General features: G+C 42.1%; 6 protein-coding genes and 1 non-coding gene across 9 annotated transcripts; 3 read left to right on the forward strand and 4 right to left on the reverse strand.

Moving 5' to 3' along the window:
* The first annotated feature begins 7,295 nt into the window (after window positions 1-7,295).
* LOC134492449 (metabotropic glutamate receptor 6-like) lies at window positions 7,296-32,882 on the forward strand. Its single transcript, XM_063296620.1, has 10 exons — window positions 7,296-7,790; window positions 9,839-10,055; window positions 10,569-10,704; window positions 12,171-12,325; window positions 14,679-14,819; window positions 17,397-17,597; window positions 18,250-18,389; window positions 20,083-21,018; window positions 27,185-27,410; window positions 32,827-32,882. The coding sequence occupies exons 1-10, from the start codon at window positions 7,296-7,298 to the stop codon at window positions 32,880-32,882; spliced, it is 2,703 nt and encodes a 900-aa protein (XP_063152690.1).
* Window positions 32,883-35,301: 2,419 nt separating this feature from the next.
* LOC134492624 (U2 spliceosomal RNA) lies at window positions 35,302-35,488 on the forward strand. Its single transcript, XR_010067499.1, has one exon. It is a non-coding gene; the product is annotated as a U2 spliceosomal RNA (small nuclear RNA).
* A 6,959-nt stretch (window positions 35,489-42,447) lies between these two features.
* LOC134492450 (ZW10 interactor-like) lies at window positions 42,448-50,304 on the reverse strand. Of its 2 annotated transcripts, none has more exons than XM_063296621.1 (10): window positions 50,208-50,304; window positions 49,236-49,335; window positions 49,014-49,125; window positions 48,145-48,311; window positions 47,124-47,180; window positions 46,878-47,029; window positions 46,179-46,350; window positions 45,959-46,098; window positions 43,648-43,807; window positions 42,448-42,900 (listed from the first exon to the last, which is right to left on the reverse strand). In XM_063296621.1, the coding sequence occupies exons 1-10, from the start codon at window positions 50,270-50,272 to the stop codon at window positions 42,820-42,822; spliced, it is 1,206 nt and encodes a 401-aa protein (XP_063152691.1). In that variant the 5' UTR covers window positions 50,273-50,304; the 3' UTR covers window positions 42,448-42,819. The 2 variants fall into 2 exon arrangements, with proteins under 2 accessions (XP_063152691.1, XP_063152692.1); XM_063296622.1 differs by having other exon boundaries at window positions 50,202-50,292.
* Window positions 50,305-52,437: 2,133 nt separating this feature from the next.
* On the forward strand, window positions 52,438-59,851 carry WDR13 (WD repeat domain 13). The gene is made up of 10 exons (XM_063294089.1): window positions 52,438-52,535; window positions 53,757-53,843; window positions 54,646-54,886; window positions 55,329-55,438; window positions 55,696-55,826; window positions 56,588-56,895; window positions 57,298-57,478; window positions 57,563-57,704; window positions 57,838-57,956; window positions 58,182-59,851. Exons 2-10 carry the CDS (start codon window positions 53,803-53,805, stop codon window positions 58,364-58,366), a joined length of 1,458 nt encoding a protein of 485 aa, XP_063150159.1. The 5' UTR covers window positions 52,438-52,535; window positions 53,757-53,802; the 3' UTR covers window positions 58,367-59,851.
* Window positions 59,852-62,032: 2,181 nt separating this feature from the next.
* SUV39H1 (SUV39H1 histone lysine methyltransferase) lies at window positions 62,033-69,088 on the reverse strand. Its single transcript, XM_063294090.1, has 6 exons — window positions 68,917-69,088; window positions 65,775-65,920; window positions 64,782-65,447; window positions 63,536-63,682; window positions 63,307-63,436; window positions 62,033-62,997 (listed from the first exon to the last, which is right to left on the reverse strand). Exons 1-6 carry the CDS (start codon window positions 68,933-68,935, stop codon window positions 62,861-62,863), a joined length of 1,245 nt encoding a protein of 414 aa, XP_063150160.1. The 5' UTR covers window positions 68,936-69,088; the 3' UTR covers window positions 62,033-62,860.
* A 2,547-nt stretch (window positions 69,089-71,635) lies between these two features.
* Window positions 71,636-88,272, reverse strand: WAS (WASP actin nucleation promoting factor). Of its 2 annotated transcripts, none has more exons than XM_063294091.1 (12): window positions 88,122-88,272; window positions 85,820-85,960; window positions 84,154-84,240; window positions 81,165-81,258; window positions 79,952-79,993; window positions 79,512-79,562; window positions 78,689-78,866; window positions 78,365-78,407; window positions 74,909-75,062; window positions 73,700-74,115; window positions 73,054-73,159; window positions 71,636-72,693 (listed from the first exon to the last, which is right to left on the reverse strand). In XM_063294091.1, exons 1-12 carry the CDS (start codon window positions 88,233-88,235, stop codon window positions 72,641-72,643), a joined length of 1,479 nt encoding a protein of 492 aa, XP_063150161.1. In that variant the 5' UTR covers window positions 88,236-88,272; the 3' UTR covers window positions 71,636-72,640. The 2 variants fall into 2 exon arrangements, with proteins under 2 accessions (XP_063150161.1, XP_063150162.1); XM_063294092.1 differs by having other exon boundaries at window positions 85,820-85,978; window positions 88,122-88,210.
* A 4,340-nt stretch (window positions 88,273-92,612) lies between these two features.
* Window positions 92,613-141,717, reverse strand: SLC38A5 (solute carrier family 38 member 5). Its single transcript, XM_063294093.1, has 16 exons — window positions 141,579-141,717; window positions 124,930-125,118; window positions 121,727-121,811; window positions 120,345-120,460; window positions 119,975-120,048; window positions 119,299-119,391; window positions 118,926-119,007; window positions 115,426-115,508; window positions 114,593-114,651; window positions 114,291-114,407; window positions 113,251-113,330; window positions 110,995-111,095; window positions 104,481-104,605; window positions 103,254-103,398; window positions 98,471-98,574; window positions 92,613-97,933 (listed from the first exon to the last, which is right to left on the reverse strand). The coding sequence occupies exons 2-16, from the start codon at window positions 125,019-125,021 to the stop codon at window positions 97,829-97,831; spliced, it is 1,461 nt and encodes a 486-aa protein (XP_063150163.1). The 5' UTR covers window positions 125,022-125,118; window positions 141,579-141,717; the 3' UTR covers window positions 92,613-97,828.
* Window positions 141,718-142,837: the final 1,120 nt, after the last annotated feature.

Raw genomic sequence — 142,837 nt, forward strand, 5'->3', positions numbered from 1 at the left:
ATCAGGTTGATTGATTGACAGGAGATAGTGATAGGGAACACCATGCTTGATATCCGCTTCAAACCTCATTCTACATTTTTCGCATATAAAATCCAATCTTTTTTTTTTTTTAAAAAGGACAAGCAAAATCAAATGTCTAATCCTTAGCTAGCTTTAGAGGTAATCGTGGAAAGATGTAGGCAGATCCTGAGAATCCAAGCCGGCACAAAGCATCTTGCTTTTTTGAGACAAACAGCAACATAATCCCTCACATGGGATGCTACATCGTAGCTGTCTGAACGCTGGCCTCTGTTTTCATTGCCTCAGTCCTAAACTGTTGCAAAAGGCTCTAGAACCAAGAACAAATCTTCTCCTTTAGCTTTGGATTCCCTGATATCCCTGTAACGTTCTTCCTCTGAGGGCACTTGAATCCCTTTCTTTTTATTCTGCTATCCCCGGCAGGAGGACAATTACTCCAGCCCTCAGCAGGGGAAGCCATAGTCAGCATACTTAGAGGAGAGCCAGATGGAGTCCAAGCATGTCCAGGATGCCAAAGCTCCAGGCTTGCCCTCCACAGGCTCCGGCTATAGGATCAAGCCGGCTAGCTCTCTGGAGAGTTGTCAGTAGGGAGAGATTGTTGTCAGAAAGGAGGCTGAACCATCTGAGAGGCAGCCATAGAAAGCATGGCAACACAGAAGGGAGAAGACAGCTGTTGTGCGTACCCAAGTATTTAACCTGAAGACAAGGAACATTTTTTTTAAACCATGGGCTTCCTCTAGCACAGCCTTCCTCAATCTGATGTTTTCCACAGGGAGCAGAGCACAGTTCCTTTACTTCCAGCCAGCAGACTCACCGGTTGCCTTGATCAGAGGTGTTGGGAGGTCTAGGACAACTCATTGGATGTCAAAAGACTGGGGAAGTTTGCTTGGGTAGAACTGCCTTCCTGACAAACAATTCCTGGGTATCTACTCCTCATTAGAAGTAGCTTTTAAAGAAGAGACAACGTATCTGAAGCAGAGGTGGTAAACTCAATTTACTTGTTTGGTTGCCATTTTTTAGGAAAACCATACGGAAGGTGGAGTCATCACCCAGAGGGGGGGGGGAGATTTTGTGGTATTTCCCCCCCCCATATAACATCTGAATTTTCACTATCCTCCAAAGAAAGATTTTTGTAAAGGGGAAATATTACGACTCCAGAAGGCCAAATTACCCCAAATTGAGTTTAATCATTCTGGAGTAATTTGGCTGGTTCTAGTTATAATCCATAGGGACGCGGTGGCGCTGCGGGTTAAACCGCTGAGCTGCCGATCAGAAGGTCGGCGGTTCGAAACCGCGCGGCGGGGTGAGCTCCCGTTGCTCGTCCCAGCTCCTGCTCACCTAGCAGTTCGAAAACATGCAAATGTGAGTAGATCAATAGGTACCGCTTCGGCGGGAAGGTAACGGCGTTCCGAGTCGTCATGCTGGCCACATGACCCGGAAGTGTCTCTGGACAACGCCGGCTCTAAGGCTTAGAAACGGAGATGAGCACCGCCCCCTAGAGTCGGACACGACTGGACTTTACGTCGAGGGAAACCTTTACCTTTACTAGTTATAATCCAAGTCGGCTGTAGTTACGATAAGTCAGAGGGTTATAATTCAATAGTAATAAAGAATTAAATAACAAGAGTGAATTCAAGTATGATATACTGTACATATAATAAATATTGTAATATGCTGTAAGATAGGCTTGACAGCTAAACAATAATGAAAACTTATAAAGAGAACTAACAATAATATATGTGGTCCAGATCAAAATAGCTAGCAAAAACCGCTCTGCTCTCTTGTTTAAGAGAAATGTCACCAGTTATAAAATGTATATGTGTAGTTAAGCGTGCAGTAGAATGGCCATCTTTAACCAGTTGACAATAAGGGACTGGCTCCAAGAAAGGAAGGAAGATTTTGCCCTAGTAGAAACACTGAATAGAAAATATGAGCTTCTTCATTATGAAAACTGTATTTCTGCTCCTAAAGAAAGTGTTTAATGAAATATATATGATGTATTGGAATTTCAGAAGAGGTACATAAGTGGTCCCTTGCTGAATTGAAACCCTGGCTCATCTAATCCAGCAATCTGTTCAGTGGCCAACCAACTGAACAAGGAAGCCCACTCATCTCCCAGCAGATGGCCTTCAGAGGCAGTCCCACTCCATCCAGCCTAATAGCCATTGATCCCCATGACTTCCATGAATTGCTCCAACCCTTTTTTGAAGCCCGCCAAACTGGCAGCTAGCACCACATCTTGTGGTTATATTTTGCTATTTTATAAAACGTAATGTTTCAATACCGTTTGAGGAGTTGCGTAACGTCTTCATGTATAGTTGGGTGCACAGTGTATGTATGTATATCTCACTTCCTTATATGGATCTGGCTCTTCCTTCCCTTCAGTGTCTTGGGAGCTACACTTCTTCTGGACTGCTTGTTCCCATCAAAGGAAGGGCTCTTTACGGAGCTAGGCATAAAGGAAACAGATGGATTTTGGAGCCTAGGCTCTGTGTGCAGGGCAGCAGATTAACCAAGCTGACTCAGGGGGGCATGCACTACTCTCAGGTTTAGTGCGTGAAACCAGGTGAAACCCAGTAGGGGGATTCACAGTGGGGGGGGGGCATTTCAGAAGGGCCTTGGAGACTACTGTCCCGAGGAATCGTGTATCTAGTGGGAAGTGGTGCCATACCAGGTTTTCAGTCTAAGGCAGTGTTTCTCAAGCTTGGCAACTTTAAGATGTGTGGATTTCAACTCCCAGAATTCCCCAGCCAGCATGGCTGGCTGGGGAATCCTGGGAGTTGAAGTCCACACATCTTAAAGTTGCCAAGCTTGAGAAACATTGGTCTAAGGCATCAAAGGACTCTCCCTTGCAAGATATTTGGGTTGCTCTGATGTGGTCTCATACTATGGTCTCCTTTTGGCAGCTGAGCTTGTTTAGTTCCAGCTCTATTAGGGTGCAAAAAGAACCACGATGAAGCCCATTTTCAAATGGAAACACTAGACCTCTATGGTGTTGTGAAAGAGCTATTTTCCCATTGATGACCTCTAGCCTCACCTCTCCTCTTCCCTGGATCCTTAACTTTCCTGCTCCTAGCAGGTCCCAAAAGGAGAAGACTTGTTTGGCAGCTTTGCATCCCAGACAAGGTGGAGTGAGCTGCAGTGGATTGGCAAAATTCTGACAGTTTCCCCCTTCTCCTTGCAGACCATCAGCCTTGCAAAATGCTTGGGTTTTTAAATGTTCTTTTATTTCGTGCTCTTTTGTTTGAAAAGAGGGGAGTGAGATTTGCTGCAGCACCTGCAGCAGCTCACGCAGGGACAATATGATTAGGATGACCAGATGCTTTGGCCATTAGGGACATCCACAAAACCAGAAAAACCTCTCATTTCCAGACAGTCACAACACAAGCGGCAGCAGGTTTGAGTCAGAAGAGCAGCTGCAGGTTCACCCCAATCACATCACAGGAAGCAAATGCCCCATATCACTTCATCCCACCTGGGCTTATTGTATCTCAGCTGTGAAACTGCAGACAGCCATGAGAGGGCAGCAAAGAGATGCCATTCTACTCTTTGCTGCCATCTAGACCATCCAGATTATTGCACCCCAGGTAAAGTGGCCCTGATTGCACCAGTGAATGTATCTGAGGTTACAGATTGACATTAATAAAAATATATTATGGATACAACTTAATCTGTCCCAGTTTTTACCTGAGGAAAAGTGGTCCCTCTAGCAGGTTCTTATCTCTTAGAGGTTGGTGGCAGGGAAGATGATTGCAGGCCTTGTTGCTTTTGAAGGATTTGGGAGTTGAAATGACAATGTATACCAGCAGATGGAAAAATGGACTTCCAATAAAGACAACGGGTTGGGGTTTTTTTTTCTTTTGAGAGTGAGATACAGTATAGGAAACTATTTTGCGGTTTATCACTAAGACCATGCACACATACTGTCTCTCTCTCTCTGTCACACACACACACGCACACACACACGGAGCTCAATTAATTCTCCCAAAGCAGACTCCATACAAATAAAATAAAAATAATTACATGGCAATAGGACACAGAAGGAGTTTGGAAGGAGTTCTGTGAGAAAAATATGCAAGACATGAATTTGTAAAACTGAAATCCTCATAATATTCCTTGGGCAGGGAATGTGCTGCTACTGAGAGAAGCCCAGCATTTTCCAAAGTCATGTCTTTTGAATGCTCCAGAAATAAGAGTGTTTGTGGAAGAACAGCACTTTCTGAGGGAGATCTTGCGAACCTGGTGCCATAAACGGAATGTGATTTTACAGCACAAAGCCCTGATGAGGCAAGACATTTTCTCCCCTCCTTGCGCCTCTCCACTTCAGGCTTATTTTGTTTCACTGTTCAGCTCTGCTCCAAAGCGCCTGGCTTTGTTGAGAGGGACTTCACACAGAGATGGGTGCATCCATTAGTTTTGTTTTCTCTCAGAAATTTTCTTTGAGGTTTGCACTGAGATGTATATGCCTATTTTTTCTTGTCTGCGATCCAGAACAATTTAGGTAGTTTTGCTAGCAATTTCCTGTATGTACTGTAGAATGCTTTTGTGTGCAGTATTTTCATTACAGTGTGTATTTTGTGTAGTCTATCCATCTATCCATCCTCTGAAATTCACACATCTCCAAGTTTTGAGCTATATTGGTATATTGTTTTAAAAATATGTTTGGTAAATTATTAAAATGCAAACCAAATTAATTTCTCCCATCCCTGCCTTCTCATATCAGAAATGCTTTCTTGAAAACCCATATCCTGTTGCTCCCTGAAAGGGGCTTAGTAAAATGCCTTCTGCACCACCATGAAGCCACACAAATAGAATGAGTTTTATTAGAAGAGGGGGGAAAGCCTTCATTGTCTTCATTTGTCATTCTCTCACACATACTCCTGCATGATCAGCCCAAGTATCTGCTCCCCACTATCCCTCACTGCCTAAACACCCTCACTTCCAGAAAATGAGACACCATTCAGATATCACAGCCTTCCCCAACCTGGAGTCCCCCAGCTGCATTGGGATGTCTACCCTAACAACCATCTGGACGGTACCAGACCATATCTTCGAAATATTTTTCTCTCTCTCCCGACTGATGTTTGTGTTCAAAACACCTGGGTCCCAGACTCCCCAGTTTGACACATATGTGACATGGGCAAGCAACCATTCTTATTCCCTGGTGGCCGTGTGGCTGCCCAGAAGAATGTATAAGGAGAAAGCAAAATTCCTTAGCTCATTTGATAGGTTGTGCTCTCAACACAGTTTCCCCCATGATGGCTGACATATCGATCCAACATTATACATATCACAAGACCATAGAGATCTTAGAGAAAAGAGGAAAAAATCCTTATCGTAATGCAGACATCTTGATAGGTGAGTCGTTAGTCCAGGGAGACAATATTACTGAGGTTCATTGTATGAGTGCAAAACCCATGCTTATTTTTTAAATTGGATGATTCTTGAGGTTATAATGGAAATCTCCCTTCATGCCAGTTTACAATGTAGATTACAAATGTGCAAATATGTGTAATGTAAATGTATTCATAAAACAAATGAAATGAAACAAAATGAAATGAAATGAAATGTATACAGGTGGGCAGTCAGAAACATAAAGAGCTAAAATGGAGGGGAAAAAAGGAAGAAGAAAAAAGAGAACCTTCTCAAATGGCCTTGTGCAAAGTACCAACGCTTCCTTTTTAAGAAGGTTTAGGGCCACTGGTGACTGCCAGGTTTAATTGCTGAGGTGACATTATTTTTTATGGTTATTATATTTTCATTTCCTGGTAAACAATGTATTTATTTACTTTAACAATGTTTTAATTTATTTTAAATAAATAAACTTACTTTTTAAAAAACCCCTATAACCATTTATGGTATATTGTCCACTAAAAACAGAACTGCCCAGTAAACCCAGGACAAACAGAAAAACCTGACCCTGTTGTGACATGTAAGTGATCTTGCTCAACAGTGGACTTTGAGTCACTGAAACATTGTCCACCCCTCCTCGAAAGATAAAGAAACCAACCATAGCAGGTGAACAAAGCAAGATTAGAAGTATTTTGAGCTGAGGGCAGAAGCTGCAGCAGGATTTAGCGTCTAGAAGGAAAGCAAACTTTAGATTTATTGTGCAGTTTTAGGGGAAAGTGCTTGTGGGATTTATCACTGCCCCTGTTGCCAGGAGAACTTGATCAGCAGCGCCATCTTTGGCAGCAAGAAGTTCTGAACTGGATTGTACCCCCCGCCTTACAATTGCTAGGCCCCCCATTAGGAAAGCTTATCTGATAGTGAGAATGCCAGCACAAGGGAATTATCTTTTCCAGCTCAGGAAACGTAACTAAACCTAGCAATGTTGGCCAACATTTTTGTCTTCACATTGCTTGCCTTCTCTAAAGAGGAACAAAAGACAGAAAACCTATTTTTGGCAAAGAAATCCTAGGAGTCCAGGGGAAGGGAAGAATTCTATCCTTTGTTTTGTGCATACATTTACATTATGCATATTTGCACATTTGTAATCTATACTGTAAACTATCAAAGGGAAGAATTCTATCATAATCAAATTCCTGCTTGAACTCCTCCCTCCCTCCTTCCCTCCCTTCCTTGGCTTTCGGTGAAGTCAGGCCTACAAGTTTAGGGCGAAAACATTCAGGGGAGGCAAAAGGAAATACTGCTCCATGCAGTTGACAATTAATTGATGGAAGATGATGCCTCTGGATGTAGCAATGGCAATTGTTGTCAGCTGTTACTTATTTAAGGGACATGGGGAGAGCAGTTCTCATTCTGAGCCATAAAACTAGGAAAAGAACCTCTACTCCCAGGGATAGTATATATGTGACCTTTCCAGGTGCTCTGAGGCAAGCAACAGGTGAACTTGCTGCATCTGTGAGCTTTGCTGGATTATTTGGCTGCCAGTTTCTGAACAAAAGCCTTATTCACACATGGACGTTGGATGCTTTATTTATATATTACTTTGGCTTGTATGCAACCCCATTTCCGAAGAATGGTGCATTGCTCATGTGAGTGGGCCATAAGTGACTCTAAAGGAAGAACTTCTGTATATCCTCACCTAATTTCAAACACAAAGCCTTTCCAAGAAAGCCAGGGCATGCATCTGCCAATGACTTTTTAATGAAATATCCAGGGGAAGAGAGGAGTGCTTAACTTTTAATCTGTCTCAGAATGGCAATTCTTAGTGGGTGCTGGAAGGAGACTTGGACCCAACTCGGTTCTATCTTTTCCTTCTTCTGTTTCTAGGCTGTAGTCATCCCAAGATCACAAAAAGATCGCAAGCCACCATGGAGCCTGCCAACTTCCCACTGTTCTGCTTCTGGTCACTGTGGGCCTTAGGATCTGGCCCAGGTTGGGTATATAGCCAAGCAGCCACCCAGCCGCATTCAATCAAGATAGAAGGAGACATCACTCTTGGAGGGCTGTTCCCCGTGCATTCCCGTGGCCCAGCTGGAGTGCCTTGTGGGGAGCTGAAGAAGGAAAAGGGGATCCATCGGATGGAGGCCATGCTTTACGCTCTGGATCAGATCAACAACGACCCTGATCTGCTTCCCAACATAACGCTGGGGGCCCGTATCCTGGATACCTGCTCTCGGGACACCTATGCCTTGGAGCAATCACTGACTTTTGTCCAGGCGCTGATTCAGAAGGACACTTCTGACGTGCGCTGCTCCAATGGTGAGCCACCCATCATTGCCAAACCTGAGCGTGTGGTGGCTGTCATTGGGGCCTCTGCCAGCTCCGTCTCTATCATGGTGGCCAACGTCCTTCGCCTCTTTGCTGTAAGTAGAGGACAGGCCTTTCACATGACCTCATCTGGAGAAGGAGGTTGAACAGCAAAGGGGTGATAGTAGCTATGCCTTCCTAGGGAACATCTTGGATTCCTGTCTTAGGAGATGGTACTTGAGATGCTGTCTCTTCTTGAAGAGTACATTTACAAAGCCAATTCCAGTTTGGGATGATACAGCAGGGCTCTCAACTGTGATTATACAGAAAAAATGAAGTATAGAATTCAAAGTACAGAATAGAAGTATATGTATTAAAAACAGTATCTTTATCAATAAAGATTGAAAGAGCTGGGTAAGCTGGGCCTTCAGAACAGAAGACCCATGGGGGATATGATAGTATCATCAACCTAACCAGAAAGGAATCACATAGAATTGTGTTTTTCAACCATGGCAACATCCAGATGTGTGGACTTCCAGAATTCCCCAGTAAACATAATCACTGCTGAAGATTCTGGGTCTACACATCTGGAAATTGCCCAGGTTCACAAACACTGACATAGAAGATCTGTTCTCTTTTGTTCCAGGACATGGAATAATAGATTAAGTTACAGGAAGGCAGATTCCAATGGAATTTTAGGGGAAAAAACTTCCTAAGAATAGCTCAGCAGTAGAACCAGCTACCCAAAGAGATGCTGGGTTCCCCTTCACAAGTTCAAGCAGAAGCTAAATGGCCATCTGTCTGGGATGCTTTAATCTGGATCCCTGCAGGGAGCAAAGAGCTTGACTCAGTCATCTCAATGAGCCTTCCAACTAAGAACTGCTATGATTCTGTAATTAACAAGAGGTTCACTAAAAAAATTACTTTTAATGGTTGGCCAACATTTGAGGCCAACTTTTAAAAAAATTATGGGTGCCATCTACCTGTCACACATATATTTACATTCTAATTATTCATGATGCGTTTAAAAAAGTGTTCATGAGCACAGGAAAATCCTAGGAACCCAACAATGGCCCAACTCATAGAATCCTAAACCATAATGTGGTTTGGCTTGAGTCCCACTGTTTGCAGCAAGGAAGCTTGGTGTATACACAAAGCTTCCAAAAGAGATAAAACCTTGATGAAGCCTTCACGTCCAAGAAGTTTCCCCACTGGAGACCATCACATTGTACCCACGGAGACCAGCTCTCCTCTGACGTTATAGCACAGTGTGGAAGGATAGGAGCTGCTCAATGTAGTTTGTGTGTTCCCCCCTACAAGCCAACATGTTGCCTAAACAGAGCTACTGTTAAAGATTCTGTTAAAGCCAGCTGGCTTTAGCACATGGGATAGGAGGGACACCATCTTGTTCTTCACCTGAAGCAGTGAAACATCTTAAGCTGGCACCAAAGCTGACTCTGAGTGTCCTCACCAAATGCAGTAAGGGAGTGGTTCCCAAGGAAGGGGACTTTTTACGGTGACATGTACTGTATGTTCTGGAATTATTTCCTTGTGGAGATATGTTGGATGCCATGCTTATAACCCAGCAAAGATTTTTTTTAAAAAATACTTTTAATATTTAAAAAATGATTGTACTTTTTAATATTTCTGGGCCTTTATAATTTTGTGATTTCAGTTTTTAATCCACTGCTGCATATCTGTTAAGATACTGTGAAAATGGTTTGAAGATATTTGTATGGGGCAAATTTTGTCACACACAGTTATGGCAATCGTTACTTTATGTTAATGACTGTTAATGGGAGGCCACGTAAAGTAAATGCCATAAATCAGTCTACAAAGAAGCTTAAGCCCCACTCGGGTCATTACTCCCCATCTCCTAAGAGCATTTTTGCTGTGTAACAAAAAAAAGCCACTACCATTTAGCCTTACTATTGTCTCAGTACTGGGAGGATTCGATAAAACACAATGGATTAAAATAAAAATAGGGAGGAGGAGGAGGAGGAGATGTGAGCTTGGTGAGCCTTTGGTACAGAAATATCTTTACAAAAGAAGTAGGTCCTGCCGAAGGACTAAATGCATAAGGAAGAAGATCTCTGGCATAACAAGGGTGGAGGCTGAGGACAATACACCACTTCTAACCCATTATTTTCTTCCACTTCTGCAGATCCCCCAGATAAGCTATGCGTCCACGGCGCCAGAGCTCAGTGACAATAACCGCTATGATTATTTCTCCCGCGTGGTACCTCCTGACTCTTACCAAGCTCAAGCCATGGTAGACATCGTTAAAGCACTAGGCTGGAATTACGTCTCCACCCTGGCCTCTGAGGGCAACTACGGCGAGAGTGGGGTCGATGCCTTTGTGCAGATCTCCCGTGAAGCTGGTAAGAGGAGCTGGGCAAAAGCTGCTGATTCCCTGGAAAAACAGCCCATGATCTTAGACCCATGAAAGCTGCTTGCAGTTGTTCCATATGCAGGGAAAGACACTCTGCATGGGATCAGAGGCATGTGAACACAATTTAGGAACACAATTTAGGAACCAGCACAGCTTTGGACTATGCCCAGGAGTATGATACATCAGCAAAGAATCAGGACGTAAGGACCGAGAGGTAGTGCAGAAGAATCTTCTTCAGGACTGAAGAGCAGAATAGGAGCATAGAAAGGGGTCTTATTCCAGATCAGGTGACTTGCCAATGTAGACCAGGGTTCTACTCAGACCATCAGCCAGCCTCAGGATCTCAGGCACAATGAGATCTTGCCATGATCTGCAACCAACTTCCTTTTGAACAGGAGATGTTGAGGGACTGAATCAGCCACCTTCTGCATATAATGCAGATGCTCAGCCACTAAACCAAGTTTTTCCCAATCACTTCCTAAGGCTTTTTCCTACCTGGCAGGTGGAGTCTGCATTGCCCAGTCTATCAAGATCCCGCGAGAACCCAAGCCAGGAGAGTTTGACAAAATGATCAAGAGACTGATGGAGACTCCCAATGCCCGTGGCATCATCATTTTCGCCAATGAGGATGACATCAAGTAAACACGCCAACTGCTTTTTTTCTTTTGTACATTTGTGTTCGGCCTTCCTTCCAAGGGTGGCCTAGATGTTTCTTCCTCGGTTTTATCCTGACAAGACCCAGTATGGTGGGTTAAACTGGTCTAAATTATTAAGGGAACAGGATGGCTGAATCTGAGATTAGTTTGTTTATTTTCAGCTTAGTATGATGTACAAATGGCATAATTCAGGGAATGATTTTTATAGGGCATTAAATCACATGGAAAGTATGGTTTGTTTTTAGCTTACCTATTGCAACTGATGTGCAAGTGCATGGTTTATTTATGGTTTCCTAGTCAGGTCTGGTTGGTTTCTGTGGTCCATCCAAATCTGTTATCAATCCAGAGTGATGCAAGGCAGGGGCAGCTAAAAAGAAGTAAAACCAAACCAAGAATTAACTAAGCTGTGATTCTTTCATTCATCCATGAGTTTCAGGCTAGTTCAGAAAACTATAATCACAACACATCATGGCTTCTTGCAGGGAGTAGGCAATTTCAGATCCACATTTGGCCTCCTGGCTTCCATTTTCTAGCCCCCAGGTCACCAGCAGATCATCCTGCTGAAGTCTGTCAACAAAACCACTCATTTCCAGCTGCATAATTTTCAGCAACTTTTCGTACAAATATTAGGTCTGTCTTTAACCTCTGCCAGATTTAATATACTCCATTCAGCCCACAACCCTCTACACACCATCTCCCAATGTCTTCACATCATTGGATATGTCCCCTGCTGCCCCCATAAATACATAAATAAATTGCTGCCCCACTCCCAAGCTAGAAACATTCCCCCATAAATACATAAATAAATTGCTTATTCCTGGCTATTTAATATTTAGTCCTAGTCCAGCATTAACTACATGATGGCTTACAGCTGCAATTCTGAATCCACTGGGTGAGCAATAGTTACACCCTTCTCCATGGTTGAGTTGCAGCAGTCTCCCCTCAGCCTTGAGTTTGCAGAAGACTGTTCCAGCATAATTTTTTTTTGTCCCCACTTCAGATCCCTCCCCTACCTGTAGTGTTTTGGTTCCCAGTCCCTGACTTTCCTCTAAGGCAGTGTTTCTCAACCGTGGCAACTTTAAGATGTGTGGACTTCAACTCCCAGAATTCCCCAGCCATGTAGGCTGGGGAATTCTGGGAGTTGAAGTCCACACATCTTAAAGTTGCCACGGTTGAGAAACGTTGCTCTAAGTTAAACGTTAGACAGAGGCTAACAGATTGTACAGATCTTGAGGCTTTCCTGGCATCAGTTGGAATAAGAAGCAAAACACTGGCATGGCCAAAGCGGACTCAAGTCTATCTCATGCAAGAGCTGGGGGTGAGATGTCAGTGCAATGCAATATCACAGGGACTCAGCAAAAAAAGGTGACTGACAGGGCATATTTTGTCTTGGTTAGGGGTTAGTCAGGAAAGGCAACGTCTCTCATTTCTCCCTTGCACCTCTGCAGACGAGTGCTGGAAGCCACCCGCCATGCCAATCTGACAGGGCAGTTCCTCTGGGTAGGTTCTGACAGCTGGGGTGCCAAGATCTCCCCCATTCTGATGCAAGAAGAAGTGGCTGAAGGAGCAGTGACCATCTTACCCAAAAGGGCCTCGATTGAAGGTAACAAAGGCTTAGCCCAAGCAGAGGAGAGCAACAGCATGCAGCTTGGGGAGGAACAAACTGGCTGAGGTCACATGACACAGCTGGCCCACTCTGCCATGACCCTGGGGCTAACTCTCCTTCCTGAGACCTAGTAGAAAATGACCAATCGAAGAGAGTATCTGTAACTCAGGGATGAACTGTGGGTCCTTGGTGCCCTCTGAGCCGGGTTGGTTGCTTGCAGACATTTCATTACCCAACTAGGGAGCATTATCAGTGCCAGTGGGTGTGGGGTTTGCTCCCTGTTTATAGACAGTGGCTTGCCCTGCCAGTGTTGGTGGGGGTGTGGTTTTTCTCCTTGGGAGTTCCTTGATTTGGGTATTGTTTTCTGCTTGCTTGAATCAATTAGAGTATTGTTTTCTGCTTGATTGAAATGACCAGCATTGCGCTGGGCAAACAGGTGGCAGACATCCTCCAGAATGAATGTCACTTCTGCATTTGTTATTCTTCCTGAAAAGACAGGATTGTCTTTTCTACCTACTTCCATCCCTTTTCTTCCCTGCTTCATTACTCCCTCCCACACACACACACATTACTATGTGGATAGAGAGTGGAATAATGAGAGAGACGGAACTCCTACTAAAACCCAGTTTTGCTGGGCCTTCTGTGCTGACGACCAGAAGAAAAGTTTAACTAGGGCTGGGGATCAGGATCAGAGAAATCAAGGCCACCGGTAGATGCAGAAAACTGTAACTCTTGTTGTTAGTGGCCAGCTTAGGCTGACCATACGTCCCATTTTTTTTAACATTTCCAGACCGTCCCATCATTTTAATATAAATGTCCATTTTGTCCCGTTTTCTTAAAAACCTTACTTAAAAATTTGAAAGTTCCCGCGAACCTGTCAGAATGCAGTCTGACTTCGAGTGGAAGGAGGGGGAGCTCAGCAGAAACGGCGGGAAAAAAAGCTGCAGAGCTCAACCCGGCAGGAAACCTAAAAAGAAAAAAACAGGATCAGCTGATAGGCGGTGATCAAAGGGCAAGCCGATTGGCTCCTGCCTTGAAACAGCGGGAAGGAAAGAACTTAAAAGCACGGCCAGAGGAGGAACGGCTTGTTGGGGACAACCGTTCACTAGACTCTCCAGCCCAGCCTTGCCTCTCGCAAATGAAGGAATCCGAAGATTCCCAGCCCGAGAAAACCGGAGAAGTTCCTGCCTGCCGATCCAGCCCGTCGCCCAGCCCTGTCCCGTTTTGCCATCCCAATGTCCCGTTTTTGTCTCAAGGAAATATGGTCAGTCTAGGCCAGTTAGAACTTTGCAACCCAGATATGGTGACCCTAACTTAGCAGGGTTTGTGAACCAGCCCCAGTGGTTTGTTCACAACAGCTTGCAGCCCAGATGTGGCAGTCCTAGTTTAAACCCATGGTAATCTTCTTTCCTATGTTTGCTGACACAGCTACCTATGCAAGTTTCATTTAACAGAAACCAGTGCTATGCTTGGTTTGGGTAAAGCTAATCCTCTATAACCCACAGCTGATGCTGACTCAGTTTGACAATGACACATTAAACCCCACTAATGTCCCAGTTGCACATGTCAAGAAAACACAGTGAATGTTTTGAAAATGCATCCTTAATCATTGTTCTCCTTATTCCTTTATTTCCCGTTGAGCCCAGCTAAATATTAATTCATTTAAAAAAGGCATTTCATTCTCTAAGAGCCTGGGTTGTGAAAGTGGGAGGGTGTTAAAATGCATTATTGGCAATTAATCCATTTTAAGGTGACGCTGAATCCATGATTTAATAGACTCAAAGCGACTCTCCAGAGCTGTGAGGACCAATGAGTGGGAAGAGAGACGTCTCCCTTCCACTCTGCCCCAGACAGATACTTGTGCTTAGGGATTTTAATCTGCTAATGACTGAGACCTGAAAGACTTTGTTAATTTCTCTAAAATGAAAGGATAAATTGCAGTGACAAAACGCAACGGAGAATAGGACTCTCTCAAGGGGATGAATTCTGAAACATAAAGTTTGACTGGCAGGAATGAGAAATGCTGCATTCTACTGAAGTGTCTGCGTGGTTTTTATAGATTAACAACCACCACCTCTACATCTAAGCGCTTGATGACTGGATGCTGACGCACACTCATACACATCTGGCATGAGGAACAGCCAGCACAACAGACTCCTATGCTGTTAAGAGTGATCCACTCTGCAAAGCCAAGAAGAAAAACTTTTGCACATGGAGATAATACTAAAATTGAGAGATTAAGTGGCTGATAATGGTTCAGCTTCAGGGCTGCCTCAAACATTAAAAAAGTGCCAGTTCTTTGAAAAAATGCCTGCAAAGCCATGACCTCCCTTCCTTGTTCTTTTTTTAGGTTTTGACCAATACTTCACCACACGCTCCTTGGAGAACAATCGGCGCAACATCTGGTTTGCTGAATTCTGGGAGGAAGACTTCAGGTGTAAACTGACCCGCCCAGGGTTCCAATATGACGAAGGGGGCCGCAAATGTACTGGTACGGCTACTCCTGACATGTGGAGCTAGTGAAGGAGGGAGGAGTAAAGCAAGGAGAGTTGATAGGCAGAATGACTATTCCGGTGAATGATTCAATGGGAGCCATTCTTCTCCCCTAGCTGCACCCTAATCCCTGGTTTTGAGGTGATTGTGGTGGAAAACGTTGTCACAGAGCTTCAAGGCCTAGGCTGTTATTCATCTCCACAGGGAATAGAGGAGATTAGACCTCCAAGTCTCCCCCCTGCATGACAGAAAGAAAGCAAGGAGGGCCTGCCTCCTCTTCAGGCACTGTTTTCCCCTGGAAAATGTCCAACTTGACCTCCTTTACTGTTTTTAGTTGGCCTTGTGGCTTCTCCAGTCAGAACCCATTTTTTCCCCTTGATTTCTCCAACCCACCTCCAGAAGTCCCCTATACTTCCCACCTCCTCTTCTCTTCTCCTGAATTGCTGGTGGCTGAAGGTGCATGGTGCCTGACCAGTTGACAACAAATTTTGTTCAGCCTCCCTCTCCCAGCAACTGAGAAATTCTCAGTGTGGTACAGTCTCTACACAAATTGTGCAGGCAGACAGGCAGGGAAGTTAAAACATTGCAACTGCTTTGGAAAGGAACACATCAAAAATCAGGAGCTGGCAAAAAAAAGAGAGAGAGAGAGACCCGCCAATCTGACTTGGCGTTGGTGTCCTGAACAGTGGGATGTGGAGGAGAAGGGGTTTTAAGGTTTTCATAGAGGAGCCAGGTGAATGGTTATTATTTTTTACATGAACTAAGGATACCTCTGTTTAGAGCAGTAAGCTGAGACACCCAGAAGTACAACTTTCACTTATACAGCTTTCAAAACATACCGCCTTGACCATGACATGTAACCAGACCCCTGTTCCCATTTATACAGTTTTGTATTGACAAACGAAATCCTCTCCTTCATGTTGCCCTCATCTCATCCCCAATTTTGTGAGTAACAGAGCTTTAAGTCCTCATTAGTTGTACCAGTATGAAAGTAGTATTTTCCCCTTACTCTGATAATCTCCAAGGACAGCCTCAAGGCATACAATGTTTGTCACTCATTACTTGGATGCAGGATCAGCTGACCTCTAGTAGGTATGATCAGAGTTGTGTTTTAGGAGCGTTGGAAGTGTTGAAATGCCCAGCCTCCACCATAGCCATTTTCTCCCAGCTTTGCCTTCCAGGTTTCCATGAGAGGAGAGCAGAGTTGCTCTATTTTATGTAGGAAGAAGAAGAGGTGTACATACACAGGCGAATTATGTGCTAAGGTTCTGGAATGGTAGATGCACCACTTCAGATTACAGATGCATTTGCTTACTTTCAGAGAAAGTTAAAATCTCTACAAGTCAAAATCCTAACCAAATAGCAAGTAGATTTGGAGGAATATGGAGATGGCCTGAAGAAGGAATTCAACAGCCATTATGCAAGCATCCAGTTTAGCTCAGATCGAAAGGAAAGGGGTGAGTTCAAAACTCAAGATTGCCCTCGCTGGATTCTCCTTAGTATAAGAGGGAAGAGAGAGAAGCTTTCAAGACTGAGGTCACCCTTTGAAGTAGACCAGGTCAGGAAACAGACATCACAAGAATTATTAAAACTCTGTTATTACCATATAAGGTATGTATGTATGTATGTATGTATGTATTTATTTACTTATATATATATATTTCAAATTTCTGTCACCGCCCATCTCCCCCAAAGGTATGATAACAGAATCTTGAAAGCCTGACAGATTCTCTCTCTTCCCCTTTATACTAAACAAAATCAAGGCAAGGCAATCTTGAGTTTCTTCCTCACCCTCCCTCCTGTCTATCTGGGTCAAGCTGATGCTTACATAATAGTTGTTGAATCCTTTCTTTAAGGCCATCTCCCAACTCCTCTGTAGTAAGTTGTGATCTCTTTCTGTCTGCTAGTGTTTTACTCTTTTACTTTTCAATTTGGTTGTTCTCTTTAATATGGGGGAAATTGAAAATGATACCACATAATCAGCTGTCTATCCTACTTTCTTACTCTGCTGCACGTATACATCCATTTGTATAATATATATAATCTGAAGAATAGAAAACTTGACTATCACTATAAATTCTATTCTACTTCAGAATGGAGAAATGTTCTCCTAGCATAGAATGTTTTGCTTGTAGTCAACCAAATAGCCTCAAAGCATTTTTTCCCCTTCCAGATAGCATTGTTAATAGCAGCTGGGAACAGGAGATGCAGTATAATTTATGAAAAGAAACTTCTGTGCTGCCCAGATATGAATCATTATTTGGGTAGCTATTTTTCTTGGAAAACCAAGTTGGCATGTTTGAGATAAGGTATAGTATGGCTCTGATGAGACAGCTGATGACATTATTACAGCCAGGAAAAAGAAAAGAACATCTAAAAGGCCAGGGAAATTAAAAGAAGAGTCTTGCATCTCAAAAAAAAAAGCAGAACTGAGTCCTTCTGAGGAAGAAATTCTCTAAGCCTGGCACTAGAGCCAAAGAAAAAGCTTTCCCAGCTTTTTCTGCAGAGAGTGTTTTAATATGAGGGAGTATTCAGAATTACCAGTGACTTTGACTCACATTTCTCCCTTCTTCAGGAGATGAACGAATTGGGCGAGAATCAACTTATGAGCAGGAGGGGAAGGTGCAGTTTGTTATTGATGCTGTGTATGCCATGGCCCACGCCCTGCACAACATGCACACGGAGCTCTGCCCAGGCCACATCGGAGTGTGTGACAGGATGGATCCCATTCACGGACGGACCCTGTTGCACTACATTCTGGGGGTCAACTTCAATGGTGAGATTGTCAGAGAATCCCCTTTGCGGCCAAGGTGCTGGGTTGTACAGCTCTGTGGCACTCTACATTTGCACATGCAGAGAATTGAGCAAAGTTTTAGGACTGTGACCCTGAATTGGCAGGCAAGTACAAATATGCAGCAGTCAGGGCAGGAGGGAGTGAGAAAGCTTTTCCCTGGCTCTACAGTTTTAGGTCACAAATAAGGGGAAGCTGCATGTTAAGATGCAAACCAAAGGCTCCAGGCCAAAATATTTGTCATGTACATTTGTAGGCACGTCATACTCGACATGTCCTTCCCTTGCCAAGACAGGATATGTTCACTTTTTGGAGAGATGGAGCCTTTGATCTGTAGTTTTTCTCACCCATCAATGCTTGCAGCAGAAAGTGTTAGTCTAAGAATAGCCTCACAGGATCAGCCCCTAAGCCTCTTGTGTCCCACATCATCCTGTTTTTCACATCAGCAAACTCAACACCTCTGAGGCCCCCAAGTAGGTGGGCCACCATATCTGACTTTGGAAGCTGCCTACAACTCTTCTTCCCAGTTGCTATTGTTCACAAGTGTCCCTCTGTATGAACTTGTCTCATCCCCTTTTAAAGAATCTCCATCTTGAGGGATGTCAATGTCTCCCCTGTAATCTTTTCCTTCCTGCAGGCAGTGCTGGGACACCAGTAATGTTCAACGAAAATGGAGACGCCCCTGGGCGCTATGACATTTTCCAGTATCAGCTGACAAATACCACAGCCCCAGGATACAGGGCCATTGGCCAGTGGACAGAATACCTTCGCCTGAATGTGAGTGATGCAGCATAGAATCAATCATCAGCAGCATCTTTAAATCATGTTTATACCCTTTCTCCCCACCATCAAAATAATTTTGAAAATGTGACTCCTCTCTGCAGTAAGATTGCCCAGCCTATTAAAACTCAGTATCAACTCCTAACATTGTGGGGCAGCTGGCCCACCTTGGGGCATGTAGTTGACTCTTTATCCTTCTTTACTGTTTAAAACTTCTCCTCTGCTCTGCAGTGATCACCCACAGGGTAATCTGGAGCTTTGAAAAAAAATTAAGTGACAACTGGGAGCTCCCCATGCTGAGGCCTACCAAAGTCTGTGCCTGGACATAGCTCCTCTTTCAGTTAAATGCTATCTAGCATTCCTACGGTATTTTATTTTATTATTTTTTATTTAACACATTTATATAGCCGCCCACCTCACTAAATGTGACTCTGGGCAGCATACAACCAATAGTTAAAACAATATCACAATTTTTAAAACACTTTTAAAAATAAATAAAAACAAGATCAATAATAAAAACAAGATTGCAGGAGAATACCCATCTAAATACAATATAACCATCGTGCAGGGCCCCCATGGGATCCCCGATGTTGCTGGAAGAACCATGTTTTCAGAGCCTTTCAAAAGGCTAATTGGGAGGGGGCTAAACTTACCTCAGGCGGGAGGAAGTTCCAGAGGGCAGGAGCCACAGCACAAAAGGCACATCATCTGGGTCCCATCAGATGAAGGTTTTTAGCAGACAGGACCTGCGACATACCCCTCCTGCTGGACTTGAATGGTGGATGGGACATATTATGGTGAACGAGTCATTATTGTACCTTATTTTAAGGTATCATACTGAAAACCCATAGCAAGAACAAATGGCAAACTACTATCCACTGTTGGATATATTCCTTCTTGTGCATTTCTGTGATAGAACATACCTGATCAGATTCTAGAACATAGCAGCTGGTGACAAACTGAAAAAAAATACCAAGGAAACAAAAACAAATACTCAATTTATTTCAGTTAAAAGATCATCATCCATTTCATGTACGTATCTTTTCCTTATTAGGAGAAGCTTCTCCAAAGATAAATCAAAATGTCACCCAAATTAAAAAGAAGTTGTCTCAACCTTTAACTCCAGTGTTCAGTTCAACCTATACCTTCACTTCCCTGAATATACTGTATTCATCAACTCCGTTCCACAAAATTAGACCACCTTCATTGTACCCATTTACACCCTTTCCCTTGTCTTAGGTTCTCAGATGCACAACATGCTTGTTCTTCTTTCATTTCATTCATTAGTCCATGCTTTTCCCCACTTAGTCTTCCTGTATTCCAGCTGGCAATCTTCCATATGACATGTATGTCACCAAACGGACTGGTAAATATTCTCTTCACTGCCCATCGTGGCTCTGGTCGTTCAAGGCTTTCACATAACACTATTCAGTACTGTAAGATAGAGAAGCTGTACACTAGGCTGTCTACCCCCGTTGTACCGTTTTCACATGCAGTGTTCCTGGTAGTGGTGAGGATGGTACTGGTCAGTTTTGGCCAGTATGCCACAAGGGCAATCGAAGCCCAGCTTTACCCCAGCCATGTTCATGGCAAGCTAATCAAGAGACTGCCTTCCAATCCAATCCATTGTTGCCACATCCCACCAACTAAGAGGAACACTGTTCTCTGGCTTTCTCTACTTCTCCCATAGATCAAGGACATGCAGTGGTCAGGTGGTCAGAAGGAGATCCCCTCATCGGTATGCAGCCTCCCCTGTAACCCTGGAGAGAGGAAGAAGATGGTGAAAGGTGTTCCTTGCTGCTGGCACTGTGAGCTGTGTGACGGCTACCAGTACCAACTGGATGAGTCCACCTGTGAAATGTGTCCCTTTGACATGCGGCCCAATCTCAATCGTACAGCCTGCCGCCCGACACCCATTGTCAAGCTGGAGTGGAGCTCTCCTTGGGCCATCCTGCCCATCTTCCTGGCCATTCTGGGCATCCTCGGCACTGTCTTCATCGTTATTACCTTCATCCGTTTCAATGACACACCCATCGTCCGAGCCTCAGGTCGTGAGCTGAGCTATGTCCTGCTCACTGGGATTTTCCTCATCTATTCCATCACTTTTCTGATGATTGCTGAACCGGGTGTCTCCATCTGTGCCTTCCGGCGCCTCTTCCTTGGCTTGGGCATGGCCATCAGCTATTCAGCATTGTTAACCAAAACCAACCGCATCTACCGCATCTTTGAGCAAGGCAAGAAGTCAGTGACCCCACCCAAGTTCATCAGCCCCACCTCCCAACTGGTAATCACGTTCAGCCTCATGTCTGTCCAAGTCGTGGCTGTGGTCATCTGGCTGGGTGTGCAGCCACCCCACAGCATCATTGACTATGAAGAACAACGTACACCCAACCCAGAATTTGCCCAGGGGGTCCTCAAATGTGACATGTCAGACCTCTCTATCATCTCCTGCCTCAGCTACAGTATTGTTTTGATGGTTACCTGCACCATCTATGCCATCAAGGCCCGCGGCGTGCCCGAGAACTTCAACGAGGCCAAGCCCATTGGCTTCACCATGTACACAACCTGCATCATCTGGCTGGCCTTTGTGCCCATCTTCTTTGGCACAGCTCAGTCAGCGGAGAAGGTGGGAGCAGTCAGGCCAAGGCGTGGGTGGCACAGGAGAGAATGGGGTTTAAGTAGAATGTGGGCTTCAGACTAAGTTACGTCAGGACACCTGTTGTGTTTAAGCATTGGTTTGCCACTGCAGAAGACTGCTGAGGTGAGAGGAACTGCTGCTTCATCCACAAGCTGCTATTCCCCCTTAGGGCAAAGTTAGAGCAGCATACCCAAACCTAGGAGAGCCTGTGTGATGACGGTGTGTGAAAAGATTCAAGATGGCAGTCACAGCCATGTATCTGAAGCCCCGCCCTTTCTTTACATGCAATTTTTTCACCATCGCCCCCTCTGTAGACATCTCTGCCCAAGCCTGTTGCTCCCAAGATCTGTTGGGCCACCCTTTCCATTATAACAAGGGTGGAAGATGATAACTGTAGCCCAGTGCAGCTGGGAAGCTTCAGACTGGGGAAGGCTGAGAAGAAAGCAGTTGAAGTTCTCCTTTTTCAGGGAGGCAGTAAGAAAGAGGAGCAGTAAGTAGCAGTTCCCTCAAAAGCTTTCTTGCTGTTATTGCCACCCTTGGGGCAAAACCAGAAGAAAGCACCTGTAGTTTGCTGGTATAGTTCCCCCGTATTGTCTCTTTTCATACTGAAAACTGAAACAAGCTGAAATCTGGTATGTTTCTTGATGGACTGTATCACTGGGGTGGTGGAGGTTCAAAGGCATGCTGGCAGTGCCTTGAGCTTTTGCAAGGGTTAAGGAATCCATTTTGCTTCTTAACTTTCTCTCAGATCATCAAAATGGGGTGCTGGGGGTTGCACAAAGGCAGTATTAGCCCAGCCATGGGCTAACTAAAACATGTTCTACACATTGCAAAACAAGCCTGGGGGATTCCCCATCTGTTTTATGTTTTAATGGTATTTACATCCTCACTTTCTTCTGGAAACTCAAGATAGCAAAATAGAGATCTCTCCAATTTTTATCCTCCCAAGAGCAACTGGATGAGGTTGGTTGTGCTGAGAAAAAGGACCAGCCCCAAATCACCCAGTGAACTCCATGGTCAAGCAGGGACTGGTTTCAGGGATGCCAATTCCAACCCTACAGCCCCACGTTGAGTCACCTACAACCTCTGTTTTTCCCTCACTCCTCTGAATGAGGAACTGTCTCCATTTATTTCAGGAGAGGAAGGAAAAATACTTCTCTGCCTAAAATAGGCTGGGAATACTGGAAATCCCCCCCCCCAATCTCCAAAGATTTAGGAGGAACAGACTCCCTTGCAGGGTGTCTGCTTCTTCTTTGCCATTTTTTGGAATCACAGGTCCCACTTTTCTATGAGAAAGATGGACAAAATGCTCTGTTCATCTGTATGGAGAACAAGTGTATGTGGGGGGGGGGGGGGAGAAAGAGAAAGAATTGGGAAACTCCCATTTTGTGGCCTTATGAGAACAACTAAACAACTAGCAACTATTTTATTGTTGGACTCACCGCTCTTTTTTCATGTCAGATCTGCCCGTGATCCACAGAATGTTGGAGTCCCTGACTCTTTTTCCTTCCTAGGCTAATTTTGTATCGGTAAAGATGTCCTTTTAGGGAAGGAACATCAAAACTTTCAAGCATTCCCTACCTGATGTCTCAAATAGTGACACGCAGCTTCACAGCCCTCACCTGGAACTTAAGTTCATCAGCTTGAACCCCCAAAGGCTGTTTCCATGTTCTTCTGAGGAAGGCCTGAAGTAGGAGTGGATGTGCTATTGGGCACCTTGGGATGGTCCAGTGAGAGTACATTGCCAGCCCCCAACAACTGGCGTAGAGTTCACTTGCTCCTGGCTCAGTGCATATTTCAAAGCTGTTTGAGAAAGGAATGCGCTCCCATCATCAGCTTATCTCCATTTCTTCAAAGCAGACTTGTAAGTTTTTGCTTGGCTAGGGTGAAGAGGAGTTGTCTTCAGGGTAACGTTCAAATGGCAAACCGCACTGTGTTCTAGAAACTGAGTTCTGTGAATGAGTAGACAAGTATGACTGCTTAAAACAGTCAGGATTAGCAAGCCCTGGCCGGTTGTCTCTGGTATCTTTGTAGCAAGGGCTACTGTGAAGCTGCAGACACTCTAAAGCAGTATTGCTCAACCTTGGCAACTTTAAGATGGGTGGACTCAACTCCCAGAATTCCCTGAACTCCCAGAACTCCCAGAATTCCATGCAGGGCCACAACTAGGGGGAGCAAGTGGGGCATGTGCCCCGGGCGCCGCGCTGGGGGGGACACCAAAATGAGCACTGTGGGGGCGCCAAAATGGGCACAGAATCCATGTTTGCCCCAGGTGGCACAGACCCAAGTTGCAGGCCTGATTCCATGCTGGCTGGGGAATTCTGGGAGTTGAAGTCCATCCATCTTAAACTTGCCGAGATTGAAAAACACTGATCTAAAGAGTTCTATATCAGAAAAGCTATCCCAATTCAGTACGAAGGCCCCAGGCCTGCACAAGGACCCTGCCCCTTTGGTCTGAATGGGAGTTTTCCTTCCAACACAGATAAGTAGGCAGGAGGGTGAAAGGCCCACTGAAATCAAACACCCAACACAGACAGAGTTTGGTGCCCCCCACCCAAGATCTCAGCCTTCACTGACCTTGGCCATTCTAGGTCTGGCAATGGCTTCAACTCTTAATAGCTGAGCAGGCTGGGAATTGTTATGTACTTGTCAGATTTATAGCTGCTGCAGTTGTACAGACTTTCAGTAGCTTATACTGTAGGAGGGCAGCCATGTTAGGTTTTGGGAGCAAAAAATCCGAAGGCCTAATATTAGGTGCTACTAAACTCCTGATTTTTCAGTAGCTTACAGTGAACAAGAACAAAAACAAAGGCATTCAATATTAATGCATCCACGATAGAACTAAAATAACATGAATAAAACCGTGAAGCCATAACATAAAATGAAATAAAACCAACCAAACCTGGGCATCCTGTCACGTGCTATGGTAAAAGTCTAACACATCTGGAAAAATTCAGATGGCGGAAGACTGGCATAAGGGCAGAGCTCAGTTTTGCAAGACACATGAGCTGTGTGCCTTTCTTGGTTTTTTTCAAGTAATGCGACATTGTTATTTATGAGATTTATATCATATAATGTCATTCCATGACCTCATAACTGAACATCAGGAAAAAGATTAAAAACATAACGGCATGATAAAATCATGCTCTGGCTCTAGTTACATGGTCTGCTAATAGTTTCATTTGCATAATATATTAAATTTAGTTTTACCCACTTTTTTGTGGCTCGTGCAAGCCCTAATGATTTGGGTAGTTTATGGCTGTGTGTTCCATAAACTCCAACACTGGGTTAACACAACAACCAAGTGAAGCACTTTCTACAAACCCAGCCTGCAACAGCCTAAATCGTACTTCATAAGCCACTGCGACCGGTTCACCACATAGCCCTGATACAGGGCTGAAAAATCCGGATGACCGCTAGGTGGCAAAAGACATTAACGCTTCATGCTGCCATCTAGTGGTCTCCCATTTTTCTTACCACCCAGATATTGGACCCCTGTGTTAAATCCAAATGAAACATTGGTGCTTGATATCATGCATGATTCCATGCACTGTGTCCTACAAGACATTGTTTGTTTGTTTGTTTGTTTGTTTATTATTCAAATTTAATTACCGCCCATCTCCCCCAAAAGAGGGACTCTGGGCGGTTTACAATAAAATCAAGCTCCAAACATAAACATTAAAATCTCATAAAAGCAGCGACATCACAATTATTATTCTTCCATTATCGGGAAGAAGAAAGAGATACAGCAGCTCATTTTCTCTTGTAACATCTCTTTGTGCTGTAAAAGAGAAAGAACTCTATAATGGTTTACGCTTCATATTAAACTGCAATATGGTTTGGTCAATGTGGCTTAGCGTCTGGTGAAAATCCTGCCACTGTGGTTAGTAAATCATGGTTTAGCATGCTGTTTTAAATCCACATGGTAGTGATTGATTCATTGGACCATGATTAAACAAATTATGGCTCACACTGGGTAGAGTGCTGAATACGGAGGCTTAGATTCCAATCCATTCAACCAAGAGGCTGAGGGACCACTAGATGTTATCACAGGCATCCATCACATTATTTATTTATTTATTGTTCAAATTTGGTTACCGCCCATCTCCCCCAAAAGAGGGACTCTGGGCAGTTACATTACGAATCACAATGACATCACACACATGTCAAAAAAACATCAGCGCTCATTCCATAATTCATCTCATTCTGCATGGAACTGATTAAGTTATGTAATTCATGCCATTTGCTCAATGGCACCCCCTCCCCAGACATCCATGAATGTTACAATTGTTCATAACATACCAATTCCTCTGTGTGTTTGTTTCTGTGACATGGACCCTTGGGAGGGAAGGATTTTGAACTGAACTGTGGTTTGGGGTTGAAGAAGGGAAAGAATTCTGCTCCCCGCTTGATCCAGCACCTCTTCTGCTCACAGTCATTCCAGCCACCAGACAGCTTTTCTTCTTACAGCCCAATGGGTGTGCTGGTACTACAGCTGCTAAATGGGCAATTTTCAAGAGGGACATGACCTTCAGGGAAGGAAGGACACCTCCGTTCATTTTGGGTTGAAAATTGTGTGACCCCTACCACTCAAGTCCTATTCATTTATTTTTTAAAAAATGCCAAGGGTTTTGTTATATCCTTATGCAAGGTAAAGATTTCTTTTGCCTGAAGTTTTGCAGGGAGAATTCTGTCCATTTACTGCTGTTCCGAGCTCTTCCCAACAAAGACAGTATGCAGGAGTTTAAACAGGCAATCCAACCAAAGGTCCCTTGCTCTTCTGTCATTTGAATGTCATCACACTTCAGGCTTAATTAACCCTGGAATTCTCAGATGGTATCTGTGTCTTTGCTACATTACATCCATTAATAAAGGAAAGGGTACTTCTGCACTGAGAGCACCTGTGAGGGGCTCCTTTGCATGATTAGCTCCTCTGGCCTTGCTTCCTTCTTTCCAATAAATGCAGGAGACCTCATTTGGGAAGGACAGTTCTTACTCATTCATAGTTTTAAAAGAAACTTTTGGGGGTGTAAGAGTAATATACAGTATGTCTTCTATTTCAGTTTAGGAGGTAGCAGAAGGAAGCATCCATTAGCTACCTGGGGTTGAGGAGTACTGAATTAAGTAGAAGCTCCCTAGAAGGTAACACCAAGCAGACCAAACCAGGAGTCTGTGAGTTCTAGTCCCGCCTTAGCCATGAAAGGAGGCTGGGTGACCTTGGGCCAGTCCTTCCCTCTCAGCCCAACTTGGTGCAATGCAGACCAGCCTCCTTGTGGTGCACCCCGGGCAACGTGACTTGTCACGGCTATATAGTCTACACATCTGGATGCTGGACCTCACAAGGATTTCCCAGCAAGGAAAACAGCATGAACACCAAACTGCTATGCCATACGATTAAAAAAAAAAACCACTCCCAGCATCCCTCACCATTGCTCTTGGAGGAGATGGAACTTCAGTTCAGGAAAACAAGGGAAGGCCATTGGATCCTTACTCCTGATAAGCCTGCAAAAACCAATTGAAACCAAAAGGCTTGGGTGTGTTGAGTGAATATAGGATTTTACTGAGAATTGCTATAGAAATAACTGGGCACTAATTTCTCAGGTAAATGAGCAGAAGGCAAGGATTGCAACCATGCCTGCTACAGGTATTTCCAAGCCCCTTCTTCTCTCTGAGCCTATGAAGGCCTCTTTGGACAATAGTAAGATCAAATAGTGTAGCTCTTCTTGAATTGAATCGTTTTAGATCGCTAGCTTTAGACATTTAAAGTTGAACCATTTCCTGTCACTTCTGACTCTTCATGACACAATGAACCTAAAGTGATGAAGGCCAGAATAAAGCTTACAACCTGATATTGTTTTAAATCAGCCACAGCTAAGTGGCTGATTTAAAAATTTAATCACAGTTAGCCCTGGTTAGTTCTTGGGTAACAGCTCATCTGGGCATTCAGAAAAACTGTCCCAGAGGGTGGCAATGGCAAACTCTTCACTTCATGCCAGGAAAACTCTGTAAGTCACTGGGAGTCAAGCTTGACTCAGGAGTGACATGACTTGAACTTACATGATCCTGGTGATAGCTTATCACAGTCCTGATCTTCTGGACTGAAATGAAGCCTTGAAGCTTCTTAGCAAGCATCCTGTGTGTTTCTCCCTCCCAGATCTACATTCAGACAACAACCCTCACCATCTCCATGAGCCTGAGCGCCTCTGTTTCTCTCGGGATGCTCTATGTACCCAAAGTCTACGTCATCATCTTCCACCCAGAGCAGAATGTGCAGAAACGCAAGCGCAGCTTTAAGGCAACCGCCACGGCTGTCAACGCCTCCACGAGGCTCTCACAGAAAGGCACTCTGAATGGCGAGAGCAAAGATGAGAAGCTGGATAGTAAGTAACCCCAAAGTAGGTATCGCTGTCTTATTTGCTCTTTGATGACCCCACCTGATGTGCCTCCAGTTGACCTCTACTTGCCCTGTAAGTACCATTCCTTGCTTTCCTTCTGCTTCACCTGCCAAATATCGTGCCCATCCTTTCCCCCCCACCACAGTGCCTTGGAGAAACTAAGTCTTAAGAATTTACATTCTAACTAATTACATTGTTGAAATGACACATCAGTAGTAGTGAGAGATACTCCTACAGGGTCCTTTACTAGAGTACATGAAGGCTGCTGCTCGTCAGTGGAAGATAATCTTTGAATTTTTCTTCCATTCCTTATTTTATCAGTGTACAATGTACAGCATGGAGGCCACTTTTGGTCCATCGGTATCTCTTCTAAGCCCCCTCAGCAAATGTGGCCAAGAGTGGCCAACAGAGGCAAATGTCACCAATAGAGGCATTCAAGAAGAATTGGTACTGACCTAGTGGACAATTCTGTGGAAGCAAGAGTGACAGATTCGTAATGTTTGCAAACCTTAGGACCACCATAACTGGGCTGCAAATACCCAGGTGTTCACTAGATGGCAGCAAGCACAATTCTTTGCTGCTATCTGATGGTCATCTGGATTTTTACAGCCCAGACATGGTAGACTAGCCAACATGATTTCAGATCAAAGAAAAACAAATGGTTTGCCTGTGAATCCTCACTCCTGTCTGCCTTTCATCTTAGGTAGGCCTTAATTTGGCCAACCCAGAGAGCAAGCAAGTTCCTGATCCTGGAAGTGATGACAAAGTGTTCCTCTGGGCTTATGAAAGTGGCCTTCCGTTGGTACTGAAAGCCTCTGGAAACTTGATCTTAGTGGACGAAGTAATTCTGGTCATAATACGTGACACAGAGACAGATTAGGGCCCCACTGTTCTCTTGACAGAAGTTGAATTAATCTATTGGCAACTGTGTGCCAGGAAGCTTGTTGCTTGCACAGTACAACATCTCTTTAGCATCCCTTTTGCTTTTTATATGCAGCTGCAAATGGTTTAGATGCTGTTTACAACTGGTTTTCTAAGGAAACCTGAATTGGAAAGAGAGGGGCAAGACTAGAATATTAATAACTCCTTTCTGTGGGTGGAGCATCCCAGGGCAGATAGTGAGTGCCCCATATTTTTGCTGCTATCACAACTAAGCACACACTCACACCTGACAAAGCAGTAGATCAGTGCTGCTCTTTGATTTATATGGATCGAAAGAGTGGCCACAGTCCAACTTCTGATGATTCTAATTCATTATTCATAGATTAAGTGTATATAGAATGTGTGTGTGTGTGTATTAAAAACTAATACAAACTAAACTCAGAAAGAAAAAAGGAAAGTGAAAAGAGAGTAGAAAGTGCAAAGAAAGAAAACGTTTTAAAAAAAGAAAGAAAAGAAAAAGGAATTAGTGAAATAAAGAAAAATAAAAGAAACATATAAAGAAGTGGCTTCCAATATTCATAACAAGTATAAACAAGTTTAGTAGCTCTTCACCCCCTAAAGGTTACAAACAGATATCTTTTCTTCCCATAATCCATCCCTTATCTATAAGCAAATCTATACAGTATCAACTTTTCAATCCTGGTGTCAGCAAAAAGTCCATAAAGCGTTGTCATAATTTCATAAAAACATGTCTTAACTTTCATCAAATAAACCAACTTTATATTCCATCCTTTTACCTCTGAAAATCTTAATATTTAATTCATTCAAATATTGTCATAGGATAAATATTGTCACAGGATCTCTCTTCAATTCTTCTTTGTCCCATTGCATAGGCTTCTTTGAGGCTTTAACAAGCCTTTTTTGTAAATCCAATAAAAATATATTATCCAGGTCATTCTCTTGGTTAATCATTTGTATTTCCCCTTTAATTTTTAAAACTTCAGCCAGCTTCTTTTGTATATCCAGTAAAGAGTCCTTATCCAGGTCATTCTCTTGGCCTGTCACTTGTATTTCCACTTTAAATGCCTTCTCTCTCTTGTAATCTACACTTTTTTTTTATCCAATATTTCTGATTCTTCTATTTCTGCATCAAGCAAGATTTGTTTCACATCTGTCATTCCTTCATTAACATCCTTTAGACACAGTCAATCCATAGAAGCAGACATTGTTACTGATATTGTTGATATTGTAGCTCATAATTTCTGGCTCCATTCTTCAAAGATCTCCTTTAATATTTCAAATGTTGTAGTATTTTGTGTAATTTTGTAAATTCCAAACCTAATCAAAACCAAAGGCAGCTTTTTTTTCTTTTTGCCTGGAGTCTTTTGTTCCCTGTAGTGTCCAATTTAAATCATAAAGTCTTTAATCTCAGTTATGACTTAACTGAGACAGTAGACAAAATAATTTTGGTTCCCATGAAAAGCTGTTTATTTTATATAGTTAGTTCCAAAATCTTACAGTAAAAGTTTCAATATTCCAAATTTGTCTGGACCCTTAAATCATTTATAACTTTCTTGGTTCAAAAACTTATTTAGCTTTTTGCCATTTATTTCAAATTCATTAAGTTCTTAAACTTACAGTTATTTTTTCTTTTGTTCAGAAATGACAATAGATTCACCAGGTGGCTCTTCAAACTTTTCGTTCCGAAGAGCTCTTATAGGTTTAAGATAGTTAGATAAGCAATTTCTGAAAGTGATTAGGTTAGTGAACTTAATGTCCTTTAAAAGGCTCCACCGTGGTTGTGAGCTTGACGTTTGGTTCCTTCATCTACCAGCACTCAAACTCACAGAAGACCACCGTCCTGCAGTCTCCTTGTGAGGAACACCCATACAGAACACATGTGGGTGATCACATGTGGGTGATCTCCCGTCCTCTCATTGCCCCAACAGGTTCCAAAGAACTGGTCTACTCACCAGTTCTTCGGTCTTTGCTGCAGTCGTTGTCTCCGCTCTCCACAGAGATGTGTTTAGCTCACCATGCCTCCACCAGAAGTCCATTAAGAATTTATAGAGTTGAGTAAGGCCCAGAAACATCTCATCCAGCATCTGTTTCCAAAAGCTGCTAGTCAGGAGTGTGTTGTTACTGATAAAGACTTAAAATAAGCGAGGACCTTCCTCTATAGTTTGCCTCCCCCCACCCATGGTTTGATATTTGTCAATATATTGCTTTTGAACAGAGGAACTATCAAGTTGATAGATTTGCCTTCCATGAATTGGTCTGGTAACATTCCTTCATCTGCCTTGAATCTCCTGCTTCCTCTCAGATTGCTACATTGCTCCAAGCTCTAGTATTGAGGGGTGGAGGTGTTTCTTATTCACTGTCCACAGAGTGCATCTTAGAAACTTTTTACAGTAGGTAGCACCCCAGACCCCATCCCTTTCCTGACTTTAAACATGCATGTACACCCAAGTCAAAACATTTTAACCTTTTCATAGGAGAACTGTTCTTGTCCCTTAGTTTTGGTTGCTGTTTGTGTCAACTCATATCAATAGCCCATTTGAACAAAGCATGCCGATTACAAAGGCATCATCCTCAGGGAAGGTAATGCCTGCCATTTATTATTCAAGCCATTTCGCAAATCACTTCCAAACCTGACCTGGTCTTTTTTCACCGCCCTGTCCACCAGGACAGCTAGCCATTGAATAGTAGATCAGACACAAGAAACCTCATTAATACAGTTGGGGGGAAAAATCAATTCCACTGTCACTTTAAATCCAGTCCCCTCAAAGGCCAAACAAAATGAACAATACTCCGGCAGAAGTATTGTCCATTGTGGGGTGGGGGTGGGATATTCTAAAGATTGAGGTCTATGCTGGAGCAGGGAGATGAATCTGAGCCATGCCAGGAACATGAAAAAGGACTGGCTGTTTCATTCCTTTTCTGTCTAACCATCTGTGGGAATTGGGCTATAAGGAAGAGAGGCAGAGAATGGGTGGCAGTGTGGATGGAGCTTGTCAAATCTCCAGAGCAGGACTGTTGCTCCTAACTAGGGTGTGTAGGGGAAAGAGGAACAGAAGGAGACTTTTGTATCGCAGGTGCTTATTTAAGCACAACATTTGTCCATATCAAGTTCTCTGGTAACTTACAACAAATGGGACAAAGATGGTCAGGGGCCTGGAGGTTAAATCCTATGAAGAACAATGAAAGGAACTGGCTACATTTAGCTTAAAGAAGAGAAGGCTAAGGGAGGACATGAAAGCAGTTTTCCAATACTTGAAGGGCTGTCACAGGGAACAGGGTGTGGATTTATTCTCCAGAGTGCCTGAGGGTAGGGCAAGAAGGGTAGGACAATGGGTGGAAGCTTCAAGAGGGAGATCAAACTCAAATAAGGAGGAATGTCCTGACTGTGAAAGCTACCAAGTAATGGACCAGCCTGCCTCCTGGAGTCATGGGGACTGCATCACTGGAGGTTTTCAAGCAAAGGTTGGACAGTCATTTGTCTCGAATGGAATGAGGATTCCTGCCCTGAGCTGGAATTGAGCTAGAAGACCTCCAAGTTCCTTCCAACTTAGGATTTTATGAAATAAATGTTAATAAATACATACATGCATGCATACATACATACATACAAACTGAGCATGAAGTCAAAGGCATCATAAATATAAGGCCAAAGACCACCATGGCCACAGTTTTTGAATTTTGACCACACAGAGTCCCAGCTATAAAAATCAGACTTCCCAAACTGGCATCCTTCAAGTGGCTTGTAATTAATGGGAATTGAAGTCCAACACCTTGGAAGGGCACAAGCTTGAAGAAAGATGTAAGTTATTCCAAAGCCCCAGATACACAGAAAAGTGTTGATACTAGGTTCCACTTTTCTTTCATACTGACATGTAGCAAGACAATTTAAAACATACTTTTCCAATATAAACATGCATTGTAAAGGAGGAAAAGGCAAGAAATGGAATCCCCTTTTTACTTCGTAGTAGCTATAAAGAGCATGAAAAGTTAAAAGATGAATTACAAGGGTATCTTGCACTTCAGCCCTCAGCTGCATTGACCCAAGCTGGTTATGTTTCTCAAAGGTTTTCTACTCATACTACGCAATGTTGTTGGCTTCAGTGCTTCCAACTCCTCCCTCCCTCCTATACACCCACATACACACACAAACAGTTCAGGAACAGTAAGAAGAGGAGATCATCAAAATGAGAACCTGTTTGTTGGGGTTATACAACTGGCTGCTCTGATTTAGAAGATCATGGTGACCCAAAATACAGATAATGGAGGGACAGGAGAATGTGAGTGGAGCAGAACAGGGGGTTTCTACCTGCTGCCCCTAGTTCATACAAAGCTGTTCAATCTTGGTTGTAGCTGGATTCACACCCTTGCCAGGGCCATTGTGTATAAGCCTTGGTTGTCTGGCTGAATCCTTGCTCCAATTAAGAACCCCCCAAATTCCTCCCTCTCAAAGTGGGATGTGGGTTCCTCTCACCCTTCTCCCTTTTGTATCCCCCCACAGGTTTCCCTAAGGTGATGTACATCAGCTACACAGAACTGACCATGGTGCCCACATGACTGAAAAGGAGAAAGGGCATGACGGGGAGAGGGGAGGGAGCAGGGGAGGGGGAGGGGGAAGCTTTTGGGGGGTGGAGTTCATGTGAGGGGTCATAGGTGGGCACATGTTGGGAAATAAACCTGTATTTTTACACTACTTGTCTTTTATTTTTTTTAAAAAAAATCCAGCTTCAATTTATAGAAACTGAAGGCTCAGATGCATCCTGAAAACAGGATCAGTATGACAGCCTTGCAGAACATTTGTCACTGGGATAAACTCTTGCCCAATTTGTCACTGGGATAAACTATTGCCCTGTCAAACCGCAGAGGTTTACTTGAGCAGTTGCTTCAGAGCAATATATCTAGAAGGTCCAAAAATTGGGAGAGAGATCTTGCCATCTCTTTCCTTGCCTCCTTATTGCAAAGATGAAAATAGGTCTGCAGATAGTGCCCTATCACACCTGCTAATAGTTATCTTAAGGTTTATTTATAACAAAGTTTATTTATAACAGAAAAGCAAACCAATACAGTTGGATCAAATAATTTAATCCTATGCTTTGACACCAGTGACCAAGGAGACAAGTGGATTTGAATCTGTGCTGGGCCACTCTATGAATGAATGAATGAATGAATGAATGAATGAATGAATGAATGAATGAATGAATGTGTCAAGAATTCCCTGCGGCATCATCTCATGCATCATCGTCCCTGCTCAAGATACTTCTTGCTACTCTTTCCTCCTGAGACCAATATTTCTCAAACTAAGACCTGCCTTCATTCATCATGGTGCCATTTAAAGTAGACCACTTAACTGGCAATCTGTCCTTGAATGGAGAAGAATGGAGCTGGATCAGCTTACTCTACAGGTGTATAACTAAACAGCCAACATCAAATCCTGGAAAGCAAGATGGTAGCTGTTCTTTAAAGCATGTTATCTTCATTTTAAGGTTCATGTATATCAAATGCAAATTGTTTATTGCACAAATGCTTATTTGTTGTTAGTTTTTTATCAGGTGTTTTCTCCAGAAGATCACAGCAATGTACATAACATTGCCTCTCCATTTTTATCCATAACAATCCTGTGAGGTAGGTTGGGCCAAGAGAGGGAGAGACCAGCCCAAAGTTGGCTAGTGAGCTTCATGCTCATTCTAGAACAGGGTTTCTCAACCAGGGTTCTGTGGCACCCTAGGGTTCCATGAAAGGTCAGTAGGGGTTCCCTGGGAGATCACGATTCATTTAAGGATTATTTCAAATTTGGGCAACTTCACATTAAAGAGGTAAGTTTCATTCTTTATTTTTAGTTTAAGAACACTGCTAATGCCCATAATACAGGCCTACACATGAAACAAATAAAATAATTTTGTTATTTCTGGCCTATATTTGAGCCTGAATGTGCAAGGGTTCCCCAAGGCCTGAAAAATATTTCAAGGGTTCCTCCAGGGTCAAAAAGTTGAGAAAGGCTGTTCTAGAATCTATGACCATAGTTCAGTATCCCACCCCTGCCTTCCTAATTGCTTTCTAAGCAAGTTTATAGTCTTTTTTATTGCAGAGAATACCTAGAAACTAAGGGGAACTGCCCCGTGTTAGTTCAGGCATCAGTGGGGGGAGAGAACTTCCACTGGCCAGATAGAGATGGTTCAGTCCTAAATAAATCCTCATATTCCTTTCTAGCTGCATACTGTGTTTATAATCCTCATGCTTTTCTTCCGTATCCTCCCAGCCTTTGCCCTGGGTCCTAAAAAAGACCGAACATGCACATCACAGAAGCAGAATATATTTGGTAAAATGAAATGTAACCTGCACATTGGGGCACAGGAAATAATTAAATCTGATAAACAGACTGGCAGGTAGGTGGCATCTAAATCATAAATAAAATATCCTGTAACTAGGCAGGGCTGCATGGAAAACAGCAGTCTCTACAGAATTCTTCATTTTGGTAATGGAGAGTAAGATGTAGCCCTAATCTGACACCAAACCATTTTGCATCTCCCTGGTCTGATTTCCATCAGGGAATAAAAATCCAGCTAGGAACATGGTTCACTTCAAACAGCTGATCTTTCAAATTAATGCAGGCTCACAAAACAGCAAACCAAAAGAAATGCTATAAAAGCAGTATGTTTTCTTGCTCCTTGGTCATTTTATTATACTTAAATCTCACCTTTCTGTCAAGAACCCTGGGATAAAACCAACTGTTCCTCCTATCTGTGGTTTTTAGCTTCACAACATTCTTGTTATGGTAGCCTAGGTTAACAGAATGTGACTGAAATGATGGCTGAATACAATTTCTTCAGTCATTTCAATCTAGTTCTAGAATAAACACTGACCCCATCTTGGCTGATTTTGAAAAGTTATGAAAAGTTAAAATAGACAGTATAAAGATGGGAGACCACCAGGAATCACCAGGGCTGTGGGCTAAACTGAAAAGTCAGAACCTTCTTGGATCGCTTCTCGGCCTTTTGGCTAAGATCAAGTGTAGTATCTGTTCTTATCAATTTAATATCTGATATGTTCTCTGAGAACTATATATTAAATGGATTTTTGGAAATAGGAGATTGACTAAGGGCTTGCTTTATCCACTCCATGCATCAACCTGGTATTGCAGTACCTCCAGGAATGGTGCCCCTCTCTTTTGGGAGAATATTACTGTTCAAAAATCAGAAGAAGAATGGAACTGCAAGGTGATTTATTTTAGTGGAGCATGGGTGATAGTTATGCAGGTTCTTGTGCATGGAAATAGACATGTTGGCTTCCATTGTATTTCTTACTACAGGATGTAACAAGCCACTCTGGGCAACCATCCCCCCATTCAAAGATTCTCAGCAGTTTGTAAAGTACCATAAAAACAGGATTTATAAAATATTACGTGCCAAAAGTGCTGTGATTAAATGTTTTTTTGAGAGGAGGACTCTAAATCTGAAGAGTTTTCTGGGCTTCTTATATAAAAAAAAGAAAAAAGGAAAAAAGAAACTTCTTGGAAGGAAGTCATGGCAAGCCACTTCCAACCTGTTGCAAAGAATGTGACATGGGTATATGTGTGAAGCCTCAGGAGTTGAGTTCCAAATATTCCAAACCTAGAATGTGGGACAAGATAACTGAGGCCCAGTAGCGGTTTAAACAGTTTCCTTCAAGGTAAATGTGTTCTTAAAAAATGTAGTGCAGACTTGAACACTCTTCGGTGAGAATGGCATTTTGGATATGCAGACAGCATCACAAAGAAAAGACTTGGGCTTGCCACGTCATTCCTTGGCCACTTTTCTTTTTACTCATCTGCTTCCTATTATGTGTGCCCAGTGACCACTTCTAACATGACTCGGGTATGATGGCTGATGCTCCCTCCTCAGCTGAATCCTACATCGCTCTGCTAAGGTTTGCATGTGCAGAATCTTGTGGGTGCAGCCAAGGGGGTAGCCCTGCCCTCGCAGACCAAGGAATGGCCTCTCTTTTGACAAGATCTGCACTGTCTCAAAGGTCACCAGACCAAAAATGGAAGGAATCCTGGAGAAATCCCCCCTGGACTGGAAGAATGCCACCACTCCCGTCCTCCAAGCATGGGGCTTCCAGGATCAATACTGCCTCTTTCACCCTGTGAAGAGTTACACCCCCACCTCAACTCTTCCAATTAATCCTGAGGAAAAGAAAACAAAAAACAAAAATTTAGGGCTGAAAACCAGTTCAGCCGTTTATTTTATTTTATTTTATTTTATTTTATTTTATTTTATTTTATTATTTTTATTTATTTTATTTTATTATTTTTATTTATTTTATTTTATTATTTTATTTTATTATTTTAATCACCCCATTTTATCTGATTCAGGATTCCATTACATTTCTGTAGGTTGCACATTATCAAAACCTCATTAGAGCAACTGGAGTGTGAGGTATTCATAATTTAGCATCCATTACTATTTTATCATTTGAAAGGAAGGTCATGAGGAATATTTTCTTTGTAGTCAGAGGGATGGAGAAAGAAAACAAATGGCACTGTGTCAACTTGACTCTCCCCTAATAATTACTTGTTGGATGGGATTTATATCCCACCTCTCTTCTCCTCCAGAAGCTCAAGGTGATGTACACAGTTCTCCCTCCTCCAATTTTTCCCCACCATAACAATGTGAGGTAAGTTGCCAAAAAAAAGCAACATAAATAGAGCAAAACTCTATTTATGTCACAGGCTAAGGCTGTTTGTCTGTGAGAGGCAAACGGCTGAGGTGGATTTTCTTCTAGCAACCTAAGATACTGTGAACCAAAAATGTCTTGGGTGGAGCAGGGTGGATGTCTTCGCAGGAGGAAGATCCAGGACTTCTCCCCTGAAAATCAGTAGGAACCATCAGTCTCAGCTGATAAAGGAGAGGATGTAAAACGACAGCACAGGGTCTTTCTTCCCATATTACAACCCCACCATGATCTTTGTCCAGGGTTCCACATCACCCTCATCCGATCACCACGCCTTGTGCCAAGCCATACATCACCCAGCAATCCCTGGCAATCCCCATAACGCAGATGGTAGTTCTTCAATGGACCAAGTGCCTTCAGCTGATGGACTGGCTTAAAAGGTCCATCAAAACCTGCATTCTGGCGAGCAAGCAGATGCCTCTGCAGATATTGTCCTTATGGTCACCTTCCAGGTGATGGACTCTAAATCCCATCCCTCCCACGTGAGAACCAACTCTCTGTAGCTCTTTAGACAGACATGAAGGTATCCTGCCTTAGTACATGGACATTTCCTCTGGCCATCTTGGCTAACCTCCTCCTTGAGCATTAAAAAAAACCAAAAACAAGCATTTCATGGTTAGAGATAGCTACATGGGTGTTATTTCATATGAATGTGAACTTGATTTTAAAATACTCCCACTCCTCATACATTGTAAACTTAATTACATTGCTGCTCAACCCCAATTATTAGGGAAAGTGCCATACAGAAAAGGCATAAGGATACCTCAAGTGCTTGCTGATGTCCTTTTAATGCTAAAATTAGCTCTGAAATGCGCGTGTTCTAAAATAAAAAGCCTCAGCCATTATGAGGAAGTATAAAATGATGAGTGGAAGACCAAACCATAGAAACCCTGAGGATGTGAAAGCAGCTCTGGAGTTGTCCTTTTGTTATTACAGAAAAGACTTGAATATTAACAGCCTGGGCATGTTCGAGAAGGCTGTTAACAGGAGTTGAAAGAACCACAAAACAGAGGCTCAGTGCTAGCCTCTGGGGAACAGTGGAACCACAAAGAATCCTTCCCAGCGTGGACCGAAGAGGGAGGGAGGGAGGGAGGGAGAAAAAGACCTTCTGCCCATCAGGAACAGTTAAAAAAAAAACAGATGAGCAACCTGCAGTCAGATCTTTTGCAGCTGTTCACTGTCAATCAGAACTGGATTGTCTATTTCATATTCTGTATTTATTATGTCCGTTTTTAACTGCATTTTTGTTGTTTCTGTTGGTTTGTATTGTTAGCAGCCCAGGGTTATTTGCTTAAGAGGGATGGCTATATAAATATCCAAAATCCACCCCTTCTTTTATATCCAGAATGCTTTCTGTCAGAAGACATTCAAGATTTACATCACAGTACAAAGCTCTGCATCGAATACAATGAAATCTGAAGCTTGTATTTAAAACAAGTAGATCTGGGTCATTTTAGGAGATTGATAGCTAAGTTACTTCCATCACAGAACTTTAAGTAATACAGATAAAGTTGCCAGGTGCCCCTTTCTACCCCCATCCATCTCAGATCCACTAAGCATCATTGGGGGCTGCCACATCATGTGCCTTCTGACCAGATTGATTAGGTTTGTACAATACAATTGGGCTTTGTTTGGCTTTAGCTCTGTACAACATACAAACTAGGCCACTATGGTTTGTTTAATAGACCATGTTTAAAACCATAGCTTAGCACAATGTATGAAACCAGCCTGTCCCTTGGAATCCTTTTCTCCACGCTTGAATCATTGCTTATCCTCCTTCCAGAGGTTTTCCTGATGTTCTTCTCTGTCTTCTTTGGAAGAAGGACTGGATTTGAGCAAGCCTTGCCAAAGGTCCAAAACCACATCTCCCCCTTCAATCATGCTGGGAGAAGCAGCTGGTTGACCCCCATTTCCAGAAGGTCAGGAAGCACCATTTTTCAGTGATGGGGCTGGCCCTCTGGAATGGCCTTCTGTTGGAGATTCATCTGTCCCCAACAATGTCTGCCCTCTGGAAGAACTTTTGAACTTTTCTGGATGACTTCTGGAGGCTGGTGCCGTATATTGTGCTTGGGTTTTATTTGCCTTTCATGCTGTTTTCTTTTATTGTGTTTGTCTTGTGAGCACCTGAGAATCAAGTTTGTGGCAGCATACAAATTTGATTGATACATAAATGAATCAACCACCTACGTTTGTCAGCCCTTTGAGGTAGTCCAGACAAGAAACACCAGCCATGAGTACTAACATTACCTTTATTGTAAGGTTACAATAACAGAATCTTGCAAGTAGCTCTCCCTTCCCTCATTTTTACTCTCCTGAAAACTAAGGAGGATCCCTTCTGAGATGTCTTCTCCACACACACCCCCTCTCCTTCAGACTCAGATTCCATTTATCAGACCATGGTCTAGGCTGTGGTTCTTCATCCTGTCTCTCAAGGTCATTCCCACATACCATTACAACGTTGGACCTCTGGCAGAGAACGTAGCTGTGATTTTCCCAAGCACCATGCATTTTCTTACCTACAGGCTGAAGCAGCATCAGAACAGCTAGGGTGTTTTTGAATAACCTGGAGCTCCAATCACCTCTCAAATAAATACCAGTAGAGTTCTCACATATTTGTTTTAACCTTGAACTATCTCAGTTCACACATGCTATCCCAATTTCACATATTCAACAGCCCAAAAAGAATAAGATTCCTTTACTGGACCCTATTATATGCCAGATTTTTTTGCACACACCTACAATGACATCTTGTCCTGTTTTGCTGCTCTGATCAATCATTTCCATGGTCCTTCCCCTAGTCACCCAAGTGAGCCTCCCAAAGATTTTTATGGCATACTTGAATATTTCATTGTATGGGTCCAAGCAGAAACCGCTCACTTATAGCTTTCCAAAACTCCTAGTCCAGCTAGTAAATGTTACAAGGGTAGCAACCTCAAAACCACCATTAAAAATTTTTTTAATTAAAATTTTAAAAAAAATTTTTTTTAATTTTTTAAAAGAGGAAAGGTGAAAATAGAAGCAAGCCTGACTGCAGTCAGATAGAGGGGTAGCTTCTTTCAGGTGTAACAGGCTGAACATTCAAGTCTGCTAAATCATTATTATTGACTTGATCTGCATCCTGTCTTTCAATTCTTCTCGATCTGTATTAGCACAAGGTTTTAAAAAGAAGATTCAGGTTTGCCAATCAGTTCTTTAAAAAACAAAGACACAAAAACTCAAGCTCCAAACTACAGAACAAGCTTCATATTGGAGTGAGGATCACATGGCCCTTTGCATCCTCATTCCTTCCATGGGTGTCACACATCCTCCATCCTGCCTTGATCCTTGATTGGCAGGTACATGTCTTTTTCAGACTGTGATTAAATCCCCTCCACCTCTTCCTTGCTGCGCCTGCTTTCTGGAAGCCCAGACAGACCTCAGCAACCTCTTCCCCCCGAACTTCTGTTTAAGAAGGAAGCCGAGGTTTGGAGGATGTGTGCCATTTGTCAGCTACAGCAGGGGGGAGACACCTAATTCAAGCAGTTCCTCTACCCCCAGAAGCTGCCTCTTTCTGCTAACACCAAAACTAAAAGAAAAATAGGCATAATTGGGGAGAGGAGAAAATCTGTCATCTGGCTGATTAAAAGGGAGGGAAGTCTTGGTAGCCATTAGACCAGTGCCCAGCGCCAGACTTCAAACGCAGCATTTGAGATGGGAATCTACTTAAAGAGCAACAGATGAGAAGCCTCCAATGTGACTCAGATGCATCTAGGAGAAGTCACCCACAAGGAACCCATTACTGGAGTACCAAAAGCAGAGCAAACATCTGTCTTCCCTCCTTGCACTCAAGACTGCAAACAGTTAATCTGAGGAACAAGAATCTAAAAGCTTAGGAGGACTGAGGTTACAACTATCGAAATATCCTTTCAACTGAGGCACCTACATGTAGGCAATTTAGGGCCACCAGACTCTTCTCCATTTCCTCTTGCTTTTTTGCACACGAGGAGCTGGTAGCTTGCCTCTTTTGTGAAGACGGGCAGCCTGCATCTGGTCCCCGCTTCGGTAACTGTCAGCCCTTTTATCATTGGGAGGTGTAACTCTCAGCTAAGACCGGAAAGGTGGGAAGACTTCATCGGATGACAAAAGTCAAAGCCCTGCCTTCTGACCAGAAGAAAGGTAGCTATTTATGTAACCCTGCAGGCTACTTGAGTGATCCTAGGTGGCTTCCAGTATGCAATCTAAAAATCAACCATTCAAGAAAATAATTAACATAAAAATGGCTGCGGTCTAATTGAACACCTTCCCCTGGCTCAAGCCTCTTCAAAAGAGAGCTGTCTTCTTGTTTTCTCCAGGTTTGCAAGTGGGGGCAAACCTGATCTCAGGGGGACACTGTTCCAGCAATGTCAGTTTGACATGACATGAGAGCCAGCTTGGTCTAGTGGTTAAGGCTCCAGGCTAGAAACCAGGAGGCTGTGAGTTCTAGTCCCACCTTAGGCATGAAAGCCAGCTGGGTGACCTTGGGCCAGTCCCTCTCTCTCAGCCCAACCTACTTCACAGGGTGGTTGTTGTGGGGGAAAGAGGAGGCAGAAGGTGTATTAGGTATGTTCGCCACCTTCAGTTATTTATAAAATAATAAAGGCAGGATAAAAAAATCTAAAAAGAAAATTGTGATTCCCTGGGTTCCCACCCCCAAATCACTTGAGGATAAGTACCCTTTCCTGCTTGCTCAGCCTTCCAATGATGGAGAACAGGGGCACAACAGAAAACCCAACTCTGCATCAGCAGCTCAGAGATCCTTTCTGAGTGAGGTCACAAGCAACCCGAGAGGTTTGGCTTCACGAAAGAGCGTGGTAGAACACTACCACCCCATGGCTAGAGGCTGAACTCGGCTTCCATCAGGCTGCTCTGCTAGAGAGACCAAGAGTTAACCTACCTGAATGAAGCAGTGACCTACAGTGATATTATTAAAAAAAACGATAGTATGAGTATTTACATTTGTCAGAGTATGCTCTATAATTATATAAATATAATTTATATAATTATAAATATAATTTAAATTATATTTATATAATTATAAAGCATTCATATTTATACAAGTAAGTTTGAGCATTTATACTTGTCAGATTTCACCAGCTTCAGAACGTTGGTGAATGTTGGCAATCCCAGACAACTGTTTTTAATGTGCCAAAGCATCGCTATTTGTTAGAAATATACCAATGAGAGTTGAAAGTGATGGCTTATTTCTGTATCTTAATGTATCAGTTATGCATTAAAAACCCATTTTGGCCTGTTTACATTCACCCAGCTCGTAATGTGCTTAGCAAAAATACAGCCTAGATGGGTGGGGAAAAAAATGTCAGTGACTGTCTGGAAAAAGGAGAAGGGAATGAAAAGATAATGAACTTCTCTTACAATCAAGTCAATCAGACAAGTGAGAAACCTCCAAGGCGTATTTTATTGATCAAAACATTTAAAAAGTTCAACAATGCGGAGAAATAAAGTACTGGACACAGACTATGGACGGGCAATGCTCATCCAGCCATAAAACTCTGTAGGAGTAACAGGGAAGGAGAAGAATCCAAAGAGGAGAACTGGAAGCTCCACTGAAGACAATCAAGAGTGAAAGGGGAGGGAAACAGAGGCTGAAATGGCCCAACACACATGCACACACACACACGTGCACACACACAAAATAGCTGTCCCAGTTAAACTCCAATTCCTTCTTCTTCCATAGATACAAGAAGGTGGCCTAACCTAAAGATGTTGGCCTTGATCCTCATCACTTTACACAGGCAATAGCAGCTTTTTAGGCCAGGCAAGGAGTACTGAAGTCCAAAGTGCTCAGATAGACCAACCAGTTCTGTAGTGAAGGCTTTTCCTGTGGGGGCTGCAGGAAAGAAGAGGCTCAGAAGTTATGGCGAGGGCCAGAAGGACAGAGGAAATCCTAAAACTGAAGTTTTATGCCTGGGCATATGAATAAATACAAATTGTTCTACTTTCAGCAGGGTGGACTATTAACAGCCTGTTGTTACTGCTTAAACAGGAAACATATGAAACCTTCTTTGGGCTCTTATACAGCAATACCTCACAGCTCTGTGATCTGCTGCCTCCTTCTCAAAGCGCTAAGGCAAGATCTAGAAATACAGCCAAAAAATGGAAACGGAATTGCCTAAAGCAGGAGTGGGAAATTGGTGGCCCTCCAGTTGTTGGGGAAATACCGTTACTAACAGACCCAGACAATGCGGCCAAAGCCTGCTACAACTTTTTAAGTTCGGCCAGATTGAGGGCATTATGGGTCCTCCATCTCTGGCACAGTGGACTATCACTGTCTTAAAAAACCCTTAGCACCTTAAGGACACTAATAGCTATTTTGTCAATCCCCTCCTTGGTTTCAGGGCTTGATTTGTTTCTTTGGAATGACTAGCCACTGAGAGGCAAAGACAATCACCCTGAATGGAGACAGCAGCAAAAGAATCTTGAATGGGTGAGGCCATGTGGGATTCAACTTCCCCATTCCGTTTCCAAGATATCTCTACGTTTTGGGAAGTGCTCTGCCAGTTGAAAACTATTTCCAGGCCCAGTTAAGGCCTCAATCTTTTGCCAGAAGGTAAAGCAGTGACACCTGTGCACTAACCTTATAGGAAGTCACGTCAACTGTGCCATGTTGAGTCTTTATTGAGAGAAGCTGAACCTGCCCACTGGTTGGATATCCTGATTCCACATAGAGACTGCAAGTTGATGAAGGCTTCAAGTAACTGAGCTGCCTCTTCTCTGGCTGCCAATCAATTGCAAAACTGGGAAGAGACAGGAGGAAAGGTTAAACTATCAGAGGGAATGAGGAAAGGGAAGGGGGCCTCTGCTTACTGTAGCACATCTCTTGAAAATGGCAAATCACCACATACATGACTGCAATTCTCTAAGTATGGGGTTGGGCCGATGCCAGGAGTCCTCAAGTCTATATTATATTATAGACATTACAGGTAGTCCTCACTTAATGACCACAATTGGGACCAAAAGTGAAGCGGTCATTAAGCAAACCCAATCCAATTTTACGACAGTTGTTAAGCGAATCACCATGGGCATTAAGTGAACCATGTGGTCATTAAAGCGAATCACACATTTCCCCATTGGTTTTGCTTGCCAGAAGCCGGCCAAGAAGATCAAAATGTGACCACAGGATGCTGCAACGGTCATAAATGAAAACCAGTTGCCAAGCACCCAAATCGTGATCATGTGACCATGGGGATGCTGCAATGGTTGTGTGAGGACTGGTCATAAGTTAGTTTTTTTCAGCACCGTTAAGTCCAAACCGTTGCTAAACGAATGGTTGTTAAGTGAGGATAGATTAGATTAGATTAGATTAGATTAGAATGTTACATTATATGCCTTCAAGTCAGTGTTGACTCCCGGCAACTGCCTGGATTAGTCCCTGCAGTTCTCTTGACAAGATTTTGGAAGTGGTTTGCCCTTGCCCGCTTCCTAGGGCTAAGAGAGAGTGATTGGTCTAAGGTCACCCAGCTGGCTTTTTACCTAAGGCAGGACTAGAACTCCCGGTCTCCCAGTTTCTAGCCTGATGCCTTAACCACTACACCAAACTGACTCTTCCAAGTCTTTTAAACCCTTCTGAAAATATGAGGCAGCACAATAGCTGCCATAGGTCCTGAAGAGTCACAATGACACTTACAGAGGACAAGGCAGACGTGAGCCTGAACCTTGTTCTACACTACAACCAAATACCATTTTCATGAAAGGAGAAGTGATGCTCAGATAAATCTGCAGAGCGTGCCGATCGCACACAGAGAACTTCTCCCCCTCTCCTTTTGTGACTTCCTAACTTTAAGAAGCCACAGCAGAATCCCTTTTTCCATATTTTAGGACAAGAGTCCCAGTCTTTCTGGACTTGTGGGCACTTATGCAATTTTGGGAACATGCTACAGCCACTCTCCCCAAATGGCTGCCATGGGAAAGGTAAGCAGTTACACAAGGCACTGATTTACCAGAATGCTGCCTGCCACCCTCTCTGCTCCTCTGCGGCAGGATGCTCTTGTTTCTTTTTGTCCTTTTTCTGAGCAGGTAGGACTACTTCCAGACAAAGCATTAGGCTGCAGTCACCCATCCTTGTATTTTCAAAGAAAGCTTCTGGGCTCATTTTGGGCCCAGAGATATTCTTGTAAATAAAGATGATGCTGGAGTCCAGCACTTGGTAATGTACCAATCAAAGAGAATATTTGTAGCTCAGGGTTGAACTGTGGAGTCCTCGGTGCTCTCTGAGCTTGGCTGTTTGCCTGCAGACATTCCATTGCCCAACTAGGCAACATCTTCAGTGCTAGGACTAGGGCTAGCTAGGTAGGTATACTGGAAAATAAAGTGTTGGCTTCAGTGGCACTCTCTTTTCCTCCCTCCCTCCCTCTTTCTATTGCAAGAACCAAGATGGGCTATTCCCCCTGTGGAGAAATTCAGTCCCCACTCCCCCAGCAGTTAAGCCCTTTTTAGGCAGAGCTTAGTATGGATTAAAGTTCTGTATCCCTGCTTTGAAACCTAATCATTTGTTCCCCGCTTTGTTTTTAAGGCAAAGCAAAAATATTAACTTTGGTCATTTGAACTGTGTGCATTTTATGAGAGGTGAGGGGTCAGTAAATTTCTCTGGGGTCGTTTTGTAAAACAAAAAAAAGGCAGGAGATACATTTTTATGTACCCAGGAGCATTCGCCATAAGCAACAGCATTTCTGGGATGGCAAAGGCCGAGCTTCTCTCTCAAGCTTGAGGCTCAGCATCTTTTAACCAGAGAACCCCTGGGGATGAAGCTGAAGCCTCCTGCAAGCCAAACCAATTCTCAAGGGCCGAGCTACCTCTTACCCCTTTCCCTACATACAGTGCTCAGAAACGTCCCCTGATCACCTTAGGCCCTATGGAGCAACACAGCAACACAAAAGGAAGATGCTCACCAGTTCTGCAGCAGCTCGATCTCAGCCAGAAGCTGTGCTTGTTGGGAGTAGCTCTGCTGCAACTCCAAGAGGACCCCTTTGATGGTGCTGCAGGTACCCAGGGGGAGGACAACAGGGAGGAGGAAAGAAGGGCTGTCACTCTACATGGAGAAGAGAGAAATCAGGTTGGTGTTCTGAGCACCCAGGTCCAGCAGCAGAACTTGCTTCCCACTTTTCTTACCTGCAAAGTGACATTGCCATCCTCCTGCCAGTGTAAATGCAGCTTCAGACAATGAGGAACGGAAATCTCAGGCTGGGGTTGAGAAGTCAGCTCCACCTCCAGGTCATTCTCTGAGACAGAGATCACCTTTACACCTTGCAAAGTCTCCAAGAGGCACCGGAAATCAGAGACCCTGGGAATAATGAAAAGTCCAGAATAGGCAAGGGAGAAAAAGAAGGGCCCTGACAGCCGATTTTCAAGATCATTCACTGTGGAGGGCTTGGGTGGATTTCCCTCCCCCCGAGGTTTAAAATATGGATAGAAATTTTAGTCCAAGTTTTGCAATCTGCTGTATCATTTTGTACAACTGGGCAGTTGGCAAATAACTACATGAATACAGCTGATACCCTTATTTGGTAACTCCTCTGGCTTCTGGGATGAAAGCAGATAACACTTCCAGTTTCAAGCACTTACCACTTTTATCTGCAAATCAAATTGTATGCAGTATGTTTTCCAAAATAACTTCAGAGCTGTAAAAACTGTGAACTATTAAATAATGCATGTATTTCCCTTTCTGCCATGATTTCCATTTTTCTCCCAAAAAGAAAACAAAAACCCTTTTCCCCCATTGCTTCGCAACCTCTGAAAGTTTTACATCTGCAATTACAGATGCCCTTTTCTGCTCCCTTTCAATAGCAACTTTCCCATTTCTCTCCTCACCTCTGCATTTTCTCCTGCCAAATCCTGGCTTGGCTCTCTTGTGCCCCAACCTCTCCCTGAAAGCATTCCAACTCCTTCCGTTGCTTCTGCAACCTGTCCTGCAGTTCAGCAACCTGTCTCTCTAGCTGCTGCTGTTGCTCTCTCCAGAGCTCCTGCAGGGGCAACAGGAAGCAAAATCAAGCCAATGGATTCCATTGACTGCTCCGAAAGAGTTAAAATGCAATGAATTGATCCGAAAAGCCCTACCTGTTCTTTCAGGTGCCTCTTCTGGGCACTCCTTGCTTTTTCCTCTACCTCTTCTTTCTAACAAGGAAATGCAAAATTAGAGTAAGTAGATCCCATAGAATATCTGAAGCTCAGGGTTGAATTGTGGAGTCCTTGGTGTTCTCTGAGTTTGGTTGCTTGCTTGCTTGCTTGCTGATGTTTCATTAGCCAACTAGGTAACACCATCAGTGCTACATCATCATCAGCCCTGATGATGTTACCTAGTTACCTAGTACCTGCAAGCAAACACCCAAGCTCAGAGAGCACCAAGGACTCCATAGAACATAGAGTTGTAGGAGATCAGCCAGAACAAGTCCATTATGCGGATTGTACCGCAGACAAAGAAAGACCCTTCATTCAACCCATTGATACAGAGGTTGCCTGTCATCTGATGTGCCCGCATGATTCTATTCCTGCTTCTGGCATGAATTATTCATCTTTTTGCCCTTATTCAAACCTAGTATGACTGCATAAAATGTAAGCCAGCATTTCTGAGAATGCTAGCCTACTGGTAACAAGCAAACAGTTTCCATTGCCTGTTGAGACTACAGTGGAATCCTAGATATGCTTCTCCAGAAGGACGTTCCATGGAATTCAGCTGGGTATACGCTCAAGTTAAGGGACCACAGACTTCAATGGAAATAGGTTAACAGGCAGGCTTGTCACATTCAGCTCTGTTCTCAGTTTTAAGGACTGCTGCTTTCAATTAACGTATTCCTTTGAAGCTTAAATCTAAGTATTCATCTAAACCAGTGTTTCTCAATCCTCAGCAAGCTGGCTGGGGAATTCTGGGAGTTGAAGTCCACACATCTTAAAGTGGCTGAGATTGAGAAACACTGATCTAAACGTAAGAGCAGGGTATGTATTTTTGATCCAGCTATACAGTGCTTAAATATTAGTATTTCTTCATATCTTGGGTGCTGGCAAATGTTTGACCAGCAAGCAGGGGACTTCTGAACCCCAGCTGTCTGTCCCCATTATCACTCCCAAGTCAGAGAAGAACCTTTGCTCGGTAGCACTGTAGAGCCTCCTCCAAAAGCCGAGCCCGGCTCTGCACTTCCTCCTGTTTAGCCAATATCTGAGGCACAGCTCCCTTGATAGCCTCCACCTGTTGCTGGTAATCTGCTTTGAGTGCCTTCCATTGCTCTTTGGCTTCTTCCATCTCTTTCCCTGCAAGAGACCACAATCTGTTTTTGAGCCTGAAGTAGCACAGGAGAATCCAGACATCAGCTGAGATTTTCAAACTACCCATAACCAAGAGACACATTGGTGGAGGATAACATTTTTAATAAGATGGGGCTATTAAGGCCTGTCATGATAGTTTTATATTACTTCTAGCAACAGAAGCAGTAAATTTAATTTCTGCTGTGCAGAATGCTACTGCTCTCTTGTCTTGCTTGGGACTTCACAAAAGGATCTGGCTGGCCAGTGAAGGAACAAAATGCTGAACTAGTCTTTAGTCTGATCCAGCATAGATCTTCTCACAGACATGCTTCCAATCCTCCAGGAAGCATGGATGTACATTTAGTCAGGGTTAAATCAGCATGCACAATATGTTAACCCACACCAGTTGAATAAAAGCACACATTGCTTGCTCAAAACCTTTTCTAGTCCTTCTGTTTTGTCTCTGAAAACAGTGCTTAGATGTTGCATGGCACTGAGGCAGTCAAAGCTGACCACAGAAGAAAGCCCACAGAAAACAGACCTTCTCTTTGATCCTAGATAGGGGTTGCAGAAGATGGAACAAGGATTGAATAATCCATTCTGTAGGGCTACTTCATTTTAAAATTTTATTGTTGAGCAGAAGCATTCTTACCCAGAGTACATCTGCATCACACAACTACATATAATCTGCTGAGCACTGATACTCACGAACAGCAGAGTCAGAGGCATCCTGGATGCAAGGGGCAGAGTCAAGAAAATCCAGAAGGAATTTAAGCACTTGCAGTTGGGTGTACATCAATTTCTGAGTCTTCCTAGTGTTCTGGAAAATATGTACCAAAAGTGGGAATGGAACTAGCTTTTAGAAACTGGATGAAACATTCATCCAGAACTGAAGACAACATCTTGAAGGAAAAGGCAGCTACCACTCACCACTGCATACTCAGCCAAGACCTGGGCTGGTAATTCAGATTTAATTTCACTTGTAGTCTGGCCCTCATATGTTAAGATATCCTTGATCTGAGCTAGAAGTCTGAAGAGGACATAAACAACCATGATATAAAGAAAATAGTCACTTCCAAGTCTTTAAATCTCTTTAAAAACATTTTTACATGGCTAACAATGTGATTGATACTCAAGCAGAAAAAAAGTACCGTTTCTGCAAGAGATTTTATAAAGATTTTAATGGAGGTGTTGGTTGTGAGGCTATTTTGCTTCTGGAACTTGATTATCTTAAAGGGGAGAAGAATATTAAAGAATACTTCCTATTCTGAAAGAGAGGAGGAACTGTTATTCACAAGACACCAAGGGATTTTACTTTTTCTACAGGAAGTGTTTCTTTTAAAAAAAAAGTCCAATCAAATAACAAAGAAAAAGTTATTAAAACCCAGACCTGTATTCTGGTGCTAGGAGTCTCAATATCCCCTTATCTAAGGGAGGTGTTGCAACTATATTATGGGGCCAAACTCCAGAGTATCACTGGGCAGGACCACCAAATGCAGCAGGAGTAAGTGAAAATCAGACATGTATTGTTTTAATTGTTTGTTTTTATTATTGTTAGCCGCCCAGAGTCACTGGTCTGAGATGGGCAGCTATTAAATTGGATGGATGGACAGACAGACAGAGAGGAGCATGGAAGACCTTTAAGCCCACAACTTGAAGTTGCCTAACTTGTTTGGCCTCTCTTCTCCAGCACATCCTCTAGGTCAGTGTTTCTCAACCTTGGCAACCTCAAGATGTGTGGAATTCTGGGAGCTGAAGCCCACACATCTTGAGGTTGCCAAGGTTAAGAAACACTGCTCTAGCCACCTTCTGATTTTCGACTTCGGGTAAAATGTCATCCCTTGCATAGGAAAGTTGGGGACTACCATTCTATCTCTACGCGAAACAGATATTTACACTCACTCCACGGCTCTCGCTTCTGCCTCCATCGTTCCTCCAACCCCACCATCCACAGACGATCTGTCCATTCTGTGAACTTCTTCCCGCCCTTCTATTCAATAACTCTTCTTCTCAAGTCGTCCGTCGAATTCACCAATCCGAGCTCGAAAAGGCTAATAACCCAGCCCAGAAGGTCCGAACTGCAGTGTGATTGGACGGGAGGAACGCCTCGGTCGAAATAAGTCAGAATGTGCGACCGGACGGACGGTTCCTCCATCTTGAGGAGGTCGGAAAGAGGCGGGGGATTTGTATATCTCCAAAACACATGTGAACATGCAGAAAAGGAGAGATTACGTAACGCTGGCTTTAGGCGCAACGACATGGCCTGCATTGTATGTTCAGCTGGGAAATAGAAACCCAAAGAATATTGCGAGGCAGCATGATATTATTTGTACCTCCGGAGGGGAAAGAAGCTGGTCTGGGAACAAAATGAAGAGTAAAAGTTGTAACAAATGTGAAAGCCCGGTTCTTGGAAAGTGAAAGGAGCAGCGTTTTCAAGTGGGGAATGATCCGACAAGGGCATTTTAGACAGCCTGGACCTATGCAAGAGGCAAGCACTTTTATTCTGGCCCTCTGTAGAAAAACATCTACAGAAGAAGGTAATGGCAAACCACTTCTGTTGGGTGGCCAAGAGAACTGCATAGACTGAGGGAGACTTCACTTACTTAGTGGTGTCTAAGTCGCATTTTACTTACCACTCAGCTCTCTGGATATTTTTAAAGTTCCAGATTCTATATCCATAGGATATTTTTTTAAAGTTTCAGACTTTTCCAACCAGGTGTTCTCGATATACTTTGGACTACAATTCCCATTGTGACTGGGTGGGGGTGATTGGCACTGTAGTCCAATCCCTCTGGAGGACACAAGTTTGGAAGAATCTGGCTTACTCCCAGTCAAGAATTGGGAGAGAAGAATGGGGGAGAATTCCAGTCATGGAAGTACTGGTTCTCCATTTCAGTCCATGCTGGAAATAAGTTGAGTGAAAAGCACTGAACTCTGCTTTTGTCTCTAAGACATTGTTGGGGGTGGGGGAGGGGGGTAGGCATGGTGTAACTAATGTGTAAACTTCAGCTATGCCTTTGCCTTTCTGGGGATCTGGATGCTTGTGGATAAATACTGAAAACCAGTGAGACTCTATTTGAAAAAGTGGGTATAGGGTGGGAGTGATTCACTAGATATGGGGGATGGGTGGAGCTGTAGGAGATTAATATAACTAGTTTAATATCAGGTGCTCTAGTTGAAGTAAAGAGAAAAACACATCAGGAATAAAGTTTGCCCTGTTCCTTTTTATTGGATTTTGAAAACAACTCCACCCTCTCTATAAAGGCCCAGATTGCAGCCTAGCAGGTATAGTGGCTTCCCTGGAATCTGAATCAGCAATGGCTGGGACAGTCAATAAGCAGAACAAGACTAATGTGAGTGGCAGTAGCTGTGACACTCGAGGCTGGAGGAAATTCCAGTAAGTTCCCTATGAGACTATGAGTCCTCCTTAAGTGGGTAATTTGCCAAGCTTTGCAGAAGTATCTTACCACTGTTGACACGGTTGGCTCCCTGGTTGAACAAAGGAGGACCCAGTTTTTTCCTTTCTCTTTTACTAGAAAAAAACAGACTTCTGCTACCTTCCCACATAATTTGAGGTAGAACCTGTAACGAGATCCCTCAAGAGGTAGGGTGCAGAATTCCCATATGATTCATTATACTGGAAAATACTAGGTTCCTGTATCTTTGATATCTGCTATGTGATATATGTAAATATATGTAAAGCCTGGCATTTCTAGATCAGATTCAGACGACTATGACTGCTCTACTTCGCAGACCGGGCAACCAGCGCCCTATGGCCATCCGTGTGAATTGTGCTTCCTTGCTATTTTTCTCCGGAGGGCTCTCATTCACCCAAAGGATAATGTTAAAAATAAATTTTAAGTGGAATATGCATGATTTCTAGCCTTGTGAATCATTCCAGTCCTTCTCAGTATCTCCCCCTTGGCTTGTCTGCGGCCACTGTTTCGAGGAGGCGCGCAATCGCGACCGGCGTTACCCCCAACTTCCCGCTCCCAGTCTTCCTCTCTTCTCCCTCGCTCCCTCCCTCCCTCGCTCCCTCCTACGGAGACTCGGCACTTCCTTGGCGCGCCCAGAGGGAGGGGATGGAGGCGCCCCGCATGCGCCGCTGCTGCTGGGCTGAAGCCATCGGGGCTCCGCCTCCCTTCCTCTTCTTTTTTCCTTCCGATGTTCTCGCTGCTGCCGCCGCTGCCGCCGCCGCCGCCAGGTTTGAGAAACCGGGAGCCGCTCCAGGTACGGTCCTGACGCAACTTTCCTGAAACCTTTCAGGTTGCAGCCGTGCCCCGGCTGATTCTCCGCAGGCACCCCATAATAACCATCCCGGGGCCTGTCGCCATGGAAACAAGCCAGTCTTGATGCTTCTCCACCGTCTTTTGGCCTCTCCTTTCTAATGATGTGGTCACCATGGAGACCTGGTGGTTTTTGCCACCTTTGGAAGGTCTCTTTCCTGCGCCCTCCCGGCTCTACACAACTGAAGCCTTCTCGCTTCTCTTCCTCATGGCGCCGGAAAAATATCAACGCTGTTCTAAACTACCATGAAAAGCATCGCTCCTTCCTTCCTCTTCCATGTAACAGGATCACCATGATTGTCTTCCCATAAAAACCCTTGGGCATTATTCCATCTTTCTCCCGCTCCCCCAATCGACTAGAGCATTACCTCTCATTGGTAGAATAATAACACATTAGAGTATCTGCCCTTTTGCCCCCTCTCATTTGGGCTGCTTTCAGAAGAGATGGTAGAGATCACATAAGGCCCTACGGAGGCCTGGATTTGACTAATTTAGATATGCTCTTGTAAGAGTGACTAAGTTCCTAAATTTGGAGGTGGAACCCGCTGCCTTTTGCCCCACTGTGGTGTGAAGATTACCTTTACAGTGAAGTGTAGATTCTTTTATGCAGTCTTCCAAACCTGATTCCTCCAGATGCGTTAGACCAACACTCATAAATGTGGAAGAGATAGGCCTGAATCAGTTTTGTTATTGCTGTTCTAGAACCATGCAAAAATTTCAGGCCTCCATCTACTCCTATATTGTAGTTGCCAGTATGTGGAAGGAACATCCTGGCTCCTAGTGTAAAATCTTTCTTCCAGGGTGGAGGTGGGAGTGGGAATGTGCAATGATGATAACTCTGAGATTTACAATTGGTATTCTGCAGAAAGTTCTATACCACTAAAAATTTGCCATTAATGTTAGTGACTTGTCATTTGTTGATATGGGTTTATAAAAGCCAGTCATAGAATTCCTGTAATGCAGTGGGATGTACATTTTCTGTTTTCTCTAGCTGTTGGTTTTACTCAAATTTAACAAATTTAAAGCTGGGCATCCTGAATAAATGCTTTGGACCTAGCTATTTGTAGGGCTGAAACTTGCATTTTGAAAAATTGAACTATATTACATTGTTTCCCATTTTAAACCCATCTCTGACCCTCAGCTTTTTGTACCCTTCTGACTGCAGGCACCCAGTTAGCAGCTCCCCTGAGCAGCCAGTGGTGGTGTGGGGCATGGCAGCAGTGTGGCAGCAAGTGTTGGCTGTAGATGCACGGTGAGGCTCCTTTACAGCATGCACAGGTGGCTTGAGCAACAGGGAAACGGCAGTGCACCAGTATGATGTAGTGGTTAAGGTGCTGGACTGGCATCATGCAAGACCCAGGCTCACATACCCTTAGCCATGAAACCTCCCATTGGACTGGTTGTTCTCTCTCAGCCCAACCTACCTCACAGGATTGTTATTTTGGGGAGAAATGGGGGAAGAACTGTGTGTATTGTCTTGAGCTCCTGAACAAAAAATGCAAGATATAAATCTAGCATGCATGCATACAAATAAATAAAATAAGTCAAGAGTATGGGACACATTGTTCTTAGTTGCTGTTCAGGGAAGTACATTATTGAGAACACAACTTCATACATTTGTCTTGAGATTTTATTCCTATGAACTGATTATTGTTTATTGTTTAGTACCATACTATGAGTTTAGGAATTAAATCAACATTGAGGACATGATCTGAGAGATGGGAAAAGAAGCTCTTTGCTATCTTGATTTTTGAGAACAAAGGTAGTGTTATCATTTGAGAGAGAGAATTTTTGGTTGGTTCTTACTACGGGACTTAGTAATGGAATTTTATTCTAAATGTTCAAATGCTTTTCATTTAGTGGACTTAAACGCATACTGACATGTGATTACAGGACTACTGAGATGAGCATGGGGTTTTGTGCTGCAGAGAATCTTATACTCTCTCAGTTAGCAGAAACTCAGAGTGTTGCTAAGCGAAAGAGAAGAAGGTTAAGCTCAGCAAGGATACTATTGGTGAGATTTCAGGCAGCTAATGCATCATCCTGTCTTGCAGGTACAACGCATACCGCACCCCAAACTTCCCTCAGTTCCGTACACAATACATCCGCCGACGAAGCCAGCTGCTGCGGGACAACGCAAAAGCAGGCTTCGACCCCCTGCTTCGTAAGCAATACCTGCGGCTACGCAGTCAGCTTTTGGCCCAGCGCTACGGCCCCCTCTCAGAACAGAGCAGCTTTCGAGCCTACAGCAACAGTATTGTCCGAAGCAGTCGCACTACACTTGATCGCATGGAGGTGCTGAGGTTTTTGTATCTTAAAAATAGCCAGAGGGTAATCAGTCTATTTGATAGGGAGAATGCATTTTTTTAAAAACTGAAGCTTGGAAAACTTACTTACATTTAATCACTCTTGCATAATTCTGATTCCGTGTTTCAAAGAGATTGGGTTAACAAGAAAAAAATGTAATCCTAGACCTCTTGGAATGATTAAGGAAGTAGTATCTTGTTTCTTAGAAATTATTCACATATTTCCAGAATTGGGGAGATGGAAGGGGGAGACAGAACTTTGTCAATACCCTGTTACCTACTACAGCACTGAAGTTTCATTGCTGTCACTTCCTGTCCAGAATCCCTCAGGACAAGCTTTGCCATTTCTTCCCTCTGCACAATGTTCCTCTGCAATGTGTCCTCCAGCTCCTTCCTGTCTTAAAATGTAAAATTATGTGTTGTAACAATAGGATTTTGATGACGACCCGAGAGCACTGGGTGCCCGAGGCCACCGCCGCTCTGTCAGCCGAGGTTCCTACCAGCTGCAGGCTCAAATGAACCGAGCTGTCTATGATGAAAGGTATAAAGCCAACAGAGGATTGACTGGAGATAAAGGTCCCAGGTTCCTCTCAGTCTGCTCACTTGCTGCATGCCAGTTACTTTGTTTGCAAGTTTTAATCAGGAAAGACTGGTGGTAGTCAAGACTTTGAATAATGTGACTCCAGTACATTTTATCGAAGAACAAAGGTTCTGTGGTTTTGTTTTGCCTGTACCCCATTTCTGCTGAAAATTAAGTTCCTGATGTATCGATTTATATTGTCCTTATGTCTTTCTTAGATCTCCAGGTAGTGTTGTCCCCACTTCAGTGGCAGAAGCCAGTCGTGCTATGGCTGGGGATACTACACTAAGTGAGAACTATGCCTTTGCTGGCATGTACCATATCTTTGACCAGCATGTGGATGAAGCTGGTGAGTAGAGGAAGAATATAGTAATGAACCACATAAAGGCATTGCTAAGCATCTCTCTCTTGTCTGTTGTCAACGGATTAGCAGGCATGTATATAATGAACCACATCATTATTTGCAAAAAAAGATATCTGCTAAGTATTGATCAAGTCCCTTGTCCAAGAAAAGAGGTTATTATGATTCCTACCTTTTTCTGGATAAGAATAAGAACTATGGGAAATGGAACATTGGGCAAGACTTTATAGCAGCTCTCCCCAAAACTCCACTGCTGTCCAGAATTCTCAGCAGTGGCCACATTAGTTGAGGAAGGCTAATATCAGGGTTGCAATCAATGCTGGTAACTGCACGCTTAAGATGTTGAAGTCTGGTAACTTAGCAGAGTGCCCTCTTTGTCCCACCACACTACTCAAAAAATACTCAATTATATGAAGTCCTTGGTGTTCTCTGAGCAGCTGTATATAAACAAAGAGCAAACCCCACTCCCTTCTAGCACTGAAGATGTTACCTAGTTGGGTAACAAAGTGTCTGCAAGGAAACAACCTAGCTCAGAGGACACTAAGGACTCCACAGTCCAACCCTGAGTTACGTATATTCTCTTCTATTGGTACTCCTCAATTAGTTCGATAATTGTATTGACACAAGAAGGAATCATGGAGGGACATCTATAGCTAAAGCACAGAAAAATAATCCAGAATATAAGACTCAGGAGAGTCCAATATCAATCTAATCATGAATTTTTCTCCCCCCGATCCCTTTTTCCTCAGTGCCTAAAGTTCAGTTTGCCAATGATGACAAACACCTACTAGCCTGCTGCTCTCTAGATGGCACCATTTCAGTGTGTCAGTTAGTACCCACTCCCCCTGTGGTGCTTCGAGTGCTGAAAGGACACAGCCGTGGCGTATCTGACTTTGCTTGGTCTCTCTCCAATGACATTATTGTTTCCACTTCACTTGATGCCACAATGCGCATTTGGGCTACAGAAGATGGCAAGTGTATCCGGGAAATCCCAGATCCAGACGCTTCTGAGCTACTTTGCTGTACTTTTCAGCCAATGAACAATAATCTCACAGTGGTGAGTGAAGTGCAGTGACAAGGATATGCTATTCTTTTCTGCACCTGAGCAAGTACACTGAGATATTGGGCCTTTGTCATCCCAGAAACACTAGCTTCTGTCGGACCGGAGTTTATTACTCACCTTATTCCCAAACAAGGAATGCATTGAAGGATTTAAAAGCATGGATGCTCATCTGTCTCTAATGGGCGGGCGGAGGCGGGGAAGAGGAAAGGGGTCTAGTTATAAGAAGTATAAATATTAAATTCCCCCTCCCCCAAGTTATTCCGACTCCCTTGTGAAGTAAGATAGGGGAGGGGGACTGTGAGATAACTCCCAATTCCCATTCTGTTTATGTTGCTAGTTTCTCATGTTCTGCTTAATGGAATAGTTACAAAAATGATCTCTCTATCTGTCCATGAGGTGGGGAATGGAAAACACAACCTTCATGTGATGAACATCTCAACAGGGAAAAAAGCGAAGGGTGGCTCAAGCAAACTAACAGGCCGAGTCCTCTCTCTCTCCTTCGATTCCCCTGGGCGTATCCTTTGGGCGGGAGATGACAAAGGCAGCATATTCTCATTCCTCTTTGACATGGCCACAGGTGAGTTTCCAAGAGGAGCTTGCAGAGATTAGCTGCAGCCCGCTTTGGATCAGACACAGCTTCTGCTTCGTGTCACTTTTGCAGGAAAACTGACCAAAGCCAAACGCCTAGTGGTTAATGAGGGAAGTTCTATCACCAGTATCTCAGCCCGTTCCTGGATCAGCAGAGAAGCACGGGACCCCTCTCTCCTCATCAATGCATGTATTAACAAGCTATTGTTATATAGGTATGATGCTATTGCACCAAAAGACTTGTGCTTTATTTGTATATGCAGAATATTAATGACCTCCCATTTGAGGGTGCAAATGAATGAATGAATGAATATGCGCTTACACTGCTCCTTTTACTCTTCCTGACAGGGTAGTGGATAATGAAGGAACGCTGCAGCTTAAGAGAAGTTTCCAAATACAGCAGAGCTCACATCCTGTCCACAGCATTTTCTGCCCCCTAATGTCTTTCCGTCAAGGCGCTTGCATTGGTATGATGCCTGTAGGGCCGTTCTGTAGTTGGGAAAAGAATGTAGCAGAGCCAGTTCTCTGTAGTTTCTCATAGTTCCATGCTTTTAATTTTCCCATTTCACATGATTTCCTCTATAACTAATGCAGGGTTAGACAGAATAAAATGCAATTGCAGACCCCTCCTTTATTAAGGGCCTATATTTAATGAAGGTTTTATTCTAATAATTTATTTTTGTGCATTTCAGTGACTGGAAGTGAAGATATGTGTGTGTATTTCTTTGATGTGGAACGCGCCACCAAGGCTATCGTTAACAAACTTCAAGGTCATAGTGCTGCAGTCTTGGATGTCAGCTTTAACTGTGATGAGAGTCTCTTGGCATCCAGTGATGCTAAAGGCATGGTTATTGTCTGGAAAAGAGAACAGAAGTAGCATATTTTCCAGTGACAAGCGCAAGGAAAAATACATACGAAACACAGCTGTGAGGAGGATGGGAGTCCTAAAGGAGGATTAAAGGATCCAATATTTCTTCATATTGTTGGTTTATATCTTCTTCAGCCTGGAGCATATCGAGCATACTTCCATTCAGACCACTGCTTTTGTCCTTTTCAGTTGGTGAGATTTTGTATAGCATGCAAAGGATTCTACTTAATCCTGTGAAATGTGGTTTAATGGACTTTACCATCCAGATTACACTGTTCTTTTGCCAGGATCATTTGCTGAAAGCAAAGGTGGCCAACTGTGTTACAGGAACTGCTTATCAGTTGGTATAAAAACGTTTAGGACTTCAAGGGTTCTTTTCTGACTCAAGAATATGAAACCTAACTTGGTTTCAATCCCATTTAATACCAGTCTTTTCCTAGATAGCATGAAGCTGTATGAACAGTGGCCCCATTTCTTCCTGGAAATAAATTTTACACCATGGATTAAAATACCATGCTCATTATAATGGAACACAAAGGACATCAAAGATGAGGAAAAACACCTGCCTCTATTAAGAAGGATCAACCTGTGTTGTTACTGAATTTGTGAACTTCTGCAGCTTTAAATTTGTGCACAGACTGCTCTTCAATATATTAGAATGATTTGTTTGTTTATATAGTAGGATATTTGCTTTAGCATGTTTCTCAAGAACAGGTTGACAAAGTATCTTCCTCGTATAGCATTTGTGTATGAAAGCCACAGATATGAACAGAGCATTTAATTTCACATTTAATTCCACGTTACTAGTTACGTGTCTGGAATCTACCAAAATAGTTAGCATATTCCTGATGCCTAGCTGCAGAAACAAGTTTTCTTAGAAATGAAGCTCTGGAATGGGTCTACTTAAATTGAAAAATGATTTTTTGTCACATCTTTCACAGCATGCATGAAATTGGGATAAAAGGGGAAGGGTAGTTGTATTGAACTTTTTGTATTGTGGCTGTTAGTTTTTCTTTAGCTTTGTTCTCTCTCTTGTGCACAAGAAGAAATTCTTTCTAAATTCACTGTCACGGGAAAAAATAGCAGGTGGCATTTAGCCAGATAGGTTTTTTAGGCAGATACCTGGCAGAGAAGATCAGACAGAGATACAGTAGTACAATTAGGTAATCTTATCAAGAAGTATGAATTGAGCTAAGGGGATCATATCCATGGACATGCAAGCCAGTCATATCTTTGTAGCATGGAAGTTGCAGAGCCTTAAGCAGAGTTGAAAAGATTAAGAGATTATGTGGTAATGTTGTTTGAAATATATAAAAGAGTTTAGTCCTAGAAGAAGGTTATTTATGTTAGGCTGAAAAAAGTATAAAGTTAACAATGTAAAGTAGCATGGGACCTTCAAACAGAAATCATAAGTACTGTATGTTTAGGTAAAGGTATGTTTTTCTAACAGATAATATAGCTGTATTTCTAATAAACTGTAACTGCAGTCTACCATTTAAACTGCTCTTATTTAAACAGAAAGCTGATGTCTTCCACAGGGGCTTTTCAGGGAAGGGGAGGCCATCAAGATGTCTGGTGTCCTGCTTCAGAAGTATTGAGTGGTTACTGAATTTCAGCCCATGACAGTCACTCTATGCTCTTTATCAGTCTTAATGGATCAGACTTCTGCAACATCCTACCTTATAGTCTGCCAAGAAAACTTTGCGAAAGCAGCATCCCCCCAAAGGGTCAGACATGACTCAGTGCTTGTACAGAGGACCTTTCACCTTTCACCTTTTCATGTACAAAATATATCCCAGAAAAACACAAGGACAACATGAAATCAGTGGTCTCACTAGTTGCTGGAGAGGATGTATTCAGAGGAACAATGTCTCAAGATCTGCTGATAGCGTAAGTTGCTATAACCAAAGGTGATTTATCTTCAACAATGAGCACAATTCCTTTCCAAGATAGGGTAAGTTGGTAGCACTCACACATCTTGCGGAACCAAATTCTATAACATGTGTTAAAAATCTAATGACTGCATTCACACAACATGCTAAGCTTAGTTATATTTGACTTTGGTTAGTATTGCTGTGGCTTAACAAAAACAACTTATTTGGTTAGTTTATGATTCAGTGTATTGTACAACTCTAGAAAAGAGATTAATTCTGTGTGTTACGCAGGCCCAGCAACCTGCCCTAAAGGTCCTGTCTAATTGGATATCCCAGGGTTCTAGTTCTGAGAGGGGGCTGTCTCTATTCAAGTTTCTTTATTCCATACAGAATGTTATTCTAATTACAGGTGTGTAAATCATTTCAGATTTTAAACGGGTAATCCCAACTTTACCAAAAGTTTTTTGACACTGTTTAACAACCTGGAAGTGTTTCAAAATTGGGACATTTGCAGGATGATCAGAATAGCATCAAAGAGCTATATCATGTATGAAACATTTCAAATTCAAAACATTTACAGAGCACTCATTTTGCATTTTTTTCCCAGTTTTAGAACACTCTATTCATCTCTCCTTTAGCTTCTCTTTAATAGAGGTACCCAACCCCCCAATTATTTGACTACCTTTTTGTGCATCATCTTCAACTGTTAATATACTCTTCTCAAGATAATAGAAATCTATATTTTAAATATGGTCAAATCATTTTTTGAAAAATATTTTCTGTGAACTTGGATATACTACAAAAATGTGTTAATGACTATGCATATATATGATGCTGCTATAATCAAGGAAAGTGAGGGTAAGCCTGCCTAATTGTTGCAGTCTCCAAGCTCTAAAACTGTTGAATTTCAGCAGTACAAAAATCAGTTTTTCTCAGCATTTCTCCTTTTAAAGAATTAAAGCTGTAAAACAAATATACTTAACCTCTTGTAAGGTTAATGCATCTACTTGAAGCAGTTCCCTCTGCTCCCAAGAAGTACAGAATTTCAGCTTTGATTTCTCTGCATCACTGTGATCCTCAGAGGTATCTTTTTAAAGTAAAAAGTGTGGTCCCCAATAAAGAGGTCCACCCCTGCTTAGATTAAGACTACCTACCAAAATGAGTATATTCAGATAAAGACAATACAATGACATCTGAATATTTAATTGTAAAAAAAACATTAAAATGTACTTAAATCACATTCTGCTACTCTTTGAAATACAGCTGCTGGTACTTGCAGTGTGCTAACAGGAGGTCATAACCTGTTTCCTATTGTCTGAGGAAAAGGACCCGAAATAATTGGTTTAAAGTCACTGGAGGGCATCTTCCAGTTGAAATGTCAGGAAAGCTTCCTAAAGGTAAGAGCATTCAACAATGGAACCTATTATCCTAGAAAATGGTGGACTCCCTTTCACTGGATATATGCAAGCAAAGGTTGGATAAATAGTTGTCAGGGCTGAGTATGGGCTTGGACTCAATGGCTTAAATGTTCTCTTCCATTATTCTGATTTATTATAATAACAAGATAAATTTAAGTTTAATTTCTCTTGTTGTTATAAACCTCACTTCCTTGTGCCAAACACAAGTGTTCCTGCTCTACAATTAATACCACCTTTCAAAGTTATAAAAGCTCCTGAAGAAGTCCAAAAGCAAGCGAATTGGATCTGGAACTCTTATTACATTTATCTCCCATATCTGTTAAACGAAAGTTGCCTCTGAACTCCATTCTCTTCACATTATTACTGCATTAAAAAAAGTCATAAAACACAAAATAAAGAATCCAGCCAGTTAATTTAGTTCATCAGTCATTAATTCAAGAACTTCATAACATCTTCCAAAATACAACTATCTCCCAAAGCTAGTTTTTGCCCCAACCCATTAAAAAAATTTAAAAACATTTTCTTTAAAAACAAATGCATCAGTTAAAAAATATGACATTGTGGTTTTCCAGGTTGCATAGAGCTTAACTCCATGATGGTTTTTAAGTGCGATTTCAAGTAGAAATGATGTAAAGGTGGACAGCAGTCATATGGCACACTGAGGTAATACGAAGTCTGTGCACAGGGGGAAGAAAACAGCTTTGTTTTCCCACCTACCAGTAAGGTGGTAAGGAAGTGCTTCTTATAGAAAATCAAGATTTCTGTCCTTCAGAAAAAAAAAACTTTGAAAATTAGCCAGTTCTTTGTCCTTGTACTCAAGGCTTTAAAATGGTAATAGTAAAATAGCTGAGGTTCAAATAAGATATGCACAGACGTATGAGGGGAGTTCTGTTCTATGCTGTAGTTTTTCCAGCCAGCATCTCAGCAGCAAGTTTGAAAGTCAAGCAACCTGTCCACCTACTGAAAAGACTGCCCCCACCCATGTTTCCATAAGAATACTTTGATCAGGCAGTCAGAAGCAGCCAAGTCGGTGCTGTAATAGCACAAGAAATGCAGATAACTGCCCTCTTGCAGCTCTAGTCTTTATCGTTTGTTTTTCAAGCAGGTAAGTTCCTGACTCTTACCCTCTGTCTGCAATCTTTCAACAACAGCCAGCTTGGGTTTCCAATCCAGGCTTCACCAGGCATCTTCCAAGAAAAGCTAGCAGGGAACTAGAAAAGATATTTCCGACAAGACTCTGTGCCACATTTACACTCAATTCGCATCCGCTTCTTCGGTGAGCCAGCCAGGCTTCCCACTAGGCCAAAATTAGAGTCCATCCATGTGCTTTCTGCATTTACTGGATCCACTGTGGAAGAGATTTATCTAGCATCAAATTTCACAAAAGTTGTCTCTACATCTGACAACGCAACTACTTATTTGCTCATTGACTAAACTTGAAATAACTTTGTTCCTTTAACTTAACAACATACCACTTTCAGAAGAGATAAAACCAGAATCAACTTTCACATAACAAAGCAAACAGTTTTTAGATCAAAGAAAAAGTCCAACCAGAATAAAAATAGGAACTTCAGTCCTCCTGTCCCCCAAGTCTACTGCAGCAAATTGCAAGCTATCTCAAATTCTCCCCAAATTTCTCCAGCATGTCCTTTCTTACCTTGCATATTATAGTCAAAGGTGAGCTCTTCACCAGCTCGGATAGATCGAGTAGCAAAGAAAGCAATGCGTGGCAACCGTTCATCCAAATTTTCAATAAAAACATTGTACACCTGTAGGTTGGGGTTGCACTGGAAGCAGAGAATGCCAGGTTCAGTGGAAAGTGAAATAAATCTTGCACTGAACATTATTGAATACATGGCTCCCTCCTCATTATTTATTGCACTTACACTGTGATTAACAAAATGTGAAATGTTGCCGTAATAGGCAGCATCTACTGTGTATACATCTTCAACGTAGTCCAGGTCAAACAGATAAGTGGCACCCTGTCGGTCATAGATCTGACCCCGTCGCTCAGCTTCCTCTGATGTGATAATCTGGGAATGATGTGGAAAAAATCATAGGAAAAAGTCTACTTTTGCTTGTGAGTTATATCAGATTATTCCTCTCTGCATTTTTGGATTTCCAGGTTTTTTCTAATATTCTTCAGTTGCTGTGCTGAGTACATCCTTACTCATACACTCTAAATGTTTAATCCTGTGTTTAGTTATCACTTTGATTAATGCAAAGATTTGAAAATACTCCCAAATTCCCATAGAATATAAACTCTCTACCTTGATCATCAAATTGTTACAGTTCAAATGAATTAAATGACTTCATTTGAACTGTATTGTATGATAAGTGAATTCATTCACCTCACACAATTTGTTGGCCAGGTTTGTTGTACTAGCTTCATCCATTCAAGCCCCTCCATGCCACAAATGTCCAGCAGGAGGCTCCAAAATATCTCTCAACTACCACTGAAGTGCCCACCACGTTCCGGTGTGCTTTTCACTACTAACATAACTGAGATTATTAGTTGACATTTATTCAGTATTGCCTTCTTTGCTGATAATAGCTTACCTATTTAAAAAAATCACACTATTCAGTGACATGATCCTTAAACTACCTTACGAGAGTTTATACTAATACAAATACAAAATGCACATAACTCAGCAATCTAATGGACAAAGGAAACTTAAATGCTATATATACACCTGACAATAGAAAAAGGATTGCTTGATTTAAACAGATGTAAGTTTTCAGATGGACAGCAATAATGTGACACAAAATCGGAAAGAGAACTAAGACTTTAGGGAGAAACTTTACTAGTAGGTATACCAAATCAATGTCTGGCTCACAAAGTATCAAACACAAGATCTGTATATTAATTTTTCTTTTCTTTCCAGTTAGTTGAATCATACAAATTACAAGGAGAGCAGACACCTTTCCCCAGATGCATGTAAAATTGAAATTAAACAAGCCAATATGACTTGTTAAGCAAACCATGGTTAGCAGTGTGTGTATCTAGTCTGCTTTGAATACAGAATTATAACTATACAGCTGTTACCTATTTCATCTGGTATAACTTGGAGCGGATTCCATCTGCATCCTGAATTGTAACAAAGTTTATGTATCATACTGGCTCAGCCTTACCTCTCCAACATATTCCATGACAAAGCTGTGCTTGCGGATCTTCTCCAATGTACGTACACCCCAGCCACGTCCATTATCTGTCCGGAAAATGCAAAGGTCATAACGAATGCCTTTCTGTACTACACGGTTTGGGCAATCAATGCCACAGCTGCAACGAGAATTGCACTCATAGATGGGCATGCCAGCCTTGATCTTCACTTGGCCCAACTCATTGTAGGCAAATTTATGGTGTGAGGCACCAGGACAGCAACCTCCTGCTGCTTCTGACAGACAGTCTGAGCATTCACAGCCTACAGCCACCTGGTTGAGAGTGATACCCTCCCCTACTTTATACTCATTGATGTAGACAAAGTCCCGGGGAGGCCCATCCAAGTCCACCTCATTTTCTACCACAATTCGTCCCTTGTGGTTGCGCTTGGCATTAAGCTCATATTCCCAATGCTGCAAAGCTCGCCTCTGTTTGGCCTTCTGAACCAAATAGTTGGAAATTCCTTGGTCAAGTAAGCGCATATTCTTTTTGAACTTGCTACCACGCCGGATCAATGCCTGTTCTAGGTCTCTGTGGAATTGTTTGAGTATGCTGATACAGCGCAAATTCTTTCGGGGCTCCCAGGTGTTCTCTGAATCAGGATAGCCCCGCCACTTCACCAGGTAGAATTCCTCATCCTGAGTAAAATAATAGTGCATACTGTAAGTCTACAATATTACAATTTTCTTCCCAGAACAAACTCCAGAAAATGACATTTGGTCACTAAAACAAAAATCCAAGGATATAATACAGGTACATTACGTAGCATTTCCACCATCCCATCCTCTCACCCCAGATGCCTTAAGGAAAAGAACACTGGTTAAAAGAGGGAGAGCAAAAAGAGGGAAAGTATGGATTATGAAAAATGTCAATACACATACTCTGTCAACAGAGGGCTGGAGAAGACTAATGTAAGGTCATTTAAAGGAAATAAGACTAAAGCTATGGGAAAATTGGAAACTCACCCGGATTTTCTTATAATCACATAGATACTCTACTTCAAAATCACTGAGGTTTTTTTTAGTAATGCCCAAGGTAGGGCAACACACCTTCTCCAATCGACACAGATCCTGGAGATGGGACCAAGTTGACTTGCAGCAAACAGTATATTCTACAGAGGATAAGAGTAGACATTCACTGTTAAAATATACAGTTTACTTTGAAACAGGACTAACAGATTACCTGGATAGCCCTGCAAAGCATGCTAACCGAAATAATTAGAGGAAGAATCCTCCTTTATATTAAGTCTGACACACATTCTTGAGACACAGAGAATAGCAGGAAGAATATTTCAAAATAGCCACATGAAGGAATTTTTCAGTACACTACAGACAGTCCCCTGATGAATAATAACTGCTTAACTTTAGATGTCCAAGCCATTTTTTTTGTTCAGAGCCTAAAATTATACTTAAAAACTAGAAAAAGAATTATTTCCCATTTTATAAAGAGAGAACCAAAAATGAAAAGGTGTTTTCCCAAGAAACTTCTTTCAAAGAGTTATTCTTTGTACTGTACAGAACATAACTCTCTGTTTTCACAACCCCCTGGAATTGCCAAAATGGGCTAAGATCCTGGACAGACTGTTAAATGAACAATCTGTTCAGGAGCTTATATAATTTTAGTGAAATTTCTTTCCAGCACTCTGGTTCAAATTTAGTACTCTAGAATTAGAATAACCAAGTCCTACATGTATCAAAATCAAGCTGGTTTATTCAAATAGTTTGTTTTTCACTTACAGAATCCTAATTCTTTTTACCAGGCTAATAACATTAGATGAAGGGCTAGCACCAACTTCAGATGGATAAAGGTGAGGAGTGATTATAATTAGCACACTCAAAGAGACTGTATGTAGCTCAGGGATGAATTGTGGAGTCCTTGGTGCTCTCTGAGTTTGGTTGTTTTCATGCAGACGTTTCATTGCCCAGCTAGGCAACATTGTCAGTGCTCAGAGCATCCCAGACCAAGCTAAATCCAAAAAACCCTAGGGAATTCCTGGAAGTTTGGCACTCAGACAAGTCAGCCATCAACAGGCACACGGAGATAAACAATATTTATATACCATTGAAAAGACACAATAAAAAAGCTAAAAAGGAAACAAAAAGACCAGAATACCTCCTTGCCAGCAGTCAACACCCAAGATAAGCAAAGATTACCACCAGGATTACCACCAGAAGAACAATCAAGCAGTATTCAATACCCTAATCAAGGAACTATCAACTCAGTCAAACAATCAAACAGTAAACAACAGCCCAATCAAAGAACTCCCAAGGAGAGAACAACACCCTCACCAACACAGGCAGGGCAAGCCACTATATATAAACAGAAAGCAAGGCCCTCTCCCTTCTCACACTGAAGATGTTGCCTAGTCTGGCAATGAAACGTCTGCAAGTAAACAACCAAGCTCAGAGAGCACCAAGGACTCTACAGTTAGCATGCTGTCGTCTACTCCAAACTCTTGGACAAGCTATAAAATACAACATATCTAAGCTTGGTAGTGACAACTGCATTTTAAAGAACAAAATGTAAATAAACTTATTAATTTTGTGCCAGAGGCAAGAACTATGTACGTACATTGAAATGTAAGCAGCATGAGAGTCATTTCATTCAAACACATCCACATGTACTAAGAGATGCCTCATCAACACTGTAAATACTGTACTCTAGCATGTGTACAGTTTTTTTATATACATGTTATTACATTTATTTATTTAAAATATGCTTGTGCCACTCATTCCCATAGACTTTTGAGCAGCTAACAATCAAAAACATTGTAAGAAAGAACCTGCAATAAAAATAAACCCACTGAACAAAATAATTTTGAAAAGCTCAACAGTATCATAAAGGATTAAAAAAAAGCCAAAGTTACGTATCTACCAATTCATCCCAGCAGCCAAAGCATGTCTTCATCCTAGGCTAGATGGAAAAACCAAGTCTTAAATGTTCTTCTGAAACCAGGAGGGAAGAGACAGGCCAAATCTCCATAGGGAGGGAGTTCCAAAATATGAATTTAAAAAACCACTTATCTCCTAGTTACTGTCAGATGGCATTCTCAGAATTGCTAAACTAAACTTATAAACTGAACATAAGATTATCAGGAAGAGGTGCATACAACCACATGTATTTTTTTCTACCAAAAATGCATGAATATAAACTTAATAAAATAATGTAACTAAGAAAAATAATTACTATAAATTGCTGGTTAACACCTCCACGTGGTTTCAATTCCAATCCTTCTCAACAGATAGATGTTGAAATTTGTGGATCTTCAAACAACTATATTGAATCTATAAATCTTACCTAAAGATTTATAAGATCTATAAATCTTACCTAAAGTAGAGTTTATGCAGCACAGTACTGTATTAATTTCTAAAGCCTGAGTGTCATACAAAAATTAGATTTTTCGACTATAGGTCTGCCTTGTTCATTACGGATCTTAAAGTCACTCTGGAAGCCTTTTCAGCTGAAAAGCAGCCAAAATATGCTTTAGGGAAAGACCATCAAGTCTGACAGGCCAGAAACCTGAAATTATTATTGCCTTCAGTAAATTCGTTCTCTGAGGAAAACTTATGCCAGAACTGAGTTGCACAAAGTTTTCTCCGGCAGAGAGAGGTGCTCTTCGACGGGAAGGGAACATTATGCGTGACAAGGTTGTTCCAGGAACGGAGAGCACATGACAAAAGGTGAGAGGGATCAACGAAGGAGACAAAACGGGGTCTCCTTTGAAAACGAAGCAAGGAAACATTGCTGGGGATACAACAGAGAAATCACTGTAGATCGTCAACGTGGGTTAGCTTTGGGGAGGGAGCCACTTTCGCCGCGCGAGTCAGTGGGATCCACGCTTTTCTCTCGTTCCCCGCGCGCTCATTACTTCCTCGCTCGCGGCCAGAGGCAACCGACGGCCGCGCCACGTACGCCGGCTCGCGCGCTCTTCCTTCCCCCCCCCCCAATAACGGTCGTCGCCGAATGCCGCCTCCGCCACGCGCCCGTGAGAACGTGGCGGAGGCGCCAACTGGTTGCTTCCCTCGCGGCACCTCGCTCTCCCTGTTCAACCCAACCCTTGCCGCCTCGCGCCGCAGCGACCAGCGCGCTCTTGCTAGTTTCGCTCACCTTTTAAATTTTCCGCCATCTTGAACTTTTTTTTTTATTTCCCTCCACCCACCGAGGCTGCCAGAAAGTTTTCATCTCACAGAAGGGAGTTGGGGGCGGGCTTCGCCTTTGGGGCTTTGAAGCTTCGCTTTTGAGTAACGGGCCCTCAGCCCAATGGGGAGCGCAGGAGCCAGCTTAGGCCCCACCCCGCGCCCTCACGGGCTTACTCGCTTACTCGCTTCGTTTCCTCCCGCCGGGCGGCGGGTTCTGGTTGCCGCTCGGCGCGAACTAAAAGCAAGACTTGGCACCGCCTCCCGGCGCTGCTCAGAGCTGGAGCTCGGCCTTTTTAAAAACGGTCGGTCTCTCGATGTTTTTCCTTTCCTTACTCGTGGTTGGAAGAGATGTGAAGGAAGAGAAATAGGGTACGAAGACAAATGATTCAATTGACAGCTTCTTTTGTCTCATGAGAAAGTTGCACCGAGCACTGGTCACCTAAAAGGTGTAGAACAAACAAAACTGCTTATGCTGTAATAAGGAAATGGGGGGAAAGCGGATTATATCCACGTTATTGATCCTAATCTTTTTTTTTAGATTTTCTATCCCGCCTTTATTATTTTTATAAATAACTCAAGGCAGCGAACATAACTAATGTATGTTCTTCCTCCTATTTTCCCCCACAACAATAACCCTGTGAGGTGGGCTCGGCTGAGAGAGAGGGACTGGCCCAAGGTCACCCAGTGGGCTTTCATGCCTTAGGCGGGACTAGAACTCTCAGTCCCCTGACTATTTCCTGTCAAAGCCAAGGAAAAACCATCAAATTAGCTGCCACAAAGACTAACTCAACAATTGGGGCAGGAAAAAGCAACTTTTTATAGCCAGAGACCCCACTTCTTAATTAAGTGTTGATTGTGCTGCTGAATTTCAGTGGAGACTGTTAGGGGCTGCAGGCTACATTGTTGGCTGTGGTTGTCTATTTTTTTTCATTCTTCACAATTATTAAATGTTTTCCAACATCCATCTGTTCTTAAGTTACGGTTGTCTCTTTAGTACATTTCTCAATTCCAGCACAACTAATCAGAGGTACACATCACATCAAAAAAAAATCTTACAGAAGAAATATAGCCAATCCGTTCCTTAGTTTGGGGGGCAGATGGTAGTGGTGAAATCCTATAGATAACAAGGATTCTGAGAACCAAGTCACTGCCATAATTATTTAACTATCTGCATCACAATCCCACTCAGAAGCTACAAGTGGTCCAGAATGCAGCAGCTCATGCAGTGATAGGTGCCCCTAGGTTTACCCATGTAACACCTCTGTTGCGTGAGCTGCAGTGGCTCTCAGTTTCCTTCCATGTGCAATTCAGGGTGTTGGTTATTACCTCTAAAGCCCTATATGGCACAGGACCAGGTTACCTGTGGGACTGCCTCTCCCTAAGGACATCTACCTGTCCTACCAGGTCAGATAGGGTGGACATGCTCCTAGTCCCTTCCCTTAAACATTGCCATCTTATGGGATCTAGGAAGTGTGGCTTTGGTGTGGCAGCCCCTGCGCTATGGAGCTCCCTTCCCTTTGAAGTTCGCCAGGCCCCCACCCTGCTAGCCTTCCAAAAAGCACTTAAAACCTGGCTTTTCCCCCAAGCACTGGGATAGGGGAGGTGGACAAGAGGATTTAATGATGGACTGCATGTGGAAGCTTAACTTTGGTGCCAGGTTTTTAATGTTTATTATTTTAATAGATATATGTATGATGTTTTAGTATTGATGTTGTTTTAATTGTTGGTTGGGAGCCACCCAGAGTTCGATATAAAATGGGCAGCTATATAAATGTTTTAAATAAATGAACAAACAAATCCCATGTTTGTTGCTGGTACTAAGAGTTTGTGAAATAGTATAGTCTCATTTCCCCATCCTTTAACTATCTCTTCAAATAATTATGAAATCTTAATTTGCTCCTCCCAGCTTGGTCTCATGACTGCCAAGATCAATTTTTTTAAACGTCTTAACTGACATTGAACTGGCAGTGAAATATTTGCTGATGACTCATTTCCAATTGGTCAAGACAACCTTATTCCATTCGTCTGTTGTCTTTTGATCCCTGTGTCATTACTTCCAAGTACTTGTGTTTGTACCACCCTGATCTGACTCTACACACTGCAAAATTGGATAGATATTGTTATCTTTACCATACAGTGTTAGAGTTGCATGATCTTCTAAACTGTAAAATTTATGAATAAATTGCTATATTCTCAACAGCTATCTGGGAGAAGTCAGTACTCTGAGACTGCTGCCATGTGACAGACAGAAAAAATAAAATAAGATAAAATAAAATGGAACCCTGTAGTAAATTAGAGTCTTCAAAAGATTTTGTTATGTTAGGTTTAAAAGAGGCATTTCCTTACAACTTAAAAAGTGTGATGTATATCCCCATTGTGGTGTGTGTGAACTGAAAGGAAAGGATCTTGTAATGGTTGTTTAGATTGCATAAAGAATCTTCACAATGACAAAATACCAAGATTTGAACCAGAATTTCCTGTGAGGAGCTAGACAAGGGTTCAGCAACAGAGTGCCCCCAGTGCCCTTAAATAACATCCACACACCTCTAAAATTAAACTATTTTTAAATGGCCAAAATCTTGCAAGATATCAGAATATACAAGATCCTGAAGTTGAGATAACTGAAGACTCATGAAATTTGATGATCTAATTTCAGTCAATATTTTAAAAATAGTTGATGACTCAAATTAAGTTTAGGTTTAGTTTTTATTTTTAGTCCAAAAAGCACATTCATATAAAAGTACATTTCTTTCCCTGAACAGGTTATGAAATGAGGTTTTCCCATCTTCCCTTTTTCTCAGTTGATTGCCACCATTCCAAACCTGCTACCATCCAGAAAACAGTTTCTATAACCTCAGGTACCACAGCAAAATTTTTCTGTACTCTCTAAAAGTTTGAACCAAGTGATTAACCACTAAGATTAATAAGTTGGGGATGCTGGTTTAAGGAGAGAAATGACAGAAATCACTCCCTCTTTTGGGAACAGAAGAAGAACTCATAATCAAATCCATTGAAAATACTATAATTTTCAGTACAAATGTGTATGATATATATTTTTAAGGGTAGTTCACTCTGGTAAAATGTAAATAAGCATATGTTTGTCATAAAGTATAGAAGTCAGTTCCCCATTACGAATGCTAAAGCAAGATAAAAATTCTTTTGAAAGGTGTACAAACAATTTAGATAACTAAAGTTTCAGTGTGAGTTAACAACGTACAAGGGATTTTATTTCAAAAAAATAAAGAGAACTTGCTTACATTCTTGTCATCATCATGCCTGCATTTTGGCTTCAAAACTTTGGGGGGGAAAACACAATTAGGTAGGCAAAAGAAAGGTTCCTGAGTGGGTTGGCTGAAAGATGATACAACTCTTAGAAAAATAGATGCAGGAGATTATGGATGGTATTGTCAAAACTGGGGGGTTCAAAGAGATAGGATTACAACTTACTTTCTAAAACTGTCAAAGGCATCCAGGTGCACAGGTGAGGGAGGAGAATATGCTTAGGCCTAAGTGATGCTGAACAGGAGGATGGGAAAATAACCCTTTGCTGCCTTCATTAAAGCAGAGCTGCCTCTGCCCTAGTGGGATTCCAGAAGTATTAAAGGAATAATGGCAGAGTCACCATCTGGTTAAATGCCTAAGGAAGTAGGCTGACAGAAGGATCAGACTTGGTGTCAGGTGTATTTCTAGACTCAGTCATCCCATTCATCGTCATCATCTTCATCGCCATTATCTTCATCTTCATCTATGAGTACAGAAGAACAGGAAAATGCTGTGTGGAACCCAAAGCTGGATAGCATTTCAAGAATGTCAGCACAACAGCTTCTCAGAGCTGTATATGGATGTGCATATACAGATCTCTCTCTCTGTAACGCTCATTCCAGTTGTCCTGATCCCAATGTCTCCTTGCCCAATACCAAGACAACACAGCATGACTTGAACTTGCAATTCTCACAAAATGGCATCAGGTTTCCCTCAGAACTTTGCTTTGTTCTCATAGTTCGAAATAATCACAAAGCTCTGAACTTTTGGGATCTTGGGAAATTATTTGTAAGCATATGCGCCAGAAGGTAAGAAATATCATATGGATGTATACAAAACTCACCTGAAGAGTGGATGACTTTGCTCCTCTTCTGCATCACATGCATAAGAGCCCCTACCAGGCCTTCAGGACTCTGCATGGATGGTGCAGAATCCACAACATCGGGTGTCTAAAATGCATGGAGCAGTTATGAGTCAATTTAAATAGGGCTCTTTATATTGAAGATCTCTGGAACCATACTAAGGATTTGCAGCTCCTTCTGTGCTTCCTCAAAATTGAACTAGTATAAGCTGGTGTAACGTAGTGGATAAAAGTGGTAACCTCAGAGCTTTAAGCCTCTTTCTCAGGAACATGCTAAACATGTGTAAACTCAGATTGCAAACAACAGAGACACTATGACTGAATACAATTCTAGATATAAATATTCCTTCTATCTAGAAATCTAAGTATTAAGAAGATTAGACCATCTTTTTCTTTGATTTGCCAGTTTTCCAAACACATATACAACAATCAGCCTTTAGATATACTTTTAATGGCTGATTTTAGTTTTGGTTTACTTTTATTTTTGTGTTGTTGTTTTTTCATACTCTGTAATTTTAAATTGTTTGTAAGTTGCCTTGGGGGTTAAAATAACCAGAAAACTAGGGTATAAATTACTGTAATAATAACAGTAATAAATAAAATAAATGTTAAAACAAGTCTGTATCACCTTGTTGAGCTGTATTCCTTGGCGTATCTGGTCCAGCAATGCACCCCGCCCTGAAGAGACAGCAGGTGGCTGGGTGCCCGGAGATCCAAACCCTCCAGAAGGAAGAGGTGGAGGGGGACATGGTGCAGAACCCTGGAATGAAGGAGGTGGTGGGGGTGGCGGGGGTGGTGGGGGTGGGCCTGACACAAATGGAGGTGGGGGAGGAGGATGTGATCCAGAACGTGAAGTGGGTGGAGGTGGTCCCAATTGGGGGCAGGGATGTCGCCTAGAAGATTGTGGTGGGGAGGGGACATCTCCCCTATTTGATATCATAGGGGCACCTGGGAGAGGTGGTAAGGGACCACTTCGGCCTTGCCCACTAGTTGGGAGATGGGGGCTTGCACGATGTGGAGGTGGGGGAGGAGGATGACTTGGACCTGAAAAAATAAATATGAACATTCAAGTTCATACTTACAATACCGGAGTGTAAAATCACACAAAGATCAGTAAGAACAACAAATATTCTTGTCTTGTGTAAGGACAAAGTGATTGGTTATAGCATGCCTGCATTGGATACAAACTTCATCAGATGCATAACAAGCTTTTTTAAGCAAACAAATAAGAAAATGATAAATGCCAAATGCCAAGGAAATACAAAAAGTACAGGTTGTGACCATTCAGTATAAGATATTCCATACTGTTCCAAGAAAACTACTTGGTCATATCCATGTAAATGTCAGGAATCAAGCTCAAAAGCATCTTTACCTTTAGCTACCACTCACAGCTGACCATGCTAGATGGATCATTGGTCTAACTCTTTACAAGGTGAATTCAAGTATAACTATGAATTTAAAATAACAGTTCATGAATAAATTAAAGGGGTTGGTCCTATTCCACATGGTTATTACTATTTTTAACTGTGGGAGCTGCCCAGATTGAGAAATGGGCAGCTATATAAATTGAACTAATAAATACATTGCTCTCTAAAGAATCACAAGATCCCTCTTTTTTTTTTTACTATAGAGATTAACATAACTGCTCCTCTGGAAGTTATGACTTAAATCAGTGCATCCAAACCCAGACCAGTTATTCAGATATGCACATCTTTCAGTAGCTGGCATAACTTTAATAAGTACCAGGATATGGAGCCACTGATTGGTTCAAATCAAGTAAAGAAGGGGGTCAAAATCACCTGTGAGTCAGACAGATTTTTCTGCACCAGCAACTCACCTTGTCGTCTCAGTTCTTCCTTGACAGCTTCCAACCCTCCTTGGCCTTCAATGAAATCGTAGATAATCTTTGAGGTCTTAGCATCAGTCAACTGAGCATCACTGATTCCCGCCTTAGAGAAGAATGTCTTCAAATCAGGGTCTAAATTGTTCAACTGAAATAAAAATATGTTGAAATGCATTTGTGTGTGTGATATTTTAATAACAGCCTTTTAAAGCTAGTACAAATGATCAAGGAAAAGTATTTATTACATGATGCTTCTTAACATGGAATTACATGGCGAGAAGGGATAAGGAAATCACAGTCCAAACTTTGCACCCTACAGGAGCCCCACGCAATCATTACCACAAGCCTTCATAGCCAAATCGTCCTAAAACCTGAGCTATGTTTAGCACATCTATACCATTATTCAGAAGAGTGGGAACATTTTCCTCTAAACAAAATAAATACATATTTGGGTCACAGCAAAACCATATACAGTAGAGTAATTAATAATAAATCAATAATGTAGATTAAATACAGTTTTCTTTTAACTCCCTTTTTTGCATAATGTATGGGGCTTCTGCTAACCACATGGGAAGGAAAAGCTAGCTTTGCAGAACATGTTAAACCCTGAGTCATAATGTATGCTGTGCCCAAGCAAACTATTCTATGGCTTAATGGAATGGCCTGATTTACACAATGTGCTAAGACAATGACAAGAGTCCCACAACATGCTGAACCATAAAGTACTTAACCCATTTTTAGCATGATGTGCGGACTCAACTAAAACAAACTACTATAGAGCAATGAGGTCTGTCCCCAACCACTTAAAATCCTATCAAGCTCCTTCTGGCATCTAAAAGTGAAACATGCTAACAGGTATATCAGTCTCCGACAGGTCACTGTTCTGCATCCTGAATAATGAAAGGCAGGCAGCTTCTGCAGGTGAAGTGAGCACAATTTGGTATAAAGAAGGGTTGTGAGAAGAAAATTAAATATTTGGATATCACTATGACAAATATTAATTGTATGTTATTTCAAAATAATTACGTTAAGACATGGAATGAAGTTTTAAAAGACATGTTCAGATGGGAGAAACTACAACTGTCATTGCTGGGGAGAATTTCTGTAATAAAAATGAATGTCTTGCCTAGAATGATGTTTTTTGTTTCAGACAATACCTGTTTTGACAACTGATACATCATTTAAACAGTGACAGAAGGATATACCTAAATTTGTGTGGTAGGGGAAAAAAACACGAATTAAATATAAGGTGTTACAAGATGTAAAAGAAAGAGGAGGATTGGGTCTACCCGATTTGAAATTGTATTTTGCAGCTTGTTGTTTGGTTTGGATGACTGAGTGGGTGGGTGTTGCTGAGAAATAGAAGGCTCTTGGAGTTAGAAGGGCAGACCTGAGATTTGGGTGGCATGGATATTTGTGGTACAACAAAGTCAAGGTTCATGTGGATTTTAAGATGTGCCATACTGTACACATCTTACACACCATATTCTTCTCATTGAGAATATGGAATAGATACAAACCCAGGTTGTGCCCAAAAATACTTTTGTGGCTCACAGCACAAGAAGCATTTTATAGATCAGAAATAATAGGCAAACACAAATGGCTAACCTATCGCGAGATAGTAGAATTTTGTCAAGGGGAATGTAAAATAAAATCAAGAGAAGAACTGGTGGCAGAGGGATACAGCTGTCAGTGGTTCTCTTATTTACAGTTATTGGGAAGATTTAAAATAGGCAAAAGAGTTTATGGTTTTGAATATTGTAAGACTGAGTTTGAAACAGAACTGAAACATGTAATTGAGTTTGAAACCAATGATGAACATGTAATTGCTACGATGTATAAACTTTTATTGAAATTTGAAACAGAAGAACAAGTAAAAATGTATGATAAGGTGGGCTAAAAATTTGGTTGTAATATACAGATGTGGTTGAAAGGACTGAAAGTCACATTATGTTATAATCTTAAAGATAATGTTTATAAAATGATGTACCATTGGTATATGTCAAGATAAATTGTCTAGAATGTATAAAGGCACTTCAAATTTATGTTGGAAATGTGAACAACAAGAAGGGACATTTTATCATGTTTGGTGGACATGTAAAAAAGCTAGAAAATTCTGGATTCAAATACATACACTGATTCAGAGGATTTTAAAGATTAATATACGACTGAGACCAGAAGTCTTTCTTTTGGGATTGACGGACAAACAGTTGGAAAAAATGTTATTGAACTTTGTTTTTGTATATGGTAACTGCAGCAAGATTATTGTATGCACAAAGCTGGAAAGATTCGACACTACCCACAATGGAGGAATGGTTGGTGAAGATGATGGAACTTGCTGAGATGGCTAAATTGACTTCCTTGATCACAGAAAAGACAATATCTATGTTTATTGCTGACTGGAACCCCTTATGGACATCTTGCATAAAACAGAAAAAATGGTTATGATTTATGGTTTTGATGATTAGACAGGATAGATTATAGAAAGAAGATAATCATGTTGTAACCTTAGAATAAGAGGTAAACTTATAATTGCAGTTATAACTGCTGTAAAGATTGGAAGCTGCTTCTTTGTATCTATTTTCTTTCTTTTCTATTTTTCTTCTTTCATTTCTTGCACTTTTAGCTTCCTTTCTGATTTCGTTCTTTTTCTTTTCTTTGTCTTACTTTATATTAGTTTGTATTAGTTTTTATCTTCCTTTTTAAAACTTTTAATAAAATTATATATAAAAAAAAGAAGGGTGGTAGTGAAAAAGGTGCTTTTAACCTTTACTCTGACTCTTAGTTTGCAGTGGTGCCTCCCCCTACCATCACCATTCCCAGCGTACACAGACACACACACTCTGCCATACTCCACATGGCAGAGTTCCTGATAGTTTTTTTGCCAAGGTGAAAAAGAATGTGAATTCCTGCAAGGAAAATAATAAATGGCTCAAAGAAGGGAGAAATCAACATGGAAGTTTGCTGGGGGAAGAAAGGAATGGGTTGTGTCCCTTCTTTCTTCCCTTGTAGTTACAGCTTTTGTTCCAGCATCCAAATGCAGCCAAAAGAATGAAGAAGTCCAGCTGCACCAGTCAACAGACCAAACAGATCAAGGGAAATTCCTTCACTGTTAAAGAAACTTCTGGTTCACACTTGCCTACTGAACTGAGTATTTAGGACAGCCCTTGTTCCTGTTAAGTTGCAGACCAGTCTTACTTCCTCTTCTTTTTCTTCTTTTTTGCATCAATCTATCATGTCTGCACAGCAATTGGATCTGATTTCTCCAACTCATTAAACTGAATATACAAGCAAATACTAAGAGCACTTCATGACTTCCACTCATGCATGAGGTAAATGGGCAACTCATACATAAAATAATTTAATTGGGCTGCAATAATTCAAAAGTCTAATTTCACACCCAAGAGACCTCAGAAAAATATACCCTTCCAAGTTGAATTGCCAACATACATCAAATCCACTGTTGGGATCCCATCCAATGTGCTGGATGTGCCTGGAAAGGAATCACAGAAGACATCCAGTTAGGTGAAGACCATCAACCTTGTTCCATCACAGAGCTGGATTTGACTGATGTCATAGCCAGTGGAATGATTGGCAGACAAGATACTCTTAGTTGGCCATCTAAACTTGGAGATGGAGAGAGATGCACAGGGTTTTTAGGCACTCCATTCTAAGTTAGAATGGGGCAGTTGGCTCTGTGCCAATATTGGAACCCCACCAAACTCATAATCTTCTGAGAACTGAGGGATCTGCATAGCTTTCAGAGGCACTCACTTAAATCCACTAGGAGCACCAATGTCAGCCTTAGAAATCTTCTTTTTCCCCTTCTTCTTATCTACTGCAGTTGGGACTGGGAGACCACGATAGCGGGAAAAGGTGATGTCAGGATTCTGTATATCAACAGTTGCCAGAGACAGTGGAGTAGAAGGGGAATTTGGCTGCAAGCAAGGCCCTTTGGGAAACACAAGACAAGGATGAGACAACTATCAGCTTCCTCACAATGACCATCACAATATCCACCAACTCATTAAACCCTTCCTTCCTTCCTTCCTTCCTTCCTTCCTTCCATTTCAAACTGAGTATGTCATTGGTTGTGGAACTTAACCAAACGAATCTAGGAACTCTTATGGTGAAACAGTTTTAAAGAAAAAAATATATCTTGTATCTCAAACATAGGCAACCAATGGCATTCAGAAAACGTTGAACCCTCAGCCCCTTCACTACTAGCCATTCTTCCTAGGGGTGCTGGGACTCCAATACTATCTGGTGTATCACAGGTTGCCTGCTCCTGTTGTATCTCTTTGGATACTTTCAAAATAGAAAGTGCTAAGAGACCTTTTACTAGAAATGTTTTAAATGATTATTTTTCTTATTGTATACTTTTGAGTTTATTGTTACTTTCTATATCAACTTCTTCCAGACTGATATTCTCCAGATACTGTATGTTAAATTCAACTCCCATAGTTCCAACACATTTTAAGAACACAACGCTAGGGAAAACTGTTCTATGTTTTTATGCTCTGTAGATATAAACTCTAAGACAAAAAGTATAAATGTTCTTAGAAGTCTTTAACCCAACTTTTACAAGGATGCTTACCATTCGTATCAACTCCAGAAAGTGGGGGCCGTGAGAAAGGTGCTCTTCTGTCTAATAAAAGCAAAAAGACTGATGGTCAGTAATAGTTCAGTGTCAACTGTCCCTGGCCAATTATTTGCATTGGAATAGTCCTTTCTAAAACTGGACTTGCTGAGAACTTCTCATAACCAACCCTGCTGTCCATGTGCTCTAAATCAATCCTTCTAGGATTCCACTCTCTTTACAGCAATAATTTTCCACTCTCTCTGCCAATGACAGCAAGCCCAGAGTAAGTACAACTTACAGCTAAACTGTTATTATCAGAAATCCGGTCCAGCCTTCCTACTGAAATTAAGGGCTACCACTCCCAGGATTTCTAGTGACTACACATCAGGAAGGAGTCTGGTTGCAAAAGGCAAATAATGAACAACAGATTGTGTGAAAATACAAAGGATACATACCCCCATTCACTGGAGGGGGTGGTGGCGGCAGTTGTCTGTTATCTGTAAAACAGAAAGAGACTTAGGAAATTAACAGTAATATGCTTCATGCTCTTTTTTTTTTCCAGGTTTCTGGAATGATTTGCCTGTCTGAATCAAGATACAGTACAGGGTTTGTTCAATTTAGTTTGGGCACAGTTGGATTTCTTTGAGGAAAGCCATGAAAAGTTTCTCACAAGACTTTATCAAGATCCTGCAAGATGCTGAAAACCTGCCTAAGAGCTTGGATGACCCACGTGTGGCACATACACAGGAATTCAGAGACCATATAAAGGTATTTTCAGTGATGTCTGCCCAGTCCTGGAAGTCAAAAGCATCTTTAGACTGAGTGAGGCCCTCGGCCCATCTAGCTCAGTGTCATCCACAGAAATTAGCAGCTCTCAAGCATTTCAGGCAACCAACATCGCAGCAGGCGGAACCTGAGCCTGGACGGATGGAATGCTCCCAAGAGCATCATCCGATTAGCGAGGGGTTCAATTCATTTCTTGCCCAGGTTGGAACCCACACCATGTTCTACCCCCCACCCCAAGCCACAAGGAAGGTATCTGTGAAAGAGGAGAGTGATCTTAAATTTACCAAGAGTGTCAAAAATGGAGGCAGATGAGGGGCTTCTGTCTAATCTTCCTTCTTAATCTTAAATTTATTATTAAATACAGTATGAATCATAACATTACAGAACAACCATGTTGGGTAAAGAGTCCAAATATGTATTCTCCTGGAGGCAAAACAAGTATATTTCTACAGATAAATTAGCCTAAACTTCAGAGTTATTCTGCAGAAAACAGTTTGGGGCTATGAACAGCCTGCATTACATTTGCATTCTCAATAAAGGGAAGTGTATTTTTCGTTGTAATTTCTTTCCCTGTTCCTTTTTTTTTAATGCATTTGGAACTCCACGGGGCAAAAAGCAGCTAGGTTTTCATTGTTAATAGAATAATAGCTAATGATGGATCTCCCTTCTGTAAATCCTGTGCTCTGAAAAGACCCTTTCCTGAAGTAATATTTTTCCAGAAGGTGCAGCTCCTAACTTGCCTCAGTTTCTAAGGTGCAACTGGCCGTCTCAGGGGCAAAGCAAAGTCATCTTTTGAAGGGGACAAACGTTTCCTGAGGAAATGGGACTTAGAGAAGAGGAATCCCCCAGAGTTACATCTCCTGGTGTGGAACTCCCACCTACCCCTCTGGTTCCTCTTCTGAATCTTCTCTACCACCATTTCTTGAAAAGCGTGTGCCTCTCGCTCATCAGCAAAGTTGAGTCCCACACTGCACTCCTGCAAGTAAACGCAGCACAACTTCTATGGGGTAAGGAGCGGCACTCGTCCACAGCATGAATTCTGCATAATCCTCACTGAGACATTTTCAGATAGGGATTTAGATACACTGTACATTTTTAAACAAATATGAAAAAAAAAAACTTTCCAGATCACTACTGTTTAAAGCAAGCATAAACAGGATTTAATTTTAAAACAGCTTAAGAGAGACATAGCAGCAATAATTCTACACTGCTGTAGTACTTTTTGCAGTAGCATTATAAAACCATCTAATTTTAAAAGTGATATAATGCTATTTTAAAAACCTTTTTAAAAGGCTTTTTGACCACCATGTATAAGAGAGAGAGAGAGAATTACATGTTTACATGTAGTGGTCAAAAATGTGTGTGTGTGTCTGTGTGTATATACATATACTGTATATGGAGAAATTATTAAAACATTACTATTAAACCATTATTTTGCCCTCCCAAAAATATTTTAGGATCAGTAGTTTAGGAATCAATAATTTAGGATTCAGTCCCCAACTCATACAGAGAATATTTTCAACAGGGCAGCTGAAGGTTTTACAAAACTGCTGCAAGTGTTCACCTTTTTAAAAATTCTTAATCAGACACAGAACAAAAAAAGAAAGGGGAAAATATAGCTAATATTTGGTTCAAATCTCACCTAGTGCTTACTTCTGTATGTGACCCAACATATTAGCCCTGGTCCCCAAGAGAAAACAATTGTCCACCTCTACTTCTGCTCATTCCTGGATCCAGGAACAGCTCCTAGAAGCAGTATACCCTTTCGCTTCATATTCTCACTTTGCCCTTCATTCTTGCAACCCAATGTATCCTTGCTGTGATCATTCTCACAGTCAATTTTTTAAAAAAGATGATAGCAAATCATGATTGTTATAAAAGCAAAAGATAGATGGAGATAGACCAGCCCATTCAAAAGGCCAATATATGTGTATGGTGTACATTGTATATATGTGTATGTGTATGACTTGTTCTTGAATCCTAACAGTTGCTGAAATTCTTTGGTCTGGCTTCTAACTTTCTTCAATAAACTTTCCTTCTCTGAAGTTCTTGGATTTCTTGTGAGCGTGATCTCCAAAAGCTAAGCAAGGTGGACCTTAATAGTACTTGGATAAGAAAACACTAGGAAATACTAAGACTGTAAAGTAGACTTGGAAGTTGGAAAAAAGCATCCTGGGAAAGCACTTCCAGAATGAGACTGAAAAAATTATATCGATATAGCCATTAAGTCATTAAGAGTAAAAGAGGCTTTACCATTATCTTTATCATTTTACTGATGCCCAATATTAAACTTCTTTAGAACAGGGTCCTATCACCTTGTATCCTGTACAGGCTGTGCATATTGATGCAAGAATAATAATAAAGAGGAAGGGAAGAACTATAATATTAATATACTATAATCAGAATATTTTACCAAGTGCAAGACCATTGAAGGGATATCCACATTATCCTCATCACTGCCATGTATTTTTCAAGGGATGTCCCATATCTAGTAATAAATAACTGTTGCATTCCTTTGCGAGCTTTCGGCAGTACTGAAATTTAACGGTGACAATTCTCTGCCTTCATCCTTTTAGAGCAGCAGTCTTCAAAATTCAAATGCCTGAGAAGCCTTCTCAATGTGGAAAATCAGGGCGGAACCCATTAATAAATACATTTCATGTAATACATTTTATTTGAACAAAATGTTGCAATTAATGTTGCAATAATGCATTTCATATAATGTAATGAGAAACTGTCATGCTTAAGCCCTGGATGATTCTCACAGAACCCTGGTGTTCCGGGAAACACGGTTTGAATACCATGGTTTTAGAATATCAGCCTCCCAGCCTCAGCAGAAAACCCTCTTCTGCTTTGAACTAGATTCTGCTGATCTGTCACTGGAACATGGAACAGGACATGGGAGAACCACCTAAAGATGATAGGCAGGGCAATACCGAAGCAATAATGATAAAGTTGGTGGCCTGCAGTCAGAACATCCACATCTTGGGTTAGCCTGAAGCAGATAAAATCCCACATGAGCTACAGCTGGAAGTATTAACACTTCAGCAGCAGTGGTCAGTGATAGGGGAGGATTTCACACAGGCTAATATCACTTTCAAAATTAGTAGTAGCAAATGTAAATTCAGAAATGCCATGAGAACTATTGCGATAGTTGACAGTTATTCAAGACGACCTGTTTAAAAACATATATATTTTAAAAACAGTGACAGCTGGCAGAATGTATACTGTGCATGTTGTGAAGAGCAACAAAACAAAAATACTCTTCTTGTTGCTAAGAGACTAGTCTTTCAACACTGGACAGACGAATTTATGGCCCCAGTTACTCGATGGATTGAAGACCTGATGTTATGAGTGAGTTGCTTATAGATATCGGTTATGTATCGATGATTCCAACGAAATATGGTAACCTTTTGTTGAAACTGTTAGCTAACACTTCATAATATGAAACTATTCATACACACACACACGTGCACACACACCCACACACAAAACATTCTTCCTAGAAGAGGGAAAAAACCCTTATATATAATTATGGCTGCTGCTGTTGTTCATTCCTTTCTTTTCGTCGTCTTTGTTCTGTTTTATCAAATCAATAAAATTTTAACAAAATACCCTATACAGATAGCACTTTTTTGTAGGTATCGCCTTTGAGACTGCAAAAGCAGACTTTATTTTATGATTCAAGAATAAGTCATACACGTACCTCTATATACAATATATACCATACACATACATTGGCCTTTTGAATGGGCTGGTCTGTCTCCATCTATCTTCTCTCCTAGATTTTTCTCTTGCACAGAGTCATACGTCAGTCTGACCACTCTAAATATGTACATAGTGATTCACCCACCCACATCCAAGTACTCACATCTCCTAAAAAGGTATGGAAAAAGGTAGTGGGAGCAACATAAACCATCTGGTTGTACAACTCTTGCTCCCAGGTCATCTTCCTCTCCTGCATCAAAATAAAATAATAGGCAGAGATGCTTATTAATTCACAGCCTGCTTTTCCCACTTAAGACCATGTCAAAATGAAGATGAAGTCTCCTTCAAGTCAAGCTTAACTCCAGGTCGCAACCAACATGGAAACAACCCTTAGGGGTTTTTTTGGCAATTGTATGGAAGTGGTTTGCCATGTCCTTTCATTAGGATTTTTCCCCCATCCCACTTAGCTTACAGCTCTGGAATTCCCTGATCTCCCATCTAAGAACTAACAGGGCGGAGTACAAATATTTTAAGTCTTGATATATTTTTCTGAGAAGTTGGTGAATGCAGGCATAATTTGCAACCAAGCAATGATTTTCTGTGTTGACCTACTTCTGATTGTGAATAGGGTAATTCCATTTGGTCTTCAGATGTCTAGAGGAGTAGGTACAAAAAAATTAATAGATGAGGAGAACTCAGTTTCTTTGTCTCCCCATTTTGTGCCCTGTGCCTACAAGAATGTTTTCCTCAAGCCCAGCTCTGATTCCTGAGCATTGATACCTGAATGTTGCTATTGGGGATGGTGTTAGATGCTTTAAGTTTTAACACAATGAAGAAGTGGGGATGAATCAGATTTCCTTACCCAAATGCATATTTTGAGGTACTAATTAATATACACACCTGAGATATGAAGCGTATGCCAGGTGCATGGTTCTTGCAGGTGTTACAGCGTTCACCAGACTTTCCCCAAGAGATGCTCCTCACACCCTCACAATTAACATTTAAACTCTTTATAACTCATGAGGTTTCAGCATTCTCATGCAAGATCTTGAGGTTTGCAAGATTTCAGTGATCTGATTTTGCTGAATCTCAGGAGATTTCATCATATCAGGAGTATGTGCTTATACCAGACACAGGTCTGGGTCAAAGTGGATGTGAAAGGATGTCCTGTCCAAATCTCTCAAGAGAATGAACCAAAGGAAGGTACAGCAGCTGTTTTTGTTTTTGCCCATCAACAATAATTGCCCATCAGCATAGTAGGCTGAGCAGGAAGCATAGGTTAGATGATCTAGGTCTTCCCCACTATGGAGAAATGCATTGTATTGTATTGTACTAATTCTTTCTAACTGTATACCTAAAGACATTCACTAGCACATACATTAGTTATTCAGCCAGGTGTTCTCTTTTGTCTCCCTTTTAATTAAGCATTCCCAGAATAATTTGTCAACTAGAAAGCTGAGTGAAACACACCATCCATGTATACTGGCTTGTCAAAAAGTTACTTTTGCTACCTGCTCAGATACATGCTGTTGCCTGACTTAGAAACATCTCTCAGGTTTATTTCAATCGCTTTCTAATAACTCCTACAGGATATTATTTAATTTACTTAAAATTTGAGGACTAGCAGAAAACAGTAAACAATGCAAATTAAAGCATGGCTTTTGATTCTTTGCTTTCTGAACAAGAACATGCTGGTTGGGAATTCAAGTTATAAAATATCTGGAGGATAGATGTTGAGGAAAACCATTCCAATGAATGAACAATAGATACGTGCCTTTGGTAAGAGTGAGATACAGGGAAGTGTCACAATGAAGTAAAAAAGTTGATACCTTAAGATCATATAAGCGGATGAAGTAAGAACGTTTAGGGATATCCTTTATGAAACACAGCACTCCAGAACTCTGTTTGGACCAGTTTCTGCTGCTCTGAGGCAAAGCCAGGAGGAGTTGGACCACTGTTGTGACCATGGTCTATCAGGAGAGGAAAGGCTACAAGTTATTCATCTAGTTGAGTCAAAAATGACACAAACCTGAGGATTTTGTCTTTTCTGACAAAGATATAACTATCAAAGAAATGTTAATGGGAAAACATTACCCAGTCACAAATGTGATGGATTTCACATAACAGAAATTCTAAAATGTAAGCCAACATAAATTATAAGGGAATAATGCCCAGGGAAGTTTAAGGAAAGTTCAGAAAATAATAGCTCTATACCAATGTTTCCCAACCTTGGCAACTTTAAGATGTGTCAATTTCAATTCTGGCTGAGGAGTTCTGGGAGTTGAAGTTGACACATCTTAGAGTTGCCAAGGATGAGAAAAATTGCTCTACACCAATGGCAAAATAGGAGACACAGGTTGGCTTGGATACAAAATCCAATTCACCACACAGCAAGAGTCTTTTTTGCTTACAGCAGGGTACAAATCTAATGAATGAATGAATGAATGAATGAGCAAGTTCCTCAAATTAAATAGTTTTAGTATCTAAACCAGATGGAAAGTTTCCCACCATCTCTCCTCTCCCATCCCATAGACATTAGTGCCCCATCTATGATTTAACTGGGATGGGAAGAACAGTTTCTAGAGGTGAGTGGAATCATCCGAAACACCTTATTGGAGAAATGCTTCTTTCTTCCAACTCCCAAGTCCCATCCTTTCCTTTTTGAAATGTTTGGGAAGACCCTCATCCTTTAAAGGGGCATGTATGAGCACTAAGAAGCAAGCTTATAGACCTGGGAATAAGCCAGGCTGAAATAAAACAGGCTTCTTTTGGAGCAGTTCAGGCAAAAAGTGACTCTGCACCTTATCTTAGAATCCAAGTTCTCTTTTTTTTTGGTATTTTGGAATCAAACGCTATTTCAGAATATTTTGGAATCCAGAGGAAACAATGATTTGCATCAGAAAGTGCTAACAGAAATATTTTGCTTTGATTTTAACTGAGGGCTGAACTGTTCTTATTCCTGGCCATGGTTTTTAAACCTGATTGTGTGTGCATGTATGTGTGTGTGTACATGTGGATAATACACATGTATTTATTTATTCCTTAATGTTGTTTAATCTACCCAGTTCACATAGCTCAAATTACAGAGCTGACTGAAGATCCAAATGAGAATCCTCAGCGTAACCACAAACCACCATTCCGCAAATACATCGCGAGGAATTACAGCAATTGAACTGGTTTTGTCATGCAGTCATGGTGCCTGATGTGGCAAATAATTCAAAATAAAGGAAATACGAGTTGATGACTTCTGGGAGGACCAAGGCTATTTCCTCTTCTCTTTGTCCGGCCCATTGTTTTTGAACGGGGCTTCTTTTCAGCAGGACATGGGGCGGGTGGAGGGGGTCATTACTTGCCCACCCCCCCACCCCCAGGTCTGGCAGTGTGTCATTAACTGGTCAGAGCATTTTGCTAGGCCTTTTGCGGAAGTGGTTTCCTCTCCCCGCTTCCTGCCGTCATGGCTACATGTGCATTGTCTCTTCACGCATCGAGCAATTGCTTTAACATTAAAAAAACCTCCACTTGCTTTTGCAAGGAAGATGGGGGAGATTAAAAAGCGAAGAGAAAATTTCCCAATAGTTCCGCAGTCTATGTCAAAAGAGTTGCCATTTGCTTTGCCATCAGCTAACTTGATTAAGGCACTTGTTCTTTTGACCGATTGCAAGGCTGTAATGCAAAGGTCCAGATTGGTTAACACACTGAAATAAGCAATGAGCAGGAATTGACTTTTAGGAGACATGCTTACTGGAACTCTGTAGATGCCACGGGGCTGTGAGGCAAATTTCTCTCTACGCAAAGCCAACCCAGCCCACTCTCTTCTCTGTCTCTTGGCCCTGAATTATTACTTGGTCTTGCTAATTGTGCTAATTTTCTAGCACTTTCTCATTTATCCATTGAGCACTTTCTAGGAGGAAGATCAAGCTGAAAACCAGGGATTGGCTCAGCTATAGCTTTTCACATTCCAAGCCAAATGGCATATGTACAGTATATCTCTTGGCTCATCCCAATTCATCAATGAAATTCCAGCATATAATCACCCTGTTTCCCAGAGACAAGCTCCTCCCTCCGCTCCATTCACAGAATACTCTACATTCTGCCATGGACTTTCCTCCCTTGAACAATAACAAGAATTACCGTGCATTTCCTGCCCAAAAGTTCAAATACTTGCTGGTTCTCAAGATCCTCAAGGAGGCAGGAAGGCACATTTTCCTGCTGCCCTCGGCCTCCGGGCTTGGTTCTTCGGCTCATCTCAGCCCTGTCAGGTTGTGAAGGGCTCTCACAAAGTGAACTTCCGTGTTGTAAAGGCCTCTTTTAACAGGAAGCTGAAAAAACCACCGGGCTCACCCAGAGATAGCTGGGCTCTCTGTCTTGCTTCAAAGGCCCAGCGAACCCTGAAGGCTGAGCAAAAGTGAAGTATAAAGAGAAGCCAGAGCAGATTAGGTGAATGAAGGATCCTGAAAATCCCTCAACAAAAGCATTTGGTCCCCAAGAATTCCTATGTTGCCCTTAAAAGGTACACAAATTCTGTAGTTTCTGATATTTGTATGTATTTATTTCCCATGAACAGAATATAAATGTTGTGATTTTTTTTCCAATTAGAATTTGACAGGGGACAACACTTAATTTGCCTTCAGAAGGTTCTACAGTACTTTCAACCCACCTCCAAGTAAGACTGGAAGTTTGTTTCAGACTTTGGAGAACTGCTGCTAAGCCATCTTGGCAAACTTGGGATAGGTTAATACTCCCTGGTCTGGATTGCAAACATTTGGACATCTGCCAGAAGGCAGCAAAGAGATAGTTCCGTTCTGGATCTTTGCTGCCCTCTAATAGTCATCTGGATATTTGTAGCCAAGTTCTGGTAGCCCTTAGCAAGATGGAAAAGGAAAGGCAGATAAAGAAAGTGACATCCAATCCCATGAAGCTCAAGAAGAGGATTTTCAGATCTACCTCTTTCACAGTAAAATAATTAAAACAATTGAAATTCTTCTTCTCAACACCAGGTATCAGTAGCCCAGGACAACGGCTTGTAGGACTGTGTGGACGATTACTCAGAACGGTGTTACAAGCACTCATTTTGTATCTTCCTCATTCAGATTGAATAACAAGCCTCCTAACTGGTGGTGGGATTATGAAGCAGCCAGTGAGCAGAGCACAGCCCTTCCAGAAAAAGGGTCTGCACTGGCTTGAACCCTAGATGAAAGAGTAACAGAAGAGGTCATCCTACGTAACTCCATGAACAAAGGATATAAATCAAGGGTAGGCTGTACCAGTGCCCTCCTTCGATTTAACTTCAGTTCGGTCCTTAGTGGAGAGGCTGGTTGGAGCTGTACTCCAAAACAGCTGCAAGACACCAGGTTGCCTACCTCTTCTGTCAATGCTGCAATTACTCGCTTGCAAGGCTCCCGGTCTTCTGCAGCGAGGAGGGCAGGTATTAGAAAGAACAACGGTGTGTTGCCAGTGCAACTCTCTGCTATATCAGGGAGCTTGCCCATATACCAAATGTCTGCCAGGGTGGGACTTGGGAGTCTAAAAGCATTCAGATTTTCAATTGTCCTGATTGTTGGGACAATAATGGCTTTTGGTGGGTATTCCTGCTTGGAAAAGGCACCCTAATAAAATCTTAGGCCACTGGGATCCTGAGTGGCTGATGTCATGACCGTGCTGGTGGCATCATAGTGGCAGGAGGAAGAAGACTGGCATTTCTGCAATTACTGTTTCTTTAAGGAAACAAAGAAGTGACAGTGCTCCACCCCCTGGTCCTTTTGATTGGGCACCTTGCCTCTCACTCCAACCCTGGCGCCACAGCATAGAAACTGGAAAGGGGAAGTGGCAATGCCCAGGAAGATGTATTATAGAAGGGCTGATCATAAGGAACCAGATGACATGATGCAACCCAGCGTTTGATGATCAGTGGCTGTAGAAAAGTCAAAGATCTTTTCCTGTTTTTTTAACATTGCTTATTGCTTCCCACCTGAGCAATACTGATACAGAACAGAATGCTTACATCCAATTATTTTTGTTGGAAATGTGTGATCTGCCTGTTTTGGAAAAGGCAACATTTTCTACTAATCCAAGAATGCAGCAGTATGTGTTATGGCAGAGATTTTGTGATATCTTACAGTAATACCTTTTATTGTTCATATTATAGTAGAGGATTCATTAGCAAACCAGTGACTATTGAGGAAGTGTAAAATGTAAGATATTTTTCTTTTCCTCCTTAGTTTGCATTTTTAGTTTGTACTTTTAATTTTTTAAAATTAAGCTTAAAGATGGTTTTCTTACCAAAAAAATGGTATTTTAAAAAATGTGTTGCCCCACCGTGACTGAACAGCAATCTAAGCCAAAGAATTATGAAACGACATTCAGTTCCTCATACTCTGGGGGTGGGGAGAGGGGGAGGTTATAAACCCCTCCAGAAAAGTGTGCACATGTAGCCTGTGAAATACATCCCTTTGACTTCTCAATGTTCATTTGAGTTTAGGGGCAAACACTGCTTGAACTCCACTTTTGAGTGTCAGATCCTCAGGGAGCTAACTCTTGCTGGCTGAGGGAGATAAAACACATGGAGAGGAAGAGTGTGTGGGTGGCTGACTAAATGGACGAACTGACTGATTGCAAGGTGGAGGAAAGAAGAAACTATTTCTTTATTAACCGTCCTGGTTTATTAGCAGGTACACACTCACTTTAACAGAAGGCAAGGAGCCAAGAGAGGAGAATGCTCCTCTACCTTCTGTAGAACCTGCAGAACCAAGGCGTGTGGTATCACCCTTGTTTCTTTTCTCATAGCTTCTATGCAAGTGCATGTGCTTTCAAACAAAGCACAACTCTTGTTTTTTTCTCACAATGCTTTCCAGAACCTATCTGGACATAAAGATGATGCTAGAAGTTGGTACTATGTATCAGGCAAACTCCCCCTCCTCCTCCTCCTCCTCAATGAACAATAAACATCAGTCTTTAGCTATTTTCTGATGACCGAGGTTCTAACCAAGAGCCTAGGAATCATAAGATGCCGCTTTAGTATGTAGGGAGTTCCAAGCAAGGTGTTTTGTTGCCGAGTCGGTGATTTTAAATATGGTACATTATCACGAGAGCCTATTTGGTATAGTGGTTAAGGTGCTGGGCTAGAAACCAGGAGACTGGGAGTTCTAGTCCTGCCTTAGGCATGAAAACCGGCTGGGGGACTTTGGGCCAGTTGCTCTCTCTCAGCCCTAGGAAGAAGGCAATGGCAAACCACTTCTGAAATCTTGCCAAGAAAATTGCAGGGACTAGTCCAAGCAGTTGCCAAGGATCTGACATGATTGAACAGCCAAAAAAAAAAAAAATCACCATCATCTAAGGGGAAAACAGTTAAGTCAGATGAGGCAGAAAAACAGACAGGCACAAAAAGAGGTGTCTGTGGGCACATAATTGTCCACAGCTCTAGTAGAATGATCCCAGGCTTTCATCTCAGAAATTGAGTGTTTTGTATATTGTAGGGAAGAAGAGGAAATCCTGCAGCAGAGCTGGGTGGAAACTTACAACATTAAGGTCGAAACTTTAGCCATATCCAAACTATAGGCCAATACCTAGCAAATCTGCAAGATATGAAGCAAGGACATGAGGGAGACTAGGAGAGAAGACTAGGTTACAAAGATAGAACTAGGAAATCACTTTTGGAAGAACTATTTGGTCTCAGGACTCCTTTGTCTCTGTTCTCTAAAAGAACAACAGTTCAAGTCTGAGGGCAGCAAGTTTACTACCCTACGTGAGTGATGTCACAGATGGAGACTTTCCAGATTAAACAATGAATGGTTCCAAGGATGGCTTTGTTGTTAACTGCAACAAACCAACAGAAAGGCATCAGGAAGATATGGGAGTGAGAAGGGTACAGTGGGTGCAAGTGAGACAAAACATTTCTTAAACATTTTACCAAGAGTGTAAGAAATGAGACCTGTGCTCAACTGGACAGTGATGTGGGACATGCCGAGTAATAGGAAATCTGGAAGATGCAACTGAATGAGTCCCCCCTCTTTTTTTAATCATTTCTATACAGGTAGTCCTCGTGTTCTCCTGCCAACCTAGCAGTTTGAAAACATGCAAATGTGAGTAGATTAATAGGTACCACTTCGGCAAGCAGGTAACGGCGTTCTGCTTAGTCATGCTGGCCACATGACCACGGAAGTGTCTACGGACAAACGCCAGCTCTTCGGCTGTGAAACAGAGATGAGCACCGCCCCCTAGAGTCGGACACGACTGGACTTAATGTCAAGGGAAACCTTTACCTTTACCTTTAGTCCTCGTTTAGCAACTGCCTCGTTTAGCTATCATTTGCAGTTACTACAGTGATGAAAAAGTAACTTTGTGATCAATCCTTGCATTTATGACATTTGCTGGTCTGTAAAGCAAAGGAAAGCTGAAGTAAGATCATAAGCACAGTTGCAGTTTCATTTAGTGACCACTTTGCTTAACAACCAAGTTGCCAGTCCCAATTGTGGTTACTAAACAAGGACTCAATGGAATAGGTATCTCAATGGAAAGGAATATGTTTTCACACATAAATGAGCATATGCGTACATATAAAGCCATCATTTCAAAATGGGGTAAAGGAGTTTATTTTAAATAATTTAAAAAATTGCATACTCAGTATAAGGTCAACAGTTCTTTATTGAATACCAAAATTATACAAAAACTGTGTCCTTACATCAATTTCACATTTTGAATGTGTTCCGTCCTCTCTTAAATCTGGATCCCATTACTACCCCAAGCAGAAAGCCAGCCCCAAATAATGGGAAAAAGTTAAAAAGCTGAGGCCATCCAGATCCTAGTGGGATAGAAGTGTTGCAGGGAGGTACATATACCATTTGGATAAGAAATTAAGGTGTGGACTTCCATGAGTCAGCAAAGAGACAGGGGCCCAGTTGTGAATGCTGCTAACCAGATGCCCCACTGTGCATTCCCACTACTTTGAATTATAGCTGGGCTAGAAGGAAGAGGCTGCAGATGCTAGGCAACCATGCCCCCACTAGCAACTTAAGACTGTCTACTAAAGTCATCCAACCATTGTTGTTCCCTAACAGGCCTCCCATCACTTCAGCTGTTTTGGTGTTGCTATAAATATGCTCAAGTCATTAGTGGGGACATGACCTCAGTCTCTCCTCTGATGTTTAAAAGCGTATGTCTAGTGCAGCAGCTGGCTGCAAGAAAGGTCAAGACTCCTGCACCTTAATAGCTGCACTGAAGAGGGAGTGTCAGCAACCACAGCTATGACAATTCTTTTCTAATGAATTTCTCTCTTTTACATGCTGTTTGGACCATCCCCTTTTGCATCTGACCACCCTACAGTCAGCTTGTGAACTCAAAGTTGGTAAGGCAGGGCGAGTGAAAAGCACAGGCACTTAGTACTTAAATGGGAACAGCATGACTATCAGTGACATTGGTTTTGAAGAAGCACAGGTCAGTTACGTTGTGTGAAGTTGCACCTCCTCAGAATTGGATAAGCAATGAGCAGCAGTATGACAATCAGGTTCAGCAAAGCATGTCCCCTTTATGGAAAATTTCACTTCAAGTGTTTCTCTATCCTACGCTGCATGAGCCAACTTCCATTTCAGAATTCTTCTACCCTCTTTTACCCTATGTTCACAAACAGATTTTGATGTAGTGCTTGTTCTAAGGATGAAGCTTGTTCCACCATTAGGAAGGGTTAGTTGAATGCCACTCCAAGTAATGAATCTGTTTAGAATTTCAGAGTTCAGTACAGGTAGTCCTCACTTCACTACCACAATTGGGACAGTAATTTTGGCCGCTAAGCAAATCCAACCCGATTTTATGACTATTTTTGTGGTGGTTGTTAAGCAAACCACATGGTTCCCCATTGAGTTTGCTTGCTGGAAGCCAGCTGGGAAGGTCGAAAATGGTGATCATGTGACTGCAGGATGGTGTGACAGCTGTAACTGTGAGGACCAGTCATAAGTTGGGGTTTAGAGCTGTCTTAAGTCCGAACCATCGCTAAACAAATGGTCGTTAGGCAAGGACTGCCTGTATGTGTATTATCAGATATGTAGCAGAAGGTACCAAACCATGGGACTTATCTTGTAATAAACCATACAAATTACATAAACTGAGTAGTCTGGTCAGTGATCATAAGATTGACTGAAACTCTAGCACATTTTGGAAAGTATGATCTGAACAGTCTTATAACAACTTCCCATGCTAATGAGCATTCTAACAGGAAAAGACAGGATGAATGATGTGGCAGATTATTTTGGAAAAAAAAGCTAGACCCGCCTAGAATGACCAAAAAATAAAATAAAATAAAATTGCTGAAATTCTTTGGATTATTCTTTTAAGGTACCAGCAGGATTTCCAGTAATTAGATCTCTATTTACAGGCTCTGTCTCCATAATGCCTTATTTTACAGATGGATCGATTGTAAAGGTTCCAGGTAACCTAGGCCGCACTCTTAGGCACTTATTTGTGAATAAATCTCATGGAAACTTTCTTTTGAGAAGACATGCACAGGATTACACTGTTAATCTGCAAGCATCACACTTTTCAGCATTGCACTTCATGTACACTTTACAGATGTGGGGGAAAACGGCATTTTAACATGCCCAGCCGTAATAAGATCACTACACTGGAAGAGTGCTCTCATTTTTGCTGAGCATATAGATCCTTTTGTAAAGATACAAGCCACCTCTAATTTAATCTAAATTTTCCATTTGTAAACTTCTAAAGGCAGAGAGCTGCTCCACGTACTGTGTAAGGGTGGTGCAGTGCAAATAACGAATATTATTCTGGGCAGCATGTGCCACATTGACATATTCCTAAGAGCCTTTTCAAATTAGATAGATAAATCAGCAGAGAAAAGCTATAATGTGTGGTTTATGTTGTTTGGAGGGAAATGCACAAATCTTACCTAAAGGAATTAAGCCCTCAAGAGTCTCAGCTTCTCAGTGGAAAGAAAATACTGAATTCCTAACAGTTCGTTAAGCTGAGACAGATAAACAAGCAGCATAAAAGAAAGAGATAAAAGCTAAAAAGTCTGAAGAAGAATAAATGTACACAATGCAGAACTCATTGCATATACTGGAGACAGGGTGGTCAAAGGAAACCTTCCATCATCTTTCATTTTTAAAATCACGCCTAGGTATTTGGGGTACCAGAATGTCTGCAGTACAACAGAATCAAGATTAAGGGTCTTATGCAGATAACAGATCAAATTTGCTTTCTAAGACCCAAGCCAAAAGGTTCAAATTACAAGAGAATTTCTACTAAAAGTTAGGAGGAAAATCCCTGAGAATTCAGACTATCTGACAGTGGAGCAGGCTGCCTTAGAAGCTAACAGACTTTCTTTCATTAGATGGTTTCATCAGAGATGCCATATAAGTGCATTTAAGAAGATACCTTTAGGTGTGAGCAAGCAATTAGCACAACCAGGCACTGCTACAAGCAGTATTAACACTTGATGAAATGTACAGCCAAGCTCAAAAACAATTTCTGACATCTGTACAAGGAAAAGCTAGATAATAGCCAGAAGGGGAGCAAGATAGAAAGATACCAAACAGCTAGAGATAAAAGAAAAATGAGGAGACAGATGAATAATGGAATAGAGATTCTGATCTTGAAAACATACCTTTGTCAGACTGGCCTTAGAACCTTCCTAGCAAAAGATCTAGTTTCCAACCATTGTTTTGTTTCACCATCAAGGGACATGCAAAATTGCAATGAAAGGTCCTCAGCTCAGGGGATGTTTAGCTCCTCAGAGTCAAAAGACTAACTATTCACATGAACACATCAGCTTTCAATTTAAAAGATTTTTCATCACTTTTCAAAGTTTTGACCAAGACACCTTTTAAAGTGACTAATTCAATGAGACAAAAAGGTGAATAACACAAACATCTCACACTACAAAAATAAAGTGGCATGTTCTGCTTGAATAGCAGTATTTTGTTTTGTAAGTGCTATTGTGGTGGGGGAGAGAGAGAGAAGAATTTTTAAAAACCCAGAAAAGTGCAAATTAAAAAATTAAGAGCTCATATGTCAGTGACCATGAATATAACAGTATTATGTGTGGAAATTCAGATGCATCCTTACATGTTAAATTCCTTAATAGCTTCCTTGCACAATACAAAACTACACCTGTTCAGGCAGATGAAAGGCGATCCATGATTAGTAAAACTGACCTGCCATTGTTCTCTCACCTCCACCTCAGTATCTCTGAATTGAAAAAGGAAGAAATTACACAGGGAAATACTGGAGGACCATGATTTAAGATGTCATTGTATAGATGCTGGGGAAAAAAGAATCTGTTGTGTCAGTTCCAAAAGGAAATACCTAGGAATGCCTTGCTGGCTTGTATCACACTTAAACAGGTCACTGAATTAATTTATTTTCACACATACACTGAGCCCTAAACTAACCAGGTGGATTCACACAGCATACTAAACCATGAAAATCTAGCCATGTGTAGCATATTGTGCAAATTCAGCCATTAGATTTCTAACTGGCCTGGTTAAGTATGTTGTGCAAATACAGCCACTGTGTTAGTATTTTTTCCTGGTTTGTTTGCAACTCTTTTCAGTCAAGGCTTTCATCATTTTGCATATCAGCACCTCTTGAAGTTAAATGAGCCACACGAGCAGATTCAGCTCCTTCAGAACTTTCAGACAGGAAGTCACGGAGTCCTGAATTCAGATGTAGCACTTAGAAATTTAATCCCTGGGGCCCAGGGAGTTGCACCAAAGGGAAATCCCCAGGTGGTGTTGTAGTGTAGGTAGAATTAACTCTTCTGGATGGCCTCAGAAAAAATCTAGCATCATTCAGAGATAGGAGAAAGCAAATGACACTCCCCCACAACTGGGGGGAGTTGCATTCCCCCCCTACTACCAGGGAGCCCTTGAGTCTCCTACTGTACCTATATGATCCATTCTGCTTGACCTCCATAGCTGGGAGAAGTTTTCCAGGATTCCAGGGTCCCCATTTCTCTTCCCTCCCTCAATTCCTGGACCTCACCAATGTCAGAAAAACCTGGAATCATGGCATGGATTAGACAGGCATCAGGATGGCTAGGTTATTTATATTCTTTGGTCTGGTAGCCAGGTCCAAATTAAATACAAGCAAATAAATTAGATTGTCCATTGCTTTGATCACACCCATCCAGGCACAGCATCCCCTTCGCTGTCAGCTGGTATCATTGCTGCTGTCTTAAGTGGTATCAGGCAGGAGACCGAGTGGAATCGGGCAAGTGGATGGAGGCGAGGCTCTGCCTCCACAGGGACCCCACTTCCATGTTAGATAACAAAGGATAAGGAGTCACAGTTGTTGAGATAGCAAGGCACATTTGGCACAATGAGGAAAAACCAGCCAGGAGGAGGAGGAGGAGGAGGAAGAGAATGGAAAAAAGCCAAACCAAGCCTTGTTGAGAGGCAGCACGATCTTCCTGGGCAAAGAAAACCCCAAACCAAACCCCACATGGTTTTGCTGAGACATGCAATTGCTGGTGATGGTGCTGTATTGCCAGGGAGAAAAAACAATGAAGGCCAGGAGCGTCATGCTGCTACCACAGGAGCCAGCAAATGAAGGGAGCTTATTCATGGCAACAGACAGCCTCTTTCAGAGGCTCTGTTTTAGAGGCCTAGACCTTAGAAGGACCGTAGAGAAGCCCCGGAGCTGTTCCAAATTACTCTGCATTGCCGTAGCACCAAAGGGGTGCCTTCCAACACCTCTCCAAAGCGATGGGCAGGCAACTGTGGTGTCTCCAGGATGAGTGAGGATAAACAGCAGAAGGCACTGCTGTTTCTCTGGCACTGAATAGTCTCCCTGGTTAGAACCACCCTGTCTCTTGGGGGCAGGAGTTGGGTTTGTTAGTGACTCACTCCAGCACTCTTCCCTGTGGTCACCCAGTCGACGATGATAAAAGTGAGGCTCATCACCATGAAAATGAAACCAAGAGCAGCAAAACACGCAGCCTGTGGAGGGAGGGAGGGAGAAATTAATGATAGATAGTTCTTCATAATCATCTTTCCTTTTTTCACAGGAAAGATGATTATGAACCCAAGCAACATCACTAAGAGAACATCCTTATCCCACCTGTCCTGCTACTTTCCAATCACCTTGGATTCAGCAGCCTTGGCTTCCAAACGCCTCTCCTCAAACATTGCTTCATTCTACTTCTGGGTGCAAAGCTACCACCTCATCTTGTTGTGATGATTAAAGATTGAGAAAATCCTCAGCTCAAAGGGGCATGGACAGTTCAGAAAACCATATTCCTGCATGATCTGCTGGCCTCTTGCACTAAGCCTTTAAGGAAGTCTTCATCCAATTCTCTAGTACAGTGTTTCTCAACCTTGGCAACTGTAAGATGTGTGGACTTCAACTCTAGGAACTCACAGCATTCTGGGAGTTGAAGTCCACACATCTTAAAGTTGCCAAGGTTGAGGAACACTGATCTAGTATAACACCCATGTTGTATGCCCCCTGCCCATCTGCCTGCCAATAGCCAATACCTGGATTTTGGGTCTGGATCGTAGTGGCTCTTTTTCGTTGGGGATAATTCGGATGTAGAAAATGCTAGGAAGGATGAAGATGAGGCTTGGGGCTGATGTGGCTCCTGAGAAAAAGAACACAGATGTTGTGAATAGCCAGCCAGCATTCACAATACCACCGCTGCCCTCCCAAACATAATACCAGATTGGCTCAAACATACCCAATACACATCTTCCCTTAGCCAAGGGCTTTGGCACTATGCAAAAGCAAATTTGCCCCTATCCCTCTCCAGAAGGAATTGGGTTTGTTCTTTTGGGAGACTGCAGGCAGTTCCCTTGGACAAGAAAGACAACCAAGAAACAGTGTTCCACAATGGAGAAGAGAAAGCAGAGATCATTCTCCTTCAGCTCCTAATTAAAGCTTGGAACTTTCAGCAAATCAAAGAAGAAACCATAAATTGAATCAAATTGTAAATCGAATAAATTGAATCATAAGTGGGGAAATCTGACACAAAGGTCTGTTTCTTGGCTAGAAATAAATACATGCCTAGTTAGAACTGCACCAAGCTTAATTTTTGTTTTTGTGTGTTGCAATATTTTTTTCCATCTCTGCACAAATTAAAGGCATGGTCTTTTCTGTCACTTCGAACCAAACATTCAAAGATTATGTCATACTGATCTCTTAAAAGCAAAATTTTTCTTGTTGGCAGCAGATCAGTGCCATCTTGTGGTCTGATGGAATTCTTATTTTATGTTTATATATTCCATTAGATTCCTTTTCCTGTTCAAACAATTGCAGTTACTGGATTTCTAGACTGGAACAGCTCTGAAATCTATCTTTTTCAGCACTGATTATCTTCATTTTAATATTTAACCAAAAAACACCTAAAAATCTTAAAACCTAAATACTTTATCTTATTTTTTAAAAAATAAAGTTTAATTTTGTTTATTCTCTTTGAGATTGGATTTATCTCCCAAGGGGAAAGGACTGTTATCTCTAATCACACCTCTCAATGCTAAATGGCCAAGAGATGGCACAATAGCATTTTCCACTTTTACCCTGTAATTGCCAGAGAGTAACACAGGATGTAAGAGCCCTATCTCTCTCACATGCTGGGCTTAGAAGAGGAGGACACCAGGCAAGGTGCTCCCTAGAAGTCAGGTGATGGGAACAAGCTGTTAATTCAAGGGGCAGGAGGTAGGGCCAGAGTGTGAAATACAGAGGGCTTCTGGGAGGGATTTCCACTCCCAGAGTGGCTCCTCCACACTGTTGCAGATATCATGGCATCTCCTTGGATGAATAGCTCTCCTAAACATTGAGCCATGGGGGAAAAAAAATCCATAAAGCTAAGAACAGCTTGCTAGGGTAAAATCAGAAAGGTTGTATCTTGCACCATGTACTCCCCATGGTTTCCACTGAGTTTCTTCCTTCCTTCCCTTCCTTCTTCATTTAGACCTCACGGCAGACAGTCTGCTGCTGGATTACATAAGAGAAGAGAAGGCCCGGCTTTTTCCTCAGGCGTTTTTGGTCCTGCTGAGAGGAGTCACCTTTTGGTTGTTTTTATTACTATGCTTAGTTGCCATTTTATATTTATGTAATGTATTTATTTTATGTTATTTGGTTTTTTTTCTAGTTTATTGTTTGTTTTCTCTTATTACACGCCGTCCAGAGTCACACTGTTTGAGTTGGGCGGCCCTGTAAGTCTAGCAAATAAATGAATATAATAAAATATAACAATGAGCCAATGTAGTGTGCTGGTTTAGATGTTAGACTACAGCCAAGGAGACCCAGATTCAAGTCCATCCTCTCACTTTGGGCCAATCACTCTTTCTGTCAACCCAACCTACCTCGCAGGGTTGTTATGGAGAAAAGTAGGAGGAGGGAGTGCTGTGTACTATGTACGAAGGGCTGAGCTCCAAAAGGAATGGCAGGATATAAACGAACGAACTAACTAACTAACTAACTAAATAAATAAATAGGACTGCAGTCGTTTCCTTTTAGGGAAGAGGTAATAGCAGAGAAGTAGAAGGCAAGCTTTGCGTGCAGATATTTCAGGTTCAATCTTGCATTTCCAGATCTCACTGACAAACTGTCTGTCTGAAGCCCTGGAGAAATGCTGCCAGTCAACTACTAAACCACAGTTTTTAAATAATGGTTTACAGAATAGCCATAATGGACGACTGCAATACTATATCTCTAATAATAACATACCATAATACCATAAATCAATATTCAACTCCCTTTTTTTTTTCAGTCAGCACTATACCATAAATCAAGAAGGACTGGAGGCTGGACTTAATGAGGAAGCTTAGGGCTGCTATCTGTAGGGGATGACAGTAACTGTATGGAATACGGCATGTCAGTGGACAGGGATTGGGTTTCCCTTTTTTTTTTTCCCCCCTGTTCCAGACTGAGCGTAGGATTTGTAGGGTTTTTTTTTTAAATGTTAAGTGTATTTTGCACGGATACTACAGTTTTTGAATTTTTACGACCTTCAAATGACACACAACTGAAAATCATCAGTGAAGCTTGAAAGGCTTGGGCTGCTGCCATCAGCTGTTGTTTACACACCACAACTAGGTGAAAGCATTTCACAGAGCCATTATGTGATTTGTTTCATTTTGGTTTGGCGTGATGCATGAACCCAGACATTATAAATAATACTGGCCCAAAGAACCAATGGATGAATTTGGTAAGCTTCCTGTACAGTAGGATAGTATCTTTTCATACCTGTTGAAAAGTTTTATCTGCCTATAATCAGCATGTATGTGGAACCATCCAATCCTAATACTTTTTGGAGTGAAACGTTATAGCTCAGAACCATAAAATGAAATGAGGCAGATTTCTCCAGCACACAGCTATTTTTAAAAGCTGAACATGCTCTGGAGGCAAAGGCTGCCAACTCCATAGCCCCGTTTTCTATATTGGGAGGTTAAGTGGGGAGGAGCCAGGAAGCCTTCCAAGGCAGTGGCACTAAGTCCTCAACTGCTATGGTGATTTCCATTCATTTGTTTTGTCATCTTTTGGTTTGGACCTTGTCGAACTATGTTTTTAAAATCCAAGTACCATAATTACACATGGGCAGCTTTAGTAAACAATTTACTACAATTTACCCACATTTAACTTTCAGCATCTACTTCCAGGAGAAGATTGTCTAATGGATATGAAAAGATTATACAACTCAAGTGGGCAGAAATGCTGGTTTAATTTGCTAAGCAGGCACATGTAGGGGGACAAAGTTGCCAAAGTCAGGCATCTCACGTAGCTGTGGCTCTGAACATGCATTAATCTGCAGGTGACACTGCTTGTTTCCCTGTTCCAAAACTTTCTGAATTCTGCCAATCTACTCCAAATGGAGGGACGCGGTGGCGCTGCGGGTTAAACCGCTGAGCTGCCGATCGGAAGGTCGGCGGTTCGAAACCGCACGGCGGGGTGAGCTCCCGTTGCTCGTCCCAGCTCCTGCTCACCTAGCAGTTCGAAAACATGCAAATGTGAGTAGATCAATAGGTACCGCTTCGGCGGGAAGGTAACGGCGTTCCGTGAGTCATGCTGGCCACATGACCCGGAAGTGTCTATGACAACGCCGGCTCCAAGGCTTAGAAACGGAGATGAGCACCGCCCCCTAGAGTCGGATTCGACTGGACTTTATGTCAAGGGAAACCTTTACCTTTTTTACTCCAAATGGAGTAAAACAAAACAAAACAAAACAGCTGGCCAAGTCAGTTCTTCAACAACTTATTTAGTGTGCATGACTAAAAGAAAAGAAGTCAGCTATGGTAAATTGTTTACTAAAGCTGCCCATGTGTAATTATGGTACTTGGATTTTAAAAACATAGTTCAGACTATTTCGACAAGGTCCAAACCAAAAGGTGACAAAAGAAATGAATGGAAATCACCATAGCAGTTGAGGCCAGGGTTTCTCAAGCAGGATTCCGTGGAGCCCTAGGGTTCCACAAGATGTCACTAGGGGTTCCCTGGGAGATCACAATTTATTTAAAAAATTATTTCAAATTCGGGCAACTTCACATTAAAGAGGTAAGCTTCATTCTTTATTTTTAGTTTAAGAATACTGTCAGTGCATATATACAGGCCTACACATGAAACAAATAGAATAATTTTGTAACTTCTGGCCTGTATTTGAGCCTGAATGTGCGGGGGTTCCCCGAGGCCTGAAACGTATTTCAAGTGTTCTTCCAGGGTCAAAAGGTTGAGAAAGGCTGCTCTAGGGAATGAGACTCAGTAGGAGAGAGGAAGAGGCATCGGAGTAATCCTGAGCTCACTTCTTGTTACCCATTTTTCTACACACCATCACCTTACCAGCTGTTTCTACCCTCCTCGTTCCAGATGTGTACTTATCATAGAAAACATGCTTTCAAAATCCCAGAATGGGGAAAAACTTGTGAGCAGGGAAGCAAAATTTGGAACTGAGATATAGTACCCAGAAAGAGTAATAATATGGACTAACTGCATTGTTTGTAACTGTGGAACACCTTGTCTGTCTCGCCTCATTACTGTCTTCACTGTCATTTAATGCAGGCAAAGACTTCTATATTCAACATATACAAGATTTTCAATGTGTTTTTTTAAACTCAACAAACCATAGTTAAAATCAGTGCAAAGTGTGAACTCAACTATTACATGTATCATGCTAGTTCAGAATGAAAAGGCTGTCTACATGTTCCTAGAACTGGGCTTGCTAAGAGTTCTGCTCCTTCAGCCCATGAAGAAACCCAGCACGGCATTTGCACTAAATTCTCCTCTACAGTTCAACTTCGTATAGGGAGAAAAGTACCCCATGCTTACCAATGACTCCAAAAATATCCTTGATGTTTGGCACAAAAATAACAAGGAGGTTGACAATGAAAAGGAGGCTGAAGGCAATGATGATGTGGCGGAGCCAGCTGAAATCCTTCTTGGGGAAGAGCAACTGCTGGATGGCCCTGCGGATCTAGGAGTACAGGGTGACTTTAGCAAAGAGACTTAAGTAGAGAGATACCTGCTTTACACCAGGGCACATAGACAATTGTCAGACGGAGACTGAAGCATATTATGGAGACACTGTGTTCACACAACATGCTTACCCATGGTTAACTGAACCATAGTTTACTCAATTACAGGTAGTCATTTAGTGACCACAATTGGGACTGGCAAGTCAGTCATTAAGTGAAGCGGTCACTAAGTGAAACCATGACTGTGTTTATGATCTTACTTCAGCTTTCCTTTGCTTTACAAACCTGTGAAGGTCATAAACGCAAAGACTGGTCGCAAAGTTACTTTTTCATCCTGTTGTAACTACAAACAGTTGCTGTACAAGGCAGTCACTTACCGAGGACTACCTGTATACCAATTTTGGGGGTGGACCACAAATCAAATAACTTGAGTTCACAGGCCAGGCTAGTTGGTGGTTCATTATGTTATCTGAACACAGCTCTGGTCAACCCCTTCCCTAGACCTGCGGCACTTCAGAGGAAGCATAATTAACTTGAGCTGGTCAAGCTTCATTACTTCTTCTGCATCCACATTTCTTACTGCAGGTAACAAGTTAGCCTATTTTGCAGGGATATCGTAAGGATTATGGAGATAATCTACATGAAGCTGCTTGTATCAGTCTTATAAACTATAATGGTTATTTGCTTTTTGTTAGTTATGTAATGCCATTCAGCTTTTTGTCTGCTTATATAAAGTCAATGCAAAGAGCAAGAGGTAAGATCCTTGCCCCAATGAGCTTACAGTGTAGAAATAGGATGGGAAATGGAAGCCAGAGTAAACATGGTAAGAATATTTAATTATTGTGTCCCACAAATTTAGGCACAGTAAAATTTAATATAAAGGTTCTGGCCAAGTCTCTTTCATGGACCCCTTCCCATTAGTGGTGGCTTAAATTTGCCAGCTCCAGTGTTGACACTGTTCTCTGGGTAGGGTTAAGAGCAGAAAAGAAAGAGGAGACACAGAGCTCCCTGGTCTAGGATCAAGGGTTAGTGGCGGTGGCAGTAAACTACTCGGTGCAACAACGGGAGAGAAAGGTCTTACCGGGAACAGAACCACTGGCACAGTGAGTGTCACAGCCAGGAGTACAGCCAATCGCACACAAAGGATAAGCGTGTCCAGAGGGTTAACTTGGATGTATGTGTGCAACATCTCTGCTTCAACATTCCCTGCCAAAAGCAGAAGGGGGGCAGCTATAAAATAGGAGTAGAAAACTTGTGGCCTCTACAAGAGCTACAGGTGTTCCCTTAATTTCCTTCTGGCGGTCTATGGAATCCCCTTTGGATCAAGCTACCGAAAGTTGGCAGCACATTCTCCTACTCCTTCGAGATGAGGAACAGTTTAAAATTGTCGTGCAAACCCTGAAGTGCACAATCAAACGAGCAAGTAAAAAAACTCTGATTCTCGCTGACGTAAGAGATGCAACCTCAATCCCTTTGTGGCCTTCTTCCTCAGCCTCAGTATTATCGCAATATTACAGTACTAATGACCCTTGACCACTAAAAGGCTGCTGCTCTCTTGCTATAAGACTTTTTTTAAAAGAGAACAAAACTCCCAGGTCTTTAGCTTTCCTGTAATTTTTATGTATAACCCTGGTCTTTTAAGAGAGAATGTTCAGACATTAGCACTTGCAGATGAGGCTCTGATCACATCATGAAATCTTTACAAGAGCTGCAGACAACCCCATCTTCCACTGCAGCTCTTGCATATTCTGCCCTTTTTGGGTCTTTTACTTCTTCACTAAGGCCATATAGTTGCTAGCCACTGCAAATCAATGCAACCTTGGCCCATTTCATGTGGTCCACTGCAAGTAATACTGATAAAAATGCAAATGATTTAGAACACCAACTGCCTTAATATATGGCAGCTGTATATGGGCTTTCCCCTAACTGTTCTCCATCTATGCTCAAGAATGTTTTTAAAATCCAAATGTCCTGTTTGGATTTGCTGTTCTTTGTTATATTAATTCCCCAGAGGCAAGGCATTTTAAACATAAATTTTCTTGATACAAGCTTTAAAAACACAATTACTGCTCTTGTTACGTTTGGTTGGAGAATGACAGACAGCAGCATACTTCATTAAAGGCTCATGAATGTCCCACTGCAAAGTCTGTGAGAAGTGGATGCGAGTGATCTGCAGTACGTTTCTTGTCCTCCCCTAAAAGGACAATTTATTTTCATTGATAAAGTGAGGAATGGTTCAGCTGGAAACATCCCACCAAAGGAAGTCAGCCTGTGCGCCACCTTTAGTCCAAGGGTGGAACTGCATGGAAAACAACCAGAACAAGAAATGTCTTGCAAACAACAGGCTGGAAGCAGGTCATGTTGCCTCTGGATCTGACAGTTATGATATGCACACATTCCTAGAGGGTATTTTTATCTCATTGCTTGCATGTTCAAAAACTGTGGAACATGCACTCCTTTCATCTCAGGTTTTACACAGAGAGAAGATGCCAATGGAGGAAGCCTAACCTCTTCTACAAAAATATTTTGCATATCTAACACAAAAAGTAGCATCTCCAATCACACCTCTACAGACACAGCTGAAAACATACTTCTGAAATGTTCGTCTCCTTTCCGGGTACATATGTGCCTACAGGGGAAGGGAAGTGTAATACATTAGAGGTAGTAGGGCCTGTTCTGAAATACCCCGGCTCAAGCAACGCAAATGTGGATTCATTTCTCCTCCCACAGATGACGGGAAAGAGTTCTGTGAGTTTGAAACAGAAGCTAGCCACGAAATATCTCCCCTCCCTGCTTCAGCCGAATCCCTGGACAAGGTTGGTGTTTTGTTTTTTTAATGAGTAAAATGATAAAGAAGGTTGACTTTAAGCATTCTGCAGCTGGGGGTGAAATAAAAGGTGGCACCCCACCTAGAGAATTGGCAGTACTTTATATCGGGGACATAAGATATTCTGCATGGTGCTCTCAGCTTCAGCCTCCAAGAGAGGGGAAATTAGGGCAGTTAAGGAGGACTGCTTCAGCAAAGGATCGTTACCTTGTCGTGGTGCTGGAGCTTGAGCACCTCAGTGATGCCATGAGCTAAACCGTGAAGGGCCACCCAAGACGGGAAGGTCATGACAGAGAGGTCAGACTAACTGCGATCCCTGGGGAAGGTAATGGCAACCCACCCCAGTATTCTTGCCGTGAAAACTAAATGGATCAGTACAACCAGAGATATGTCGGTATACCATCGGAAGATGAGACCCCCAGGTCGGAAGATGGTCAAAATGCTACTGGGGAGGAACAGAGGATGAGCTCAACTAGCCCCAGATGTGATGACGCAGCTAGCTCAAAGCCGAAAGGACGGCTAGTGGCCAACGGTGCTGGTGGTAAACGCGAATCCGATGTTCTAAGGATCAACACACCATCGGAACCTGGAATGTAAGATCTATGAGCCAGGGCAAATTGGATGTGGTTATTGGTGAGATGTCAAGATTAAAGATAGACATTTTGAGCGTCAGTGAACTGAAATGGACTGGAATGGGCCACTTCACATCAAATGACCACCAGATCTACTACTGTGGACAAGAGGACCACAGAAGAAATGGAGTAGCCTTCATAATTAATAGTAAAGTGGCTAAAGCAGTGCTTGGATACAATCCAAAAAACGACAGAATGATCTCAATTCGAATTCAGGGCAAGCCATCTAACATCACAGTGATCCAAATATACGCCCCAACCACAGATGCTGAAGAAGCTGAAGTAGAGCAGTTCTATGAGGATCTGCAGCAGCTACTGGACAACACGCCTAAAAGAGATGTTATTTTCATCACGGGAGACTGGAATGCTAAGGTGGGCAGTCAAATGACACCTGGAATTACAGGTAAGCATGGCCTGGGAGAACAAAACGAAGCAGGACATAGGCTGATAGAATTTTGCCAAGACAACTCACTCTGCATAACAAACACTCTCTTCCAACAACCTAAGAGACGGTTTTATACATGGACTTCCCCAGATGGACAACACCGAAATCAGACTGACTACATCTTTTGCAGCCAAAGGTGGTGGACATCTATACAGTTGGTAAAAACAAGACCTGGAGCTGACTGTAGTTCAGATCACGAACTTCTTCTTGCACGATTTAGGATCAGACTAAAGAGATTAGGGAAGACCCACAGATCAGCTAGATATGAGCTCACTAATATTCCTAAGGAATATGCAGTGGAGGTGAAGAATAGATTTAAGGGACTGGACTTAGTAGATAGGGTCCCAGAAGAACTCTGGACAGAAGTTTGCAACATTGTTCAGGAGGCGGCAACAAAATACATCCCAAAGAAAGAGAAAACCAAGCAGGCAAAATGGCTGTCTGCTGAGACACTAGAAGTAGCCCAAGAAAGAAGGAAAGCAAAAGGCAACAGAGATAGGGGGAGATATGTCCAATTAAATGCAAAATTCCAGAGGTTAGGCAGAAGAGATAAGGAATTATTTTTAAACAAGCAATGTGCGGAAGTGGAAGAAGACAATAGAATAGGAAGGACAAGAGACCTCTTCCAGAAAATTAGAAACATGGGAGGTAAATTCCAGGCAAAAATGGGTAAGATCAAAAACAAAGATGGCAAGGACCTAACAGAAGAAGGAAGGATCAAGAAAAAGTGGCAAGAATATACAGAAGACCTGTTTAGGAAGGATAACAATATCGGGGATAGCTTTGATGGTGTGGTCAGTGAGCTAGAGCCAGACATCCTGAAGAGTGAGGTTGAATGGGCCTTAAGAAGCATTGCTAATAACAAGGCAGTAGGAGACGATGGCATCCCAGCTGAACTGTTCAAAATCTTGCAGGATGATGCTGTCGAGGTAATGCATGCTATATGCCAGCAAATTTGGAAAACACAAGAATGGCCATCAGACTGGAAAAAATAAACTTATATCCCCACACCAAAAAAGGGAAACACTAAAGAATGTTCAAACTATCGAACAGTGGCACTCATTTCACATGCCAGTAAGGTAATGCTCAAGATCCTGCGAGGTAGACTTCAGCAATTCATGGAGCGAGAATTGCCAGATGTACAAGCTGGGTTTAGAAAAGGCAGAGGAACTAGGGACCAAATTGCCAATATCCGATGGATAATGGAAAAAGCCAGGGAGTTTCCAAAAAACATCTATTTCTGTTTTATTGACTATTCTAAAGCCTTTGACTGTGTGGACCATAACAAATTGTGGCAAGTTCTTAGTGGTATGGGGATACCAAGTCATCTTGTATGCCTCCTGAAGAATCTGTATAACGACCAAGTAGCAACAGTAAGAACAGACCACGGAACAATGGACTGGTTTAAGATTGGGAAAGGAGTACGGCAGGGCTGTATACTCTCACCCTACCTATTCAACTTGTACGCAGAACACATCATGCGACATGCTGGGCTTGAGGAATCCAAGGCTGGAGTTAAAATTGCTGGAGGAAACATTAACAATCTCAGATATGCAGATGATACCACTTTGATGGCTGAAAGCAAAGAGGAACTGAGGAGCCTTATGATGAAGGTGAAAGATGAAAGTGCAAAAGCTAGCTTGCAGCTAAACCTCAAAAAAAACCAAGATTATGGCAACCAGCTTGATTGATAACTGGCAAATAGAGGGAGAAAATGTAGAAGCAGTGAAAGACTTTGTATTTCTAGGTGCGAAGATTACTGCCGATGCTGACTGCAGTCAGGAAATCAGAAGACGCTTAATCCTTGGGAGAAGAGCCACGACAAATCTCAATAAAATAGTTAAGAGCAGAGACATCACACTGACAACAAAGGTCCGCATAGTTAAAGCAATGGTGTTCCCCATAGTAACATATGGCTGCGAGAGCTGACCATAAGGAAGGCTGAGAGAAGGAAGATTGATGCATTTGAGCTGTGGTGTTGGAGGAAAATTCTGAGAGTGCCTTGGACTGCAAGAAGATCAAACCAGTCCATCCTCCAGGAAATAAAGCCAGACTGCTCAGTTGAGGGAATGATATTAAAGGCAAAACTGAAATACTTTGGCCACATCATGAGAAGACAGGACACCCTGGAGAAGATGCTGATGCTAGGGAGAGTGGAGGGCAAAAGGAAGAGGGGCCGACCAAGAGCAAGGTGGATGGATGATATTCTAGAGGTGACGGACTCGTCCCTGGGGGAGCTGGGGGTGTTGATGACCGACAGGAAGCTCTGGCGTGGGCTGGTCCATGAAGTCACGAAGAGTCAGAAGCGACTAAACGAATAAACAAAAAAAGGAGGACTGACTGAGGAGACGACCCATATTCCCCACCACCACCTCTACTGTCTGAGCCAAGCGTCTCGTTCTCCCTCATGGTACAGTAGGCCAGCAAAGAGCTACCTTTTTTTCAACCAATGGCCACTTCCCTCAAGAGACATCTATTCAGGGGGACGTGTGATGGACAGGGCTGTAACAGCTAGTGGGTGGGAGCAAAGGCTAAGTGGGTGGGAATAATTCTTTTCCATTTTAGCACTCCTTTTTCTCTCTCTCAAGCAGCAGGCTGCAAGGAAGGAATTAATATTTCATACAAGAAGCCTAAACTGTTATCTTGCAGAGGGCTTTTGAAATTAGTCTGAAATGCACAAAGCATACTCTTCTGGTAGGCAAATAGACAATTACCAGTTATCACCAGGGAGGTGATAACACTTAAGTTTGGAGCAATATGCCAGGAGCTACAGTCCAAAAAGAAGGCAGTCTCAGGACAAAGTATTTTTTTTTCAATTCAGTTGAATACAGCTATCATGATCTCTTCTTACTTGTACAATAATTTTGTTTCCTGAGACATTAAAAATTATATTACAGTACAAGAGAGGCCTCTCGTGTTAATGAACTAATTGGGGAGATAGGATTGGTTAAATTATTCAGGAATGTCCGTTGAATTGCAGAGTAGGGCATTATGCAGATTTATGTAATTCATGAAGCAAAGGACATAAATAGACTCAAAGGACATAATTTATCTCATTTGCATATCAGCATCATCATATAAATGGTGTAAATCACAGCAGAAAACTGATCTGTGATATGAAGTCCATTACACTGAGGTCCAGTAAAACCAGACCAACTTGTTCAAAACGAGACCAATGTATCAACTTTAGGGAATGCTACTGGACCGCACGTGGCCCCTGGGCCTCAAGTTATACTTAACTCTCCTATATCATTTTTGGGTGGCTGCAAGGGTTAGGGTTGGACTAAGTCCAAAAGCAGTAACCTGGAGAGGGGAGAAGATCCATTTATGATCTTTTTGCTTCTTGAAGGTGAAACGAATAGGCAGCAAATAAACTTTCCTTCCAAGATTTCCATGGAAGGAAGATTTAAGAAATCCTCTCAGTTCCATCAGATGTTTTAATCAGCGGAGATGTTGACTCTCCTTTATTGCCTTACACTTATGCTTTGCCTCTATATTGCCAGTATGTCTTCTGCAAATATAAAAGGAAGTACTACAAACAAAGATGTCATGTGAACATTGGACCAAGGGAAGCATCATACCTCTGGTAGCCATGGAGGTGAAGCAGAGAGGGAAATTCTTCCTTTCCTGTGTATGAAAGAGAATTAAGTGGCACCCCCAATAGTACCTCCTGGGAGGAACTGTCCCTTACCATAAAAGGTGAGGTAACCAAAGATAGCTGTCAGCAGATACATGGAAAACATGGCCAGGATGGAGATATTGGCTACATTCTGCATTCGACGCTTTGAAGCCCTAAGCAAGACACAAATTTCAGACCTCATTAAAACTTATTAGGTCTCTAGTTCCCTCACAGACTGGATGAGTGAGCAGGTAGTCCAAACCAGGAGTTTGGGCTTCTCAATCCTTGCTGTTGAAACCTACCAGAGCCTTAAGTGCATTCTCATGAGGGCCCCATTCCAAAGAGCGGCCTTGTGAGAGCATAAAGGCTATGCTACATGTTTTTACTCCAGTTCTGCAACCCCAGGACCTGTATTCCCCCTGGTATTATATCCATATTCAGAAATCCATATTATAGTTCCAGAATCAAGAGCTGGTTTACCAGGCTGCAAGCCAGAGGCTTTACTTCTGCAGGAAACAATGCATCTTCAGCTCCTTACAAGCAAGCTCTTCATCTCATTGGTATAGAAACAGAATGCTGCTGACTATAGCAAAGGATGGAGGGAAATGGCAGGAGAAGCCAAATAACATTCAAAAGAAAACGCAACATCTCCAAATTGCAATTTCGCAACCACATTGTGAAGGAATCATAGAGTCATAGGGTTGGGAGGGACCTTGGAGGTCTTCTTGTCAATCCCCTACCCAGGATATTAATACTGACATGATCTACAATTTCAACTGTAAAATTTTTTTTAAAAAGTCCTAGAAGCCACAGCCCTATCCTATAGCCTCATTCTCCTAGTATCTTGTATGTGAAAAGGGCTGTTGGTTCTAGTAACAAGGAAAGGCCGGGTAGATAGTTCAGGTGTATTATCCATAAAATTTTGTATGGTGGTGCAGCCCTTTGAATTGGATTCCAAAAAGATGCCACAGAGTGTGCAGGATATTGTGCAGGATATTGTTAACAACACCTACACCTCAAAAGCAGGAATACATTTTCCTGGCAGCTGTGTAGGGAAGCCATATAATCCAAAACGCTGCACAGCCCATATGTGATGTTTGGCTGTTGAAACTGCCGGCTAGAATTGCCCTTCACATGAGGGTTTCAGTGAACAAGATACACAATCCGTAATCCCATTAACAAACCCTCTGCTTGTTCTTGAAATTCAGTCAGGGAGGAAAGGAAGGTCCAAATGACATTGTTCAATAGTTGCTGCCCATCTAGGCTTTGCCATCCTGCATCTATTTTTTTCTTCTTTTTCCATTTATAAAAAAATCCATGAAGCAGGCAAAATGAAATAGTTGTTTTTGGACTGGTAGCACTATGACCTCACTGTCCGGAAATTCCCCAATTGTTATTGCAGGTTATCTACATTTACCCTGAAAGAGCAGGGGGAATAGCCTCCATTTTATTACCCTTTCTATCACCAATGCATACTTCGCTGGACTATTTCTGATCTGCATTACACAACCTTGAGTATGTTCCAACTGGCCCCAACTGCATTTTTCAGTCCTGCTGCATCTCCCCGCAATAAGCTGCATGTGAGGCATGGAGCTGCTGCTTACCTGACAAAGACCACCCTACTTTAATTTTTTAGCGTAAGAGACCCTTTGGTAGATGTTACACAAAAACTTCACATCCTGAACAATTCTCTCACACTTGGTCAAGTGTTAGTCTCTGAGCACAATCAGTCAGGGATCAGGGCTACCTTTCTCAGAGAATCATGACAACTTGTGCCCAAGACATGGCTACCCACTAAATGCTTGAGACAGATGGGTGGGACTTGCTGTGATGATGTCGAACTCTGGATGGAGAAATCCTAATCCCCAATATCCTCCCAAGCTTAAGGTGGTTTTTGCTCTCCTATATTATGTTTCTTCCGTTATATCCTCCTGTTTCCCCCTCTCATATGGCTGAAAGGAATATATTCATTTGAGCCTTTTCTGATGTGTTACCCTCCCTTCTGCTGTACCACAATTTCCATAATCCCTAGCAGCACTGATTAAGGATAATGGACATAATAGCCAACAAATCTGGAAGGTATGACACTGGAGAACTAGGTATCATGTGCCTCATTGGGTAGGGTGCCGCTAACTGTGTCTGTTCCTTCCCCATCAAGCACTGCCCTTCTCACTTTTCACTGGGAACATGACAGTGAACTTATTTTTTAGCATTTTTTTTCTCCACACAGTTCAAATTCTTTTGCACATTGTCCTTTTGTTGGTTTCCATTCCTTATATTCTTTTAGAAAATTCAGACCCTTTCTGTTTATGCTGTCAGTTTTCTCACCTGCGTAGCTCGGTGTAAATAGGAAGCACTTCTGGATGGCAAACAAAGGCAAATGCCAAGATGGGGATTGCATACGCTGTCTAGAAAAGGAGAAAGAATAAAAGTCTGTTTTTTGTTCTAACCAGAAGGTCTGAAGTTCAGAATATCTAGATTGCAGTTTTACTGAAACTCTCATTAGTAAAGTTAGATGGTAGGCAGGGTTAGGTTTTTATAACTGTATATTATAATTTTCATTGTATTATAATAGGAACAAAAAAAGCCATTCTATCCTATCAATTGCTTTTTCTACCTCTAAGACCTTCACAGTTGATTTATAGCATAGGTACATAACCTGAAGTCTTAGAGCTACATGCTACATGCACCCCTGAAAATTCTGGGTATAGCCCACAGAGTTGCTAATGGGTTTTTTTATGTGAAAGAAAATGAGTAATCTTCTTAATTTAATTAAACCGCATATAATATTTGCCATGGTTCTGCAAATATACATCTGAATACATCTTTACAGTTTAAATATTAAGTTTTGTAATTTATAAATTCTGCATCCATACTAAAATCCAGTATTTTCAACATTCAGGTTATTAAATTGATTTCCCCCCCACAAAAATGTATAGTCCATTTTCTCACACACACTCAGATTGTACCCCATTCCCATCCCCAAATAATCTATTTGCAGAATATTGTTCCCCCTCTCCCCAAAGAAAACTTGTAATCCTAGGTATGGTTACTAGGTATGGTCTGGGAATCCTACTGCACCCCAGTCCCAGTGACCTTAGTATTGGCTGTGCTTCACTGAAAGTAAAGAAAAGAAACAATGTGCTGTAGAGATTAAGATGTTGACTAAGTCCATGGAGATCGAGCTTCAAGCTCACCTTCAGCCACAAAGCTTACTGTGTGATTAGAACATGGCAGGAGACAAAGGACCACTAATTCACTTGCATCAACAGATTCCAAAAGTCTCATACAACCAAGTTGCATCTCCCTGCCCTATCATTACTCTTAATCTGTTCAATTTCACTAGATTCAGAGACCTTCATACTAACCTGAGAATTGAGAGGAAAGACTTCAGCACTACAGGCATCATGACTGGACTCCATTGTGCTACTATTCCCCACAGTATCATTGAAAGGACAGGGGATTTGGAATTTCTTGTAAATTACCTTTTTGATGGGAATGGAAAATGGATGGTGAGCATCAGGAAGGAGTATGGAGTGAATGAGAGATAAAGCAGCAAAAAAAGCAGCAACTGCACAAATCTTAAAGGACCCTGATACATATTTCCTATTTAAATTGGCACCTTTTCTTTCTGGGAGAAGCCAGAGTTTCTGGGAATTATGTAACTCACCGAGATGAGAAAGAAAAACATGCAGGTGAGTGAGAGTCCACTGGTATAACCAAGATAACCTGTGAAAAGAAGGAGGCGAATAAAGAGATTGCATCCATCTTATATACAGAACCTTGATAAAAAGCCTCTCAAAAGATTTTACAGCAAAAGAAATTTAAATATGGAAAAGGAAGCCATCACTAATTAGATATATCTGCTCTCAAAATAATGTAACTTGGATAGTTTCCTTAGTTCTAAATTGATGCAATGGCCTTATCAAATTCAACATCTATACTATAGGGAAAATTTGGGAGAAAGAGTACAGTGTGTTCAGCCTTAGAGGATGTTTAAGAATTGCAAGCAACAAATTCCATTGCAGAAAACAAAAACTTTGTGGTACAACAAGTACCACTGGCCAAAACAATAAAGCAACCTGAAAAAGTGCAATTGTTTAGTGTATGTTTATCAAATTGACATAATGGTGTTCAAACTGGGCTTCATTCAATTCACATTTATTTATTGCATAAGATTTCTAATTGTTGATTGGGTATACAATGGTTGATTTGATTTGGATTGTTAAATTTATGAGAATGGCTGATCAGTTAAATTCAGATTGGACCAATTACAAGATCAGTGTCAGTACAAGATCCTCGTAAGAAACAATGCTGATTCCCTCCAGCTGGGGATAGCACTGATGTAGGTGTATCAACCCATAGGCTGAAATGACACAATCTTGCCTTGAACTCTAAGGTAGAAGACCAGCAGTGACACAAAAAAGTACACACACACGTTCAGGCAATGTTTATCCAAGCACGCACAAGCAGAACACAAGGCAAACATTATCCATCACTTACCTAAATGTTTCATCAGAGCCAGGGGCAGGATGACACTAACGCTGACGACAATTATTAAAATTTGCCCATTCATGTACCATTCGCTGAAAAGAAAGCATCACAGTCAGATGAATCCATGAACACCACAGTTCTCTCCCTCTCTCTCTCCATCTCTCTCAGACACACACACACACTGTGAACAGCAGCAAAAGAAACCAAGGCTCCTGCATGTTTAAAGAGAGGAACTGGGTGGATGTCGTCTTATCCTTTTATCCAAAAAAAAAAAAATCCTTTTTCATATTGACTGAAAAGCATGGAGCATGATACACTTTTGCATCTGGATACCTGACCTTTTCCCTTCCAAATTTAAATCTGTATTTATTTTAATTAGCAAGTATAACTAGCCAAATACCACCTGTCCCATTTTCTTTAAGAGGAAAAGCTCAAGAGATACTGTGTGTATTTTGTACGTGGAAAAGCCTTGTGCCCCCTTCAGAGGCAAGAGGTAGGTGTCAGCCTCACTAGGCCATTATTACCAAAGATGACATTTGTCAGCCAAAGGAATCAAAGAGAGCGGGTCCACTTATAAGAGGGTACGTAAAAGACACCAAAAGACCATCTTCCCCAACCTGGACACTCTCCAGTTGGTGGACTTCAAACCCCAAAACTCTCCAGCCAATGCAGCCACTGCTGAGAATTCTTACAGTTGAAGTCCATGCATCTGCAGGGCACCAGGTTGAAGAAGGCTTGAGAGGAACTGCTGGGGTAGAAGTAATACTTGTCTACTGACGACCACAGCGTTCAGAGCAGGACAATTTTTATCTGTTTACAGTTAGCCCTCATTGGACTGAGCAGAAATTCAGAAGGAGAGCATATGCAAGTATGGAAATAAGTGAGCAGTGAATGACCCAAGACTTCTCTTGCATTGTATCATTTCTTTTTCTTTGTTTGCTGCTTGCAGAGTTGCAGCAGTGCCTAACCAGTCTGTTTGTTTTATTTGTAATTTCCTCGTAATGTTATTACGAGGAAACGAACTCTTCTCTGTTCCTATAAGGTAAAGGTTTCCCTTGATGTTAAGTCCAGTCGTGTCCGACTCTAGGGGGCGGTGCTCATCTCCGTCTCAAAGCCGAAGAGCCGGCGTTTGTCCGTAGACACTTCCGTGGTCATGTGGCCGGCATGACTGAACGGAACGCCGTTACCTGCCCGCCGAAGCGGTACCTATTCATCTACTCACATTCGCATGTTTTCGAACTGCTAGGTTGGCAGGAGCTGGGACTAGCAACGGGCACTCACCCCGTCAGGTGGATTCGAACCGCCGACCTTCCGATCTGCAAGCTCGGCAGCTCAGCGGTTTAACCCACAGCGCCGTGTCCCTATAGGTAGGCAGATTTGTCCCACCCACCTCAGACTTCCCCCCCAACCCCACTCTCTTTACTCCCCTGATCCCAATGCTAGCTATAAGCATGCATGCAGATGTTTGATACACCTGTGCAGGCACTTATTATTCAAAATAAAATAATAAAACAAAATAAGACATTTGAGAATTTCCAAATGCTGTAATCATTCACTGCCCTGAATCCCATTATAACATCCTAATGTTAAGATTGTAATATTCTGTTTGTAACAAAGAAATAATCTGTTATTCATAACAGAACTTTTAATGACAAGAATTTATGAGATCAATTAAGAAAGATTAACATGCAAAGGAACTGTCCATGGAGTGCAATGGTAGTGATATAACCTAATGTAAGTTGGAAGACTACTTTTTCCTCTTCCATCTTTACCCCAGTCCATATGAACAAGAGGGATTTTTTTAGACATACGGGTAAAGTTGAAATCTGGCTTCAGTTCCACATTTATCTGATTCAGAACTGAAAAAAACGAGATCGCATCACACATGGTTGTATTTTGACATCCATAAATGTGCTCTAGAAATCCTGTCCACTTTATTGTCTGGGCAATATTCCAGTTCAACAGCTTTTTCTACAGCTTTTTAAAATAGTATGCATAAAAAATGTCCTGTTTACTTTTGCAACGTTTTGTAGCATGTGAATGCTTTTTAAACACCTTCCCTTACTTCACATAACTTGTGAACACATATTGCCTAATAACCTTTTTAAAATTGCAAAAAACCCTTCTTTTGTTCTTTGACACATAAATGCCCTTAGATACAAGCTTTTTAAATGGACATTCCCACAATGTAAATTCTCCTTTAAACACAGTTGCCCTTCTTTCCTTCCAACTTTCAACAGCATAGTTTTTTTCCAGACATGGTTGCCAATTTTGTAGGGCAGAAAGATAAATACTCATGGACTTTAATGCTAACATTTGCCCCACTGTGACATCCAATAGCATTTCAGCAGAATTTGTGGTGAAATTCTTTTCCACCCCTAACTGGAAACTCAGGAGACAGTTTATGATTCATGGGGGAATAATCTCTGTGTCTCCTTCTCCCATCTTGTTTCAGAGGGTGGGGGCTTAAGTCCTCCAAGCAACAGAGCATTGTGGCTTGGTCCCAGATTCTCTCTGATCAGGGGAGGAATGCAAATAGGGCAGCAAGCCCCAGAAGATCCATTTATAGAAGGAAAAATTAGCCAGAAAGACCAGCTGCTTCCTTCCATAAAACTACTCAGAAACCCCTTACAGCAGCTCTGGTGCAGCAGAGTGAAAGAGGAGGAGGGAAAGAGGCGTGGTCCTCACATGGACACACCATCTCTAATTTCATTTCAGGTCACAATAGCCATAAACTGGCTCCACAAGGGAAGGTCATTAAGAGTTCAAGTCCTTAAATAATCATGGATCTGGGTGGGTTTTACCTCTAAAGGGACCTTGGAGGTCACACAACTCACTTAACCAGATCAGATAGTAGATGCATTCATCTAATATGCTAAGCTTGATCAAAATTAACCTTGGTTGGGTTTTCTGGTGGCTTAGCATGCTATGTGAACCCAACCTATTTAGATAGTTTATGTTCAATGCATATTGCAAATACAGAAAATGGATCAATTCAGTAAATGGGTTAAGCATGTTTGGTGAACACAGTCAATGTATAATTAAACTCTTCTGGACATTGTCAAAATACTGAATGTTTTCACCTGGGAATCACCCCAGACTTAGCATGCAATGGCTGAAGAATGCCCAAGGAGTAGCAGCAATGTCTAATTAACCACTTAACCTGAGAAATACCAAAGCAATAGTGAGTACCTGCAGGTCTCTTTGTCTTTCTTTTTGCAATAGATTTGGAGGCAAGCATTTAATTTAACCTCCCCTAATGTGGATTACAACTTCCATCAGCACTATCCATGTTGACTTGAGATGATGGGAGTTATACTCCAATAAATAAAGAGCATCAAGTTGGGGAAGACTGGTGTAATTCAGTCCTCTCTCTCTCTCTCTCTCTCTCTCTCTCTCTCTCTCTCACGAAGGAGCTGGTGAATGTTCATCTGTCCTGCGTAATTTCAAACAGAATGAAGTTAGGAGGATGAAGAGCTGGGAACTGAGCTGGATGGCATTTTGCTTACCCGTTGTTCACCGTCAGCCCTAAGAAGGTTTGGATCACAAGTGGCAGCTCAGATTTAACAATGAACAAGTAACTGGACATGGCTGTGAAAAGAGAAAGCGGTCAGGATCCCCTGAATTCCCTTTTTGGGGAAGAGGGAAAACAGTAAGATGGGCATTTGATTATCCACCCTCACCCTCATGCTGGAAACTGGATATTGGTCACAAATCACCATTTCCAAATCAATTTGTAATTGTCAAGATTACAGTGCCCCAGAGTCCTTTATTGAGCCCTCCTCCTTAAGTTCCATTCCCAACTACCAGAAGCAAATGTATGTAAATACACACCACTCTGTTTTCCCTTTCTGACCGAATGGGGAAGTGGGAAGCCCTTACCTCCTATGTTGTGTATTGAGATTATGACAGCAGCCACCACTTTGCCCCCATGGCCAAAGGCCTTCAATCCCAACTGTTCATATGCTCTAATTCCTAGATATGAGAGAGGAAGAGACAAAGAGTTCAGATTGGTTGGTTTGTAATTCTGGGGTGATAACATCACCGGTTCATTCATCTTACCGTTGTTCAGACTATGCTCCTTTCACGTTAGCAGTCAACATGCTAACCAATCCAGCTGCAGCAGGAATTGACATATTCCTCAACGTATTGAGTTAGAAAAGCATGCAGCTCTTCAATAATCATGGTGTTCTAAGACAAATTGTGCTCTTCAGCCACAATCTGCCTGTGCAATATAAAGGCCCATCTCTGAATGCCAAGCCATCTTCCTGGAAAGCCCCCTGATCAATATCAAAACCAAGTTTCAAGGCATTTGCAGCCTGCATTAATTCCTATTAAGTCACAGTCCTTGGGGAACAAGACTTTCAATGATGCAAACTGATAGAAGGCATGAATTCTGGGAACAGCAAAAACTTCTGAACACCACTCTGAACTCCCTTCAACACACAACCCTGCAATAAAATTCTATTTCTACTCCCAATGGGCAGTATACCTATGATTGGTGCCTTATACTATGCCACATGATCAGTACTATGGAGTCTCCTGAACTATGACTTACCAACAACTCCAGCACACTTCAGCAGCAGGTGAATGGAATAGGAGGAGAGCAAAGCAATGCAGATCAGAAGGACCCTGGGAGAAGGACAAAAATGGATGTCAAAAATTTCTTCTTCCACAGAAATGGACCTACTCGAGAATGTCTCTTCTCTGGAGACAAAGAGAATTCTTTCCAATCCTCATCTGAACTGCAAATTCTAGCCAAACCCTACTTGAACTTTCACAAGTTCTATCCAGTCCCTGGGGTTGAGTTCTTACATACCATTCAGCAGCAGTCCCACAGGTGGAAACTATGGCTGAGTTTCTACCTGCTTCCTTCCCCTTGGGTTGTGAACTTTTCCTGGGTACAATGCTGTGGGAGTTACACTCACACAAAGAGGATGATTCCTGTATTCCTCATGGCATAGGCCAGGCCCAGGATGCCACTCCCCATGATGGCGTTGCTCAGATTAAAGACTGACATCCCAAACGAAGTCTTTCCCTCAAACTGCAGCCAAGATTTAAGAAAAGAAACAAAAACCAGGTTTCAGAAATTGGGTGGAAAAACACCTTTGGGGCTTGTGGAAAACAAAGCACTAACCCTAATATAAATATAATACATAAGGATGAAGTGAAAAAAAATGATACCAACAGTGCCATTATACGTCCAAGGGTCATCCAGAAAAGAAACTTGAAATGGCAAAACATCTGGCCTGCATGAATGTCCCTCTATTGTTACCAGTGTTCTTATGTAGTGTTCTATATATTGCACTGTACCAGTCTGATGCTTGCCATGTATTTGTGAAGGTCTGAAAGGACATGTATGAAAAATAAAGGACATAAGACCCATTCAAAGCAGGCCATAAAAGGAAGAGCATTTCCCCTGAAATGTTTCATTTTGTTCAGCCTGTGGAAACATACCAGAATGAAGACTTCTAAGACACAGCAAAATATGTGATGGTTCCAGCGTGAACAGAATGAAGCTATGGTAGTCAAGTGAAAAAGGACCAGGAGATAGCAGAAGACTATAATGGTAGGGCTGGTTAAGCCTTGTTGGAAGTTATAAACGTGAGTGGCCATGATATAAATAGATAATAAAACATACTACTCCAGAGCCATGATATAAATAGATAATAAAACATACTACTCCAGAGCCATGATATAAATAGATAATAAAACATACTACTCCAGAGCCATGATATAAATAGATAATAATACTACTCCAGAGCCATGATATAAATAGATAATAAAACATACTACTCCAGAGCCATGATATAAATAGATAATAAAACATACTACTCCAGAGCCATGATATAAATAGATAATAAAACATACTACTCCAGAGCCATGATATAAATAGATAATAAAACATACTACTCTATGTCTCACGTGCAACAGTTGTGCAATGGCATTTTTCCCCATGTAAAGAAATAAATGACACTTGTACAAGGAAAATACTTCAATCTTGCTTCATTAGGGCATGCTGGATTGATAGACGTTTGGAAAACTGCATTAAGCAATAGTGGTCAGATCTGAATTTTACTTTCAAGGATAAGCAGGGGAATGGGAATCAACACGAGCTTGCTCCTTTCATGACAATGATGGAAGCAGTGTCACGGCATCTCACTGCAAGCTCTGCCCTTTTGTATGTGCATGCAGTGTCAAGTTGCACCAATAAAAGGAGAAGGCCTTGCATCACAACTCTGCTTTCCTCATTCTGCACTCCCTGTGGACACAGCCGAGTTGGAGATATATGAGTGACATCATCACTTACATCAGTGAATTGGCTCAGTTTCTTGCTGGCCGTGTGAGGCAAGAACCCATCTTGTTCTGCTGAAACACGTTCCTCTTCCTCATACCTGAAATGGAAGGAGAAACAGGAAGGGTCGGTACAGTCCTGCACCAGAGCTGCATCTGTTTAGCATCACAAATCAGTGGCTCAAGCTAAGTATTGCGAGGGCACGCTCTGTTCTAATTCAAGTATCTGAAGCTTTAGAGAGGACGGAAAGGAACGAAGGAGACGAAGGAGGGGAAACAGAAAGTAGATGAAACCATCATGTATTTTTGTAATTAGCCTAAGTATTGAACTATTAATCTGATTTACATATTGCTTGGGTTGTTCTAATAAAATTAATGTGTTAACTCTTAAAAAATATATCTGGCAATCTTGACTCTCTTGCCAAATTCTGATGCAACTGTACAATGAAGCCAGTGCATTAATGTTAATGAATTAAATTACTACTAAGCTTTGCCTTTGCTTCAATTATTTGGAGATAATTACCGTGGTGGGTTGTAACAATTATCTTGAATTGGGAACAGCTAGACCAACCTTCCCTAATCTGATGCCCTACAGATCTGTTGGACCAATTCCCAGAATCCCTAACAACACAGTCAATGGCAAGAGACGGAAAGAACAGCAGTCCAAAACCTCTTAGTGGCACAAGTCTCCCTTACTCTTCTTAATGGAGAGGCTGGATGGGTATGTTTGTGACTGTGAATGAAAAAAAAAAAAGCAACATTCTCAACCATTCTGTCTTATCATTATGCCAGACTGGGCAGTCAAAGTTTGGAGCTGAAGCTGAACTTCCATTTGCACAAGGAAATTCCTGCCCAATCCCTCCAGAAGCAGATTTTAAGAAATCCCAGAGGGCTGCAATGGGAATGGACTTGCGGTACATCCGTTTTTCCCAAAATGGTTTCATATATAGAAGGGATATAGAATCTGAGCTATTCCCCTGTATCAGCCTAGGCTCTGTCATCTAAGCAACCAGCTTTTACTCTCTGCTCTTCCACTCAGAGCATTCTCAATAGATGAGGCAAAAAGTCTGTGCAATTCTACAACTAGCTTCCACAGAACAGACCTAGTTCTTCTCAAACTGGAGGCTCTGTCTAGCCTTCACAGCTAGTAGTGCTGCCCTCTATATGAATCTTTCTAAACCACGGTTTCTCAACCAGGGTTCCGTGGAGCCCTAGGGTTCCACAAGAGGTCCCTAGGGGTTCCCCGGGAGATCATGATTTATTTAAAAAATTATTTCAAATTCGGGCAGCTTCACATTAAAGAGGTAAGTTTAATTCTTTATTTTCAGTTTAAGAACACTGTTAATGCATATATATAGGCCTACCCGTGAAATGAATATAATAATTTTGTAACTTCTGGCCTATATTTGAGCCTGAATGTGCAGGGGTTCCCCAAGGCCTGAGAAATATTTCAAGGGTTCTTCCAGGGTCAAAAGGTTGAGAAGGGGTGATCTAATCAGATGTCAGCTATTTACTACTGTATCACCAAGCCTCACAGCAGGAAATTTTTCCTGAGAACAGAATTTCCGTATGTCAAACCTGAAATCAAGCCTTGTAAACGGTGCTGCCATGGTTACTTTCTCTTGCCGTTTAGTTGTCCTGTGCCAAATCTGGAGCATGAAAATGGCTATTCAGATGTAGCTTAAGGGGACACCTGCCATTAATTCCTGAACCACATAAACAACTGGAAATTTGGTACCCTTGCTACTGAAGGTGACTGTTGATTATGCAAAATAGTGCTTCCTGCTGCCAGTGCAAAGAAAGAACATGTGAGTGTGCTAGTTCAAACTGACGACTTCTGATAGTATTTCTACCTGGCACCTGGAATGAATGACATATCTTCACCACCAGGGTGGGAGCTGAAACAGTTTTGGGTAGTTTCAGTGAAAATAAAAAAGAGAAAAAAGGCCTGAACTGGAAGCTTGGCAGAACATGCGACTAAGAGGGGTTTTTTTTGCTGGCAGAGCAGTTGCTAAAACTTTGGAGGTTAGACTGATGATCTGTGTACTAGTTTTGCCAGTAGAAGCATTTGCTTCTCAACCTGTATCTTTCTAAACTACCCATGTTGTCTCCAGGGCTCTTTATGTTACAGGGTTTTTTTCCCCATGTGGGGAACTCCTGATGTCTCTTTGCCTAACCTGAATTCCTGCTTTTCTGGCTTCCATCCTGCCTGCGCCAATTAATTTCTATCTTTCTCCCATGCTGCCCAGTTCTGCATGCCCAACCCTCTCTTCTTCCTAGCTTCCAAACTAAGAATATGTGAATTGTCAATTTCACTCCCTTCCCCATTTTCCCAGCCTTAAGTTCCTTCTGTTCCATTTCTCATCTTTCCTCCCAATATTCTTTCAATAATCTTTACATTTTGTGCAGTATTTCTGAGCTGTGACCCACATCTGCAAAGTGCGGATACTGTGGGAACATAAATGCACATTTCAGTTTGCCAAACTTTGGGAACTGTGAATTCAGTTAATTTTCATTTATAGGTCGTCCTCGTTGAACCACCACTCATTCAGGGACCGTTCAAAGTTATGATGGCACTGAATGAGGTCCTTGTAGTTACAGCCATCGCAGCATCCCTGAAGTCATGTGATTGTGATTCAGGTGCATGGCAACCAGTTCACAGTTACAATGTTGCAGCATCCAGCAGTCACGTGATCACTATTTGTGACCTTCGCTTTGCTTCCGACAGGCAAAGTCAATGGGGAAGCCGACAAGAGGTCACAAATGGCAATCATGTGACTGTGGGACACTGCAACCACACAGGATTCACCTAACAGGATTCGCAGGATTCGCCCAGTGGCAACTGGGACTGTCCCAACTGCCGTTGTAAGTCGGTGTGGCCATGTGATGTTGCTCTTTACGACCATGTCACTTAGCAATGGAGGTGCCAGTCCCAATTACCATATTTAAGTGAAGACAACCTGTACATTTGTTTATTCTGTTTATATCCCACCTTTTCTCTGAGAGCTCAGTGTGGTCCACATACAGAGTCTCCCCCTTATTTTATCCCCATAAGTGTGAGGTAGGCCGGGCTGGGAGTAGGATTGGTCTGAAGTCAGTTTCACAGCCAAGTGGGAACTTGATCTGGGTCTCCTGGTCCCAGTCTAACATCTTAATCACGTTACACCACACTGGGTGTGTTTCAGACCAATTTCTCTGTCATTGCTACCAAAGACTCACCCATCCTCCAGGACAGCTGCTTTGTCACTATCAGGGATGGCACCATTCAATCTTTCAGTGCCAATCTCACTTCCCATCTTTTGCAGTTCCATCTTTGCAGTCAGTGGGGCGTTTGCACACAGATGTGGGTAACGTCTTCAATCAACCGCCAGCAGCAGCAAGAGCAGTGAACTGAGTTCAGCAGGACACCTGAGGACATGGAGAAGACTTCAGCAAGCAGCACTCAATACTGGGCGGATGTGGGGGGGTTGGAATAGGATAGTACTGAGAATCCAAATACTAAATATTCTATTCCCAGCTGCAGGTGTGGGTAAGAGGTGGGGGGAGGGGACAGGAGGCACTGCCCGAATAGCTTTGCCACTATAATGAAAAGGTAGTGCATGCCAAGAAACATACAGAGATTCCAACCCCTTGCCTGGGGGAGAGTCTGTCCTGAGAGAGGGTAGGTGAGGAAGGATGTTAGCCTGTTCCCTCTCCCATCCACACCTTTAAGCATGAGTTGGCAGGCTGCTTCACTAAGCATTTTCACAGATCTGCATGCAATTGCCAGGAAAGATGGCACGTACTCAGTGGTGTACAAACTGCTCTATCGGCCCTCCTCCCCTAACAATAACTATTATACACCAAGGTAACACAAAACGTTACACTCATGGGGGAAAGCACATTAGCCCTTTGTGTTTCTTTCTCCTCCTGCATTTCTCAAAGATTCTGGCTTGAGAGAGGATGGCTTTTACTGTAGTTATGTGTAAGGACCCAGGTGGGGAGGGAGTCTTTGAAAAGGAAGACACAGAAGCTGTGCGAGAAACATGTGGAATGCACAGTGGTTGCATTCACACCACAGGATTACTGAATTAACTCATTTCTGTGTTCATAGGGTACAATAAATCCACATTGACCAAACAGGCAGGGTTCACCTAACAGGCTAAGCCACAAAAAAACTAGTCAAGGTGAAAACTAACCAAGCTTAGCCTGTTGTCTGAATGCAGCCTTTAGCTCTTGAACTGAACCAGTTCAGCAAATTTCATGGACCCAGCCATACCTGGGAGAGAAAGCTCACTCCTAAATGCACAGAAAGAATAATCCACAAATTTGCAGAGCTACCTTCTTACTCAGTTAAGTGGTTAGGGCATTTCATCCAGACTCTTTTCTACTCTTCTCAACCTGGCGCCCTCCAGATTTGTTGGGGATACCACACACACACACACACACACGTGCTGATTAACATTCTCTCTCGTAGCTCCACAATTCATCTGCTCAATGCTCCATTAAAGCTCCATTAAAGCTTGTGGGCTGCAAGAGGTCCCTCGGCCTACACTTTCTGACCTCTGGAGTCTTTGCAATTGGCCTGCTGAAACAGCCAATTTATTTCACTTAAGAGTTTTGTTTTAGGTTTTATATTTATTAACCTTTTTGGAAAGGGCCTTTGTTTTGTCTTTGTGTGGGTTTGTTTTGGTTTGGTGCTTTTGCTGCTAGCCCTGCTCACTTCAGCATCACTGCACATCACTGCCCCACACAATAACTGCAATATCTACAATAACAGTGCTGCCTTGGGGGCAAAAAAAGTTGTTAATTCTGACCATTATGGTCTGTAGACCCACCAAGGCCATGATCTCAATGAACAGTTTCCAGCATATAATGGGCACTAACTCCTCCATGTCAGTGAGTGAATGCATAGTGGCTGTATGGGATAATTTAGGCAGAAGTGATGGGAATCAAACTCACTGATGAAAGTTGCAGTCCAAAACTCAGTTGGAGGGCAGTAACCTGGAGAAACTGATGTTGGAGTTCAGTTCAGGCAGTCTGACCAAAAGATGAAGCAGAGGGGACGCTTGAGATTTTAAGTTCTGGCTTCCGGTGGGAATGGCGCACTGAACAGCTGTGCCCGCAGGTTCAGCAGGTGGAGCTGACAATGCGGTAATTTTTTTCGGGCTCAGGCAGGTTTTTCTGAAGCCCAGAAATGTTCTACGGATCAAGGAGAATACCTGGAATCATCCCATCTGTCATCCGGACGGCTGCTTGCAGCCAGAAGATTGCAAACAGCGTTTCACATTTGACTGGTAAGAGCCAGCCGGGAGGCGGGGACTTCATCACTTTCCAAGCTGTGCTGTAGCCTTAAAGGGACACTAAGACCAGCCACCCCATTTATTAATCACCAATTTGTTCTTTTTTTAAGTATATGTACCCTAAGAGAGGCTTTCTACAGTGAAGAGAAGCTGACTTGGTGCTTAACGTTATTTTTGAGATTACTTTTTTTTTTTTTAATTCTTTTAAGTTTTGGATTTCATTTTCCTTCCAAATATAAAGGAGGATTGAGAGTAAACAATTTTGTTATTATTTTTGTACTAAATCTGAAGATATTAGCATCTACACGGTGAATCGGCTGATTGGAACCTTCAGTTTTCTGTTCTCACTTTCCTTTGAGAACTGTCTGCTATCTCACTCTCACTTTATGTAAACACATTCCAGAATCCTTCCATAGCTTCAACTTTCGCTGATTAAGCTCCTAGGGGGCGCCATAATTTACTGCGTGAGACATGGAGGATTTCAAACAGATTCTGACTTTCACCGGGATTTTAAACAGATTTCTTCTGACTTCTATCAAGCTTTTATGCAAGATATCCAGGACACTGTGGAAAATATGAGATCTAAAATGTGCCATCAGGTTGGGGATGTGGTGGATGAAACTGAGGAATTTAAGAGTGATAGAAAGGGTTTTTTTAAGACTGAGATTGGGATTTTTATGAAGATGCTGGATGAAGACAGGATAATGGAGTTGGAGAAATCTAAGGGAGAGAGTGATCTGCAAGCCATAGGTAAAATCGATCTCCTGGTGGAATGCCATGAAATGAACCTGGAATCTTTGAGGGGGGCAGTTGGGCTGTTTGATTCTTTCAAGAGGAAAGCTCTGTGCACATTGTGGGGATCTGTAACTGCTCTGGTTTGTTTTGAAGTGGGATAAGGGTTGAAGAATGCTCATCTGGTTTGCGTTAAGGATTTGACTGATGTTATTCCCTTCTAAAGATATGGAATTACTGTTTTGAATTGTCTTTGTTTTTTGGGTTTATGAAGATTAAAATTATTAAAATTGTTGCATTATTAAGTATAATAGCAAACAACTTATGTGCCTTTTAATTTGATTATTATACTAGACAGAAATGCATAGAATAGCGGTAGGAAGGGAATAATTAAATATGTTTTATCTTTTGGAGGGGAGAAAGATGTTTAGGAGGTTTATATGAACTTTTTTTTCTTTATTTTAATGTAAGGGGAGAGGAGTAACTGTACTTAGTGATTTTTATTATGTGCTGAAGTGGATAATGTGGTGTTTTGGTTTAATATGGAATAAGAGATCGATTACGGAAATTTTTGTATATCCTTGCTGTTAAAAGTCGGAAGCCGCATCTTTTTGTAAATTTGAAAAAAAAATTCTCGTGTTTCTGCACTTTTTCATTTTTTTTCTTTCTTTGTAGTTTTTTGGTTTTTTGTAGTTTTTATTCTTCTCTTGAAACCTAATAAAATTTACTATTAAACAAAGAGACTATAAGTTCTATTTAGAATGCAGAAAGGTAGGACTGGCAGGTCTGAATAAGCAGGCACCATACACTAAGACACTCTCTACCATAAGGCTAATTAACGTAAAAGTCTATATTGTTCCCACCCCCACCCCCACCCCAGCAGTATGTTTCTTAGGTCCTTGACTTACATTACAAGCTGAACTCAGGAGTTAACGCTTTTACCCATCTCTGTAAATTAGAAAAAATACAGTGCATGTTTGCCAGGCAAATTGCACACAGGCCCCAGGTCTCTGAGCCTCCGTAAACTGAAGACAGCAAAAGGCTTCTGCCGTACAGTATTTTCTGGAAGGACAGTTAGTTTTCTAACCTGCACCACACTATAAATTTAATAGAAGAGAAATCCTGAGGGGAGACGGGAAGGCAAAATTTCCCATTCCTCAATCAAACAGCATGTTATGTTAACTGCATGTTTGCATTTTCACATGACTACCCAAACGAGAGTTATCGGGCAAATGAGACCTTTAGCTTTTATCCCATCCCACAGTAGTCCAAATAATCCCTCCCAACTTCTAGCTGTCTGAACGAGAGCTCCCATCAATAGTGATGGGAACAGTCCCAGGGTAAGAAAATACAGCTACTGACAGGAGAGGCACATGGCCTCTGGGACCCAGGAACCCAAGAGTTAACTGTGCCACCTGGGAAAAAGCTCTGAGGCTGGGTGGGGCAGAAATGCAAATGGGGTGTCTGGCTGGTGCCTTGATCTTTAACCGCATCCTTCCCTCGGAGATATATTCCCACAGAAAACATAGAACAAGTGCTTTCTATCCTGGCTGGGATGGGCCAATGGGTCCCACCAGGCTTGGGAGTAATAACTGTGACTGGATTCCTCAGTTCTTCTTTCAGGCTGTGGGAAGTATAAAAGAGCAACTGTAGAGAATCTGTGCCCTCTAAATACTGTGAAAGTACAGTCGTTCCAGCCAGCTTGTCCAACACAGCAACACTGGGAGGCTTGCTGTCCCTACTATGGCATGTAAGGGGGTGAACGCAAAAGCTCATAAAGTCTGCAGTCCAGTGGTAATCCCTTTCCAAAACAAAGGGAACGGCTAGGTTCTCGAAACATGCTAAGCCAAAACATGACTGGCTGATTTGAGGGTCAATGTATTGTGTGAAATCAGTCCCTGTGATTAGTTTCTTGTTCAGTGTGTTGGGTTAATCATTCATTAACCCAGACAATGCTGTTAACCATGGTTAAGTAACCAAGGGTAACTGTCCTGCAAACACAGCTGACCGGTGTCCTGGTTTTGGCCTGGTGTTTCCATTTGGTCATGTCACTTGTGATTCTAGGTCAGGGGTTCCTAAACTTTCTGCCATCACACCTCCCCTAAAAATCCAAACACCAAAATGAACACAAATGAGCAATGAAAACAATACAATGAAACTTTGGAAAGGTGGATTTATTAACTAAAATGTTCTTCACACCTCCCCTGGACTCTGCTTACACCTCACAGTTTGAGGAACCCTGTTCTAGGTGCTTTTCCAGAAACACACACAGAGTGCTAATCAGGGTGCAAACACAGGAGTTAGAATCTGGGCAAAAGGAAAGGCTGGCCTGATGTGGTTGAACTACAAAAATGCAGGCAACCCACAAAAACTTGTTCCCAGGACACTCCTAAAGTAAAGGGGGTGGGAAGAAAGAAAAAGAGGGCAGGAAATAAAAATCAAGAATTTAATACCAGCTGTAGCTGGGTTTTATGGTCCTTCCTTTCTGCAATAATATTTCATATTGCAATAGCTAGTTGCCATCCTTCAGCCACAGAAATGGAGCACCAGTGGGCTACTGATTTGTGGACTTCTTTAATCTCTCCTACTGGTGAATTTTTCACGAACACAACTATGACTGACAGTACTAATTAAATATGTTTAAGTTCAATTGTGTTCAGAGTGGCTTCTTCCCTGAGAAATGTGCATGAGATAATAGTAAAAGAATTATGTCATTAAACTTAACAATATCTCGTATGAAAGCTTGCCTTTACCTAGAGATTTAAGAGTTTTACCCAGGGTTTTTAAATATCTGGTTAAACACTGTGATTTATGTTAATTGTAGTTAATAATGATGATAACTGCAGGCTTACACATTGCACAAAGCCATAATATGGTTTTGTCCCTGCTTAAGTGTTATCTAAACCTAGCTTGCAACAATATTATAGTTTGCAAACCATGGTTTGTGGCTTAGCATGAGTGAATGCAGCCAATCATGGCTTGTTTAATAAACCTCAGTGAAACAAACCATGAGTCCAGATCTTACTGCAGAGGAAATACTTCAGTCCTTTTCTAAATATCAGTAAACTGGATTGAAATGAAATACATCTAAACCAATCACAAATGACAGGCTCATTGCGCACACAACTGGGCACTCATAATCAAGGACCAAACAACTAAGGTGTCATTTCACCACACCATACCACAGCACTGCCACCCCCACAATCTTCATCCCATTTCTAGGTCAGAAATATCAGCGTGATCTTCAAACATTAGAAAGTGACGATGGGTTATCTCTATGCTGGGCATGAGAAACTCTTTCAGCCTATGGGCCCCAATCGCTCAAGAAAACCCAAGAGACAACTGTCAGCAGTGATGGGAAGACAACCAAAAATGTCTGTACCCAATAGCAGAAGGGCCAGAAGGGCCATTTCGCTTCTCTCTCTCTCTCTCTCTCTCACACACACACACACACACACACACACACACACCACTTCCTTCTCGCTTTTTTTTTTCTGTCCACTGACATCCATCGACTCTTTTCAAAAGTCTGATCACAGGGGAAGACTTTTGGGGAAGGGGACTGAAGTTAACCCTGCCCTTCTACATGTCACAGTCACTACGAAAATGTGCCGATGCAGAAAATTAAGCTTTTCAGAAGCCTCTACTAACCGAAGTACAAAAGGAAAAAAAGGAAATAAACTGAGTCTCCCACCAATTTACTCAATATAACTAGATTATGTTAAAGGCATAAAAGCAAGCTGGATGATTTTCTGGTGAGTTGGCCATTCTGTCTCCAAGAATGGCATGTTTCCAAGGAATGTTATGGTGACATTACAAGTATCTTGGCTGGCAATGTGAATGCATGTATACTTTTATATACAGAAGATGCCTGTTGTTGGCTGAGAACCTGAATGATTTACAGGGAATGTTCAATAGGTTGTATGATACAATGCAGTCTGTAGTGAGAAATCAATGTTTAAAAAGCAAACTTTGCGGTATACTTTTCTGCTACTTTGCCATATGGAAGTGAGAGTTGGTTGTGTCAGGAGAACAACAGAAGTCCATCGATACAGTAGCAATGGGGTACTTGTGTGATAACAAGACAGAATCAAAACTAATTGGATGAATTTCTATAAAATGAATACAGTGTGCAGTATGAAAATAGTTAGGTGAAGTGGCATAATCACATACAGGTAGCTGAAAGCTTTATATGGTCTGACGAAAAACCAGAGTATGTCATACACAGTAGAGAGAGTAAATGAGGATCAAATTGCAAAACAAATACATGAAGAGTGAATAGGCCAAGAATGGAAAGATTGAGTCTTTCCCATTCATGGGTCTTTCTCAGTAATCTCAGCAGAGATCCTTAAGAAGACAGATGTAAGCATACATACAAAATTATGGCAAACAAGGGATTTCAAATACGTACACTGGTCCATGAACGAAAAACCCATCAGAACAGGTATAATAAATGTATGGCATATTTTGAATGACCTGCCCACCCCCAACTGGAATAGTTTTTAATAACAAAAAAGCAAGTTAGAAATGTTCTAAACAAACATGAAGAAAAAAAAATACACAAGATTCCTGCCAGTGTGGAAATTTAGTTACAATTCCACCTCTAACTCATAATAGGAGAGCAATGATTGGACATAGACAGGAACCACCTCCCTCAAAGCAGCCTTGGGCACAATCATGACTTGTACTTTTGAACAATTAAACAACTCGTATCAAATTTCTGAAATGTCCTCCTAAAGATGACATTTCCAACCACTGAGTGCATTTCAGGTAATTTACCTCAGAATCAATTTTATTTATTCATGTGTTGCATTTCTGTACACAGATACAGCAAAACTGGAATAAGATAAATGGAAAATAAAGATAATTATTTTCTCCCTGAAGAAGTATAATACAGAAGTAAGAAAAAACAACAAGCCACTTTTTAAGTACAGTCCAACATTCTGCGACTAGGCCCTCTGAAGATAGGTTGGGCTATCACTTCCTTCCAGGACAACTGAAATGAAGGGATTTATAGTCTAATGAATTTAGGGATTGCAAAGTTGGGGAAATGGTAGGAAGAAGAGCAGACAGAGGTCAGATGGGCTATGGCTCCTGACCTGGACTTTAAAAGCTGTAGAAGTAACTCTAAAATAACAGGGTTTCTTCTTCATCCTTCCATCTTTAGGCTGTTAATGGCTTCAGCAGTTACATTTCTTTAAAGTTAAAAGGCACAGGAAGCTTACTAGGCAGCAAATTCATAACTGAAGTCACCACTGGAGTAAGTAAAAAGCACTGCCTGCATCACACAGACCTCTTCATAATGTAATGTTTTGTGCATTAATTTTACCAAGCCTCAACCCTCATTGTCATTCACCACTGTGTGATCCCCTGACCCTTTCTGCTATTTTTTCCTCTTAATCCGAATAAATAGTTTAGGGAGAAAAACCTGGAACAGAAGCACTAATCTCCAGAAAGGTGGGTTTTCCATAGCACTTTACTTCTCTGGTTTTGTCTGCAGTGTGTGTGTGTGTGTTGTGTGATTTCAGCAATAGCAAAAACCATTTCTCTCTCTCCTGTTATTTGGAAGACTTTTAGTAAACCCCCACATGCACCTTTTTTCTTCGCAACGTTCATAACCTACTACTTCTTGGAGAACACAAATCAGTTTACATGACGGCATCCCTTAATTTTAGCCCACAACAATCCTCTAAGTCAGCGGGCTGAGAGAGTACAACTGTGGCCTGTAGTCAAGTGGGGATGTAAACCAGAGGCTTCCTGGTCCAAGTCCAGCATTTTAATCATCACAGAGTCTCTTCAGACACTAGAATTCAAACTACCAGTGCATGTTTTGCAACAAGCTCTACTCTTGATTCTCTGAGTAGAATATTCCTGTCCATGTTCAGAATTTTTTTTTCAAAAAGCATTATTAAACAAACAACTATTGCTAAATGCCAGTATGATGACATTAATTCTTCAGAAAGGAGATGGGTGTGCAGAGTAACCACAAACCTTTAAGTAGATAATGTCCAGACCACTAATCTCTAGAATGAGTTCTTTTCATAACAATCTCTCTTTGATAACCTCAAGAATCCTGTTATTACAAGCATGTTGTAAATTACAAGTTCTTTCACTGTTGCAGCAGACATGTTTATTTGTAGCAGCAGATAGTACAAGTCTGTACTATCGCAACATTGGCTTCTTCCAATGTTACAAAATACAAAACCATCACAATTCAGCAGAGGTTGGAGCAAGTGAAAAGCATTTCTGGTTCTGAGTTCTAGTACAAAAAATTTAAAAGGAGATGAACACAAAGGCAGGGGAAACACCTGCACACATGCTCACAACAACTAATGCATTCAGGAGAAACACCATGGAAAAGGTGGGAGGCTGAAGGAGGCAGGAAGAATGTGTAGCAGTCTTAATACAATCCATTCTTTGCTCAATGATTTGGGTGGGATCCAGCAAGTTTCTTTGCAGTAAATCCAAACAGAGGTTAATGTGTGGACATTATGTGGAAGTTTCAAGAAATACACAGAAATGCAGCAAAGTAATGCAAAAGTAGACTCACATCTGGTTATAGGCTATTTTCCCACACCTCATTTAGTCTACTGTCTTGGCCCATAGTAGCCAGGGATGATAAAAGTTGTACCCTAAACACATCTGGAGCATACCAGGTTTGTGTTAGTCATAACTAGGGAGATGTCCCATATTCACTCCAGGGCTCCATTCTGCTGGAGGAGGAGGGTCATTGCATACTCAGAGATCAGTCTTTGGCTATTACTTGAGAACCAATGTTATGAAATCAAGTGAAGTGGTCATCTCTTATTGAAGAGAAACTGTTTTTCTGAATTACTCGGCCTTCCCATTTGTAACTGTGGTTAGGAGTAAGCATGTTTGAGAGGAGGATCAGGTGCAGGGAATATAAGACCTTCCAGATGTTGTTGAACTACAACTCCTAGAATTTACAGCTGGCATGGCCTACAGAATAGGTTGCTGGGAGTTCATCCATCTGAAGGCCATAGGTTCTTTGCCCTTAAAACATAAAAAATGGTGAGGTGGTATCTACAGTACATGATGATATCACCTCACAATTTTTTATGTTTTAAGGGCAAAGAACCTATGGTCTTGGAGTATAAGAGATTTTGTTTATATTCCATCTTTCCTCTAAGGAGCTCCAGATGTGTATGGGGGGGTGTCATCTTTCCTTTATTTACACAAAAACAACCCTATAAGGTAGACTGTGCTGAGAAAAAATGATTGGGGCAAATTCACCCAGTGGGTTTCAGGGTCGAGTGGCGATGCCCCAGTTCAAGTCCAAACACTAATCGCTATGCAATATTAGCACTGACCTCACTAAACTTCTGTACGTTTACACACTGTGGAGTCCTTGGTGCTCTCTGAGCCTTGCTGTTTTCTTGCAGATGCTTCATTGCCAGACTAGGCAACATCTTCAGTGTGAGAAGGGAGTGGGCCTTGCTCTCTGTTTATATACCGTGGCTTGCCCTGCTTGTGTTGGTAGGGGTGTTGTTCTCTCCTGGTAGTTCTGTGATTAGGCTGCTGTTTGCTGCTTGGTTGACTGACTGAGTTACTGGTTCCTTGATTAAGGTATTGTGTACTGTCATTCATTTACACCTATTATTACAAAAATCTGTACATTTCACACTAATCTGGGCTGCCTATAGAGGCCTAAGCTAAACAGGGCCAGGAAAGTGTGAGAATTTTGAATCTGTGTACTTTAGGGGAATAAGACATTGGCGTCCTGGGCAAGATAAAACCACAACATTGTGGAAAATTAGGAAAGATTCCAAAAGTAGATTCCAATTCCTGGCACCTGATCCAAATATCAGATCTGATGTGTCTTCCTATATGTCTGGGGATTGCCCAGGAGCCTATCAATCCTAGTTGGTAAGCCAAGTTACTGATTAAAAGTTCCCTGAAATCTGGAAAGGAACTGGATACTTTCCAGTAACAAATGCTAAAGTATGAAGAATCTTCTGCATGGATGCAAACTATAGTTCAAGCTACTGATATGCAGACTGAAATGTTGTACACTAACAACACAACCAATGCATGCTTTTTTTTAAAAATCCATTCAATCGTGTCTGATTCTCAGAGACTGCCTGGATAAGTCTCTGCAGTTTTCTTAGCACAGTTTTTCAGAAGTGGTTTGCCACTGCCACCTTCCTAGGGCTGAGGGAGAGTGACTGGCCCAGACTCACCCAGCTGGCTTCGTGCCCAAGGTGGGACTAGAACTCCCAGTTTCTAGCCTGATGCCTTAACCACTACACCAAACTGGCTCTTTACCAATATTTACTTGGAAGTAAATTCCACTGAGTTTCAACAAGGCTTACTCCCAGGAAAGTATGCAAAAATTTGCTTCCTAAGTTTGGGCTTGGTTAATCCACCAAAGAAAACATCCAACCCTATTTCCAAACAAATATTGAAATTGATAATGAAATGCAAAAGTCGGAGGACTATGGACTTAAGCCAGCGAGAGCTGATTACCACTAGCCTATCTAGTATTTAGGGTCTCAGAGTGAGAGGGATGCTGAGGCCTTTCTGACCCTCCTGCTACCAGGTATTGGTGATGGCAATTCAGGCCTGCCACCCGTCCCTCTTTCCAAATCAATGTACATTGTGTACAGGAAGGCCCTTCTTATCAGATTGCCTGATTCTGCAGAGCTGTTCAAAAAGTCCCAGTGCTTCTCTGCAGGGATGCTTTCTGAAAGTGTGAAAAAATTGTGACCAAAGAAGCTAGATAAGCTATCTGCTGGGTAGGAGTAGAACTTAATCATGTTGCCCAGCAGCTTTCCCCAAAAAACAGTTGACAACCTTGCAATCCAAACTATGGCGAGCAGCTCTATGTGTGTGAGAAGGCCTTTTCAGCACCACCTCCCAGATCAGAAAGACTTTCTTAGAAGACTCACCTGGTACCTGTAGTTGCAAGTGGTCTTTCCGTACTGTGGACGGCACGAAAGGCAAAATGAAATTGGGAGCCAGAAGACAATTTAAAAGCTCCATGGCCATCACCACCACAGCACGTATCTCCTCTGAAAAGATTGCCAACTTCCCCCCTCCAATGCATAGATACTCTGAAATACGCTGCACGTGTTACTTTCAAATTAAGTTACAACATTGGGGGGAGCAACACGTGGCAGTACAGGTATGTACAGCACACACCCACTTTAAACAAAAAACACACACCATCCTGAGGACCGCCATCAATTGGCAGAAGCAGACCAGTGTTTTCCTCAGCCTTGCTGTTTAAAGGATTTCCCAAAGGCAGAGTCTATTTCTTGCCCCCATCCCACCCCCATGTGATTTTCTCCAGGATCCAGATGCTGACAAACATTAGCATGAGCCGAGCCAGGCCATGGCCAAAGACAACTGCAGCTATTGTCGCTCTTGCTTCGGCTGGAAGAAGCGCTGAAATTGCTTCCAGCTGTATGCATATGCAGCCTGCTTCATTCTTCCGTCTTCCCCCCACACAACTGTAGGCACACGAGGGCAGCCAGACAAATATGTGCCTTCCCCAGCTTAAACCGGAGGTGCTGAGGATGGAAACTGGGAGAAGACATACACTCTGCAGCCACACCCTTTCTAAAGTCGCAAGATAAAGGTTTTGTTGTGAGCTATGAACGAGCTCTCCCTCCAAGCAGCACATTTGGCTTCCTGCTTCAGCTGGAAAGGCCCCCCCCCCCTCCATTTGCAGGAGAAGAACTGAGCACTACTGTCTAGACACAAAATGGGATGGCCGCTGCGTACCCCAGGACAATGGGGGGGGAAAATGCAAAGGCCAGAAGATGACGGAGCCTTGATTTATGAATGAAATCCACCTACTGGCTGGGCTTTGGGAGAGCAACTGAGCTGTATGCAATTTCTGTTTGGTCCCAAGCTGATCTTAGCTTGTTGAAAGGAGTAGGAATGCAGCTTGACCCTAAAGGACCTGGCTGCAATCTAGATGCAGCTCAACTGCTTAGCCCTCCCAGGGTATCTGCAAGGCTGAAACCAAGCCCAAAATAAAACAAGGAAAAATGCTTCCAAGCCTATATGACATTTCAGGGCTGTTTACACATCATTTCGATGACTCAAATTTTCCACTAGTTTTGGCATATGGGTTACAAAGACCTAACCCCCACAGCTATGATGTTCACACTGCCTCCCATACAATGCTTATTAGCATCAGTCCTCCAAAACTGGTTCAGACAAACACCTTCTGAGGGGTACAAACTTCCAGTGATCACTTACATGTCCAAATGTATTATCACAGACAAAAAGCCCCAGGTAGAATATCCACCATCAGTTCATAATGTATCAGCCAAGATGAGTTCACACATTTTGCAAAGCTGTGGTTTGGTCCATACATTCATTTTAATATAAATGCAAACCTATAAACAAAGGTTTACAAATGCAGTGGGCTAGGTTCACACATTGCACTAAACCAAAGCCAAGCTAACTGCATTATGGCTTAGTGCAACAACGTATGAACCCACCTAGGGCTGATTCCAGTGAAATCTTTCCAAAGTCTGCTGCTGACTACCAAGGGCAGAGAAACACATTCTCCCTTCAGAATCAGAATCAATTCCAAGGAAAACTTGAGCCTTGGCACCTCTCCATTTGGCTCCAGCAAAGGAGCTAAAGCCCATCCAGATTTAAAAATAAATACAATCTTTGAACCCAGACCCAAATGGGAAGACGAGGAGAGAAGGAAGGGCTCACTAGACAAGGTTATATAGTAAGACCTGAGCAGAAAATAATGAACATGTGGTGCAGGTGGGATGGTGAATTCTTACCTTTTCAAAAATATAGCTAATGACATGTTAAGACTTTTTAATGGCATAAAGAAATATACATGTGTGGCAAATGAATACGCAAAAACAAATTCTTAGGGTTGGGCAGGCTTTGAAAGTTGATTCTGAAAAAGTGCTTCAGCCTTTGCACAACTCTATTACGTACTTGGAGACCTGGACATTTTTCAGACTTACGGATTAATTTTACTTATTTATTTAGCACATATCCATACTGCCCTATCACAAGACTCAGGTTAGTTGAAAAAAAAAGTAATTAGTGCATTTCTTCCAGCAGCCAGAAGCAGCAACTTCTTTTTATTTCAGGCTTACTTGGCATCCTAAAAAATCTGAACCACTTTAGTGAAGAGCAGGGAAGTGCTGCACTTGCAGGAACTCCAAACACAATCACTGTTGCCTAATAAAGTAGGCAAAGGTGTCAAAAAGGTGCATCATATAAATGATGTGGGAAACATATCTAAATGACCAGATACTCTATTTGCAGAGGATACCGAAAAGAGGCTTTAGGTTTGCCCTGTTCATTGTGCTGGTGGGAGGAAGGATGTCAAATAAGTGTGCTATTATTTGATGAATACCAAAGAGGGCTATCAGCAGACCAGACAAGGGACAAATACGCCAGTCTTTTTCCTATGGTTAAATCCAGAACTGCTGCTGGATTTGGAAGGTATCAAAGCTGTCCCTTGCACACAAATTAGAGAGAGCAGAGAGAAACACACACACACACAGTTTTAAACCTCTTTTCTATTTTGGTAACCAATACATTAGCATTAAGTGCTTAAATGGTAATTAAACTGTATGAGAGCCAGTTTGGTCTAGTGGTTAAGGCGCTGGGCTAGAAACCAGGAGACTGAGAGTTCTAGTCCCGCCTTAGGCACGAAAGCCGGCTGGGTGACCTTGGGCCAGTCACTCCCTCTCAGCCCAACTCACCTCACAGGGTTGTTGTAGTGGGGAAAATAGGAGGAAGGAGTATTAGGTATGTTCGCCGCCTTGAGTTATTTAAAAAAACAATAAAGGCTGGATAAAAATTAAATAAATATGATACAATCAAATACAGAGAGGTCAAAGACTCTATCTACGAAGGACCGCTAAATATAGACTAATTACTATCCTTCAATACATTTCAAACCAGCCTACAATGCCCACAAGGCAGGAAACAGAGTAACCACTCTGAGACATGCAAAGTGTGTAGAATGAGAAGGACTAAAAAAAATAGAGGTGTTGAATTACTTCAGTTGAAATCATGGCTGTCCATCAGGGGGTGGGGGGCTGATTTCACTGTACAAATGACACAACTGATGCAAATTATGTAATTCATGTGGAATGTTATTAGGAAAGATATGTTGCAATCTTGCACACATTCCCTAGTATTCCATGCACAAAGGCACTGTACTCTCTGCTAACCTACCTTTCAGATATGTGGGGATAGCAATTCCTAGAATTCCTTTGGCTTTATTGGCTGGGAATTGGAGCTGGAATATGTGCAGAGGGCACCAGGTTGGGGAAACTGCCCTGAACAGCCCAGAATAACACTCCTTCCCGAGTTCCCTACTCAGATCAACAACCCAGAACTGAAAATCCACCCTTTAAGGTAGCCTGAGATATTTGGTGCCTCTAGCAGAAAGTACAAATAGAGCTAATGAAATTACTGACAATTTGTTGCCTTTTAAAGGAGCCAAGCTTGACTAGAGGGAAATTTTTATTTTTTCAATCATCCTCCCATTATCTGTGATAGGCCACTATTTTATTTTATTTTATTTTAATCCTGCCTTTACTATTTTTATAGATAACCCAAGGCGGCGAACATACCAAATACTCCTTCCTCCTCCTGTTTTCCCCACAACAACAACCCTGTGAGGTGGGTCAGGCTGAGAGGGAGGGACTGGCCCAGGGTCACCCGGCCGGCTTTATACAGTAATGTTAAAATTATGGCAGCGCTAAATGGATTCAAAAACACCTTTCACCGTAACACTTATTGTATGGACCACCTCGATGGTTCAAGAGGCTAAATTTCATGTGCTAGATATCGACTTAACAGGGGAAAGTATATACAATACAGTACCGTATTCCCAATCCCTGCCATGCTAAACACTGCTTCTCCAGCAAGACCTCACTGGTTCCCCTGAGAGATCCCCTGCAAGTTAAGATCAATGATTAAGATCTCTGACAGACTTAATTCTCTTTGAACATGGGACCATTTCAGCAGGATCCAACCCAAAATGCACCACAAGTCTAAGCGCGGGGCCAGTGCTAAAGCTCCTGTAGATTAATTGCCTACTATAAAACCCAATAAATATCTGCGTTAGTACCTTTATTTAACCCATCGTTTAAGGATCGGGTTGTAGATAGGTTGTTCTCAGTTCCACGAAAAATCCATTTCGCATGTGTGCTTTGAGTGAGAGTGAGTGTGTGTATGCGTGTGTCTGTCTGCATATATATCTATATATATTTCAAGAGAGCCCACGTGGCAATAACTAATCACCCAAAATAAAACACCCTTTCCACGCCATCGGCTTGCCGAGAGGCACGCGGTCTTGGCCGAAGACCCTGGTTTCTCCCACCACTTTGCTGGCATTAGCCTGAAGCCGCCCCTCCGCGCCCCCTCTTCCCCGCAGAGGCCCCGCTAAAAGGGCTCTGTCTCTCGCTCGTGTGCAGCAGCCTTCCCGGCCAAGCCCACCAACGAGCGACCTCGGGACCCAGCCGCCGAGAGGGACCCCCACAACTCCTCGCCGTTGGTGACCCCGCGCCTTTGACCCAAGTTTCCCTGAGGTCCGTTGAAGTGTCCTGCGGACTGCAGGGAAGGGCGGGTTCCCCGTCCCCAAAGGGCCCCTCCGCAGACGTGCAGAACGGCTTTGGGAAGGGAAGGCAAAGGGAACCTCCTTCTCTTTCTCCGGCTTCCCCTCCTAAGCCCGACGAGGCCCCCCCGCTTCCTTCAAGTCTGCGGCCGCTCCAACGGGCATCTGATGCAACTGTCCGAGAGAGTTGCAAGAGCAGAAGAAACGCTCGCCTTCTTTCGCCCGCACAAGCCCCTTCCTCCGCGCGGGCCTTTGCAGAACAATGCACTCACCTTCTGCCTTCCTTGGGGGAGAATCGGGGTCTTAAAGATGTTCCTCTCCAAAGAGAGAAGTGAAGTGGCCCGGAGCAAAGGTGCTGGGGATAGAAGGGGCCGCTTTCCCCGCGCGAACAAACATATACACAGAGAGGCAATACACACACACGCACAGACAGACAAGCGAGAGCGTGCGAGCCTCTCAGCCAATCACACCCCGAGGAAGTAGACTTCAGAAGAGTGCGGGCTAGGCGCCCACGTGGGAACGGGAGCAGGTGAAGCAGAGGCTCCCTTTTTCTCTCTCTCAATCCTTCGGAAGCTTCGGGGGTCTCCTGCGGATTCCAGACCAGGGGGAAATTCCAGCGGTCTGAAAAAGCTGTGTGAGAAATTCCGTGGTCGGATTTCATGGTCCGGTTGCTACCAAAGTGTAATGCTCCCCCGCACGTTAATGTACCGTGCCTTTTTGTGGCTGCAGTTGGGCCTGGTTGACACACGAGTGTGCAGTGCTTTGTTTCTTTGCACGTGATTGTACTCGACAATGGTTCAGACATGCATTTCCTTTCACTCGATGTCAACACCTGTTGTGTTAATGAGACACTACAAATCTAGTAGTCTGTAAACCCAACATCAGTTTATGCCACCACCATGCTTTTCTGCGGATGCAGTAATTTGCAGTCAACGGTCCAGAATGCAGCAAATAAGTTGCAAAGTCAAGAGCTATTTGCATAGTATCAACCAGATGTTCAACCAGATGTTAGATATGTAAATCAGCTCTTTGACAAATAATTTTGAAATGTTATATGAAAGTTTGTATGCAGCATTTGCAGCATATGAGTTGGCTCATTTATACATGGAGATCATTATTTAACATTGCGCCAACATCAGGTGGTGAGTATACATGGGGGCAGTGGTCTGTGATGTTTTCTCTGTGTGGGTAAAAACAAAAATTCATATACAGACACATGAAGATCATGCACAATGTTGCTGTGTACCATTTACACATTTTTCAAACATCACTGGTTGTCATCTGCATGTAATAAAACATATTATGAAAGTGCATGAATAATTGTATGGCAATGATCTTTAAAAAACAGAGAAGATGCTACAGTCCTATAGAACTGAAATTCCCAGAAGATGACGATCACAGGATACAGAAAAAGTATTCAACTACATTACATAGAACAGCCTTTCTCAACCTGTTGACCCTGGAGGAACCCCTGAAATATTTTTCAGGCCTCAGGGACCCTGCAAATTCAGGCTGAAATATAGGCCACAAA

The sequence above is a fragment of the Candoia aspera genome, chromosome 2 (genome assembly GCF_035149785.1).
Source record: "Candoia aspera isolate rCanAsp1 chromosome 2, rCanAsp1.hap2, whole genome shotgun sequence".
Lineage (NCBI taxonomy): Eukaryota > Metazoa > Chordata > Lepidosauria > Squamata > Boidae > Candoia > Candoia aspera.

What these genes read in the sequence shown, in the direction of transcription:
- SLC38A5 (XM_063294093.1), bottom strand. Translation starts at nt 125,021, where the DNA reads ATGGAACTGCAAAAGATGGGAAGTGAGATTGGCACTGAAAGATTGAAT. An exon ending in GCAGCTGTCCTGGAGGATGG is followed by an intron (nt 121,812 to 124,929) that starts GTGAGTCTTTGG and finishes CTTCCATTTCAG; the next exon opens with GTATGAGGAAGAGGAACGTG. An exon ending in TGCCAGTGGTTCTGTTCCCG is followed by an intron (nt 103,399 to 104,480) that starts GTAAGACCTTTC and finishes CTGTACTCCTAG; the next exon opens with ATCCGCAGGGCCATCCAGCA.
- WDR13 (XM_063294089.1), top strand. Translation starts at nt 53,803, where the DNA reads ATGGCAGCAGTGTGGCAGCAAGTGTTGGCTGTAGATGCACG. An exon ending in CGAGCTGTCTATGATGAAAG is followed by an intron (nt 55,439 to 55,695) that starts GTATAAAGCCAA and finishes TGTCTTTCTTAG; the next exon opens with ATCTCCAGGTAGTGTTGTCC. An exon ending in AACAAGCTATTGTTATATAG is followed by an intron (nt 57,705 to 57,837) that starts GTATGATGCTAT and finishes TCTTCCTGACAG; the next exon opens with GGTAGTGGATAATGAAGGAA.
- LOC134492449 (XM_063296620.1), top strand. Translation starts at nt 7,296, where the DNA reads ATGGAGCCTGCCAACTTCCCACTGTTCTGCTTCTGGTCACTGTGGGCC. An exon ending in ACGTCCTTCGCCTCTTTGCT is followed by an intron (nt 7,791 to 9,838) that starts GTAAGTAGAGGA and finishes CCACTTCTGCAG; the next exon opens with ATCCCCCAGATAAGCTATGC. An exon ending in TCTGGGGGTCAACTTCAATG is followed by an intron (nt 17,598 to 18,249) that starts GTGAGATTGTCA and finishes TCCTTCCTGCAG; the next exon opens with GCAGTGCTGGGACACCAGTA.
- SUV39H1 (XM_063294090.1), bottom strand. An exon ending in GTGATTATAAGAAAATCCGG is followed by an intron (nt 65,448 to 65,774) that starts GTGAGTTTCCAA and finishes TATTTTACTCAG; the next exon opens with GATGAGGAATTCTACCTGGT. An exon ending in TCATGGAATATGTTGGAGAG is followed by an intron (nt 63,683 to 64,781) that starts GTAAGGCTGAGC and finishes CATCATTCCCAG; the next exon opens with ATTATCACATCAGAGGAAGC.
- LOC134492450 (XM_063296621.1), bottom strand. Translation starts at nt 50,272, where the DNA reads ATGGACAGATCGTCTGTGGATGGTGGGGTTGGAGGAACGATGGAGGCA. An exon ending in ATGGCAATGTCACTTTGCAG is followed by an intron (nt 46,099 to 46,178) that starts GTAAGAAAAGTG and finishes TTCTCCATGTAG; the next exon opens with AGTGACAGCCCTTCTTTCCT. An exon ending in TTGACGTGACTTCCTATAAG is followed by an intron (nt 42,901 to 43,647) that starts GTTAGTGCACAG and finishes TCTTTCCTGCAG; the next exon opens with CCCCCACAGGAAAAGCCTTC.
- WAS (XM_063294091.1), bottom strand. Translation starts at nt 88,235, where the DNA reads ATGAGCCGAAGAACCAAGCCCGGAGGCCGAGGGCAGCAGGAAAATGTG. An exon ending in TCAGAAGAGGAACCAGAGGG is followed by an intron (nt 79,994 to 81,164) that starts GTAGGTGGGAGT and finishes TCTGTTTTACAG; the next exon opens with ATAACAGACAACTGCCGCCA. An exon ending in ACCCCCTCCAGTGAATGGGG is followed by an intron (nt 79,563 to 79,951) that starts GTATGTATCCTT and finishes TGCTTTTATTAG; the next exon opens with ACAGAAGAGCACCTTTCTCA.